The sequence below is a fragment of the Cryptomeria japonica genome, chromosome 5, assembly GCF_030272615.1.
Source record: "Cryptomeria japonica chromosome 5, Sugi_1.0, whole genome shotgun sequence".
NCBI lineage: Eukaryota > Viridiplantae > Streptophyta > Pinopsida > Cupressales > Cupressaceae > Cryptomeria > Cryptomeria japonica.
The window spans coordinates 419,041,573-419,185,751 of NC_081409.1; the positions used below are offsets into that span (position 1 = coordinate 419,041,573).

At 37.7% G+C, this 144,179-nt stretch overlaps 1 protein-coding gene across 2 annotated transcripts; it reads right to left on the reverse strand.

Annotated features, from left to right (window-relative positions):
• Positions 1–18,582: 18,582 nt before the first annotated feature.
• Positions 18,583–111,638, reverse strand: LOC131028168 (syntaxin-43). Of its 2 annotated transcripts, none has more exons than XM_057958400.2 (8): positions 111,235–111,638; positions 20,695–20,971; positions 20,394–20,483; positions 20,085–20,159; positions 19,820–19,897; positions 19,643–19,708; positions 19,456–19,536; positions 18,583–19,348 (listed from the first exon to the last, which is right to left on the reverse strand). In XM_057958400.2, the coding sequence occupies exons 1-8, from the start codon at positions 111,411–111,413 to the stop codon at positions 19,241–19,243; spliced, it is 954 nt and encodes a 317-aa protein (XP_057814383.2). In that variant the 5' UTR covers positions 111,414–111,638; the 3' UTR covers positions 18,583–19,240. The 2 variants fall into 2 exon arrangements, with proteins under 2 accessions (XP_057814383.2, XP_057814384.2); XM_057958401.2 differs by lacking the exon at positions 111,235–111,638 and adding an exon at positions 64,359–64,475 and having other exon boundaries at positions 20,695–20,997.
• Between the last annotated feature and the right edge of the window lie 32,541 nt (positions 111,639–144,179).

The window sequence follows — 144,179 nt, forward strand, 5'->3', positions numbered from 1 at the left end:
GCATCGAATCTGGAGCATCGCATCACATCACATCAAATCTGGGGCACGACTGGCAAATCAAAAGAGCGACACAAAAATTGCATTTGATCATAAAAACACAAAAACACATCATTTTCTTTGAATTAACATGTGCACACACGTCACTTCAAAGAGGGGCAAAATGTAGACGTATAAAAATGACCACATTCCTAAATGAATATTTTATGTTCATTTTGATTAAATCCAATTAAATTATCCACATTCTTCTATTTTATTAAATAAATTGCTCGATTTATTTAAATAAAATTCACTATACCATTTAATGAATAAATCATTTTATTCAATTAAATCCCCCTAGCCACTTTTAATTAAATTCAAATTTAATTAAATAGTTATCCTAAATTGAATAAATCAAATTTATTTAATTCCAACCAAATTGAATGAAAATCAAATAAATTCAATTAAATCCTATTATCCTCCCCATCCACTTGCAAAATCCCAAACCCCTACCTAACCCCTTCTAGAATATTCTAACCAATTCTAATTAACCTAAACCCACTCTAAATTTTGTCACATCCCTAAGCAAAGGGAGGTCACTTCTCAAATGGTCCAAAGTCTTGGATAACCATTGAAGGTTTTCAACCTTCAACCACCAAAAACCCTAAAGTCTTTGAAAACCATTGAAGGCTTCCAACCTTCAACCACTTAATCCCCAAAGTCTCCAATAACCATTAATGGTTATTTCAAACCCTCCCACATGGTTAAAACATTTGTTTTGACTCAACCTCTATCTAACCCAAGGGTCTCATCAGGTCATTAATGCTTTGACCATGATTATCTCTTAATCATTTGCACAAAGGTTTATCTTTGGATTAGATCTTAATTCATTGGGTAAACCTAACTTAGACTTGACCCTTAGCCTTTAGATAACCATGAGGTCTCCTCAGGCCTTTAATGCCTCCAACCTCTTCTTTCAACCCAATCTGGTGTGGACATTTGTCATCATTTTATTGGTGTCAATTGTGCACATGGATCCCCAACTTTCAAGCTTGACCCTTGATTAAACCTTTCAATCCTGACCATCCATTACCCTGTTTGTGCTATAAATAGAGCTCTCATTCCTCCATTCTTAACAATCATCTTTCAAATTTGAAGCATCACACTTATGCTCAAATTGTTTCAAGCTTTCATTTTATATATGCTCTTCATTTAGCCTCTTTTAGATCAGAATTAATCATGAATATGCATGCTAAAGTAGTTTATCTATCATTTTAGCTCAATCATAGAGTAAATATAGTATGCTAGGATAATCTTCATACTAACCTCGTCATCTTATCATTTAGTTTGTTGCATTTCTAGCATCTCATCTAGCTTATAACACATCTCATACTAAGATCAGTTAAAAATCTCTCTCGTTCTCATATTTGCCATCCCTAAACCATTTTGCTCAGTAATCTGAGAGCAAAACATTGGTTTGAGGGACATTGTGAGATAGAGAACCATGGGACCCTCCTTGGGAAGCTGAGTAACGCATCGTTACTCCATAGCTTGCATCAAGAAGTCCTGTGTGTGTGTGTGGATTGGTATTTTACATATTTTTCACATTTTTAATTCTAACAACCCACTTTTCCCACATACAGAAATGTCTATGATTGGGGAGATAAAATTCTTTTTAGGATTGCATATTTCACAGACTGATAGAGGTATATTCATAAATCAATCAAAGTACTTGAAAGAACTGCTAAAGAAATTTGGTATGGAAAACTCTAAACTGGTAAGTACTCCTATGACTACAACTGATAAACTATCATTGAAGGATGAATCAACAACTTTTAATCCGACAAGATATAAATCTATGATTGGAGGTTTATTGTATTTGACACAAACAAGACCTGATATTATGAATGCAATATGTATTGTTTCAATATTTTAGAGTAATCCTAAGGAAAATGATGAATCAGCAGTGAAAAAGATTTTCCGGTATCTACAAGGCACAACAAATCTTGGTTTATGGTATCCTAAAGATGAAAATTTTGATTTATGTGCATACACATATGCAAATTGGGCAGGAGATGTAGATGACAGAAAAAGCACCATCAACGGAGCATTTTTTCTTGGTAGCAGACTAATTTCATGGTTGAGTAAGAAACAAAGTTGTACATCACTATCAACAGCAAAATTAGAATATGTTGCAGCAACAACAAATTGTACACAGGTATTATGGATTAAGCAAATGTTGAAGGACATAAAGGTAAAATGCAAAGAACCTATAATCATTTACTGTAATAATATGATAGCAATTGATATATTAAAGAATCCGGTATTTCACTCTAAAACTAAACATGTTTCTATCAAATTCAATTTTCTGAAAGAGAATGTTGAAGCAAAAGAAGTGAAATTGGTTTATGTGAATACTAAAGAACAGATTGCAGATATCTTTACTAAGCCTTTGCCTAAGGAAACTTTTGAATATCTAAGAGAGCAACTTGGAGTTATACCCTCACTGGTTGAAACTTAGACAGTTGGAGTATGGCATCAGACTGACAGAATTAACAGAGAAATATTTTTTCGGCTTTGATGAAGGAGAGCTACTTCTCAGGGGGAGTAGATTGAATAAATTTGGTTATAACAATTGGTATTTGTAATAAGTTCTATGAACTGATTGTATTTGGTTTTATATTGCTTTGGCATTTGATGTCAAAGGGGGAGAGGTATCTATGAAAAAACACACATTATCTTTTGGGGAGAGATTATTCCTAGGGGGGGAGATATTATGTATTTTGATTTCTGGTAATTGATCTTTTGGGAGATTATTGGTTTTTGGTTTTTGGCATTTCTGCTTTGGCACTTAGATGGTTTTTCCATCTTGTGTTGACATCAATGCCAAAGGGGGAGATTGTTGGTATTGTGGATGTGTTGCATTGGTTTTGTGATTGATGTCAACACTTGTGAACACTTATCAGCACTAAAGATCTTTGGTTATGTTCACCGACATGTTCAGTGACTTATGCACAGTCACCGGTATCTGGTTCACCGACAAGTTATATTGTTCACCGACATTGAGGATGATCTGTTATCATCTGGAGATTACTTGGTTATGTCTAAGACATTGTTTGGACACTTGGTTTTGGTGATTTGGTTATTGGTCTAATCGAGTTTTCATATTTGTTGTTACCAGCAAATAGGTCTAGGTTATGGACTGACAAGCGTTATCTATTCCAGATCAGCACGACACGTTATGGAGATGTTTTATTGATTGGTTATTATTGTAAATGCATTGAGCCAACATGATGCATCGCATATTGATTCATTTGTAATTGATTTAATTGTAATATTCTTAGTGAGCCGACCTACACATTTGGTCTTAGGTTTTGGTATATATGTAAGATCTCATTTGTGAGATTATGGAAGAAGGTGTGGTAGAGGATTGTAATAAGGTATATGAAAATATAAGCAGAGCTATACACACAGACATCATTTGAAGATTCAAGGAAGGTATGAAGAAGACAATCAGAGCCTAACCGGTACTGAATCCAGCATATGAAGATGCTATTTTGAGAAGTACATTATCATTGGATTTAACCATCCAATTGTAGTCAATGTGACTCCCATTTTGTGATTGAGCAGTGAGCTCTAGGCAGTTGGCCTTTCTGCATGTGCAGACCCCTTTTCTACACACATGCTATCTGCAGTAGTATCATTCGATTGTGGGCAAGGTTTATGCAGATCTGGTATATTTGTATTTATCAAAGATCATTCATATACATTTATGCAGGTAGGTTTGGACACCTTTGTTATATCCTTATATATTCTTAAAATATCATTATCTCATATGCATTATATTGCATACATTCCTTTCTCTCTTATCTCCTATCATCTATCTTACTTTGCTACATTACATCTTTACATATACAAATATATATCTAATGGGACCCGATCCATTCATATTACTCCTAGTTTACATGATGACCCTTTATTTTGGGACTCCACAAGTTCTTTGTGGTGAACTACAATATGGTCTATGGTGATAGTTGTCTGTCTTCCATTGATATTTCCAATAACAACCAACTAGTGGTGTACAACAACATAAGTAAAATGACTAATAGGTAAGAAGCGAGCAAGAAGTAGGGATTATAGTAGTAGATTGAGGTGCCAACCATCAAGTTTATCATGCTAAATGCACCCTAAATATCTAGCAAGCTTGAGAATGAATAAGTGAGGATAGTTACTAATAGGATAAATGAGCATATATATAACAAATGCATATATGATTGTAGAGATGAAGTCAAATTATTTTTGTGGCTATAGTTCATTAGTTGCAGTATTATGTGACATTATAATGTGTTTTATGATTGTCGTGCACAATTATTTTCTCTATCATGTAATACAACCTTTGTTGTTATCCCAAGCAACTATAACTCGTAATCACAATATACTCGACAATGGATAGGAGGTATGGGTAAACAAAGAGCTAACATGTATGTTGTTACATTTTTTCTTAGTTGCCCATAGAATGGATAGTTTCTATTTTTTTGTTTTCACTCCAATCTATAGACCCAAACAATATAAGCAATAAAATATATATGCAAAAGGGAGACTAAATAGAAATGTAGAACTTCTAAACTACTACAAATGGCATCTAACAGAGGAGGGATGATTAACAGTTATTACCAAAATTTCTTCTCTTGAACAAAAACATTAGTAGGCAACAATTATACAAAAGAGAAGGAAAATCAAGGAACCTAGATTAGACTGTTTCAAAAGTATTAGTGCTTGAAACCCCACGCCCACATGTATTTCCATAGTCACTTTGTCCCATTTCCCTCCCAAATTTCTTCACACTTTGGTCATCGAGCTCTTCGCCACCTCAATCAAGCCTCCCTCTATTGAGCTAAAATAAAACTACCCAATTAAGGAGGTCATTGGGGTTTTAATGACAAATGATGCATTATTTTCCTCCTAATTTGTAGATTTCCATATGGAAGAAAATGACACCATGCCTTATTAATGGTGTAGATGCCTCTTCACCATGCTTACGTTGTATTGATACTATTTATTTATCTATATATTTATTTTTTATTACTATTATTTTATTATTATTATCTATAGCTAGGGTTGGCTGGGATTAAATTGAGTTATCAACAATACCTTCAAGCATAGTAAAAAATAAGGTTCCACACAAACCCTATTAGTTGCCAATTATGTGAACCTATGCTCAGAAGAAGGTTGAAGGAAGAGTCTTGACACAAATGGCATTAAGATCTACTTGCCACTTTTCATGGAGCCACATAATCCACCTTGCACCTTGATAACTACAATCAAAACAAATACCTCACAAAAATTCACCATTCCAATCATTAGTTTTAGTTAGTTTAAAAATAGTCAACGCATTTAATTTAACAAACACATGGTAATGGCAATGATAGTAATAACATTAATTAATACTCAAATTAAAATTTGTAGCCATCACACACACATAGGTTCACTTAACATAATATGGCCATAAATTCTATCACTAGTCCAAATTATAATGAGGCTAGGGGTCATGCAAGAAAATCAACGAGGTTTCTAAGGGTTACAACATATTTATAAGTTAGAAGCTTTTCAATCATGCAAAAGTGATTGAGAGAAAAATGAAGAGTTGATTGAGAGTCATGAGAAGAGGAGTATCAATTGGGGGAGTGAAGACTCAATCAAATTAAGAAAGAAATATCAGTGTGAGAAAAAAAGGTGGAGAAATGATTTAATTTGGGGTGATTATGCATCTTCCAAAGATGATAGGGTCACCTCTTTTGCCAAGGCCAATTACCTAGGTGGCCCTACAATCTTCTAAACTATCTTTTAGTCATAGGTTTGCAAAAGGTTTTCAGTGTTGTGCAAGTACTTGGAACCCAATTTAGATGTTGAACAAGATGGATTAGGGGTTAATAGGGATGAGGGAGTTATCATAAAGATTGAAAACGTTGAGAGACTTTGCAATTCATGTGTCATGGGCCATGAGCTAGATTACCAAATTATTATCGAACTACCACGTTGGTCCATGCAATTATAAGGACTTGAAACAACTATGGTTGGTGGTAAAACAATCCCATAATTATCTAGCATGCTACATGTATTTGATGCATCATCGTTAGGTAAAAAAAGGTATCAATATTAGTATGTGCATTTACTATTCCTTAAAAATTTCAATAATATGCGTGTACTTTTCTAACCTAAATCATGATTTATAAGTTCATTTCTCAATCACTATTTCTTGATTTTAGACAAAACCATTATTCTACTATATTATATTTTTATTATAATGTAATATAGATATCCATATATGATATATATGTTATTCTTTGAGATTGTTATCGTGTTATAAATGCAATGATAAATAATTTTTTTATTGACATGACTTTATAAACGTGATCTCCAATAATAATTAGATAAAAGAAAAACCAATCAATTTACTTATAAACATAATCTCTTATAATAACTAAATAAAAGAAAAACCAATCAATTTACTTGTAACAAAATCTTAATTTTTAAAATATGAAGTGAGATAGCAACAACTTTAATGCCATGAACATTCAATTTGATATTCTTCCAAAACTTCTTTTCCTTCATTCAAATCTCTTGAATTTCTGCGGTTGGTGTTTTATTTGGGAACCGTGGCCTTGAAAAGTTCAGATAGTGACTGGTACATGGATTGTCGGTGGTCTGGAAATGGAATGAGTGAGTAGAGAAAGTGATGTTTTCAATTTTCAACCATTTCCTATCATAGAGAGGGACAAGACATTTTAACGAGATGGGCCCAGTTACAATTGTGAAGGATTCAATGAAAGTAGACACCAAATTTGGAGTTGGTGGCAAATTGTGTGGTAATTTGGGTTTGAATTTGCTTCTAATTTTTCATTTGTGAATTATGTTTTTGAAGTGGGAACTTTTATCGGAGAGGATTAGAGTTATTAAGGGATGTAACATGATGTTTTACATATTTAAGATTTTGATGTTTAAAATCATGAGTTAGATTTCTTGATAATTTGTCTTCAAGTTTTGTAATTAGTTATAGATTTTAGATTAATTAAAATCTTAGTTTACATAACAACTAAACAAAAAAAAAAATCATAGTAAATTGTATTCTAAAAGAGATTTGAGTAATGAGAAGCTCAAATCTTCCATGGTTAAATTGAAGAAGGCTAAGAAAGCAATTGGTACCCAAGAGGAACCCGTTCCAATCATTCTTTAATCATAAAAGAGCAAGCATAAGAGGTTGTTTTCCCTCTTTCACCAGTTAGAGCTTATTATTTCATGCATAGAATAGAAGACTCCAAATGGCCCTTTTGAGTAAAATGTGGAATTCAAACTTCGAAAAAGTTGTAGTGTCAAAATATTTTGAGAACCCAAGTATTGTTTTGTGGACCACTAAATAGTATGATGATGGAGCCAATGTGGTGAAAAGAAAGGATGGCCAAACTATTATTGACCTTAGCACAACCACCATCAAGAAAACTTTTGATTTACGAGTCAAACATTTTGAGTCATTATACTCAAACATAATTGTCGCAAAATAAATAGTTCTTCCAAACTTGTTAGTGCACTCTTATACACTTTGTCCATCTTTCTATTTCAAAAATTGTCACTTAATACATTTTCCCTCTCTATAATACATAAGATAAAGCTTCTTAATCAATTTTTGATATGATCCCAAGAACTAAGAAAATGTTACTTTCTTCTTTAATGGTATAAAATATAAGATAATATCAAAGCACAATTTGTTAATATTAGCCTAGCAAAAGAAATCTTTTGATCCAATAAAAAAGAGTACATGCTAAAGTATACCTCTAACTATTCCAACCAATGGTCAAGCTTCTTGGCATCCATATCTCCCTCAAATTGAAAAGATCAATCTTAACCTCCTAATTTTAGTAATGGGTTGCTTAGAAGACTACTCTTAACATTTGAAGATTCACTTATCGTCATCAGAGTAGACATGTCCAATATTTCCAAGAGGGAATCCCTTATTATTTTCATGGTCTTCGTCGATTAAGAAAGGTTTACTATTTTACCTTGCATCCTAGATAACTTTGCTTCAACATCTGCAAATCCCTCTTCCCTTCACATGTTTCTCAACTTTCCATTTCACATACAAGATTCTTTGTATCTATACGTAGGTAAAATCTCTTTTTCCACGCAATTTTGTAATGGATAAAAAAATGCAAAATGCTCACAACGTCCACAAGGAAACTTTTTGAATACTTTGTAAACTATAATGAATGTTCTAATGGATGGTTCATGAACAATAAATTTCTTTAAGGACAAAAAATATTGTAAATAAATACTTAAAAAATAAGAGTACAAATCACCATGAATAAATAAATTTATATTTATCATAAAGAAATTATATATGGACAATAACTCTAAGACTCTTATATATATATATATATATATATATATTACAAAAGGCATTACAATCTTAAATACTTTTCAATTTCTCTTCTAATAATAAAATTTAACTTCAATCTATTTTGATGTTTTTCATATGAATCATATAAAAAAATGAGAAAAATGTAAGAAAACACATACCAATCTCCTAAAATCTAACCTATGAATATTTATTTTAAGTTACCAATAGTTTATTAATGCCACACATTCATATGAAAAGATGAAATAATAAAAACTATAAAGAAAACAAGAAAAATAAAATGCCAAAAGATACTTTTCTATGTATTCCCAACAAAACATGACATGTTCTATCATTTTAGCATGTAGTTTAACACTATGACCACATGTTTAATGTTTATTATAAAAAAAATTTGTCTTAGTTTGAAAACACTATAAATTGAACCAATAATTGATGTAGGCTAAAACCATGTCACAACAATTGCAAAATATCTCACAACAAATGTAAAACATCTTTAAAAAAAATTGTGAATTATCTTATAACACCTGTAAATCATCCCAAAACAACTTCAAAATGTCTCATAATAGATAAATAACATAGCGTTGATATAAAACATCTCATGGCAGCTATAAATATTTTTTTCTAGTGAAGTACAACCCATTTTCTGGATTATTTTATATGGTCTAATCGATACCACTATGTTAGGGTGAAGTTGCTAAGATAATGAAGCTCATAAGGGTCAACAGTCACTCACCTTTGGTTATATTATTAGCTATATGTTATACTATGTAAATACATACATTCTGTGTATAAATTGGTGGGAAAATGATAATTCCATGCATTAATATATTGTTCCCTTTGTATTAATCTTGGTCTTTAACATTTTCATCCTAGTTTGAATCATTATTTATGTAGATTTAAATGAATATGAATTACAATTAGATATTTATTTTTTATTAAAAAAAGTAGTGCTAACTAGGGCACCGACCCTTTACATAGTCAGAGACTATCAAAAAGAGAAAACTAACCAAGGGAGAAAGCCCCCCAACAACTAGGTCAGACATGCAAAGAGGGAAGCTTGTCAAACCAAAACTAACCAAGCCCAACTCAAGGAGGGGTAGAGACACCCAAGCCTTGACAAGGAGAGGTTTGGACAAGTGGGGGGGGACCTCCCCTTCCACTTGCGACAAACCACATTCCAGGCAGTACAATCATTAGGATCATTAAGAGATAGATCAAGTGGGAGTGATTTTGTAGGGCTGTAATCAGAAGTAGTTGCAAAGAGTTGTTGTAGAGTCGCAACAGGGTGTTGTGAAACAACAACAAATTGCTACAGAGGAACAACAACAAGAGTAGAGACAATAGAGGTATCATTTGTTGCAAGGTGTGTGCCCTTGGTCTCCTTGTGTTGTACAACACAATGCTTGGGTTTGTGACATGGCTTAACTGCCTCCTGTGGATTCTATAAGTTTAGTGGTTGTATCAAGCATTAATAGGTCGATCTTTTGGTGCAACAATAACCACACTTGTAACAAGCGGTATCAGAGCTTGGTCACAGGTTCAAACCCCTCATTTGCGCTGGGGGGATTGTTGCAAGGTGTGTTCCCTTGGTCTCCTTGTGTTGTGCAACGCAACGCTCGGGTTTGTGACATGACTTAACCGCCTCCTGTGGATTCTATAAGTCTAGTGGTTGTATCGAGCATTAAAATGTCGATATTTTGGTGCAACGACAACCACAGTTGTAACATCAGCATCAGGAGCAAATGCAGAAATAGGCTATCAAGGCAAAGCAACACTTGAAGTAGTCTCAACAGAAGTAGAACAGGGTTGCAAAATAGTAGCGACAGAATCAGTAGAAGTTTTAGCAGCAGTGAGAGGCACTTCATCTCGGGAGGATACATCATCCTCATGAGAGGAGCTAGTAGAATCCAAAGCATTGATAGTCAAATGGTCAATAGTGGCATCTTTCTACCAAGTAGCAGCACCCCTATGACAAGGAAGAGAACAGTCTACATCAAGATCTCTCATTGAGAAGCATTTTCGACAACGGAAGGGTAGGCCCTCATAATCCAGCGGTTGAGTCCATGGCTTATCCCCAACCATGAGAACAACATCCCTTGGGAAAGGCGAGGAGATGTCAATGTCGATTAAAATGCGAGAAAAGGTAGAGTGCCCCATACAATATGTGACCTCATCCACCTTTAAGAAATGACCTATGGAGTTGCCAATAGCCTCATAGTAGGAAAGTTCCCAAAAATTGAGAGGGAGATTAGGGAGGCAGACCCATACTGGACGCACAGACAATGATTCAATAAGAGGATTAAAAGAGTTTGTTTAGGGCTTAACAGACAAAGTGATCTCCTCAAACCCATAGCTTGTCCAACACCAAGTTTTTATCCAAGGAAGAAGTAAAGGATGTAATGAAAAAACCTTTCGCACAAGGAAAGAGCTCAATGTTGTGAGCAACCAGGGGTTTCTAAGAATCATTCACCCAACGATGGAGGTCTAGAAGAGAAGGCCAGAACCCAGAAAATTTGCACAACAATGCATTGCTCTGATAGAAGTCAATATTATCCACAACATCCTGACCACAAACCATCACAGAAGAGGATTTGGCACAAGAAAGGGGATGAACACCCTTAGTAGTGGCAGACCTAGCCGCACGAGCATAACTTCTTCCACCAGTAAGAGGAAGAGGTCTGGGAGGGACCATAACCTGGGCATCCACACCCCCGCCAACAACACCAGCAGCCAAAGTACACCGAGTAGAGACTCCCTCAGCAGTGGGATGACCCCCCGACCCAACTCCCACAGGAGGAGGGGGAAGGCTAGAGCCAGTCACAGTTGCGCTAGGAGAGAGGGCAACACCAACCACATCTGCGACACTAACAGACACATGAAGAACTAGAGGGATCGCAGAGAAGGAGGGCGAGGGAAGGTCGCCAACAGTCCCCATGTGAGGAGGAAGGGGGGGAATCTGTGGATGAGGGCACGTGAGCAATGCCACTGGCCGCCTCAACAGAAACAGACGCCTTCGGAGCAGACATGCCATTCCTGGCACCAACAACAACAACACCGTTCAAAAACTGGCAGGCGAGAGAGCCGTTGGGGAGAAGCGGGAGGGCCATCGCAAGAAGAATAATACTCCAATTAGATATTTGTTATTATTTTATTTGTATTATAATTTATTAAATGTGTGATGTAAATTGAACAAATAAAGTACATTATTTACAAATATTTATGTTTTTTATATCAAATTTTCATTAATTTATTCAATAGATTTGGACACCAAATTCAATAATAGGGATTTGATTAATATTTATATGAATTATTTTATTTTTTTTTGTATAATTTGATTTTCAAGTTAAATAAACATTAATTGTTAAAAAATAATACTTTGATAGTGTATTGTTTAATATATCACATAGGCTATTATTATGGATATCTAGATGTTGTATTCATGTTTTCTACTATAAGAAGGTTTTGATCTATAATTAAGACAAATGGTCTTTAAGATATGATATTGATTGATATTAGTTATCCTTACATTGGTTAGGTCTATTTTATTTATAAATTTTTATATTTCACAAATATTTTCTTTTTGTATAAAATTCGAGGGATAACCCCTTAGCTTAGAAGTGTCAAATGAATAGAAAATAAGACCTCCTTTTATTAATAGATTGAAACTCATTTATCTCTAACTAATATATTTACATATTTGTTGAAATAACATCCCTTAGAGTACATCATTTTATAGTTATCTAGTAGTTTAACACTGAGCATTCAAAATTGGTGTTGTTGCCAAGGACATAATTACCTAGGTCTCAATATTCAATGAATTGTCTACTTGTCGTTAGGAATTTATTTCCCATGATATTTTTCTCATTGTTGATCATCATTTTTCTAGATTGAAGCATGTGTGATCTATAAATGATATTTAAATGTTGCTTCTAGGTAAATATATGACATTGTGGGGAGAATTTGCATAACAGTTATGTTCATTATCTCCTTCTATTCCAAGTAATTTATCACGAAAATCTATTATTATTATAGTTGTGACTAGATATACAATAATATATTCATCTTGTGCATTAGTGATTTAGTGTAGGCTTTAAAGTTAGATGCTAATGAATTTCCAAGTGTTTGAGCTTCTTTTGAAAATATCATAAAAAAGCACATATTCCTAAGAATGTGTTGATAAATTGAGCCCATAAGTGGGCAAATATCTTCACATTCATAGGGAGTACCTCCTTAATTCCCTAAATTCTTTTTTAAAAATGGTCATTATTTCATCCCATGGATAGTGAGTGCCTAGAAATATGAATTGTTGTGAGTTCTATGTTATTTTAAGGTGGGCAACCTAAATTATAGTGAAAAAAGGTATTTATTATTCCTTTGAGTGATGAAACAATTGTCATAACCCAAAGTTAAGGTCCAATTATTAGAACTACTTGAAAGGTGATTAAATTGAATGGTTTATCACTTAAGCCTCATTGAAGTTGCACCCATCTTCTAAGGTGAAGGTACAAATATCTATTTTAGAAGAGATATAAACAAGAAGTTGGTGGCTAGAATAGAAAATCTAAGTTTTATATTGAAGAAGACTCAAGGTCATATGTGGGAAGTGAAAACATCAATTATATTAATTATTCTTTAGTATCATGTTGAGTATTCCCAAGAATGAAAATACATTATTGAATATTTCAGTGAAGACCATCTATCTTCTTAGAAGAAATTCCTAGATCGGTATCTCCATAAATTTTGAGCTATAGTGTTAGATTATTTCATGATGCATCTAGATTTAAAATTAAGAATGGCAGGAGTGGAGTATTTAAATCATTTAAAAATTGAGTATCTTATATATTCAAATCCATATGGTGAAGGACATGTTTTAGTTGCGATTCACTCTCAATCGAAATATGAATGATGTGATAGAAATATTAAGAGTTGTAGTAAGAGTTATAATGTTAGAGGATATAGATAAGTTGTTGCATCATTGGAGTTAGACTTGTGTGCTTATTTCAATGGATCTTCAAGTAGTGATCTTGGAATAGGCTCAAAGGCACCATTTATTAAAAATACACGTGGGAAAATATGTGCATACCTTTTATGGTTTTATCATTTGATAGGTATGTTGAAATAAATTAGAGTATGTTACTTGATTCCTTGAGTACCAAGGAAAGAAAAGTTATTGATTAACCTAGCTAAGTGATTTGATATGTTGAAGAGGGAAGTCATAAAAGCAACTATTTTGGCACAAGCCCATATTTCAACAACGTATTTTAAGTAGATTATGATACTATTGGCAATGCCATAGGAGGAGTATTGAGTCAAGAAGGTAAACCCATTGTTTATTTTAGTGAAAAGTTGAATGATGCCAAAGGAAGTATTTTGTTTATGATCAATAGTTTTATGCTATAGTTCAGGCATTGAAGTACATTACCTTTTGTTGAAAGAGTTTGTTTTGTTTACTGATCATCAAGCTTTACAATATTTGAATAGTCAAGGGAATTTGAATCAAAGGCATTTAAAATGGGTTGAGTTTTCACATATTTACACTTTTGTTTCAAAGGACAAGAGTGGAAGGTCTAATAGAATTACAGATGCCTTGAGTAGAAGGTAGAATTTGTTGACATAGATGCAAATCAAAATTGTTGGGTTTGGTGAACTTAAGAATTAATAAAGCCTAGTGATCAGTAAACAAAACAAACTATTTCTCGACAAAAGGTAATGTCTCCATTTCTTCAATGTCTGAACTATAACATAAAAATCATGATCATAAACTAAATACTTCCTTTTGGAATCATTCAACTTTTCACTGAAATAAGCAATGGGTTTACCTTCTTGACTAAATACTGCTCCTATGGCATTGTCAATAGCATCACAATCTACCTGAAATCCCTTGTTAAAATTTGGAAGTGCCAAAATAGGTTGATTTGTGACTTTCCTCTTCAATATGTCAAATCTCTTTGCTTCTCATGTAGTCCACTTAAACTCTTTTAATATCCCCTCTCATTGTTTTAGTTAGGGGTACACAAATACTATTGAATTTTTTGATGAACTTTTTGTAAAAACTAGCCAAACCATGAAAAGATCTCACCTAAGTAGCACACCTTGGGGTAGGCATTCAATGATAGCCCTCACCTTCTCTAAGTCCATTCTAAGACCATCTGTTGAGACAACAAATACTAGGTACACTAAGTACTTCAAAAAACTACACTTCTTAAGGTTAATCAAGAATTTTTCTTGTCTTAACTTCTCAAAGACTCTACGAAAATGCATTAAATGCTCCTGTAATGTCTTACAAAAAATCATAATATCATCCAAGTAAACAATAAAAAATTTCCCAAAAATTATTTTAATACCTCATTGATGAGTTGCATGAATGTGCTCGGTGCATTGGTTAGCCCAAAGGCATGACTTATCACTTGTGCAAGCCCTCGATTTTGAAGATTTTCTTCCATTTATCTCCTTCTCTAACTATATTTGGTGATATCAACTCTTCAAATCTCTCTTCATGAAGTACTTAGCTCCACGCAAAGAGTCCATAATGTCATCCATCCTTGGTAAGGAAAATCTATACTCGGTAGTAATATTGTTGATGGCTTAAGAGTCTGTACACATCCTCCATTCTCCATTCTTCTTTAGTGATAGTATTGCAGATACCACACGTGGATTCAAACTCTCTTAAATAAATCCCTTCTGCAATAGCTCTTGTACTTGGTTGTTCAACTCTTCATTCTATGTTGGAGTCATTATATGGGTTGCCTTATTTGGCAAACTAGCTCCAAGAATCGGGTCCATCTGATTACTAATCTTTCTCACTAGAAGTAAACCTTCAAACACATTATCAGATACAGTATCTTGAAACTCATCCAACAAATCTACAACTTCTATAGGTACATCTTCTACTTCCTCTTTGTTAGCTTTAGGAATTAAACAAAAACACATATGCTCATGCTTCATTCCATCTTAAAATTTTCTTCCATCAAATAAACATATTCTTGCATTACTGCATGCCTTTTTCCTCTATCTCTTTTAATGGTTTCATCTTGTGATGGACTCCATCCTTTACAAAAGAATGTGTATTTGCATACCCATCATGTACCGCATGTTGATCAAATTTCCATGGTCTTCCTGACAACATATAACAAACATCAATGTAGGCGTTATATCACATAATACCTCATCATGGTAATTTTTAGTCTTAAAATATACCAAACATTGTTCATTGACTAAAGCTTTATGGTCCTTCTGCAACCAAGCAATCATATATGGATGCAAGTGCCTCCTTTCCAACTACAAATTTTTCACTATTCCTTCAAACACATGATTATCAGTACTATTGCCATCAATAATCACATTGTAAAATTTACCCTTACACTTACATCTTGTCCCAAACAAATTCTTCCTTTGGGTTGGTTATTTCTTCTCATTCCACAAAGCTAATCTGGTGACAAGAACCTCTCCTCTTTCTGCATCTTCAAAATATGAAGACTTGGCATCTTCATCTAGATGGGCAACTTGTGCATTACCCTCGAGTAATTGTCAGAAATGTCCTTTCTTTTCTTGTGACTCTCATTTATTACAAGGTGAAGGAGACAATAGAGAAAATAATCCAAACCAAGATAATTCTCTTCCATATTGTTCTTTTTCTTCAAATTCATCCTTACTTTCATCTCTTGCTCTAATATCAACTCTTCTATGCAGCTCCTCTTACAATGCTTTAATTTGTCCGTGGAGGGCTCTAAAACCCTCTTCTATCACAATAAAATTTCTTGCATTACGGTTCCTTCGAAGGGACATTTTTCTCACTTTTCTGACAAACCCATAACCATAGTCCAAGTGCAAACTACCTCACATTCGACAATCTATTTACACATTCAAGAACTTATGCTTTGATACCACTCAATGAAGGGTACTCCCTTTACAAACCCAAACACACTACAAAAACAATAGAAAAATAAATAGAAAATGCAAGAAAGAAACACTTGCTTTTTATTATTCCAAAGAAATAAAACCACAACATTCATAAAATAACATGCTACAACCACATGGGCTTTCTCATTACAATAATTTGCAAGTCAAAGCCACAATTTGCACTATTGGAACTGTCATCTGTAATCCCTGTTTGCCTTCACAATTTTATTTCTATCTGTTTGCACTATGAATACTAGGTTATTCATCTCTTCAAATTCTGACAATTATCTTGGTTTGGATTATTTTCTCTATTGTCTCCTTCACCTTGTACCATACAAAGTGGCCTTGGTTCATGTGGAATTTGTGGAGACTATAATTATTTAGAATGGTGATGTCATTGCTATGTTTCATTTTCTTTGTTTTCCCCTTGTCTTAGACACATGTTAAGGTCTAAAGAAACACTTTGGTAATTGGTGCCCCCTTAAGGATTGTGACTAAGATGTGTCAAGGAGATTTATATTTATAGTCACTAAGTGTTTTTGGTGGTTATCTTAGTTTGGATTATTATCCCTAATTTTCCATTCCCCTTCTCATACGAGGTTCGTGTGGAATGTGTGGAGACTATAATTATTTAGAATGGTGGTGTCATTCCTATGTTTCATTTTCTTGGTTTTCCCCTTGCCTTGGACACATGGAAAGGTCTATAGAAACATATTGGTAATTGTTGTACCCCTTAAGAATTGTGGCTTTGATATGTGTCACGGAGATTTGTATTTATACTCCATGAATGTTTTTGGTGGTTATCTTGGTTTAGATTATTTCCCCTATTATCTCATTCCCCTTGTCTTGTACGAGGTGGTCCTAGTTCATGTGGAATGTGTGGAGACCATAATTATTTAGAATGGTGTTGCCATTGCTATGTTTTGTTTTCTTGATTTTGGCTTGGTGTGTAGTCTCTTTTAGAGATCTTTCAAACTTGCAATGATTTTGTGGTAGGAGAATGCACTGTTCTAGTTCTTCTCGTGTTCATTGCTAGTTAGGAAATGCTCAATGGTGATACAATGTGATCCCACCATGTATCTCTAATCATCTACTTAAGAAGATATTTTATTTTCATAATGTCATTTCATTCAACTTGATCAAAAGTATTCACAATTCAAATCAGGTGGAAGACTATAGCCTACTAAGATCACGGGGGTCTATCAAGTATACTTTCTTAAGAAAATAGAATTTGCAATCCCTTTTGCAAAGGTTGAAAAAAAACTATGTTGGGATTCGTTAGGTCACAATAAGGGCTAAGCCTAGAGGACTTCACAAGCTCTTTGTAGCTCAAGCAAGAGCCAATGGAAGATGGTGATCCAATTTTATCCCTTCAAGGTGATTTGTGTGTGTTGATAAGGAGCTCTTGGTTGTACATCATAATGTGGAGAACCCCATGGTATTTTGCCTTGACCTCCATTTAGTGGTCAAGCCCATGTTGGTGGCTCATACTAAAGTTGTGCTTGAGGAGACCAACTATTTACTCTTGCCTTCCTTTGATGGTTGTATGGTAGCCTACTTGATGCAATGTGAGGAGATGATTCACAAGATTCAATGCTCTATTTTTTATAATTACAATAATGATACCCTAGTTAACCTTTAGTCAATGGTCTATGGGCTTGAGGATTTAGTTAGTATAACTGGGATCTCAGTTGTGGGTGACATAGGTAGCGTTGGTTCAAGGGTTGACAATTGGGGAATCACTCATTAAATCTAGTGTATGGTTATCTACATTTTTTGTTTTGTTGGGGATTTTTGGTTTGGACCATTTGACTCATTTCCACTACATGGGATTTGGATTTTTTTCCCTATAATTTTTGCTTCTATTCTAATCTCTATTGTCTTGCATAATACATATAACAATATAAAAGAAACTACAACAAATATCGATCATGGGCTCAAATTTATGTGATAAACAATTAAAGGTCACATGGACAATGAGTCGTGGTAACTCATATTTGTGTATGTCACCTAAATTGAATCAAACTTATCATGACTAGAATAATCTATAGTTTTTACCATGTTTATATTACATTAATCACTACACTCATGACAAAGAAAAGATAATGAGTAACCTTCTTGTTAAGTCGATCATTTCTAATAAAATATCTACTTATTATGTGGCAGCACATATTTTAAAAATTGCTTGCAAGTTTGCTTAACTATGAGAAAAACACGTCCCTTCAAGAATCTTCGAAACGTGAAATTGAGTAATAACATGTTGAAACTTTCTCTTACGGAACCAAACATAGAAGTGTGAAGCAAATAACCGAACCATGTGCTGTATTATGTAAAATTCGTCGGGAACAGATTTGATTTAACAATGGTACCATGAAACCCAAATAATATTGCCAAGGTCTTTCATAATGATCCATCAAAATTCTCAATGGTGTTCTAATTCTGATATATTCGGAATTACCCGAAAAAATCAATACAATAGAAGCCTCAATTGGCTAAGTTCTGTTCCTCAACAGTTACTATCTTTGTTATAGATACAAATGAAATATTGCTCGAGATTGGCACCGTAATGCAAAACAATCAAATTCAAGATAGCAACTTGCTAAAGATAGTGGAATAGAGTAACCCGTAAATCCTGTATAATGATGCAGGATTGTGCTAGAGATGCAAGCCTCTAATTAGTCATAGCACAACGATATTCATAAAGGATTTAACCATCCGGCCCAACTGACCATCAAATAGGAGGGTGAACAATGGTAAGAAATTTCCAGGGGAATCCTCACAAATGTGCTCTGCAAAATGTGCTCTGCAAGTTGTGTGCAACATCTCCAAGCTCAAAGGCTTTCTTCCATATGCAAACATATAACTCATACACACATCATCAAATTATTTGTGGAGGAAATTCCAGTTTTCAACTGGCTGGAACAAAAGGAAAACTCAAGCTAAAAACGTATCAAACTAAAAGAATGTTTCTTTAATAATAAGCACAACAATCATGAAGAGACACATGAAAATTAGAACAGTTGCACACATGACCATCCCTCCATTTCGCTGAGATCTTTCTGCCTGCATGTCCAATACCCAGTCACATTAAAGTTAAATGCACTCCTCAAACTGAAAACTCAATCAAGAAAAAAATTAACCAGCAACATCCTTCAGAGTTAAAAGCCAACCGTTTCCAAATGTTTGAGACCCTGCTGAACTGAAGCTGAAACATTCTGAATGTTGTAATCAATACGATCAACAATAGTTCCCTGAAGTAAGAATGATGTCAAGATAAATTACTAATTTCAAGGCATTCAAACTCAATGCATGTTGTGTGTTGGCAACCATTTCCCTTTTCATGGAAAATTTGTGTACCTGATCAATGACTAGAGTAGAAAGATCTTTCATAATTTCAGCAAGATCACTTACAGAATCTACAATCTGTACGGGAGGAAAGGTCAAAACAGAGTTAGCTTTAACTCGAGAATTTGAGGGAACTAGATAAAAAAAATAACTTCGGAAATGACAAGGGAACTATGCCTAGGTAGCTACCTGTAAAATTTCTCTCTGTCTTTCATCTGTTAGTGCTTCATTTTTCTTCAACTTGGTCATCTGCTGATCATTAAAATCCTGAATTCAAAGGATAATCAATTATAATTGAACATAAGACCATTCAGCCAAAAGAATTCCTCAAGAAAATATGAAAATACCAGAGAAAAGGATGTGCACAGAGCTATCTTCGTGCTTCATTAAGTAAAAAGCTAGTTACATCTGATAACATTTGCGAATTTAGAATTATCCTCTAAAACTTCATTACCGAATCAAAAGAATCATCTTCCTGCTTCAATCTTTTCTGATTGAAATTCATCTCAATATCAACGCCATCAGTCCCCTGCACATGAACTACAATAATTATTCTGCCTTAACAAATTGAGATTCTCTTGTTCTTCTACAGAACAGTTTTTATTAATTTGAATAATGATGTATAAAGTATAAACACACACTCATGCAGGCCTATAAATCAACATAATTTGAGGTAACTAACTAGGTAAACATTCTCCGAAATCAACACAGCCAATTTAAGCCAAAATGGAAACTTAATAGGACAAAGAAAGCGGCACCACACATCTTGTTGTTGCCGGATGCGCTTTAAATAGACTGTCTGTCTTTTGCGGAACTCCATTGAGAGTGACTGAAGATCCGTAGCGAGAAATCTCTGCATATAGAAACTATTTCAGTTACTAAGCTTTAGTAAGAGAAAAGACTAGTCTATGATAAAAAAATCTAATTATAACTACCGAATAGCAGTAAGAGCTTATCCTATGATAATTCCTGATTTTATGTCCAATGCTCTTTTTTTTGTTCAAGGAAAATCAACATCTACAGCCAGCCCATATTATATGAGTTTCCCTTTCAAAATCCCTTACCTGCACATTTTTCCGAACATTTGTGTCATCAGATGCACCATGTCCAGAAAGCTGTTGGAGGTTCTTTTCACATTTCTTCAACAATTCAGTGATCTCTTGTGACAGTACCTCTATTGCATGTTGATCTTCCTTGGCATCACCAAAGGATGGCATCAACACTTTTGCATGGGCCTTAGCTAGCTCAGCCATTTTAGTGCGTGCTCGCTGCATGCTACTGCCTATTTCTTCTGATAGATCCACCCATGCTGGAGGTAGGCCTACTGTAACTACTTGTCCACTGCAATGTGCATCATAAGTTTTGGACTAATAGGAACATTTGGAGGTAAGGAGTAAACAAAAAAGAAAACATCCAAAACCATACCAAATATAACATGATGAAAAGATATCTCAACAAAACCAGAACAGTGTATTAAAGAGACAAATTTCAAAGGGTAAGTGTCCGATATGAAGTTTCAAGGACAAAACAAAACTGGCCAACGATGTAGTTTGTATGATGAGAAAAATATCATGTGCAACCTTCTAAAATTTAATAAATGTTATAGGGGCAAATGGGAGCATTTAGCTCTGTATGGTGATAAGGGTCAAAGTTGCTTGTTTCCAAATAAATCTACTTTTATGATTACAACATACATTTTATTCACGGTATTACTGCATGCAATTTGAAACTTGCTGTAGTATTTGTTGATGTAGACAATAACAGTAGACAAATCGCTTTGTTAAAACAAAATCTTTATCATTAATGATTTAACCTTTTCCAAAATTTACCTATACCCCTCGTTTGCACATAAAATGGGGGAGATGTGGATGCAAACATGGAGTGATGCAATGATTGTCCTCTATTCATCATGCATTTACAGTACAAACTTCTAAATTTGGAGTGTATGTATATGTGGACCTCAGATGTCCCTTGTCATTGCAGGCTTAGATAAGGAGACAAAATGTCCCCTGGACATACCTGGTAATTTTATTTTTGCACAGGCATCCCAAGGGAGCCATCCTAGGGATATTTTCCACTTTTTTCAAATTTTTGGTAGTGTCCTAGCATTTCCACAAATAGAAAGGGACATCCCTAGTTGCTGGACATCTTGGCATCCCTGAGACATACTTAGCATCTGAAATGGCCTTTGCCTGTACCAGAGGCGGGGAATGTCTTGGCATCCCCAAAATGTCCCCAGAAATCAGGCCAGGCCTCAACTATCGCCGTGCTAAATTTCGTATTTTCAATGTTGACTGCAAGGTAGCCTAATCAAGATTAATGCACAACTTATACACAAACATATCATGAGGTTAGTAATGAAGAATTACACTTGAGGAGAGGACTAGAATGAAGAAGCTGTTTAATGGAAACTGTTCTTATCATGTTGCATCTAGTACACCCACCCCCTCTTCTAGGATTTCTTCCAGTAATGCTTGTAGGATTGCTTCTCCAGCTCTGAAGGTTCAAAGTATCTGAGTAGAAATGGAGAAGATTCATCCAAACAAAAAAGACAACCTTCAAGTTCAAACCCATTAAAGAATTGTATAATGAGTAGCCCATGATGTAACTAGTGTAACAAGCTGTGATATCACAACTAGGGAGGATACACTAGCTCTAGCATAAGATAACCCTAAAGGATGTTGGTGACTACCTATTCATTAGGCACTGCTACAAAGAGTTGCTATCTGTGTCCTTTTGAAGGTTTCTAGTTCCTCAATTGCACAGACAGGATCAGTCCACTTGTAGCTTTATCCACCTATCAATAGGAATAGGTTTACATGGGAGAGAAGAGAAGATAGTTGATCTCCATAGTGTCTTACACTTATGAATCACCAAACAATTGAGTACAAAGAGAGTCCAACAACACGATGGCATGTGAAGCCTAAGGAACCAAAGCAAGATGGTCTTGATTAGGATGCACAATTAGGGTTGGCTAGGATTCTGTTAGAACAGCTAGCTGATTCAAAGTCAAGCAATAATGAGGCATCAAGATGTGTGGAAGATCTATATAATCAAGGCTTTGATTTTTGTGTTTGTTGCTTCATGCTTTCAGCTCAGCATTTTGTCATGCCTCAAATATGATCATTATATTTTCTATTTTTTATTTTGTCACGAGACTTCGGATAATCAGATATTGGAACTTCAGGTTGATATTTATTAAACTCATGTTCCGATTTCATTGTTCAATCACAATGTTATGGATGTTATGTTTATATTGTCAATACAACTCTTTAGAATGTTTGATGATGCCTATTTAATAAATTATAAGGTAGAAAAAAAATTATCATTTTTATTTTCTTGTATATTTTAATTATATAAATACATTCAAAATTTCTCATGCTTTCCCCGCCCTGTCATCTCCCAAATCTAGCATTCTTTTGCCATGCAAGAAACACATCCCCTTATACCATAAACTCAGAGAAACGTGGCATAGGAATGAAGCATGGTGCCCAAAGTTTGTAAGTAGAGAAATTCCATAAGAATGTGTTAGGGTTTGTTCTAGACGTATAAGGATGTTCGATGTTCACAACTTGTACTAATTCAGTCTGGTACCATCTCATTACAACTTCAAATCCTGAACCCTATGGAACCAAAAACAATTTAGTGGCATCACCTAGTTGGAAACTAGTAACAACTACAACACAGTGGATCTGATAAATGAAAATGGCATTTTATTTACTATATGCCAAAAAACATGTATAAATCACTCCATTTAAACATGAATGTGAAGATAAAGTTTTGGGGTGTATATATATACATACAAGGGCAGAAGACAATGTCAAAAAAGAAGATACAGTGTATGGCGGTGGGTTTTAGTCAAACAATGGCATATTTTTGGCTAATGCCAACAAGCATGAAATTTCAGGTTTACCATCTTCCCATCAACAAAGGAAAATATACAATCAAATGACAACTCAGACTATAAGATATAATTATTAATATTATTTCTAGATATTAGTGGTTGTCACAACTACAATAAATGATCTGGAGGGATCATGCTGTAACTATGTTGGTTCCTTAATCTCAGAATTTTTTATCCAAGATCAGTTTTTTAATCCATAATCACAGCCTTAGTGACATAATCCACTTAAAAAGCTTAAGCATCTCAAAAATGTTGACCGCATATAAATTTGGAACAAAAGAACCGAGGGTCTTGTTGATGTGTTCTTATGAGACTTGCCAACACAGAATAAAATGCTAAGTATCCTATCCTCCCTTGAACAAGGAAACCTTATATGCTAAATGATATGATCAAGTAAGGCTACCCCAAGGTTTCTTTAGTCAGGTCTTGACAATGCAAATGGATAAATTGAGTTGAAATGTTGTGATATGCTGGTATCACAAATGGACTTACACAATTGTTCTTAGGATTGTATCACCTCTTTCTCAAGGAAAACTCTACTAATTCCAAATTCTAAGAATCAAATGACTTATGATTTTGCAATGACGTTCTTGAAACTCATCCTAACAAAGACCTTGAAATAAAATGCAAAAGAAATGAGGGTTTAGAAATCTAATATATTCCTAACAATGCAAGAGATTACTATTGACTTAGTGAAACTAAACAATACATTGCTTCGCTGTGGGATAAAAACTACACAAAGATGAAGCAATCTTCTAAGGTATATTAATGATTTTCAAATCACTTTTGCACATCAACAATATGAACAATGAGCATAGAGCAATTGAAGTTGAGCTTTGAAATAAGTTCAGACTAACCATGCACTGCAACTTGCAATCAACAAATTATAAAGGGTATGAACATAAGAGGTTTCACCATAAATCAACAACAAAATTCTCCTTTTAACTAAAAGACTCCATTAAAATTGATCTTAAAATTAACTTGAGAAATAGGATACCATGCTAACATCCAAAACAACACATAAGCTCACCAAGCTTCAATGAGTTTGTATTTTTTTCGATAGTATCTCAGCAACAATTCCACAAAGTCTCTTGCTACAAATGAAATGAGCAATTCTTATATAGAGCTATTATTACAAATGAAGGGCCAAGATTGATTTGAAATCAATGACCAAGATTAAGACAACAAAACCCTAATTAGGGTTAGTTACAATTACTTACCCACTAACTTTATTACATAATGACCAATGAAAAAAAATCACCCTCCTTGGCACAAAATGTGAGGAGTAGGAGCAAATAGGAAAATTTCATGCCACCAAGGACCATAACAACTCATCCTCTAGAATTGTGTGCCCTTTATCTCTTTCCTTGCTTGCAAATTCAATAAAACTAGACATGACATGTTCGAGCTCATCAATTGATACACTTGGTGTAGCCTCTACCTTGAATGCAATAGCTGCCAAGTCATCATTACACGACAAAAATATTTTCCCATTATGTCCTTTACTTTTGAATTCCATTCATGAAACTCAAGAATGAAACAGCATCCTCCAAATGACTCCCCAAAATAGAACCTATAGCCTTGAAGAAGACACTTTTCATTTTATCCTTCAAGTCATTTACATTCACCTCTTTCCCAAGTATTGCCTCCACTGAAACAAGGATTTTATTCTGAATTTCCTTGACCATTTTCCTCAATTGAATGCAATCATCATGTGCTTTCTCAAGAACTTCCTTTTTAGGGATCAATACACAATACCAACTATGAAAATCATATGCCTAATTTAATTCCATCACCTTTCCCTCTACCAAAGTTTACTTAGGAATATCCTTTAGCACATGCAAGCATGGAATAGTCTTATCTTGATTATCATGAAAGTCCTCCCATAATTCAACTATGATTTGAATTCTATCCAAGATAGTTGCAGAATTCCCATATATTTGTACCAAGTCTTCCATGAATTCATTTGCTTAATTGAGAGTATTCTCAATCCATTCCTTTGTCTCTTGAGCCATCCTTTTCATTTCTTCAAAATTCTCAACTGATTCCCTTGGAAGAACTACGGGTGGTACAAATGTCTCATCTTCTTGTCAAACAAGATTCATCAAGCACTTTATGTAGTCTTTCAATTGCTGGTTCTCTGTTTTAAGTTGATTCTTTTGTTCTTCTGCTTTCCTCCATCTTTCCTTAATTGCTTTCGAGGACTCATCAAATTCCTAAATCACTTGCTCTTGTGTTGCCGGTCCCAAATCAACTGTCGAGTGATGTATTCCTCCTTTGTCTACCTTTGGAACTACAACATGCAATGTGCAGGATCCTAAACTCTCTTGTGTAATCTTGGAATACCTCTTAGCTTTCTTCTTTACCACGAGCTTGATTATTCGAGCTAGGAAATATTCCAAGTTGTCAACTGGATCACTTTCTACTACTGATTTCTTCTTCATTTGATCTCTTAACCATTCAGGGGCTATTGACTTCTCTACACCATCATCTAATTCTTCATTATCTTGGAATCCTCGAAGTGCTGATATCATTCCCTCATTGAGCTCCTCATCTGGAAAATTCAAGTTTTCCTTTAAGACTTCCTCAAGTGGAATCGGTTCCATTAATTGATCATCATCAATTTCCACAGCCTGAAAATGATTTTGTTCTTGATTTCTTTGCAAAGTAGATTCCATAGACTCATTTGTAACTTGACAATCTGGAACTCTTGGGTTTGATCCGTCTTCTCTTTGTAATTCATTTTCTGCAACTGATGTTCTATTCCTACCCACTGAAACACCAACCTTCCTCACTAATGAAGTACTAGCCGATGAATGAATTGCACTGGTCTTTTGTCTCTTTTGTTTTGGCTCTTCACTAGGAACTTCCTTCCTCTTTATTTGCTTTGCTCGTGAACCTTCAGCTATGTCCTTTATTTTCTTGTGACTCTCATTTCCTTGTTCATTTCTATCTTGCTCATTACTAATCTCTTGCTGGCTCTCAATCATTTCATCATTGAAAGATGAAGAATCAAAGGCTTCCACCAAGTCATAGGTCAAAGAGACATGTTGTGCTTTCAAGTTTGCAACTTATTGTGCCATCCACTCCTTTGTATATGTCATAACTGGTATTGATAACTCGTTTAGATCCATTATTTCAACTTCCGACCAATTAAGAGGAGGGAGAGGTTTATTTTTCTCTTCTTGAAACTAGTGTTGAACATAATTTTTGTCCTCCTCAACTTGATCTAGTATGGGAAGTAACTAGCAATCTCTAATCATCTGTACTAATAATCTTGAATGCATTCTCTTTCTAATTTCAAAATCATCCGCTGCATTTGCCCAATGATCTTCAAGATGCATTCTATGTTGATATTTTTTTCCATTTACCCTTCTAATATGGTTATAAGAATCAAAATTCTCTCTTGACCAGTAAACTACAAGGGAATAGAATTGCAACTTGTTACATCCCACTTGTGCCCTCGTTGTTAATATGTAGTATTTACGCCTTGATACATGTTTGCCCTAGTGCAATTATGCTAAACTTGCAAGATGTTTAACGTGCCCTAGTTTTCATGTTTAAATGGAATGATGTGCCCTAGTTTTTCATACTTTAATTGATGAATATGTTCAAATGTTTATGCATATTTGAATGATGACAATTATGCTTATAATGATGATTTGATGGACTTTAATTGGTTAATTGATGAATTTACAGTTAACATTGTGACATAATCTTTTACCTTTGTCAATAAATTATGAATTGTCAAAATAGGACAAGATTTTGGATCTAATTGATTTAATTGGCCAAGTGTGTGCAAGAGATCATTGTCCTCCGCAAGGGAGGGAAGGTATCATCGGGTCGGGAGGTAAAGGAAAGAAAGAACTCATGTCGTTTGAAACTCTTAACCTGAACCAAGTAGACCTAAAATTGACCTTGTCAAACCTTGTTAGCCTTTGCGTTAGGTAACTGTTGACATGTATTTTGTACACTATCAAACACAGAATAAAATACCTAAAGGTACCTTATCCTCTCTTGAGTAAAGCCTCTGATTGCTGAAGATATCGCGAAAAAGGATCAATCAGGATGACTTCAAGGTTCTTGTATGTAGGGTCTCTACGTGTGGATAAGCTCTCTGTGGTATGATGTGATTTGCTGGAATCACAAGGGGACTTACATTTGATGATTGAACGTCTGATTTGCTTTGAATATTGCTGGAACACAGGCTCTTACTAGCTTTGACTTGGAAAAAGGAAAAAAGACGATGGGCGAGGAAAGGATCTAATCCTAACACTAAGAATATAGGAGCAATGATTGATCTTTGATGAAATTCTAACTAAGTCTTGTTTTGACATCGCTGGACCATCTCCACAAGGCTAGTGCGATCTTCGAAGGAAAGCTTTATGATGTTCAAATCATCACTGCAGGCATAGACACCATCACGCTGATGCATATCAATGAAGAAGCGATAATTGAAGTTAGGCTTAAGCTGAACGATTCCAGTTGACTACGCAAGGCAAGTCTGCAATCAACAAACTGCTAGTAGTATGGATATATGAATTTCACCATCAATCAAGCACATTTCTTCCACTCATCTAATAACATGAAATCAAATATGAGAAGTATAAAGACCATGCAAATTGTCGAATCGACCCATAAATTTCACCATTTCTTCAATGAAGTTACAAGTCTTTTACAACAACATCTTGGCAACAATCTTTGCCTTCTCTCTCTACTCTACTCTAATTGCTATTCTATCAACTATATTCTAACTCTTCCAACTATATTCTAACTCTCTAACCATCACCTTTACAAAATGAAATGCCGGGGCTTATATAGTGCCCACAATACAATTCGATGGCTTAGATCGATTTGAGATCAATGGCCAAGATTCAACAATGAAAACCCTAATTAGGGTTTGTTACAACCATTACATAACATTTAATGCTTGACCAATGATAAAATTGTATTGCTTGGACACATGTCCTCTCTGGAAAATTCCACCAATGAATAACCGGGGTAGGTACATAGAAGTTTGTGCCACCTTCCATGAGTTAGGTACATTGAATCTGGACATGCGGAGGTGGAACAATCTGACTGGATGAGCGATGATTGGGATGCCACCTTGTCTGACACTTGTAACTTGGTAGATATTCAACTTAATGTTGTTGAGAAGCTAGCTTTAATTAATTCATCTGGAACTATCTACTTCTTCAACGAACCCTTTGCTTTGACTTCTTGTGTCCTTGATGTGCAGGACGATTGATGTACCTTGCCTTGGAATACTGGATTGGAGAAGTCGCCCTTGATGACGTTAGTCCAAAGAAGGCCGTCCTTGTCAATGCTAGACTGGAGGAGGTCGCCCTTGTCCTTGCTTGATCATCCTGGAGGAGACCGTCCTTGATCTGGCTTGATTTTCCTTGATGAGAGCCTTCCGACTTGTAGATCCTTCGAGTTTGGGAGTCGCCATCTTGATACCTACACAACATTTCAAAATTAGTAACATGTTTTGCAACGTGGAAATATAGACTAGAAAGAGGATTTAAGTTTTAAATTAGGAAACCTCATGATAAATCTTTGAATTATCATTTCCTAAATTTAACTAAGCCACTTGAAATTCAAAATTCAAAATTCAAAATTGAGACTAGGAGAATCTCGCCATACCTCCACTTGAGAACTAAATCTAAGAAAAGATGCAAAATTAAGCAAGTTTGCTAGGCAAAATGTGGATCGAAGTCTTCAAAATGTGCTTCTTCTATCAACTTCACCACCTCTAGCCTTCAACGCCTTGAGGAAAATTCACTCCACCTCTGGCCTTCAACAAAAATCGCTCCTTCCTAGACCAAATTTCGCACCTTGTTGCTCTTCTCCAAATCGCACTTGAGTGAATGAATGAATGATGGATTAACATCGCTCAAGATACCCCCACTATATAGGCGCTTACCATTGCAATTTCCCATAGGCCGACTTGGAAAATAGGCCAAAAATAAATAAAAATTTAATAAAAGAAGAGGCCGACTTTATAAAAACATTAAATAATACCCCAAGCGCCCCAATTTTATTTTTAAATTAATAATAATTAATTTTAAATGCCTTTATAATTAAAATTTCGATTTTTTAAAGGCATAAATTAATTATTAAATGTTTTGCGCACTTATTAAATGTCAATTTAATTTCAAAAATATTTCAAGGTTTTATCGAAATTGGCATTTAATGTGTCATAGATGATATTGGCGCCTAGGCATGGCAAGATAATGGACATCAACAAGATCGCTCTGGTCCCTGGGAGAGGGATAGGAGCGCCCTTACACTTTAGCCTTGCAATTCTTGTTTTTCACGTTCAACACTTCATCCTGGACGTCCAAAATGGCATTTTACTTGAAATCTTGAGTTTGATCTATTCAATTTTTGGAACGAATGCTCCTTAGAACCATTTTCGCCCTGGTCCCTTGGTGAGGGACAGGAGCGATTTTGCCTTTTGCCCTTTGTTTTTGTCTTTTCCAATCGCCAATGCAAGTTGTGAGGTAGGCAATGGTCATTATTGTTCGTCCTATGCATGTTCAATTCGCCCTCTCAAGACAAAACGAGCTCTTCTAAGGATTTTCGCCCTGGTCCTCCAGTGAAAGACAGGAGCGATTTTTGTATTTGAGCCTAAGATTATTGATTCTTGGGGTAATTTCTTTGTTCACCATCTTCTTAAAGGCATTTCTGACTTTGCACAACCTTGCCTTGGCGTGGTCTTGGAAGGAAATGATTGTTTTAATGAATATCGCCTTGGTCCTTGACTGAAGGACAGGAGCGCCTTTTAGTTTATTGCACAAATTCTTAATCGTATCAACCTTGAATCACTTTCTAGACGTAGAATATCATTCCCCCCTTCATCTTGAGTCCTGGAAGCAAGAAAAAGTATTTCACAATGCTAGGTAATTAAGTATTTTGAAAATTTCGCTCAGGTCCCTTGGTGAGGGACAAGAGCGCCCTAGCCATTTTTCATCAACTTGATGGCCTTTGTTACTTCATTCCTCCGTGAAACCTTTTAAACATCATTTTGACCTTGCGTCTTGACTTGGATTCGTCCGAATTTGGAGAGGAAGGTTAGCTAATGTGTTTTTCGCCCTGGTCCCTGGGAGAGGGACAGGAGCGATTTTGCATTTATAAGCTCACTTGTGTTTTGCTAGCTTCGAAAATTATCTTCAACGGATCGATTGCGTCTTCCTTCATCCACCTCAAACGCGAAACTTGCCTTCCTTTTGCCAAAAACTTGTCTTGAGGGAAAATCGCTCTGGTCCCTTGGAGAGGGACAGGAGCGCCCTGGCCTTTATGAGCTCATTTCTGCCTTGTTAACTTTCAAAACTATCTTCAATGGGTTGATTACGTCCTCCTTCATGCCTTTGATGTCTCAATTTGTCCAAACAAGGTCAGGAATGACTCCACTAAGCTTTTTCGCTCTGGACCCTTGGTGAGGGACAGGAGCGCTTCGCCTTGGACCCTTGGAGAGGGACAGGAGCGAAATTCGCTCTGGATCCTCAGTGAAGGACAGGAGCGAAATTTGACTTTTCGAACTCTCTATCAGGATAATTTTTATGGAATATAACATTTAAGTATAAGAAAGAAGAAAGATAGAAGGAAATGTCACTTAATTATACTTTAAGTTATATTCCATATATACTTTCAGGATGTTTGAGAGTGGTTTCAGACCTCCAGGAGTTATATAGCAAAATCTAGTTTTTTGAGGTTTTTCAATTTCCAGACTTAGTCAAATTTCAGGATCAGGACATTCCAGACTTAGCCAAATTTCAGGATCAGGACTTCACTCCAGCAGGACCTGCTATCCTATTGATCTCCCCGACAGCACTCAAAAATGCAAAGGCTAACTAACAAAACCCTAAAAGACCCAAAAAAAAACCCTAAAAAGCAAAAAAACATGGGTCCCCATTTGTAATGGGGCGATGTGTGAAAACGTCACAACAGTAACCTAGATGGTCCGTGCAGAGATTTTAGGGTTCATAACCCTAGGTTTTGTTGCTTTTCGAGGTAATACGTTATTATTATTAATTATTTATTTTATTAATTATTAACCAAATTTTGCAGTGACTAATGTATATATCAAAGAAACAGCGATTGGGAAAAAATCGTGATTTTCCCGATTAATCGGGAATCAGATGCTTCCCCGATCAAAACCCCGAAAAATCGCCAAAAAATCGTTGACCAGGGCAAACGATTTTCAACAATTATATCTCGATTAAAACGCGATAAAAACGCCAATTAATCGCCGGTAATCGCGAATAAAAAAAACCCTAATTTCGTGAAGAAAAAAAAAACGCGTGAAAAAACGTCTTGTTTTTCCTTTATAATGCGACGCTGGGCTACGAAGTTTTCATCGCGAGCTGCTACAAAGTGAGTGAGAGATTTTGAGCTGCGAATTAAATCTTCTCCATCGCGAGCTACTGAGGTTTTAACGTGCGAACTGCTGAGGTGACATACATTCCTTGTCCATCATGCGACTACTGTTTCCAGGTATTTTTCGCATAGTCTGCAGGCTATTTATAATTTTATGTTACTCTTGCGAATCGCTCGAATTTATTCTCTATCTATAAATGTCATTTGGAAAATTTTGTAGATGAAAATAGCAAATTCTATCTGTAACAAAGAATAAATTATTTACATTTACGTTTACATTTCCTGATAATAACTTGTAATAGAGAATAAATTATTACAAGTTCTGTAAATGTAAATAATTATTGGAAAATTTACTCCCACCCTTTCAACGAAAGTTTGACATGACATTAAATCGGAAAAAAATTAGAGAATGAATAGAAACCATTGGTATCTTTTTCCATCTCTTGACAGACACTCCATTAATAATTGAGTGATTTACTTTTACTTTTACGTTTTAGGCAATCCATTATTTACCTGGCTAATGTTATATTACTGTTGAAAATACCTGGCTAATGTTGAAAATATACACGAATATACAGTATATTTTTATTGTTGTAAATATACAATATAAATTTATATTCTATTAATTTATATAATGTTAATTTATTCTGTTAAATTTAACAGAATATAAATTTATATTTTGGCATTTTATTCTGTTAAATTTAACAAAATATAATTTTAACAGATATAAATGTAACAGTACAAATTAACAGAATTTTGTATATTTAGAGAGAAAATAATTGTAATAAAATTATACACAGAATATATTTATACTGTTAAATATTGCGATTGATATTAACAAAATTTATACTATTAAATTTATATTCTGTATGTTAAATTCTTTATATGCATTGTGACTTTATGCTCTTTTGATAGTGAACACATTAGGGCAATGAACACACAAATGCTTATTACTATTTAATTTTGTGAAAAAATAATTTGCATTTTATTATTTTTGTGTATTATCTAATTTATTTCATGTATTGTAGTAATTTTCTATGTTTATCAGTATTGTAGTAATTTTTTGTGTTTATCTCTAATATTTTTGTAGTAATTTTACAATATTTTTGTGTTTATCTCTAATATTTCTCTAGTAATTTTATGTGTTTATCAGTATTGTAGTAATTATTTATTTCTATACAATATCTCTAATATTTATGTTTATTATCTGATTTATTTCATGTATTGTAGTAATTTTCTGTGTTTATCAGTATTGTACAGAAATAAATAATTTATGTTTGTTATCAAATTTATTAGAGATTTAATTCATGTATAATTATTTCGTTTATTATCTGATTTATTTGAAATTTTCTATAATTTGTGTATGCATTATTATGTCTTAAATCAGATTAGGATTCATAATAAATTTGAAATTAAGGAACAATTAGGATTCATAATACATTTGACAGGAACAATTAGGATTCATAATACAAATTAGGAACAATTAGGATTCTACAAATACTTCTGAAATTTCTATTTTGCTAGGTTAGAAACCATATCTTCAGTTGTTGTAAACTTGATATTCAATTAGATTAACACTTCAATTTCCCATGTCAATGAAATTCAAATGCACTTATTATAAACAAACCCAACCCTAGATCCCTCAGAATTAAAGATTGAGTGTGATGTCTTTGCAGAACTAATTCTTCAACACAATGCCACGTCAAAAAGGCTTTGCGTGGAAAAATTGCACAACAATTCCTGGTAGCACGAAGGTCAAGTGCAATTGGTGTCTAGAGGACATCAGTGGTGGAATTTATCGTTTCAAATGGCATTTGTCAAAAGAACGAGGAAATAACACTGAGATATGCAAAAGATGCCCTACAGATGTCTCGTATCATGCAAAGCAAGCTCTTGAAGGGATTGTTGAGAGCAAGGTCAAAAAGGCAAGAACTGGAGTTGAACTAGGTTCTAGTTCTGCAAATGCCAGGAGGAACCGTTTGGGTGAGGAGGATGGTGAAGAAGGGGGTTTCAATGAATCTGGGTCACCACCTAGTTCTATAGCACGCGGACCAAACATAGGTGGAGGAAACATCAGTACTTTCTTACAACCTCGTACTACACCAGGATCGCAAACCACTTTGGAGAGTACAGGATGGAGGAAAAATGTCATAGAACAAGCAAAGAAGGCAATTGGTAATTTTTGGTACTCCTCTCACTTAGCATTCCATGCTTCCAGAAATCCATATGGCAACCTATGGTAGATGCTATTGCAGCTGTAGGTCCGGGTTTTCAAGCCCCATCTTCTGAGTCTTTGAGGGTTGGAATGCTACAAGATGCAGTATGGGATGTTGAAGATGTTAAAGAGAATCGATTACAGTGGGCTATTACTGGTTGTAGCATTATGTTAGATGGTTGGACAAATAGAAGGAACCAGACTCTAATTAACTTCCTTGTCTCTTGTGAGATTGGCACTGTTTTTTTGAAATCTGTGGATGCATCTAATATTTCAAAAAACAGAACTGCATTGTTTGAGATGTATGACATGGTAGTTACGGATGTAGGGCCACAAAATGTGGTTCAATTTATCACTGACAATGCTGTTGCTTGTCTTGCTGCTTGGAAACTTCTGACAGATAAATACCCTTCTATTTTTTTTACACCATGTGCAGCACATTGCCTTGATCTAACCTTAGAGGACATTGGAAAAATTTAGTGGGTTGAGGCATTTCAGAAGGTTCACAAGGTGACCAAATTTATTTATAATCACACAAGGGTTTTGGCTATGATGCGCTCTTTCACTAGGGGCAAGGAGCTAGTTCAACCGGGGGTGACAAGATTTGCAACAAACTTCCTTGCATTGCAAAAACTATGTGAGCAAAAAGGTAATTCGAAGCAAATGTTTGTTTCAGCTGAGTGGATGGAGTCTAGCTTCAGAAATCAAGCAAATGGCATAGTAGCGACAGAGTTCATCTATTCTACCAGCTTTTGGGAATCGATTGAACAAATTGTACAATTTTCAAAGCCTCTAGTAAAAGTTTTGAAACTAGTGGATGGGGGAAAACCCCCCATGGGATATCTGTATGAGGCCATGGATAGGACCATGGAGGTGATAAGGAGTAAATTGGGAAATAACAGGGTTATGTATATGCCATTGTGGGACATAATTGATAGGAGATGGGATGGACAGATGCACACTCCTCTCCATGCTACGGGATATTTTCTCAATCCTTTGTTATTCTATAAGACTCCATACATGGATATTGATGCTGAGATCAAACAAGGCTTCTTCAAGTGCATGGATAAAATGTTTCCTACTGTGGAAAAACTTGATGTGGCTATGGCAGAGTTGCAAGTGTACAGGCAAGCTAAGGGTTTTCTCTCTTGTAGGGCTGCCCTGCAAAGCAGAAAGACCATGCAACCAGGTAGACTCTATAAACTTTTGAGAATCTCTTTATTTTGCCAACATGCTCATTAAGTTTGTTAAGATTTTAAGATAGTCTTACAATATCACCTCCATATAATGTGTTTTTCAGCTCAATGGTGGGCTTCTTTTGGAGATGAAATACCAAATTCAAGGTGGATGGCGGTGCGCATTTTGAGCCAACCATGTAGCTCATCATCTTGTGAGCATAATTGGAGTGTTTTTGAACACATACATTCCAAGAAACGCAACCGCCTATCACAACAACGGATGAATGACTTGGTATTCGTTCACCACAACCTCCGCTTAAAAATAAAGAAAGCTCAAGGTGAGAATATTAATATATAGTTGCAATAGTTGAAATTGTATTCACCATTCATTATGTTTCTCACTTTTAAGGCAAAGACTAATTTCTACATGGCAAAAATCAGGAACTATTGAGGAAGACTCGTCAATTGACCTTGATTAGATAGATCCAGAGTGTGAGTTGATTGTTGTTGATGATCATCATCATCATGATACTCCACTTGAGTCTGAAGATTTTGATATCATAAGGGAAGCCAATTGGGATCGTGAATGGTTCAATCGAGCTAAGAGAGACTCTCACTCGGGAGCTTCATCATCAAAGCCTGCTGCCCTCTAGCATGTCATTATCTATAGTTGATTTTTTGGAATTTTGTACTTAGTTTATAGGTTGGCTTTGTACAAAGTCACAAACTATATTGTAATTGACATTTTGACATCTATCACCATCTAGATATTATTTATGTTGTGGTATGTTTTTATGCAATGTAATTAGCGATATGAATATAAACAACGAAAATCTATTTTCTACAATTCATGTGTTGAAGTGTCTATTTTAATTGCCTACAATATCTCTATGCTATGGAAATGCCCTTAAAAAAAAGTAGTTTTTGATTGTTTTTCTGCAATTTTTTACATTTTTTTGTAAATCTGATTGTTTCCCGATTTTTTCCCCAATTTTTCACGATTTTTTCCAAAAAAATCTTATACTTTTGTTTTGCCAATTAATTCCCCAAACGATTAATGTTTCTTTGGTTTATATTGTATATATATTTATATATATGTATATATATATCAAATATATATCTTATGTGAATAGATGGGTATGAGAGTACATATACATGCTCCCGCAGGTATACATAAGATATATAAGTCATATATATATAAACATATATGAGTATATATATATTTATATCACATTAATTATCTTACATAGACAAGGTTTATTTTAATAAATAAATTAATATCTAGCCAACTTTATTTGGCAATTTCAATAAGACAATTATATGAAATTAAAGGGGGTGTCGTGTCATATAATAAATTTAAAAGCTATTACCTAAGCCACAAAGTGTATTAAGTGGCACATAGCAAGTTAATTACACAAATATTCCACCCCATTTTTAGCACATTACATATAAATCTTTTTTTTACTTGGCCTTGATATATGTTTTATCAAGCATATGGTGGAAAAATGGACTTAATAAATAAAACCAACACTTCATTATAAAATCGAAATGGAAAAGAAAATATATGGGAAGCTTCAATCATATGAAAGGAAAAAGATATTTTCTCGGGCATTTTTGTTGTGAGCCCGAGAGGCTTCTTCAGGAAGCCAAAATGCAAAACACGTGAGGAGAATGCAATGAATATGGTGTGACCTCTAGGGGCGGATTGGATGAAATCCGTCTGGTATTAGGGCGTTTCGGGGAGGAAAAACGTGTTTCTTGAATACATAAACCGATATGGAAAAGGAACGAGGGACTTCATTCTTCTTCTTACAGCAGAAACAAGGGTTTTGCTCTGCAACTTTGTCATTTTCAGCTCTGCTATTTAGAAGTTTAGAGGGCTTGCTTGAGAAGGGCGTTGGAATACATTCTCTGACGTGAATCTTCATTTCATGGGTCATGTAAAGCTTAATCTCTGACGCCTTACTGCAAATATTTCATTTCTTTCAGCATTAAGAAACTAGAGAATGGGGTTTCCAAGGAATTTAAGTTGTTACTGTTCTCTTATTTTCTTTCCACTTGGGTTTTGTTGAAGAGAAATGGAAAGTTAATTTTATTCTTCCAAATCTGTTTATATCGATGAATGAGGGTTATATTGTTGACTATATTTTTCTCATACTATGAGAAGATGTATTAGATTTGTATACATATATATTTGTATATACATAAAAAAATGTGTGCATAAAAACCTATACATCGATCTCTGCAAGTCTGATGTAAAATGAGAAAGGATAAAAGAACCTATACTTCTGATTTTGGATAAGGGTTTGAATAGTTTGCAGATTATAAGGAAATTTATATATTGTTTTCTACTATGACCCTGCTGTTAGCTCCCTCTTAACGGCAGAACCTCTGTTTCTTCATAAAAAATTGCTAGGCAACTATAATTATCTGAGTTCCTTAATAGAACTACTGGCTCTGCATTATATCAATGTCTGGTTGTAAAATTTATATCCTCTATGTTATGAAACTTAAACTGTGGCAGCAGCCTTTGTGAAAACGTAAATAAATTAATACAAAACCTCTGCATACGAACTGGTTGTTACGTTTGCTTTAAGAAAATTAAGCTCTAAATCTGAAGCATCTGAAATTACTTAACGTACATGTGAAGGTGTGGGTACAGGTGTATACTTGTACATTTACATTGACATATACCGATAAGTATTTACCAATATGGTTTATAACTGGTAATACTTAACATGTATGTGAAAGTATTTGTACATGTGTACCCTTGTACATGTACATTAAAATGTAATGGTAAGTATATATCAGCATGGTTATTAACCGATAATCAACAAGGTGAACTAGTAAAGATTTATAACCTTACCTCTCAGTTTAGGAAGGGTGCTCTTCCTTTGACCTGAATAAGAAGATTCCTTACCTCTTAAATGAGCATTTCAGATTTATCTAATACTGAAATAACATTAAACAGTGGAATCAGGTGATCTTTCTAATTGAGATTACCATCTCTAGTTAATGAAATTAACTAATACCCTAGCCTAGGAAGAAAGAGGGTAGAAGGGCACCGTTGTACTTTCGATGCAGCTAGCATCACCATTGAGAGATTACTCTCAAGATGCCTAGGAAAGCAAAGTCATGTCGGGAAAAGTTTATATTCCATACTTATGAGTTGGATGTACAACTAGCGGTTCTTATGCCCCTTATTTTCCCATGCCAGGGATTTAGTTGAACCATCACAAATCATTGCAATCTTTAATGAGAAGAAATAAACAGTAACTTTACGAGTACTAGAGATGATAACTAATGAAAATCTAAGCATACATGTGCTCATAGTTCCTATGAGTTCAGCCGAACCCATTTGACCTTAAATCCATGCCAAGAAGGGTGTGATCATTGATAGCGCATTGATTTGTGCTTGCAGTGTTAAACCTTGGCCAAGGTGGTGTTGCGTAATGCATGCATTCGTCTGATCATTAGTACCAGATACACCTCTAGTCAGGAGCGTCATACTAGTAGGGAGTTACCCTTAGTGTATGACCGACTAATGCGTGTAGGTCCTAACACCAATGCTCAAATGGCATTGAGTTCCACTTCCTGTTACCTCCCTGTGAAGGTGTTGACGTGTATTTTGTACACTATCAAACACAGAATAAAATACCCAAGGGTACCTTATCCTCTCTTGAATAAAGCCTCTGATTGCTGAAGATATCGCAGAAAAGGATCAATCAGGATGACTTCAAGGTTCTTCGATGTAGGGTCTCTACCTGTGGATAAGCACCAGTGGTCGTTGTGAATGTTGTTTCATCAAGGGGCCTTACATTTGATGATTGAACGTCTGATCTGCTTTGAATATTGCTGGAACACAGGCTCTTACTAGCTTTGACTTGGAAAAAGGAAAAAAGACGATTTGCGAGGAAAGGATCTAATCCTAACACTAAGAATGTAGGAGCAATGATTGATCTTTGATGAAATTCTAACTAAGTCTTGTTTTGACATCGCTGGACCATCTCCACAAGGCTAGTGCGATCTTCGAAGGAAAGCTTTATGATGTTCAAATCATCACTGCAGGCATAGACACCATCACGCTGATGCATATCAATGAAGAAGCGATAATTGAAGTTAGGCTTAAGCTGAACGATTCCAATTGACTACGCAAGGCAAGTCTGCAATCAACAAACTGCTAGTAGTATGGATATACGAATTTCACCATCAATCAAGCACATTTCTTCCACTCATCTAATAACATGAAATCAAATATGAGAAGTATAAAGACCATGCAAATTGTCGAATCGACCCATAAATTTCACCATTTCTTCAATGAAGTTACAAGTCTTTTACAACAACATCTTGGCAACAATCTTTGCCTTCTCTCTCTACTCTACTCTAATTGCTATTCTATCAACTAGCTAATCACCTTCTAACTACTCTCTATCTGTCTTCTAACTGCTTCCAACTATATTTTTTACAAAATGAAGAGCCGGGGCTTATATAGTGCCCACAATACAATTCGATGGCTAAGATCAATTCGAGATCAATGGCCAAGATTTTACAATGAAAACCCTAATTAGGGTTTGTTACAACCATTACATAACACTTAATGCTCGACCAATGAAATAATTGTATTGCTTGGACACATGTCCTCTCTGAAAATTCCACCAATGGATAGCCGGGGTAGGTACATCGAAGTTTGTGCCACCTTCCATGAGTTAGGTACATTGAATCTGGACATGCTGAGGTGGACCAATCCGACTGGAGGAGTGATGACTAGGATGCCAACTCATCTGACACTTGTAGCTTGGTAGATATTCAATTTGATGTTGTTGAGAAGCTAGCTTTAATTAACTCATCTAGAACTATCTGCTTCTTCAACGAACCCTTGCTCTGACTTCTTGTGTCCTTGATGTGCAGGATGTTGATGTACCTCGCCCTGGAATGCTAGATTGGAAGAGGTCGCCCTTGTCGATGCTAGGCTGGATCGAAGAAGGTCATCCTTGTCCTTGCTTGATTGTCCTTGATGAGAACCTGCCGACTTGTAGATCCTCCGGGCTTTGGAGTCGCCATCTTGATACCTACACAACATTTCAAAATTAGTAATATATCTTGAAATCTAAAAATTAAACTTTAAAAGGAAGATTCAAGATTTTAATTAGGAAACTTCATGATAAATCTTGAGTTATCATTTCCTAATTAACCATGCAATACTTAGACTTTTCTAAAAAATGTCTAAAAAAAATCAAACCTTGAATAAGGGTGTCAAGATGATTTTGCCATACCTCCTCTTCAGAATTAACTCTAAGAAATGATGTAAAAATAGATGAATTTTGCTAGGCAAAGTGTAGATCAAAGCTCTCCCTTTAGCAAAATGCGCCTCCTTTAGTTTTCACAAGCATCAACTCCATCACCTCTAGCTTCTCCAAAATCTGGAAATTCACCTCCAATCTAGCAAGAAATTCGCCTCTCCAATTTGCTCCTCCACACTTAGAAGAAATTCGCTCCACTCCTCTGGATTTCGTTCCTCAAATTGCTCTCCAATTTCGCACTTGAAAGGATGATTGAATGATTTGAATTGTGAAACAACACCTCCAATAAATAGAGTGCTCACCTTCCACTTACCCATGAGGCCGACCTAGCAAATAAAAGGTGAAATAATAAATAAAAACCCAAAAGGAGTAGGCCGACTTGTCAAATAAAGGCAAATAATGCCTTTTGCGCTCAACTTTTAATTTTTAATTTCACAAAAATTAATTTTAAATGCCTTTATAATAGAAATTCGATTTTTTGAGGCCCAAAATTAATTTATTAAATGCCAATGTAATTAATTTTTTCAAATATTTCGAAGTTGGCAATTTGGCATCTAATGCAATTTGGAGGATATTAACATTGGGATATGGCAAAAATAAAGAATGCTAATGACTTCGCTCTGGTCCCTTGGAGATGGACAGGAGCACTTTTTCATTTTTAGGCTAGGATTCTCAATTTTTTGAAGTCAAACCTTCGTTCACCATGCTTTAGAAGTTCTTTCCTATCTCACACAACTTTGCCTTAGCATAATCTCGGAGGGAATTTATTGTTTTCATAAAAAGCGCTCTGGTCCTTCGGTGAGGGACAGGAGCACTTTTGAGTCCATTGCATGAATTCTTGATCACATTAATCTTCAATTTACCCTCAAGGCGTAGAATATCACATTTCACTCCATCTTGAGCCTTGGTAATAAAAATATCCTTTCAAAATGCAAGGTAAATGGTCATATTTGGAAATTGCGCCCTGGTCCTTCAGTGAGGGACGGGAGCACTTTTGCCTATTGTCGTCAAAATTTGCAACTCTTGCATCTCAATTCCACTTCAAGGCATTTTAAACACTTTTTCAAACTTGCGCCTTGGCCTCAATTTGTCCAAAATTGGTGAGAAAGGCTAGATAACATGTTAAGTGCTCTGGTCCTTTAGTGAGGGACAGGAGCACTTTTTCAACTTCAAGCTTATCTGTCCTTTGCTAGCTTCCCAAATTATCTTCAATGGGCTAATCATGTCCTCTTCCATTCATTTCAATCACAAACTCGCCGTGTCCTTGCAAGAAATTTACACTTTTTTGGAAAATCGCTCTAGTCCCTTGGAGAGGGACGGGAGCACTTTTTGGAAAATCGCTCTGGTCCCTTGGAGAGGGACAGGAACACTTTTTGCATCTTGGCATACTTCTTTGTTCTTTAAACCTCTCAATTGCGTCCAAGGCATAAAACATCATTCGTCCTTCCTATCCAAGTCAAGTTTTGCCATAAAATATCAAACAAAGAAGAGAAACTTGAAAAAGTGGCATGGTCCTTCAGTGAGGGACGGGAGCACTTTTTGTCATTTGGGTTGATTTACTCCTTTGTGAACCGCTTAATTTATTTTCAATGGACAAAACATGCTTCCCTTGACCTCTTCAAATCGTAAAATCACCTTAACCTTGCAAAGATAGTGCGAATTTGAAATTCAGTGCTCCGGTCCTTCAGTGAGGGACGGGAGCACTTTTTGCCTTCTAAGCCAAAATGTCTCACTTTTCACCTCGAAATTCCTTTGCTAGAGAAGATTTCATCTTTCTTCACGCTATGAATAAAAGTTAATGTCCAAAAGAGGTCTAAAATTGTGCATATAAAGAAAAGTGCTCTGGTCCTTCAGTGAGGGACAGGAGCACTTTTTACCTTATAGGCAAAAACTTCATCATTTCATCGTTTTTAATCAAGTCTGGATGTTCTATCATGTTCATTTCGCCGTTCACCATGCCTTTGATGTCTCAATTTAATCAAACAAGGCCAGGAATGGTTCAAATAAGTCTTTTCGCCCTGGTCCCTCAGTGAGGGACGGGAGCACTTCACCTTGGTCCCTTGGAGGGGGACGAGACCACTTTTTCCTTCAACCTTCAAAATTCACCATTTTTGTGCCTTCAAAATCTTCAAAAGTATCAAGTCATGTCCAATTATCATTCCGGAAGACCCTGCACAAAACAAAATAGAAAAGTCAGTGACAAATATGCATAAAATAACATTTGTGCTCTGGTCCCTTGGAGAGGGACGGGAGCACTTTTGTCCTTTCTGGCTAAAATATTCAAAATTTAGGTCTCCAATCATTTCATAAGGCAGAGTTAGGTCATCATCAAGGTCAGGAATCAGTTAGCAAGCCCTCGCAAAATAAGAAATTGCACTTAGAATGAAATTCGCCCTGGTCCCTTGGAGAGGGACAAGAGCACTTTTGTTGTTTCAAGCATCATCTTGCCTCCGAAATTTGATCAAAATTTACCTAGGCAAGAATATACAATTTCATCTTCAAAATGCTAACACTTAGACAAAATTTGAATTTTACCCCCAAAAAAACCCTAACTAGACCTAACCTAAGACATATCTGACTTCCTAGCAGACTTATCTTACTTCAATAATCAACCCTCGGAAGGACGCTTAATAACTTTCAAAATTTGTCTGGACTCAGCTTAAAAAATATCCAAAAGAAACCCCTAAGGCTTAGCCCTAGCCCAGATAGACAACTCACTCATTCAAAACCCTAAAAGCAGAGAGAAGAACAGGCAAAACAAAAGCGAAAAGAGGGGGTCCCCATTTAAATGGGCCGATGTGTGAAAACGTCACAACAAAAGGGTCGGGCCAATCCAGTTGGATATGGCACGGGGGACTAGATAGTCTGTGGTTGGGCGGAAAAGCGCCCGATGATACTTTCCCTCCTCACCGATAACTTGATAAAGTTATGAAGTTCAGAATGTTAGCATCAGTTGAAATGTACTCTCTAAACCCTCTCTCTTTCATTTAATGCAATGTTGTTTATTTCCTTATTTTATATTTATGTTTTATTTAGTTCAATGTAATTCTTCCAATTATTGTTATCTTTTTTATATAAAAAAAAATCTTGCTTTTATGTTAAGTTTGAAATTGATCATGCTAACGGTTATATTTGTAGCAGCTAGTTTCATTTCAGCAAGTTATATTATGTATAAATGTTTCATTTAATTTTAGCATGTTACATATAGTATCAAAGCACTGGGTTCGACACTAAACCGCTCACTACATCAGCAAAAACTTAGAATAAGAAAACTGAAACAAAATATTTTGGCATTCTCTAGGATGTTTCACACAACCAAATGCAAACAAGTACGTGACCCGGTTTACCTTCAGCTATGGAAGGTAATCAATTGCAAGTATGATTATTCATACTACTCTATGTCGTCTAATGACGAAACCTTAGGTGATGCCCTAAAAAGGATTGTCAAGGAAAGACAACCTTGGAGTGCTGCCAGGAAGGCAGCAGTGCGAACTAAAATACTAGCTAACAAAGCACCGAAACCAGTTAAAACCGCAATTGAAGAGATGAAATATAACACAGCTGTCATCCATCCCGAAACTGAGGAACCAAAGAAGGTTCGGATACCTAGACGCGGTTTCCGATTGGTACCCTTTTTCGATTTTGAGGGGCAGGAAGAGCCCATCACAGAATCGGAAAGTAGCTCTTAGAGAGAGCCTTACTTGTATATAATGAAGGACTAAAACCCCGAGCTATTTTTGAGAGTAACTCTTGATAGGCTTACATTATATATATTGAAACAAAACTCCCCTTATTGCTTGACAATAGTTTCAGATAACAATTTACATGATATATATATATATGTGTGTGTGTGTGTGTGTGTGTGTAGATACTTAGATGGTAAAATTTATGTTTTCATTTCATGCTCTTATTGATGGAATTAGATAGAAAACTAAAACTTCATATTCTAAAATAACAGGTTTAACAAGAAACTATAACATGTCTCATCACCAAGAAGGTGAAGGAGAATCCGGAGGTCCGGAAACTTCAATGGATAAGTTAGACAAACTCATCCAATTGGTAGAAAACACGCAAAACAGGCTCCAAGTCTTGGAGCAGAGGGCAAGTGGCTACACAAAAACACCCAGTGTTGAATATGAGTCTCAATTCAGAGACAAATATACTGAGCAGGAGCACACTCGTCAAAGTGGGTTCCAAGAAACATAAACCCATACCCAGAACCGTAAGGATAAACAGCTTATGGGGGTCATATCGAATGATATGAAGAAAGTTAAACCTCCACATTATGATGGGTTTGAAGGAGGAAATGTCGCCGAAGCTTGGCTTACGAGCATGGAAAAATATTTTGAAATCAAAGATTACACCGAGAACATGGAGGCTATTTGGGGAGCCTATCAACTAACCAGAGAAGCTACCGGTTGGTGGGAAAACAAAAAGGCCGAACTTGGCCTGAAATCAGATAACATAACTTGGAGCAAGTTTGTAGAGGTGTTTAGGCAAAGGTGGCTGCCACAGTTATTTTTTGAGCAAAAATTGACAGACTTTCAAGACTTAAAGCAAGGGGAACTTTCTGTTCATGCATACTGAAAAAAATTCACATGTCTCCTAAACTATGTACCTCACTTCCAGGTAGACGAGAAATATAAGATCAGAAAGTTCATCATGGGTTTAAATAATCGTATAGGAGGATCAGTAGATGTTCTAGCTCCTACAACCTGAAGAGCACACGGTTATACTAAGAGGGGGGGGGTGAATCAGTATAACAACCTTTTACCAATTTATACTTTTTCAACTTCAATCACAAGTATATAACTTATCTCATTAACATATTCATTGCACACCAACATCCATATGTGATCTAAATAATATGAACACAAGTAGAACACAAAAATATATACATGGAAACCCTTACCGGAGAAAACCACAGTAAATCAATGCTTTTATATATTTCTTCTTTTACAATATTGTGAGATTTTGCCAAGATCAAGAGCTCAATGAAAAGTACAATAGAGAGACAAAATAGATGATAATAAACTGTATTCTATCAAAATGAAAATACTGATCAACTGGATCATCAAGCGTTACATACAATGAATATGAGCCTGCTTATATAGGCAATGCTATATGGATATGTGAGCACACAAACATGACATGTGGCTCAATAAGAAAAAAGGGTAGGTAGGAAATAGCTGTGGTAGGTAGGAGAAACAATATAATATTCCACATGAGGTGGATCACTCACCGAATGTGGAATGTAACAAGATAACACCATAAAAGGTGGAAATTCTTCTACACACACTATCCCAATGTGGCATAAACATCCAAGTGTCTCATACCCAAACTACTATGAAATGCATGTACCTAAGTAAACTTAAGTAAGGTGTAAGAATATCCAACATGAATAATTAATTACACCAACACCCCCCCTTAAGTGCAACTTAGGGGAATGCACTATAGTCTACAATGCAACTAAGCAATGCAAGATGGGTCCCGGCTACGAGGCCATGTTAGGTACCAATGTACAAATGCAAATGCATGCAAACCAATGCAATCTCTCATAAAGCAGGGAAAGAGAGAAAAACCCAATGGGAAAAAGCTCTCCCCGAAAAGAGAGATGAAAACTATATACAAAGAACTCTCATAGAAGTATGAGAAGGACAAAACCCCATGTGAGGAAAAAGTCCCCCCATATGAGAGAAGAAGAGAAGCTAGGTAGCCCCCCCTCAATGTAGAATCTGCACCAATGATAGAAGCTCGATGATGTATGAAGAAACTGCTCCACGAATGTCGAACAACATTCCTCCCCTTAGGAAGAAACCAAACCAAAGGTGTATCCATGAAGTCTCCCCAATCATGAAGGGAAGATGTAGGAAAAAAATCCATGATGAATGGAATCTCTGAAAACTGCTCAAGTGTCCCCACGTCGATGCTGAAGGATACCCCCTCCAAAGGTGGTAAACTGCTCCACACTGCTGAAAAAGGCACTCCAAGATCTAGTGGAGATGAATGTAGAACAATATCCAAAGACTCATATGTCTCCTCAAAGAATAAAGAGACCTCTTCCAACTGCTATACAAAAGTATCCACAATCATGTCAACCTCTAAAGAATGGTCATGTAGAGAATGCACAAGAGGGTCAGAGTGTTCCCTCGCAACAATCAAAGAAGGATCATCTTCATCAAAGAGAAGATGAATGTCATCAATGATGTCTCCCAAATCTGCAATGTAGGACTCCACAAAGAAACCTGCAATGTCTGTCAAGTAGGCATCCCAATCAACTGAAGCTGGAAGATGATATATATCCTACTGCATTGAATCACAAGAAGGCAAAACTGTCGCACTAGCTGCATCATCAGGTGCAATAGGTGATGTAATATCAATAGGAGGAGATGAAATGGAAGGCTCAAGAACGGGGTCACATGTGAGAATCCCCAAGTTCAAGTACCCAAAGTTCTCAAAATCTGAATCATCAACATAGGAAGAACCATCCTCATCAATAGGACCAAAATCTGAAAAAGAGTACAACCGAGATGCATGATCAACCACCCCAGTCGCAATAATAGCTCTAGTCTCCAAGTCTCTAATGATAACTGAATCAGGTGTGAACTCCACAGTTTTCCTCGTTGCCCCATGTGTGATTTGATAGATGGAAAGAAGATTGTTTGAATAATGGGGTACACACAACACATCATTGAAGGAGTTATCCCCAATGGCAATAGATCCTTTCACAATCACATCCATGTATGTATAATTGCCCATCAAAATCTGCGGCATGGTGCAAGGCTCAAATGAAGAGAACATAGACTGCAAAGATGCCATATGATGAGAAGCCCCTGAATCTAGAAGCCATCTCCCTGAATCATTACTTGTAGTACCACAAAGAGCTTGTCCCTTTCCTTTATCTGTCCCAAAAGAGTGATCCTTTCCTTTATCCTTATCCTTGGAAGAAGAAGCCAATGTAGACATTCGAGAAGGTAGGTTGATTTTGTTCTTCTCAAGAAAATTCTTCAACTCATCAATATCCTTCTTGTAACAATGATGTTCATCATGGCTTGACTTCTTGCAATATCCACAAAAAAGATTGTCCTTATATGATTTCCTCTTGGTGAGTCACCTTGTTGTGGAGAGGATGATTGTGCTCCATCTTGTTTAGGCTTAGGTTGCTTTTGGTTCTTGTCTTTTCCTTGTTTGCTTTGATTCCCTTTATTAGCCACCAAAGCTTGTGACTTTGAAGATTTGAGAATCTCCATCTTGGTTAACTTAGATTGCTCAAGTGTCAACATCTCCGTGAATGCATCAAATGAGGGAGAAGTGTATGAGGAACCTTGAGCTAACCTATGGGTGTGAAAGCTAGATACAAAGGCTGCATACCCTGAAGGAAGAATGTCCAAAAAGTTATAAACCAATTGAGCATCCTTTTTGTCATTTCCACAATCCTTTAGCTTTGCTCTTAGCTCAATTGCTTTTGTGACATAATCTTGGATTGTATCAAAATCCTTGGGATCCAAAGTTGTGAGTTCACTATCAAGCTTGTAGCCCTTAATCTCATCAACTTGACCATACAATTTCTCAAAAATATCCCAAGCCTCTTTAATTGTAGTACACTTATCAATGTGAAAAATGAGGTCATCTGATACATACTTTCTAAGAGTTCCAAGTGCCATAGCATTCTTAGTGAGCCATTCAATTTGAGCATTAGGATCAGCCTTAGGATCAGGTGGTATTGTTATAGTTCCATTTACATAATGAATGAGTCCTTTTTCCATTAGTTTACTCCATGCCTTAATCTCCCATGAAGCATAATTATAAGTTAAAAGTGGAAATTTAGGAGAAACCATAGCACCAAAATGAAAAAACACAAGATAGAGAGAGTCACAATCACACAAGACAACCAAGACAACCCCCCAAAATACTCAATCAAGAACCCCCCCCCCCCAAAATGGTGATTTGGCACTTTATACTTAGTGCGTATACAATGGGTCACTTGCAAAACAAGGCAAGGTGGACTTCTGATTTCAATTTTACAACTGCCTCAAATAGGCTATAAGAGACTCCAACGAATACTACAAGTGATCTAAACTGAGATCCAAGCAAAATACAAGTACCAAATAAGCCAAACATGACCAAATACTAAAAGTACAATTTCTACCCAAAATCACTGCAAACTAATGGCAGATTATGAAAGTAAACAAAAAATTATGCACTTCCAAAAAAAACGGCACCTAAAAAAGAGGTCATATGACCCCAAACGAAGCCTCTAAAGTTGCAAAATCGGGGACTAGACAGGTACAGTCATGAAGATCTGCAAATTCTGAAAAATCCGTCCATCAAAATCAAAAAATTCCTCCACCACTGTGAAGAACACAAAATTCTAGCCCATTTAAAAAAAAATTGCACCAAAAAAGGAGCAAAAAAGAGCAAGATATGGCCATTTGAAGTTGGACTACAAAATCAAAAAGCTCAATGGGAGGGGGTAAAAAATTTCAAAAATGTTGATGCAGCGCTGACGTCAGCAATTCATGAGCTTAAATTTGACGGTCGTATGACCGTCAAAAATCGTTGCTCCCAATGGCTGACTGTACGAACGATGCCACGTGGCAGTCTACAAATGATTCCATACTGTACGGAAATGTCGAGGTGATGGTCTAAGTGGCAGGTTTCGTGGCGATCGTACGCTATCGTGGCAGATGACTTGTCACGCCGAGTGGGCTCTGTCGGGTGTCTGCAAATGTTTGCATGGCGCCCAGGTGGTCACCGGGAACTGCAGTGGCTGTCGGCAGGCACGGTCGGCACGGTCGCCGGTGGATGCACAGCAGCGCGAGGACTAGGGTGTCAGCAGAGCAGGACATGGGCCAGCTCTGCTGACACCCTAGTGTGTGTAGAAGAATTTACTATTAGTCAGAGCATCATCGTGTCCCTTTGATAATTCCTCCATCGATCATTGTCTTCTAATTGCCGCATCTCTGATTAAGTATTTTCAAACAAAACACGTTCTATAAGGTGAACCGTTGTCACTTAATCATGTTCTAATTTTATTTCTTTACACCTGTGATAATAATATCACTAATATTAATTCTCCAAAATAATGACTCTACTTTTATCATATTCCCGATCATGCTGCCATACTTTATCCCGTCTTCATGAATAAGTCGGTGAATTACCCAACACAAAAAGTCGGCTTTATCGATGCAATTTCTATGATATTGGTTGCCTTCGATTTCTACCATAACGGCGAATATGATATCCTTGTCCATGATTTATCATAGCTTGACTTTCTAATATCGCTGCCTTTGTAAGATGAGTTGACCACATTATATTCAATTATGTCTTCACATTATTTAACGAGCAGATTAATATAGTCGCTGAATGTAATCTTTAATCGATACTGATGTAATATCAGTGCTGCATTTAGTATCTCTTCAATATTTGATCAATGTGTGTCTCCACAAGTCTTCTAAGAATTGTTAACGGGCATATTTGTAGCAGCTAGTTTTGTTTCAGCAAGTTATATTATGTATAAATGTTTCATTTAAATTTAGCATGTTACACAACTCTTCGTCGGACCTCTCAATTGCTTGAATGGAGGGGAATACCTCAATAGAATCCCCAAGAGTGATAGGAAAGGATATCCCGGCTTTATGTCTATTCTTTTGAGTTTTGTCATACATAAATAATTGCCTTATGGTTCAAGCAACACCATCTAATCCGTGGGATACCTTGGAAGCTTGTAAGGAGAGAATGAAAATCCTTGTGTTCAGATGTATGTGAATTTACGAAACTAAATAAACCACGAACTGTACTTCTTCACCAGATTATTTTCTTCTTGTGATAATCTAATATGGATGCCTCCTTGAAGAATTCTTACAATATACATTGAGAAAGCATCATTCATCCTCAAGAAATACTTGTCCTTATTTGTTCCCAACTATCACTCTATACATCAATCCTTTATACTTATAATTCCTTGCCAACATATAAACCATGTACGAACTGAGGTAAAATGATCGGAAATGTTCCAATTTCCTCAATTGATCATGTAAATTATCACTTATTATCCTGGCCCAATCAGCCGTCTTCATTCAATTTGCTATCTCCTCAACAAAGTAGAACATCCATGACTTGAAATTGGAAGCTTGGGGGCATCCCATGACTCTATTTATCAATATGACAAGATGTCCATATTTATCCTTGAAATCTGATCTATTTAGTTTCTTTGGCATCTTGGAAGGATGAGGCCTTGGCTTCAATAACGAAGTATTATTGATAATCTCTAAGAAAGCATCAGGTTTAGCTTCATACATCTTCATTGCTTGCTCCTTTGTTTTGTGAATGGGAGAGTTGTATTGTAGGATACCAAACACTTTTGCAATGGCTTCTTCTATAAGATCAGCTAATGTTCTACCATCAGGTGCTATCACATGTCTTTTCTTAGGATCATAATGCCTTGCACATTCGACTATCAACTCACTACATTGTATTGCAGGAGGAAAACCGACAACTTGCACAATTCCATTTAGCCATATCCTCTTAGGCATCCTTGACGGTTCTTGTTTATATAGTAGTCCTTTGAACTTCTCCATGTTTATGTGGCCTAGGTTTGTATCTCCAACCCTGCTCCATTGTGAAATGATTCTTGACTCCAGAAGGACTCCCTTGGAATCGTTCTTGATTTGAGTTTGCCTTGAAATCCCTCCAATCCTAGCGCTTGACATCTACTCTTGAAAGAAAGAATATCTACAGTACAACATGGAATAGATAATTAAATTCAAAGTGTATGAGTGAACTGCAATAAAATGATACTAGGAAAATGACAATCTAAACCCTTGCATTCCTAATTCACATTGAATATCTCTTAGAAACATAACATAAATCAGTACTCAATGAAAAATTTGTGAAATAAGATATCTCCAATTCATAAGGAAATAAAATCTTTCACATCCTTGCCAAAATTCATGTTTTTCTCTCTAAATTTTCCTTGAATTTGCTTAAATCACTTCCGATTTTACCCCTTCAATGCTGGAAATTGCTTAAGGATTCTAGAAATTACTTGAAAAAATCAGGAATTTCTAGAAATGATGCTCTTTTGAGATCTGAAAATGTCTGATTATTGGATAAACCTCCTCAAGACTGGGTGTATTCCGCTTTGTATTCTACTTGATCAGCTATCCCTTGCGATTTTAATCATCAAATCCTTTTTCACCTTACTAATTACTTGATCAAACTCGGGTCTCTTGCTGATAATTCTCCTTGGAAATATTCTTGATGGTCTGCTGTAGGTCACACTTTACTACTCTGCCCCTTAAATCAGATCGAATTGTTTTTGAATGAATGAGAAATGATTGCTCATCAACTTGCCTTTATATGGAACTTATCAACTCCAAGGAGGGTCGGCCTTGGTTGTTTTTTATTTAATTTTAATTTGTTTAAAACTCAAAACCACACATTGAAGGGGAATAATGCTAAGTCGGCCCTTTAGGAAACATGTTTTAATCTTCATCTCCATGCCTTTATCTTGCTCCAGCTGACTTCCTTCACTTTGGTGATCAAACATGCTCAATTCCACAATTTTGCGGATTTTGTGAAGTCAAGGAAAAAATTGAATTCCTCCCAGATTTTGTGGATTTCCTTGGTGCATGGAAAAATTTGATCAACATTATTTTTTCGTGGATTTCTACAAGGAAAGAAAAAATTCATCTCCAAGTCTTCTTTTTGTGGATTCTACCATGCTTGGAAAATGTATGACTTGACAAGAAAATCATGGATTTAAGCATCTTAAGGAAAAAAATTATTTTTGACCCTTTTTCATGGATTTTAGAGAGCTGTGGAAAAAAAATCTAAATCTTCTACAATGTCGTGGAATTTGAGAGACCAAGAAAAAAATGCATTTTTCAAACAATTTCGTGCATTTTCCTCCTCAAGGAAAAAATCCAAACATTTCTAATTTTTGTGGATTTTTGTCTTTCATGGATAAATCCTTTCTTTTCTCCACAAGAAGTTTGATTTTTTTTGACAAGGACTTCTTCATCTTCTTCAAGCGAATTCAAGACTTATCTAGATTCGTTACATTTTTTCAAGGGAGATGGAGCCTTTTGACAAGGATTTCTTCATCTTCCACAACTTCTCTTTGATTTTCCTTAAATTGTCCAAACCCCTACAAAAGTTGTGGATTTTGCTTTGCTCAAAGATTTAAAAATTTCATCAATTTTTCCAAATGTCAATAAATTTCCCCACAAAAATTGTGGATTTCCCTAATGCATGGAAAAAATCTCCATTTCCTCACTTGGTCGTGGATTTTAGAGACTCGAAAAAAATCATCTACTCCACAAAAGTTGTGGATTTTGGAATTCCATGGAAAATTTTGTTCTTCATCGACTTTACATGGGAAAATCAAAATTAACTTTGCTCCATATTTACCTTTTCCCTTATTTTCCTCGACTCTTTCTTGGAATTTTCCTAGAAATTTAATTGATCTTCTCGGATTTAAGACCTTCCTTAAGGACAAATCCCTATTTCAAATTTGGAATTTTCAAATTTTCAACTCCATTTTGTGTGATCCTTACGCAAAATCACACGATATCTCTTTTTGGAACAAACTTCACTATTGAATACGACCTCACCTAGGCTTGGCCCTCTATTTCTAAATTCAAATTTCAAGATCACGAGTGAAATCACCCTTTCGTTCGAAGATCACTTAGCTTAACCTCAATGAATTCGTCATGAAAATGGGCAACTCTTCCTTAACCATGTCAAGGATTGATCACTAACTGTCTATCAAAAGCTTGAGAAATTGAAACCTACTGGCGAGCTCACAAACCGAACAAAACTCTAAGGCAAAACAACTATGAAAATGAAAAGCAAAGGGGTCACCATTTGCAATGGGTCGATGTGTGAAAACGTCACAAGTCTCTTCCACACAAATGGCCTGACAAAAACTAGGTAGGCACCTCCAAACTCAAGCCCAAACAAGATCCGTCGCCTAAGTTCTAGGCAACCATGCAATCCTAAAATCTAATAACTGCAAGATGATGCTCCTACCAAAGCTATCAAAACTGTGATCAACACAAATCAATGGGGATACCAGAAGAAATTAATTTAGTCAAAATCAAGAAAAGTTCCAAAAAAATCAAGGAATCAACCAAGTGATTATAATTCATCAAGATCAAAAAATTGATTCATATATATTTTATGATGTTTTGGGAAAGTTTCATGATTCTTTAGAAGCAAAACACTTTTTTTTTTAAATTCCTACTTATTCAGTGTTAATTGACACACAAAAAAGAATTGCAATATTTTTGCAAAAACAAAATTAATGATAGATTTTGGCAATAGGTTGCTAAAAACTTTGCCACCTCAATTACTGAGTTCGTCAATTTTGGTCCCCGCACCCGAACCAGATTTGTCCGGGTTTGGGTTCGCCCCAGGCATTCCAACTGCCCTTTGTTGTTTTTCTTCTACCATTTTGCATTGTTCCATCTTCCAATTCAATTTTGAACTATCAATTGGCATTTGGCATTGATCAATGATGAAGCATTATAGTATCAAATGTATTTAGTTTTATAATTATGTATATTTCTTTAAATTTTTGTATATATATATATGTGTGTGTGTGTGTGTGTGTGTGTGTGTGTGTGTGTGTGTGTGGACAAACCCGACCCATGAACCCAAAGGGCAAAAAAAAATTTGCTCGAACACATGAACCCAGTTCGCGTGCTTGAACCCAAACAAGTAACTTAGTTTGCCACTCTACAAGAGTACAATTGGTACTTTTTCTACTCAAAGTCCTCATTAATATTTGGATTAGCTTTCATGATTTTTTGTTTTTTTCTACAATCATTTACTCTTGAGTCTTGAGCCAATTTGCATACCATTTCTTCATTTTCGTTGGCTACTCTACTAGCTAATTTTTTAGAGACTCACTAGTATAGTCTACCCTTGCCTTTGATATAATGTATTTAGATTCTAAAACTCTCTCCAAGTCTAGAAGACTACAAGTTGATGCTTTTGCCAAAGAGTTTGTTTGACTTTGATAATTTTGGCTTTTATATTTTCCTCTTTGGCCAATGTTCATAACACTTTATCATATTTCATTTGCCACTCTACTGCCTGCATTTTAAGAGACTCAATGCCATGGCATGTCGTTGCCTTGTCTTTAATGTGTTCACATGTTGATGTCCCCACAACCAAATTCATTCTTTTTCTTTAGCCAATTTCGTTTTTAGAGCATCAAGCCTCTGCCGCCAATAGTCCCGCATCATCTTTGCTTCTACCCACAGGTTCTAGTAACCTTGGGCATCCATCGCCAAGTAAGCCAAAAACAACTGACTACTTAATTGTAATTTTCATCAACCAAATCTTGGCCCTTGTCAAACCTCTTATGCAATGGGAATATAATCATTCTCCCATTTTATCAGAATGACCATTTAAGTCTGAAATCTGAGCTACCTTTTGTTCTATGTCGCATACAATTTTAAGTTGTTTTTGCAAGTCTTCCTCTAGTTTCCTCCAATCCTCACAACTTCCTCCAAAATACCAGCTACCTAGTTCATCAGTTCCATTCTTTGTTGTTTATCCACAGGTATCGCATATGCAACCACAGCATATCCTATGACGACGCCACACCTCCAAGACTCCCGATCAAAGGGAACTATATACTCGGCTAAGGCAAGACAACGAACAGACATGACTCTTAACGGGAGGGTCAAAGTCAAAACCAAGGGGTGCGATATTAATCCAAAGGTTTAACTAGAATAAACACAAGTTGTAATATAAAGTAATTATAACAACTAATATAGCAGTCAGGAAAGATATCTCCTGCTGCTATAACAACAACACTCCCTCTTAGCTAGGGAGATATCTTTCCAGATACTTGTGTCATGGAATCTCTCAACATGACACCCACAATGGCTACACCCATTTGTGGAAAGCTCAAAGGTTCACCACGGAGTCCCTCAACGTGATGTCGTCATGGAGTCTCTCAACATGACGTCCACCATGGCTACTCCCATGCGTGGAACGCAATACACATACAAGTGCCCATCAAGGAGTCTCTCAACGTGATATCATCATGGAGTCACTCAACATGATATCCACCATGGCTACTCCCATGAGTGGAAGGAAACAAGTGCACAAGTGCCCATCACGGAGTTACTCAACGTGATGTCATCATGGAGTCTCTCAACATGACGTCCACCATGGCTACTCCCAGAGGGTGGATAAACACAAGTACAAGAAAATCATCGCGGAGTCTCTCAATGTAATATCCGCAATGGCTACTCCCATTAGTGGAAGGAAACACATCGTCAAGGAGTTACTCAACATGACGTCCACCATGGCTACTCCTAGAGGGTGGAAAGACAAGGGCTTTCAACTCAAATTTCTCTATCACAGAGAAAAATGCATTAACAAGGGCTTTCATCTCATACTTCTCCATCTTAGAGAAATATACACTAACAAGGGCTTTATGATGATGTTGCTCCCTTTGAAGCTCCAAGTTCTTGCATCAACCTCCTGACCTCCTCGTCCAAGGTTGCCTCTGTTGGTTTGTCAGACTCCCTCTTAATGTTATTTCCTCCTCTTTGAAGAAACTGATTGCAATCTATATATGTTCTTCCTCTTCAAGAGATGACTCAACTCAGTGCCTTGGCTGCAAGTTGTGTAAAGTTATTTCAATTTCAATTAAAGAACAAGTTATGAACTATGTATGCTATATATGGATATGAGGAATTATGTCAATGTCTAATAATTCTGATTTTTATCTGCAGGTCTGAAGGAGAGAGATCATTTAATATTTTCTATGTCTTCTCCAAATGAGTTCAATTGGCATATATATCATTTAGGCAACCGGTCAATTGGTGTATTGACCGGTCATGCCTTTTAGGCATGACCGATCAATGCACCCATTGATCGGTGCCTTTACATTTATACCATTAACACAATGCTGATTATCGGTTCAAAAACCCCCGATAGCATATTGTAATATCATAATATAATGACTGATCTATTTAATGAATCGTTTCAGATAAACATCGATGATTCAAAGTGCACGATGAATATAATCCAACCGGTGCATTTGTTAACCAATGTTTAATGCCAAATGAAGCGGTGTATTCATTAAACCCGATAACAAATATGCTCAATATAATTAAGCCCGATAACAGATGTGAATCGGTGCCAATGTTTATGCATCCGATAGCAAGTATGTATCGGCTAATTTAACCCGATAACTTAATGATAAGCAATGTTTGTACAATCCGATAATCATATGTAATATAAATCAGACATGAAGCATGTAGATGAATAACAGAACAGGAAGGTTAGGAAGATCTTATCTTGCATAAGCTACCATGCATTAACACTCCCTCTTAGCTTTGGAAGATAGATAAGGCAACCTGCATCACATTTCCTTTTCATAACTAAGATAATATCAGTCAGCAAAAATCATTTATACATGAGAAGTACTATCAAGACATATGATACAAAATAGAAGAACATCACTTGAGCATGTGACATAAAGTATTATTTTAACATGTGATAAAAGTAAGAGAATCATCACCTGATCATGTGAGAAATCACCAAAAACATGTGATCTGTAAGATTCATCAAGATATCACCTAACACATGATATCAGTATTGCCTAACACGCAATACTTAAGGATAAGTCTATGAGAAAGGTTAGTTTCTCATCATATCCAAGTTGTGATAAGTGCAATAACATTTATAAATGTTTATCACAACATAGTCATGGCACATCCATGACTTACCAGAGATCCAACATGATCAATGGTTGAGATATCACCTACACGTGATATCAGTATTGCCTAACATGCAACACAAGGATAACCATATGAGAAGTGCTAAGTTCTCATCATATCCAAGTTGTGATAATGCAATAACATTTGTACAAATGTTGTATCACAACATAGTCATGGCACATCCATGACTTACCAGTGATCCAACATGATTACTGGTTTGACTATCATAAGATCGTCACCTTATGATGTCTACATACAAGTGTTCAGTATCTGAGAGATCGTCACCTCTTAGATATGAACACAGGTGGCAAGAAGCCAAGAGATAGTCCAAACATGACAAAGAAGTTTACACCTTAAACATCTTAAATATATGTAAGTATAGATTACAAAGCAGATTATCTTTCTATCATACCTAAACCCTTTCTGAAGTGATCAACCTTCACTCTGGAAAGTGGTTTGGTCAGAATATCTGCAGTCTGATCTCCTGTACACACATATTCTAACTTTATCACATTCCTGTCAACCATATCTCGTACATAGTGATATGGAATCTCAATATGTTTGGACCTGTCATGAAATACTGGATTTACAGAAAGTTTTATACAGCTTTGATTATCACACTGAATGACTGTAGGTTTCATAGGTTCTCCAAATAATCCCACGAGCAATTTCCTTAGCCATACTGCTTCTCGGGCAGCCATTGAAGCTGCAATATATTTAGCCTCTGTGGAACTCTGAGCTACTGACGATTGTTTTCTGCTGATCCAGGATATCATGACTGACCCTAAACTGAAGCAGCACCCTGAAGTGCTCTTTCTGTCAGTCACACTGCCAGCCCAATCTGAATCTGTAAATCCATGTAGATCTATGTCAACCTTTTCATATTTGAGACCAAGCTTTAGGGTACCTTGTAGATATCTCATTATATGCTTTACTGCAACCAGGTGTATCTCCTTAGGTTCACACATGAACTGACTTAAGGCATTAACAGCATAGCAGATATCTGGCCTTGTATTTACTAGATACATCAGGGACCCAATCATCTGTCTGTATTGAGTGGGGTTAGTAGGTCTTGATTCTGCTGTTGCTTCTTTAAGTTTATGGAAGTTGGTTTCCATAGGAGAGGTCATGGGTCTACAGTTTAGCATTCCAAATCTTGTCAATATGTCCAAGGTGTACTTCCCTTGGTTCAGTACAATATTATCAGAATTCTGCCATACTTCCAATCCTAGGAAGTAATGAAGAAGCCCCAAATCTTTCATATCAAATTATGTGGATAGATCTTTCTTGCATTGATCTATTAGGTGATCATCTCCTGTAATTAATAAGTCATCAACATATAAAATTAATATTAACATATCACCTTTATTTCTTTTGAGGTAGAGATTAGGATCTGCATGATTCTTAGAGAAACCCAGCTTTGAGAGATAGGTGTCAATTCTTTCATACCAAACTCTGGGAGCCTGTTTGAGCCCATAAAGAGCTTTCTTGAGTCTACACACATGAAACTTTGCATCATGAATTTCAAACCCTTCAGGTTGCTCTAAGTAGACTTCTTCCACGATCTCGCCATTTAGGAATGCTGTCTTAACATCCATCTGATGTACCTTCCACCCCTTTGCTGCTGCAATGGCTAGGACAGCTCTTACTGATGTGTACCTGGCAACAGGTGCAAATGTTTCTTCGTAATCTATTCCTTCCTTCTGTGAGAACCCTCTAGCTACAAATTTGGCCTTGTGTTTTTCAATACTGCCATCTGCAGCATGCTTGATTTTAAACAACCATTTAGAAGACACGACAGACTTCTTGGTTGGCCTAGGAACAATCTCCCAAACATCATTCTTCATAATGGATTGATATTCTTCAGTCATGGCATCTATCCATACTTGATGTTTGAGTGCATCTGAAACATTGTTCGGTTCAGCTTTAGAGAGATCATTCATAAGTGCAACATAGTTGATGAATTTATTAGGCCTCTTGCTTTCCCTGAAGGTTCCTGAAGGAGCAGCGAACTTCTGAGCTTCTGCTATAGTTTTGGTAGCCCATAGTGGTCTTTTCTTGCGATTATCTATAGGTGGGTCTTGTGTTTCACTTATAGTTTCCTCAAGATACTCCCTCTGAAGCTCAAGAGTAGGTTCTTCTTCTAAGTTAGGAGTAGGATTATGAATTTCAGGTTCTATTGTATTTTGGGCCCTTTTGAAGGCTAAGTCTTCTTCGAAGATTACATCCCTACTGAGTTCAATATTTTTCTGCCCTTGTACATAGATTCTGTAGGCTTTAGAAGTTTCACTGTATCCTACAAGTATTCCCCTTTTTCCAGAGGGTTCTAGTTTTAGTCTTTTCTCTTTAGGTACATGAATATAGACCGGACACCCAAATATCCTAAGATGGCTGATATCTGGTTTTGTCTTGGTAAAGACTTCCTCAGGAGTTTTATCTTCAAGGTGTGAATGAGGACATCTATTTTGTATGTACACAGCAGTGTTAGTTGCTTCTGCCCAAAGGTTCAAATTTAGATTTTGATCTAGTATCATGGCTTTGGCAGCTTCTACTATGGTCCTATTTTTCCTTTCAGCTACTCCATTTTATTGTGGATTATAAGGTATTGTCAACTCCCTCTTAATCCCAGAATTTCTACAAAAGTCTTTAAATAGTTCTGATGTGTATTCCCCCCCATTGTCAGTTCTTAAGGTTTTAATTTTGTTTTCAGAGAGATTTTCTGTTAATGTTTTAAACTCTTTGGACCTACTTAGGATCTCTTCTGATTCTTTACATTTCAGAAAGTAGATCCACGTCTTCCTAGAGTAGTCATCAACAAAAATTACATAGTACAAAAATCCCCCTAACGAGGGTACGGACATAGGTCCACATACATCAGAATGAATTAACTCCAAAACTTTGCTAGTTTTCCTAGTACTATTCTGAAATGCATTTTTGGCATTTTTACCTAAGGCACACCCTTTGCATGCCTCTGAATGATATTGCTTCAACTTAGGTAGACCTGTGACATGGTTTCCCATGGTTGACAAAGCTCTATAATTCAGATGGCCTAATCTCCTGTGCCATACTTCATTTGCATTAGTTGCTTCATGGATCAATGCTAGATTGGGCTCTGTACATAGCTCATACAAATAGCCTTGTCTTCGACCAATGACCTTAGCGTCTTTGATGGAGGATCTCTTTGGCCAAGCCAACACCTTGTTTTCCATGAAGGTCACTCTGTATCCTTGATCTTCTAGTGCTGATATGGAGATTAGATTTCTTTTGATGCCTGGAACATATAGTACTTCTTCAAGTCGTAGTGACATGCCTGACTTCAGTTTGATGGTGCAGGTTCCAATTCCTCTGACTGGATGTGAAGAATCGTCTCCGATGGTTACTTCCTCATCATCTTTCTCTATCATGGAGTCTAGTATTTCTCTAAAGCCGGTGATGTGTCTGGATGAACCATTGTCGATCACCCATGAGTTAGATTTGTTTGAAGTATGGCTTGTAAGTGCTGAGTAGAGGACATAGTTCTCGGAGTCATTTTCTTTTCTAGATTTCTTCACTTTTGCAAATGTGGCTTGCTTCCCTTTCTCCGAATAGTTTCCAACATAGTGTCCGAATTTGTCACACCTATAACATTGAAAATGTGATAGGTCTTTCTTAGAAGTGTTCTTGCCTTGTTTAGCTTTTCTTTTCCTGAATTGCTTCTTTTTGTACTTTTTATTGATGTTTGTATTTAGGACTTGCAAGTCTTCATCTATATTCTTCTGTTTTATTCCTACCTTGTTCAATCGGGATTCTTCTTGTAGACAGTCATCTCTTAGTCTTTCAAACTTCGGATATTTGGACCTTGCACTGATGCCTTGGACGAATGTGCTCCATCCACTAGGCAACCCATCTAAAGCAATGAGTGTTAGTTCTTTGCCCCTGGATCTCGTAGTCCAGAGTTGCAAGTTCATCTTTTAGAACTGATATCCGCATGAAGTAGGCGTTGATTGTCTCCCCTTTGTTCATGGTGATATGATTTATTTCTCGTTTTAGTGCTAGAGTACGACTTGCATTTGATATCTCAAATGTCTTTTCAAGTGCCTTGAACATTTTATAAGACGTCTCCTGCTTTCTAATGATGGGCATTATATTATTTCTTACCCCATCCACTATTATTTTAATAGCCTTATCATTTCCCTCGATCCATGTGGATTTCTCGGTTTCATCTTCTGGTTGTGCACTTTCAGTTTGGACATATGAATCAACTTTGTTTTCTCTTAAAATCATTTTGATTCTAAACTTCCAAGCTGAAAAATCTTCGCTACCTCCGAGTCTATCTTCGAATTTGATAGCGTTGGCCATTATGGAAATGTGATGTAGTTTGTAACTTAGTCCTTGAATTTTATCAAAATTGAATAGCCTAAGGTTCGATTACCTTGGCTCTGATACCATGTAAAGTTATTTCAATTTCAATTAAAGAACAAGTTATGAACTATGTATGCTATATATGGATATGAGGAATTATGTCAATGTCTAATAATTCTGATTTTTATCTGCAGGTCTGAAGGAGAGAGATCATTTAGTATTTTCTATGTCTTCTCCAAATGAGTTCAATTGGCATATATATCATTTAGGCAACCGGTCAATTGGTGTATTGACCGGTCATGCCTTTTAGGCATGACCGATCAATGCACCCATTGATCGGTGCCTTTACATTTATACCATTAACACAATGCTGATTATCGGTTCAAAAACCCCCGATAGCATATTGTAATATCATAATATAATGACTGATCTATTTAATGAATCGTTTCCGATAAACATCGATGATTCAAAGTGCACGATGAATATAATCCAACCAGTGCATTTGTTAACCAATGTTTAATGCCAAATGAAGCGGTGTATTCATTAAACCCGATAACAAATATGCTCAATATAATTAAGCCCGATAACAGATGTGAATCGGTGCCAATGTTTATGCATCCGATAGCAATTATGTATCGGCTAATTTAACCCGATAACTTAATGATAAGCAATGTTTGTACAATCCGATAATCATATGTAATATAAATCAGACATGAAGCATGTAGATGAATAACAGAACAGGAAGGTTAGGAAGATCTTATCTTGCATAAGCTACCATGCATTAACAAGTTGTCTCCATACATTTCTTCAAGCTGCGTGACTTCCTCACGAGATGCAACAACCTCTTCCTCCCAAGAATTCCTTATGCAATCTCTCATCATCCTTTTGCTCCTCGATCCGACCATAATACCCTCCACATATTCTAATTATAATGGTACTTGACCTACAATTGCACCCGAGGCTAGCTCCCTGCGACGTCGCTCTACACAAAATGAGATATACCATCATTTTGAAGGTAAAGCCATGGTGAAGTCGCGTGGCCATGCAATTCACAGAATTTGAAACTCAATTGCAACTGCGAAGAATGAGCATCAAAGGACGGTGTGGGCCCATGTCAATAGAACGCATCTGCACATATACGAGAATCACAAATTGGCCAGCCAATGACTCACATTCAAGAGCATAGGCTTCAATTTCTAGCACAACCCACAGTCATTGATGATGGAACCCGCAAGCATGAAGATAGTCTTTGCTCAGAAGAACCCTCCATGCAGAGCTCCTTGCATAATTTGCAGAGAAAGAAAAAGTCGAGAACACCAAATCGCAAAGACCACCAAAGGAAAATACCATGACAATAGTCCGATCAACGAAAATCATGAAGGTCCTCGTTCAAGCAGAGATCACAGCAAATCAATGGACTGCATAGACGCCTTGTGATAGCCACCGCCTGAGCTGAGAAAAAAATCACGATCAAATGGCAATAACACAGCAAGGGATAAGAAACACAGTTGATTGTAGCCAAAGCAATGTCAAATGGCAATGACCAGTAGGCAGCACCAAAACATGGGCCTTAGAAAAATGACAGCCAATGCTCTACCACACCCAGCCAATAATCGATGCGTAGCCAAGGCAAATGCACACCTCTGATCAGAATACGCTGGCCCGATCAAAACCCATGTGGGTCAAGCAAAACATAGATTAGAAGAATGCTACGCATACAAAATACTCTAGCCAACATGGGAGGCGATCAGCTCAATTCATTTCCTCAACTTTCGGGTTGAATTCATTTATCACTATTGAGCAGGCACACAAACGATATCGCTCTGATACCATGTTGTTTATCCACAGGTATTGCATATGCAACCACAGCATATCCTATGACGACGCCACACCTCCAAGAATCCCGATCAAAGGGAATTATATACTTGGCTAAGGCAAGACAACGAACAGACATGACTCTTATCAGGAGCGTCAAAATCAAAACCAGGGGGTGTGATATTAATCCAAAGGTTTAACTAGAATAAACACAAGTTGTAATATAAAGTAATTATAACTACTAATGCAGCAGTCAGGAAAGATATCTCCTGCTGCTATAACAACAACATTCTTAAAGTTTAAAGAATAGCATGCATGGATGTATTGGATGAATAACAGATAAAGGATATAATTGGGGCAAAAAAGGTCATTCCTCGGCATACTAGAAAAGGGGGAATATACTATACAGCTTTACAGTGACCTGTCAAACAAGAACATTATGTTATAAAGGAAGGCATGGGCACACATACAAATGCAGTAGAATCTGAAGTTATTAATCTAAAGAAGCCTGCCAAATCATGTTCATTATCTTGAAAGATCCTTTACAGTGTTTATGGAGGAAAAACTTGTTCCAACTGGCATGTGTTTCCAAATATAATGGGATTAAGGATAGAGTGACAGAAACTGAAATGAGTAAGTATAATAAGTTATCCAGAAGAAGCAACAGTACAAGGTGTCTACTCAACTATATAGGCACACTTATCATTGTAGGGATTCCAAAATCATGCATTCTCACATTGTGTACATGATTACGAAGCTAGATGCATGCAACTCACAAGTATATCTATTGATAAACAGATTGACTACACCCAAAAGTGGAGGCTCAAGAACATCCAGGATACATATGCTTCTCATTGTGTGTGTTGGTGTTCTAAATCTGGGTGTTGAAACAACCAACTCAGCACCACTTCACTGTTTGTTATGTCTAGCATCTTTTGCTCAGCATTTCCACTCTCTTCATTTATATACTTGGCCAACCTGGAAGATAGCTCTCCACCTTGAACCACGGGTTGTCTTCTTTCTTTTGTATCCGTACAATGCCTTTTGCATCTAGTCCCAAACTAAGGAACTAGAACTCCATGGGGTCCTAGATCTTATCTCTAGATCCATCATGAGATTTCATGTCACATTAATATTCTCCTTTCCTTATCTCCTTGCTTCCCGTAGTCTCATCCTGGAAGATAATTTGTATACATAGTTATACAAAAGCCACAATTTCCTTATGCACATTCTCAAAAGGCCAAAAAGCAAATAAAGATAGAAATTTCGAAAAATGGAGAGACGCCGGATTGTTGTCTATTCTTCACAAAATTTGAAATGAAATAGGTGAAGACAAAAAGTTAAACAGATGATTAACCAGATGCCAACTAACTTTTAACGACAAGGTAAGTTAATGCAAGCTCCCTTATTATTAATTTTTATAAAGCACAATGTTATATTATCATTTTGCACATTTCTTTCCTATGTCCATTTACTCTTATAACATGATACTTGACTTGCATCTATGACAATTATATTTAAGATAAAACACCCTTCCTTAATGTTCTAAGAAAACATCAAATATTATCTGTCAATATAAATAACTTTTTAATACAAAAAGGTTTGGTAAATGTGCTTTTTTGCTTGCTCTTGAGTTGGATAATATATAAACTGAATAACTCCTATGTAGACCAGAAAGTAGATAAAATGGAAATGATACTCTGTGCTTGGTGTGTGTATAGAAAACTGGATTTTTGACCTGTTTGAACACACCCTAATTATCATAAAATATGCATGTTGACTGCTCCAGATATAATGTTAATTAGACTAGATTCTCTACCAAACTGCCTCACAACAGCCTAAGCCCTAGTCCTCTAATTTTAACAAAGATGGTCTTTTGTTCTTGCTTAACAAAGATATCCGTCTCAAAACTAAAAAATATATCCCACTGTTGACTTCCTGTCAGCAATTAATTTGACGCAGTTTGAATATGTGTAACCAACGGGCTGAAAATCATTAGGAACACAATTCCAAATTCCAGAATTTTATGTTCCCTTAATGTACCTCAAGATTCTCTTTGTTCTTTATGATGATTAGAATTGGAGTTACTAAGAAATCTACTAAGATGTTAACGACAAAGGACATGGCACTTGGTGGAAAAAATATATATTAGGCTACCCAGAAATTTTCAATCAAATTATTCACTGATTTGTTGAACAGAATCACTTATGGCTGCCACTTATAAGACAAGCTGTTGGAAACCTAAGTTGTTGTGTTGTGTTGTCATTGATGTCAACCTGTCTTGTGTTGTCATTGGTGTCACTATGTGTTGTGTTGCAGATGGTCCAGAAAGAAAATGTGTTATATAATGGTTTTGTGTGGACTGGTAGTGATATTAAGGTGTTTTCGAAAGGTTGGTGTAGCAGAAGGTTCAATACGCGGGAAACAGTATTTATGCTGGAAAGAGTACTTAATGTCCCAGTGGAAGAGTGCTTTGCATTCCTTCGATATGTGAAGATTGTGGATTGCGGTTTTGGATATTATGTTTATGATCTATGTATATTGTACTATCGAGTTTACAGGTCCTATGTTCCTCAAATGGTTGAGTTAGTTGTTGTTGTTTCTAACAATGGTGTTATCGGAAAAAATGTATAGTTTAGTAATGTTAATTATTGATAGTCAGTTAGCCGACGGGTAGGTAGTTGGAGTCGCGACGATTGTGTCGCACCCCTTTGGCTGACATATATTGTACCACCTCCGGGTGTTGGAGGGGAGGTAATGTTGGCGACAGATTATAATATGAACATCTTTTGACATTAATGGCAAGCTTATTCTGGTACTTCTTTTGTATTTGCATTGTGCATTGCTGTTCGATTTTTGTATTCTTCCTGTTTACCCAGTGAGGTAAACATTTGGCGCCGTTGCCGAAATTATTTCGGGAGGGATGGGAATATACTACATGGCACAGGGATAATGGGACAACCATTGCCCGAGGGGACGAGCAGTAACCCTAACGAAGATCACCAAGAACTGTTCGAAGGAGAACGAGCACTCACAAAAGATTTCTCTTGCATCCTTCAGGCGGCCATCGAAAGACACGTACGGAGGGAAGCCACGATTGAGGCTGTTCCAGAGGATGCTGTGTGGAGCACGCTTGGTGTAAGCCCGGCGGTGAATCGGTTGATGAGCAATTTGCCTAACCTTTTGGCTCAAGCATTTTTGGCTCTTCAAAACCGCAGAGAAGACACCTACCGTGAGAACCGACGACAGCACATCTTACGAGAATTTCATGAGCGCCAGGATGACGAACGTAGAGAAGACCGACGAAGGACAAATAATCCTTAAATTGTGAAGGAAGAGAAATAAAGAACACTGTTGGAAGCAGAAGAATTATGTTGATTGTATACAAAAGAATGAATTAATAAAGACTGTTGTGTTTTGGTTTATGTGTTGTGAAACATGAAATTGTACCACAATTAATGCCCAATTTACTGAATAAAGACAGAAATAAGAAATTAGAAACCGACGAGTGGGAGGCTGCGCAGAAGGCTTTGATTCTGGAACAACGTGTAGAACGTAGACGGAGGCTGAGGCAACTTGCCGAAGGACGACCTGCCGAAGGGTTGCCCGAAGGGAACCAAGGAGGTGTCACGGAAGGTGCAGAAGCCGAGGGGAATTTCTACGCGTCGCCAGACTACTATAGAGCGAGAAGCCTCGAAGAGTTTCTGGAGGAAACTAGGTTACGGAGAGAACTAGTTGAAGAGACTCGAGATCGGTTCAAAAATTTATCTCTCACGCCACAAAGGGAGGATCACCGAAGGGAGCCGGGCACGGGTGACGGCGAAGGGGAAGCTAACCGCACGGTAGGTACAAGGCAGAACACCGTACCTTTGGTCACCACCACAAGAGACATCAGCGGCATCGGAGGGAGCAGCACCGGAGGGCAAACACGACCACAACCACCTCCAAGTGGACGACTTCCATCAATGGCGACCAAACAGAAGTTGCCCAAATTCAACGGGGATAGCAAAGATGATCCCGCACGGCATTGCCGTACCTACGAAACCATCTGGACAGCCAACGGGGTGACTAACCAGGATGAATGGATGAAGCAGTTCCCCGCCACACTGAGAGGAGTGGCTATTGACTGGTATTCAGACTTGGATAAAACCGGGGTAACTACGTGGGATGAATTGAAGAAAGCATTCGAGAAGGAATTTCGGCTTCTCCGAGATGATAATGAGATAGTTTCGGAAATCTATGGAACAAAGCAAGGAAAGAGGGAGACCGTACGGGCATATGGCCGCCGGCTGAAGGAATTAGTCAGAAAGATGGAAAGCCAACCGGCTGATGGCTTAAAGAAGCGGTGGTTTGTCGAGGGTCTGAACCCTAAGCTACGACGAAAGATGAAAATTGTGCCTCCGACATCCTACGAGGATGCATACAACCGGGCCATGGACTTGGAAAGTGAAAATAAGACGGCCAAAAAGAAGAAGAATAGATCTTCGTCATCCTCGGAAGATGATACGTCGGAAGAAGAGAGTAGCAGTGATGAGAAGCCGAAGAAGAAAGTCACAGCCCTTCAGAAGGATATGGAACGGATGTTAAAAGAGTTTAAGACAATGAAGGGGACCACAGGCAAGGATGATGAACTGTGGTGCACGGATTGTAAGGAGAGCGGCCACGCAAAGGGTGCCTGTCCCAAGAAGGCATTCTGTGACATCTGCCAGATCATTGGACATTCTACGAAGGAATGCCCATACAATCTGAAGGCACGTAACCAGCAAGTGCTCTTTGCACATGAGCAGCCCTCCACATCGGATTCAAACAATAATGCATCTTCTGGAGGCTACCGAGGAAACCGACGAGGCGGACGGGGGAATAATAATAATTGCACCAGAAACAGGGTCCAATACGATGCGAAGGGACGCCCGATGATTCAATGTAGGGCTTGCAATCAATGGGGTCATTACGCACGAGAGTGTAATAACAATGACACCGCTCAAAAGCTATGTCGGTGGTGTGGCCCCGGTGACCATGAAGATGCCGATTGTCCGAAGTCTGGCGTAGGGGCCAATCTGATTGATATCGAAGGCAACACACGGGGTAAAGAAGCCATCCTTGCTCTTACCCGAGGGCAAGCAAAGGAAGCCCGATACCCCCATCCCCGCACAGAGAAGCAGAGAATGACGGAGGCAAGGGAGGAAATAGAAAGGGCCATGAAAGCCCAACAGGGAGAGACACACGACCCATCTGGACCCTACTGCACAGACGCGGAGAGGAACATTGTACGGCAGATGCTCCAAATGGAGGTACCTGTGAAACTGGAAGACCTCCTACACACCATACCGCAATTGGGGAAAGTGCTGTTGGGCACAAAGGTTGATAAACCCAAACCGAGAGACATGGACGCTCCCATACTAGGAAGCTCGGCAACAAATCCAGTTGTACTTACCGTCAACAATGGCCGACACCCAGCCGTGGTGGAGATGGGCATCCTGGGCACCATCCTGACGGATACTATAGTAGACGGCGGTTCCGGAGTAAATGTCCTTCCGGAGAACACATGGAAAAAGCTAGGAAAGCCCACTCTGTGGCCACCTACGTTTAATCTACTAGGTGCAGACCAGCACGGGATTAAACCCCTCGGCATGTTGATGGCACAGCAAGTCACCGTGGGTGCACAACCTTTTGTACTTGACTTCGTGGTCATTCCATTGAAACAGAAAGGGTATGACGCCATACTTGGAAGAGGATCGTTGGTGGCAGCGAAAGCAAACCACAACTGGAAACGAAATACACTCTCGATGGAGAGCAGAGGCAAGAAATTCACTATTGATCTCCGGACGCAGTTGGTGAGCGAGGAACTTGCCTCTTCCTCGGGATTTGAATCCGAGAGGGAAAATGACCCACGAGACGAAGGGAGAGAGGGGATGGACCCAGATGCCGAAGGCATATTAAAAATCGGAGGTTGCTGTTCGGAGGATGACACAGATTCACTAAATGGATTGTTCCATTGGCAGCAGGAGGACTATGAGATGTTCTCACCCTCCTGTAACGTATTAAGCGTCGAAGTAGAGGAACCAGAGCAACCAACAGAGGTGTACCTGCCGGAATACAAAGAAAATTGGAAGGGAGACGCCCCAAACCCTGGCAACGTAAATAATCCGAAGAGTGTTGGCAACGATTGGAACCCTGTATGGAAGACCGCAGTCTTCAAAATCTTTATTATTCTTCTTCTTCTTATGTACGGGAAGGAGATCGTGGTCCCTGTAGAATTTGTGGTTCTAGGTCTTCCTATGGCCATTGAAAATAGACTTGCCACCAACGGGTACAAATTGAAACCTGTTGTGACCATTTCACACATCGCCCCATCGCAAATGGGGACCCCCTCTTTTTGCTTGTTTTTCGCTCGTTTTCGCTTTCGTTTTTAGGGTTTTGTTAGTTAGTTAGTTGTCTGGATTTAGGGCCAAGCCTTAGGGTTTTAAATTTTGCCTTTTCAAGCCAAAATCCAGTCGTTTTTGAGAGCTTTTGAGCTTCCTTTTCTAGAATGCAAATTTTGAATGCAATGATTTCGCCAAAATGGTCTAATTTTCAATTGGAATGTTCATGCAGAGCTTGAATTTGTCTAAGTGTTGACCGTCAATGTGAATTTTTGTCCGATTGAATATTTTGACCAAATTTTGACTTTTTTGAATTTTGATCCTGGGCATTGGAATTGATTTGTTTTCGCCTCGTGAAGTGTTAAAATGTGAAAAATCTTGTTATTTTGGCCTGTAGGAGCAAAATCGCTCCTGTCCCTCAGTGAAGGACGGGAGCTCATTTTCAAATATCTCATCATCCCTGCAGAGTCTAGGCAAATTTTAAGTTGGACGTGATGGAGAACGGCAAGATCTTTCCATTGAATATAAATTGAAGATTTTCATGAGCACAGAAATGCCTCCAGGAGGAAAATCGCTCCTGTCTCTCAGTGAAGGACCGGAGCTACAATTCAAATTTCGCCTTGTCCTTGCAAGATTTCAAAAACTTAATGATTTGAGGACGTCCAAGGGAAGATGCTTTGCCAAATGAATATAATTTGAGATGCAAAAACGAAGGAGAATGACCTATATTGACCAAATCGCTCCTGTCCCTCTCCAAGGGACCAGGGCGAGGTACCTCGTAGCTCTCGTCCCTCTCCCAGGGACCAGAGCGATTTCCTTCATTATGCAAAATCCAGACAAAGGTCAAGGCAAGTTTACGTTCAAAAACAAGGGAAAACATGAGATAAATGCGTTGAATATAAATTGAAGATTTTTGGGACGTCCATAACAGTGTCAAATGCCTAGTTCGCTCCTGTCCCTCAGGAAGGGACCAGAGCGATTTTTGATATAATTGCCTTTTTTGCAAAGTTACAAACAATGTCAAGGCATGAATGAATAGAGTGAAGAAGGACGAGTCCGTTGAATATAAACTTGGAACCTGGCAAAGTGAAATGAAGACCACAAGAGCAAGTTCGCTCCTGTCCCTCTCCAAGGGACCAGGGCGATACAATGGTGATGATACTTCCTACGCAAGTTCAAGGTCGTTCCTCCGAAGTTCAAGGTCGACACAAGTCAAGACAAGGTGGCGAGGGACGTTTCAAGGCATTTTCAATCAAACACAAGCATCAAGGTCGTCACGTTGGAAGGATTTGCGCTCTAAGACCCCAGATCGCTCCTGTCCCATGGGAAGGGACCAGAACGATATTTCCATTAAGGCATCGATTTCAAAAGACAAGCAAGTGTTAAGCTACCAAGAGGATCGAAAGGACGTCATTACACGCGTTGAAGATAATTGTAAGTTGAAATAAACAAGAACAAGCTCACAATGTTGAACTTCGCTCCTGTCCCTCAGGAAGGGACCAGAGCGATATTGAGTATATTGATCAATTCATGCAAGAATTACGTTGAGTCAAGGCTTCACAAGGTTGTAAAGGGTTCAAGACGTCTTTTGAGGATGATATGCAAGAGTTTTGAACGTCCAAACATTATCAATCAAGCTAAGGAGTCCATATCGCTCCTGTCCTTTGGACAAGGACCAAAGCGATTTCATCAAAAACACTCATACTCCTTCAAAGTCAAGGCAAGGCGAGGATGGACGAGGTAAAGGACGTTATTTCGAAGGCAATAAACAATGAACCAGGGTTAAACGTTACCAACTTGAGCTCAAAATGGAGAAAAAAACATGGATCGCTCCTGTCCCTCTCCAAGGGACAAGGGCGATGATCCTTATAACATCAAAGGTACCTTGCAAAAGCAATTGGGACGTACGTGGAATGGACAAGCAATGATATTATTCGCCTTACAATGGAAGTTCGAAAGTCAAAGATACAAGATGAACGTGAAGACATGGAGATCACTCCTGTCCCTCTCCAAGGGACAAGGGCGATGTTAGGCAAAACACATGATATTCTTTGAAAATCACGTTAAGACAAGGACGCACAAGGTTTTAAATGGCACTTGGAAGATGATACAAGGAAAGGATCGTATCAAAATGGAGTATTTCAAGCAAAAACCTTAGGATCGCTCCTGTCCCTCTCCAAGGGACAAGGGCGATGATACATCCAAAGACACTTATGCGCACATGCAAGGCAATCTAATTCGAAGAACCCAACCAGATGATCGATTTGGAACGTGGAAATGAAGGAGTTGAACGTTGAAAACGCAAGAAATCATGACAAAAATAATGGATCGCTCCTGTCCCTCTCCAAGGGACCAGAGCGATGAGGTACGTCCCTTTGTCTTCCAATTTTGGCGCCAAATTAAACAATTCAAACTTTCCTTAAATGCTAAATCGATTTAAAAAATTGAAAATCCATTTTTTTTATTTAGCATTTAATACGGCGTTCTCTTTTAATTATTTTTTGCCTTTATTAAAAATCGAAATTCTCATTTAAAAAACGCAAGGCATTAGTAATTAATTATTTAATTAATATAAAAATCGATTTGAAGCGCCCAATTAGGCAAGTCGGCCTTGTTATTTTATTGCAAATCATTTAAAAAATGGTTTTATTTATCAAGTCGGCCTTGAGGGTGAAGTGTGATGTGAGCGCTATATAAAGGGGGGTAAAAACTATCATTTCTACATCATCATTTTACCTTTCTACATGCGAATTGAGGAAGACGAAGGGAAGTGCTAAGTGCGAATTGCGTTGAAGACCAAAGGTGGTGCGAGTTTCATTCATCCAAAGGTGGCGATTAGTTATCAAAAGGTGGTGCGAATTTGAAGACCACACTAAAGGCGAACTTGGGGATCCATCTAAGACCACGTCGAAGGTGCGAAACTTGGAGATTTATTTGTGCGAACTTGAAAATCCATTTGAGACCACGTCAAGGCGATAATTGAAGATCACGTTCTCTCCAGGGGTGGCGAAGTCAATTTTGAGGAGATCATATTGAAGATTACTTTATACCTCAATTTTGCCTAGGCAAATTTTGTTTTTGCATTCTAGAGTTAGCTCTCTATCGAGGTATGGCGATTTAATTATTATTGCTTTATTCATTCATCGTCATATTTCAAATTTTGAAATTTTGAATTTTGAATCTCTTGGCTCAATCGTTGTATTTTAGGAAATGATGACTCTAGAGACTTATCATGAGGTTTCCTAAAATTTATCTCTCTTATTTACGTTATTTATTGCAAAATCTATTTCTTATAATGAAATGTTGTGTAGGTATGGCAACCCCAAAGACGGGAGCATCCACCAGTCGCTCGGCTCTCATGAAAGAAGATCAGAAGACCGAAGAAGTGGAGACCAAGATCGTGTCTAAATGGAGCAACATTGGAGATACAAACTTGGGGAACTTTAGCACGAAGAAGTTCCGAGAGGTCCCTTACATCGGCAAGCCATCACCTGTCGCCCGGAGAATAATAGAGAGTGGCATCATTAAGGCGGCCGGTTTTCCTCCAGCCATTCAGTGCCACGAGTTGATCATCGAGTGTGCCCGTCATTACAATCCACAGTCCAGGACAATTGTGTCCAACGAAGGAAACACTTTGGCGTACCTTTCAGAGGAAGCCATAAGTGAGGCCTTCCATCTTCCAGAGCACAGGGACATGATATACAAGAGCATTGAAGGAGCCAGATCAGTGTACGATGATGATCCAGATGCTTGCCTAAGCATAATTAACAAGAACTGGCTACTCAAGAGTTGTCCCCGTCTGAGCAAAGTACCGAACACACCACACAGGATTGATTTCCAGGAGGAGTACAGAGATTTGATTACCATGCTCAACAGAGTTACAGGAGCACCTCATGCCTTCTATTTTGAGAAATGGATATTTTACTTCATCCAGGTGATTGTTCAAGGAAAGGGTACAATACATTGGGCTAGGATAATTAGCCATTGCTTAGACGTACAGTTGAGAAGACTCAGGGCTACTAAGTCCTTCCACATGAGTTCATACGTCATCTATGCCTTAATCAGGAGCGTTGAGTACGCAGGACTACCTCACAGAGGAGTGATTGGAAGAGGACCCGGCGAGGTCAGAGTTTGTGAATCCTATACCTACTTGCATCATCCACCAGGGAAGAACTACAAGTTAGTCAATGATACTTTCACGATGAACATCACAAGGACGTTGCAAGGAGGGATTCACAACAGATTATCTCAGGATGCCCAGGAGTTCATCAAGAGGTACGGTGCTTGGTTCATTCAGTTTCCCAAGTTCACTTACATTAGAGTGTATGGATGTCCTTTACCTCCATACATGTTGCCGAGGTACCCGACAGACAGAATTGTGTTACTTGAAGTAACAAGGCAGTTGGCAGCATATGTGAAGGCATTCAGACACAGACATCAGAATGGAGTTCAGGTACCTATTATTTTGGGTAATTCAGTTGAGGTATGTCCTAATGTCTTAGCCATGGATGACGCAGAGAAGGAGTTAGCCTTGTATCCTTTTTCATCTTTTGCTTGGAGGAATAGTTTTGATCCACTTGGACATTTAGAGGAGACGGTCGGTAGAAGATTTAGACATGAGTACCAAATTGAAGATTTTATGATGAATCTCCTAGATGATCTCGAAGTGAAACGAAAGATACATTCTAGATTGCCTTTGGATTTCATCAGGAAATGTAAGATTTACAGAGTGGCCGACCAAGCTCAGGACAACGGCAGGCACATCCAATCTTCATATGATAGAGAAAGCAAAACAATAAGTTTGAATTGGAATGAGCCCGAGGCCGTGGATTTAGATGATTTGATGGCACCAGTCTTGTCTTGTACTCGCAGATGGGTAGACGTTCAGCATCAGAAGTTGAGAGAACAGGGCATAGCTATGTCTTTTACTTTGGAAGAGAAACCAGCCGAAGGTGGAGCCAGTGTTAGTGAAGGCAATCCTAATCCTAGGAATTCAGGTGAAGGTAACCTTCGATGTGCCAGTGAGGGCAATCTCCATTCGAGAGGTTCGAAGAGAAAGGAAAGATCAGAAAAGAAAGAGTCTTCCAAGAAAAAGCAAGGTGCCAACAAAGATCAAACACCAGGTACTTCTTCCAGACCAGAAGATAGAACAGTTCGAGTGGAAGAGTCCATGGAATCGATGGTACAGAATGACAGACAGGAGGAAGGACAGGCACAGCATGTTTCATCCGATGGATCTCTCCAAGACTATGATTTAGAAGAAGATAACGAAGTAACATCTCCTCCCAGACAAGAAGAAATAGTACATAAAGAAATTCAAGTTCAAGAGACAAGATCGAATATCCCAGATTGGTTGAAGGAAAGATTAACCAAGGTGATCGTGATTGAGGACGAGGACAGTGCAATTGATTTAGAGAGCCTTGTGGGACGTTCACATATGACAACAGAGAAGAAGAAGGCTACAAAGATGTCCAAGATGATTCGAGATGAGACTGGATCTAGAAAACTGCAGATAGCTACACCAGCAGCAGACAAATATGAGGGTGAAATCCTAGCAGAAGACTATCATATACAGACTATTGAGTTAGGACCGTCCACAGCAGAGCAGACTTTAGATGATGCCACCGACACATTTGAGGCATTGAAGGACAAGCTTAGAGAAGAAGTGGAAAAGAATAGAAAGCTTGAGAAGGAGGTCGGTGCATGGAGGACATATTTCAGTCACATCAATGAACCTTTGGGACGTCAGGATCCAGTTAGATCACCATTGCAGGCGTTGCCCCTTCAATCGATCAATGAAGCAGAAAGATTCAGGAACCTGGTCCAGCGTACATGTAGTTGGATGGATAGATCTCACACGGTGGCCATTGAGTTTGTTACAAGGATGTCGAAGATCACCCATCAGGCTATCCAAGTTCTTGAGATTATTCACAGATTGATGGCAACAGTGGCTGCGTTTGCCCATACCAAGGACGTTGTCATCCCTGTCTTGAAAGTAATAAGACACACATCCAGAAGAATTTTAGCACAAGAGAGGATCTTAGAAGGTGATTCTCACAGTTTGTTTCAGTGGTCAACCTTACTCCGTATAAAGAGTGTTCTCTTCGAGGACATCAGTGTTAGATGTGGTCAAGTTGAGGAGGTGATCAATCCGATCCAGGACAGAGTATTTGAGGTACTTCGTACCATTCTTGGCAGAAGGATCGAGGTCGAGACAGATGTGGATTTACAAGAATTTGAGGATAGAATCAAGATCATCTTTCGCAAGGACGCAGATGTTACAGATGAGCAGTATGATTAGATGTATGCCACCATGCTCCTGATTGATAGAACAAAGGAACTTGAACCTACTTGGGACACGGCTCTTCTAGATGCATTTGATCAGGTTATCCACTTAGAAGAGAGTATCAAGAATCTTCCTGAGATTCCAAACACAGAAATCGAAGGAATCGTGACAAAATTCATTGCATATGCTAAGAAAGAGAATTGGAAAGGGAATAAGATTCTAGATGAAAGGTTGTTACAGATGACATGACATCTTATTTCTCATTGGTTGATACCTCCTAGGTTTTTGTGCCGAATTTAATATTTGGCTATGTATTTAATATTGTTCAGTAAAAAGGAGGTCATTTGTAACAAACCCTAATTAGGGTTTAAGTGTCATGATCTTGTCCATTGATTTATTTTCAATCTGGACCTTTCATTGTAACTGGGGATGCTATTTATACCCCCATTTTTCATTTCATTTGGTAATAGTGAATAAGTGTAAGAGATAATAGTTGATGTAATAGAGAGATTAGAGTTAGAAGCAATTTTTATTTTGTAGCAAGATTGAGTCTTGAAGAGAGAAATTCAAGCAATTGTTGTATATGATGACTTGGAAATCAATAAAATATTGAAGTTATGGTGTTTTGTTGCAAATTTCTTAAGTTATCTTCATGGTTGTTGGATGTACTTGAATCACGCTCAATCAAAGTAGTTTGTTAATTTGAAAGACTAAGTGTGAGGTTTGATATTTGGTAGGATTCGCAATCCAAACCACTAGCTTCTTGCTGATTGTAGGAACGCCTTGCGTGGTCGACTGGAAAACATTTTGAGTCCTTAACCTTCAAGCATTTTCGTATCTAGGATATGTACCTTCGTAGTAGTGTCCTTGGTCTTTGATGCATTGAACATCATTATTACCTTAGAAGATCGCACTAATTTCAATTGAGTTGTTATCTTATGGCAAAATTGAAGTTGGTTGAGTCTTGCCAAATCTCATCCATGCTAAGTCGTTCATAGGGTTAGGCTAGATTAGACTTCCTTAAACCCTATCTTTTGCTATTTTTTTGAAAGTTCCTTTTAGATTAGTAAAATCTTCGAGCCTTTGGAATCCGTAAGACGCCTTGGAGGAAACAGCAAATCACATCATACCACTAAAAAGCTTGTCCACACGTGGAGACCCCACTAAAAGAACCTTGGAGTCCATCTAACTGATCCTTTTTGCAGATCTTCAGCAGTTAGAGACTATTTTCTCAAGAGAGGATAAGATGCCTAATGGTATTTTATTCTGTGTATGATTGTGTATAAAATACACGTCAACAAAACCCTACCACGCGAAGCGCGCAGGGGACCCGAGAGGCCGGACGGACACCCGAGAGCCCGGAGGGGGACCCGAGAGGATGGAAGGGGACCTAAGAGGCTGGGCAAGCGACTCAAGAGGCACGGGACAAAAGCAGGAGACTTTTGTGCGAGGACAACCGAGAAGGATGAAGAGCGATCCCAGAGACAGGGGACCCGAGCCGAAGACTCTCTAGACAACTTTAAAAAAAAAAAGAGAGAAAAAAAAATCGCACGGTCGTACGACAGCGACCGTACGGTCAAAAAAAAAGAAAAAGAAAAAAAAGAGAAAAAAACAGGCCACCGCACGGTGGGGAAGAGAAAGTGGCCACCGTACGGTGGGCCCACCGAAGGTGGCATCACCGTACGATGGAACCACCGTGCGGTGAAACCACCGACGGTGGAACCATCGTGCGGTGGGACCACCGACGGTGGAGCCACCGTGCGGTGGAACCACCGACGGTGGAACCATCGTGCGGTGGAACCACCGACAGTGGCCCCACCGTGCGGTGGAATCACCGACGGTGACACCATCGTGCGGTGGTCACACCGTGCGGTGGGAGCCACCGAAGGCCGCGCAAAACGGATAAAACGCCGCACGAAGACACCGCCGCGCAAGGGAAAAAAAGGAACGCCGCACACCGAGGATAGGAGGAAGCCACCACGCCGCACGAGGAAGTCACCACGCCGCACGAAGAAGCCACCACGCCGCACACCGCACAGCACCGGACACCACGAGGCGCGAAGGGTAAAGGAAAAGACCCCGCACACCGTCGAAGGCACATCACCAGCCAGGGAAAGGGACGCACCGCACAATCAACACGCACAGCAAGGGTTACGCACACCAACGCGCAGCAGCCGCAAAAGGAAAAAGAAAAAAAGAGACCAAGCCCGCACAATCCACACAGCCACGTAAGGGCAAAATGACCGCCACAGGTAGACCAAGTAGCCGCACGATTGGAGGTGCCAATGCTGTTGTTGACCGGAGGTGTGTCCGTACGATAAGAAGGGTGTCGACCGCACGATTGGAGGTGCTAGTGCTGTTGTTGACCGTACAGGGAGGTTGTATGGCCGGGATGCCATTGGGGAAATTACAATGCTAAAAAAAAAAAAACGACGACGACGGATTGAAAAATGATTTGCTGGAGTTTGAAGCCAGGACACTGAAAATATTGGAGTGTAGAAGAAGGGTTTTGACATCATAAAATATCATAGAAATGATGCGCGCCATGGACTTTTGTGGGGTTCTGAAGGTTGTAAATTGGTGTTGGCGGCGGGGGCGCTGCCCCTCGACCCCGCGCTGCCCCAGGACCCCGCGAGGGGCGCTGCCCCTTGACCCCGCGGGGGCGCTGCCCCAGACCCCGCGAGGGGCGCTGCCCCTCGACCCCGCTGGGGGCGTTGCCCCCAAACCCCCAGTTTATTTTTGAGCTACAGAATACCATGGGAAGTGTTGTGGTTGTCCGTATTGTGAGAAAGAAGCCTGCAGCTAAGCATTGGCGGGGAAGCCATAAGCCGTAGAGGGAGACGGATTTGGAGGTTGGGAACAAACAGAGTTTGAGGGAAGGCATTGCAAGTCCGCGCAGTTGTATGACACCAGGGAGTTATTCAGTTCAGTTTTTAGCCTTTGGGGAGTGTGATGGAGGATTTGAGGTGTCTCCTAGCATTTGTGCCAGCGGATTGTGGCCACCTCCAGGCATGACTGGCACGCTTTGAGGAACTCGGAGTGTGTCTCGGCTGGACGTGAGGTTGCCTTGGTGGATGCACAGAGGGCTCGGGAGGAGCTGACCACCAGGTTGGAAGCAATAGTCGCGTGAGACTTAGTTCAGCGTACCCAGGAGTTGGATGCCGGGAGAGCAACACGGGTGGCTATCGAGGACAAATTGGCTAGGGATATAGTATCATTTGAGTAGCAGTTGGTGGAAGCTGAGACTGGAAAACGTGTTTTGCAGACAAGTTTGGGTTAGGCACAGGAGGACTGTGATGGCAAAGGAAGCAATATTGGTGAAATCCGCACTTGAGCATCGGATGGTAGCAGAAAAGGGTTTTCAGGTGAGGACGCAGCAAGTGTATAAGATCCGGGCCCGACGGGCGTCAGTAGTTTCTAGGGACAGATTGAGCAGGTTTACAGGGATGCCTACTATGCACTGCGACAGACGCAGCATGAGTCCGCGGTCCGCGAGGCTGCTCGTGTAGAGATAGAGAGAGATCTCGCCAGACAGCAGGCTTCGTGGGCAGCCGAGAGGACGCAGTTGTTAGCACAGCTTGAGACAGCCCGTGCAGAGAAGGTTGCGGTTGACATCCGCCTGTCGGAGGAGCAGAGTGCGTAGAGCCTTGTGCAGCAGGAGTTGGATGTTGTTACTGCAGAGTGGGGTTTGTTGCAGACTCAGTTGGTTGGTATGACAGAGTCCGCGGATACCAAGGAGAAGGAGTTGCTCGAAGCTGCGCATAAGGTGAAGACGGCTTTGGAGAAGGTGTTGGTGGCGGAGCGGGATGTGGCAGCACGCACTCAGCAGGTTTATGACCTCCGCGCCCCCCTGGCGGCCCAGACACCAGCATCCCAGCCTTCGACTTCAGGGACGCTTCCTCAGCACCCTCCTTGACTTTGTTTTGGGTGTATATATGCATCGTCTCCATTTTGTTGTTAGTCATCGGAGACGACTTCTTTTTTGGGGGGGATGATGTTATCGGAAAAAATGTATAGTTTAGTAATGTTAATTATTGATAGTCAGTTAGCCGACGGGTAGGTAGTTGGAGTCGCGACGGTTGTGTCGCACCCCTTCGGCTGACATATATTGTACCACCTCCAAGTGTTGGAGGGGAGGTAATGTTGGCGACAGATTATAATATGAACATCTTTTGACATTAATGGCAAGCTTATTCTGGTACTTCTTTTGTATTTGCATTGTGCATTGCTGTTCGATTTCTGTATTCTTCCTGTTTACCCAGTGAGGTAAACAAATGGAATGTCTATCAGAACTGATCTGGAGAATGCTTGACGGTTCTTTGATATGTGGTTTCTATGTTGTGGCTTGAAGGACATGTTTATTTAATTTGTGCAGTGTTATAGTTAAATTTTCTAATAATGCTTTAGTCTAGAAATAAAGACATGATGTTCTAAGTTCATTTATGTCAATTGGTCTAGGTTTCGGCTAACTGAGGTGATGTATTCTATCTAGATCATGCCCTTTTTGGTCCAGACACATTTTGGTGATTAAGTTTTGATATTGATATGAATCTCACCATGGCATGTGTTGATCCACACCATGTGTGCATTGGAAAATGTTTTGGGACCGACTGGTTGGCGTGCTAAATTGTTTATCTGCACATTTCTCTTGTTGTCGACCTTGGAGGATGTGTTGGCATGTGCAGTTCGTTGGAATTAGTTGGGAAAGGTGTGTTATGATGTATTTGGGTCCTCTCTATCTCCTGGGGTGGATCAGACTTGATGTTATAGGTCCAAATAGCCAAATTTGTGTAATATTGTATACTCGGTTTGTGGTTGACCTAATTTAGGGCTTCAATGAATTATCTTGTATATATAGGAGTGCGGATGTATGAGTTAAGTATGGGATGGATGTGAATTGATGTGAAGTGTACACTAATAATGTGCAAACCGATTTGATATTGCAGAAGTGTGAAAGACAGTTGAGAAGAGACTTGAGATAGTGTTTGTGATTAGATATGTTTGCCATGATATTGGCGACTTGACATAGTGGTTCAAGGAAAATTTCATGATCAAGAAATCTTATTCATTTCAGTTCATTATTCCTCTACACCTACCAAAAGAAGGTGTGTTCCCCTTGACAGCTTGTGCAACCCTTTGTATCTTGCCCTAAGGTTGTGCGCCTGAGTGTTGCAAGTCCTTTCAGGGGCAGTGAGCTCCTTGGCCTTGAGCCTAAACATTGTAATCATTTAGGGTTTTCCACATAAATCTGGTGTTCATGTGTTTGTTGTGTTTTGTGCTTTCATGTTTCATAATTGCAGTAATGAGCTAATTGTGATTTAAATTTTAATAGATCAAAAGAGTGTTTTGAGGTCCAGATTGATTCACCCCCCCCCACTCTCAATCCCGTGGTGTGTTCGACACAAGCTACAGAGGCTTCATCATTGGTTTACAATCTGCCATCTCGGATATCCCAAATTGTCCTCCTGCATATTTTTCTTGAAAAATAAACATGCTTTGACCTGTTTGCAAGAAATCAAGCACTAACAGCATAAAATCCCTAAGTCAGTCGCATCAAAATTAGAGCAAAGATCTGATTTTACCTTGTTACTGCTTCTTTTCTCACATCCTATGATAATTAATCAATCTAGATAAATATTAAGAATATCTATCAGCCACCACACTTTTCATATAAAGACTAGGAATAAAATTATGTAATGTCACCATTTTTAGTCACTTCAGCTCCGTAGTTAGGTCTGACTTTCTCAGTGACCGTTAGCCTTGTCAGAGGGGATGTTTGATGTTGGTAATGAGCTCATATGGTCTAGAGGACTCTAATGCCACTTTTTGAAGTGAAGATTTTCAGTATTCATCATCAATATCACTCCAATGCAATAATATTTTGACTCTGATGCTTTTCGACAATTTCCGCAACTCAAGTGCATTATTGGCTATAATTTAATTATTTAACTGAAGTTGCCTAATTTAATCAAAATAATTGTAAGAGCACCTTAGTGTTATAGCCCGTTCAAAAGAGGATGAAAAGTTTTAAATGATGGATGCATAAGACGAGAACTTGAGAATCAAAAAATATCATTATTTTAGTAACAAGGTCTTTTGGAGCAAAAAGGAGTTTTTAATTAAAAAGTGATTTTTAAAACAAAGTCTTCCACAAAGTTTGGTGGGAAAAGTATATAAGGAAGTTTGGAGAGCTCATTTGTATTATGCAGATTATTTGTTTTCTCTTTATTGAAACCCTCACAGTTTTGGGAGATTGAACTCGGTTCATCTTAGCCATATTGAGGACGAAAACCCTCTTCGAGAAGATCCATTTCGGTGGTGAAACTATCTACCCTAGCTAGTACAAGCAAAATCATTCTGATTCCGCATTGGAATTAAAAGATTGAAGTTTTGAAATTTGTACAGTCCTTTTGTTTCAAGACAAATTTCATTGAAGATTTTGAAACATTTGCCAAGAAAGACTTTGACACCATGATTGAACAAATAGCAATTTATGGGCGATTTCATCCTTAGAGTTGGGCGATTGCATTTTGGTGGGTTCTTGGTCATTTGAGATTGGTTGTTAGCATTCATTTGTGAAGACATGAGCTTGTGAGTTGGTAAAAGGGGCGATTGATTAGCATATTCCTGTCCACTAACACTCCATTCATTGGCATTAAGATTTTGGAAGCCATTAGGCTTCTTGTGGCTGTGTATGGTATGGTTTATGTTAGCTGCCCAGTATTCTGAGCAGAAATATTTGTAATACCAAGGTCATGAGGGGATCTATCTAGTGTTTGGCAGCATAAAGAATGCAACGACAGAAGGTCAAACCTTTTTTGGGGCTGCAAATACAGTTTGTCATTTCTGGAGGTGCATGGAGCCTTTGGAGGGCGCATAACAAGAAGCTATGCAATTCTGGAACCTCTCCCTAGTTCTGAGCATGTATGGAATGTGAATTTGAATTTTCATATTGCTGATACACTTGTTATATCTTCTGTTAGAGGCCAGAAACAAATAACTCTTCCATCTTTGTATATACAAACAATAAGCTGTTAAATATTCCTCGACATTTGTTGTTGTGGGAGCAAGCAACTTCTATATAAGTCTATTCATTGGAAAACTCTATTATCAGCTATGTATTATATTGTTTAATCCATCAATGAGTAGTGGGATTTATGATCAATACATCTGTTCATGCATTATCTTAAAACTCAGACCAGCAATAAACAAAAATACATTGCAAATCAGAAACTTGATAAACCTGTTAATAAACTTTATCAGAGGCCTGCAAACTGTTTGACAAAATGAGCATTGGAAAAATTGCACATTTTTGGTGAGAAAATTGAGAGGGATTTTACAAATTACTCCACCTAAACCCTGAAATAATCAAGAAATGATTAATTTTGGTGTATCATGTTTGGCACTTCAACACAGAGTTACTCATCACGTGAGTTCTTGAGAATATGGAGACCTCACTGAACTTTTCTACAGAGTGTACAGTAATACAGCATCTAATACCCCAAAATTACTTCCAAGGTTAATCAGAAATAAAATCTCAGCTTTCTCCACTATATTATGGCACAACCAACTAAAATTGGTGGAGAATCACAATACAACCATAACCAGAAACAGGCATACTCTAAACAGAACAAAACAAGTGGACCATTAAAAAGAATATGTTAAGGAGGTAAACATGACTTGATCAACCCACATCAACAGTTAACAAAATTGAAAATCAAATTAGGGAGTCATCTACTAAACCTGATTATCCAAAGTTCAAAGTGCACGGAATCTCAGTTGCTCATTGATTGAGATTTTGAGGATGGCAGTATACATATAAAGAAAGTTCCGAAACTTGTGACTTGGTAAAACTCTGCAGACCCGATTTTGACTGAGACTTGACAACTCAATAAAATCTCAGCAAATTAAAAAATATATAAATTCCTTAAAAATGCATAACTTGGTGCAAAATATAGTTACAAAAATTATTCAATGAGTCCATAGAACATTATGGAAGTGATTTCTGTTAGTTTGAACAAAAAAGAGTACAAAATCACATCAAAATGTGTATTAACAGCCAATAACATGATATAAATCTCATGATGATAAAAAATCATCATCAAAATTACAATTCCATGCAAGTTACAGTAATCTATTATTTTGCCTTCCCTATTTACGTCTTAATGCTTGTTTTGTGTCCTAAGCTTTGATCTAGAAGGTTATGACTCCATAGGATCACTATCCTCCTAGAGCATGATGTCATCCAATCTAAAACCTTCTAATTCTTCTACTGCACCCTCCTGTTCTTCCCTCTCACAATCAATAATCTAATCTTCCATAAAGTTTGGGTTCTCAACATGGATAATCCAATCATGGACCAATGTCATCTAAGTTAATCACTTGATGAATGTCAAATGTGCCCTCACCTTTTTGAGATAAGGTAAAGGTTGTATTGCATGAAGATGAGGTCATTGAAGCACACTTTTGTGTCAACTTCTTGTGCTTCCTCATATGAACGGCATCAAACAAGCTCCAATTGAACTCACATCTAAAAGCACTACAAGGTTAGGATGCATCTGGTTAAATTGTGCATCCATGCTTGCGCCTATATTTATTTTCTCTTCCGCAATCATCTATATATCTGCCATTACTTTCTAGAGCAACAAGTCAATTAAGTCATATGGACTAAGCATCTTGAACCCTTTCTCTACAACAGTCAAGGCTATGACCAAATTCTCCTCATATGGGCTTGCCACATTGAACCAAACTTTGTTGTAGCATCAAAAATTTGCACAAGTCATGCATGCTTCACCTTGCTTCTCCTTGTTCCAACATGTACCTTCAAGAGAAGGCTGCAAACTTGTCGTATTCCATGGAACAAAAAATACCAATGACAATCTTCAACTAGAGTTTGATGAAATGGTTGTGTTGCAAATTATTGTACCATAGGAGGAGCCTACAATCTCTATATCTATTTCAACCTCTGATTCTCACACCATGTACAGATTCATCACTACTACTATGGCTGCAACTGTCCTCATCTCTCATTTTGTTTGCTCTATTAAAGAAAGGATCATATCCTTCCCCTCTAAACCTCTAGTTTAGCATTCAAACACAATTTAATGTCACAGCCAGCAATTTGAAAAAGTTGACATTTGAGCTGATTGATGCTTACACTCATTTTCAATCCACACTAGTTGCAAATGACCAATCCCAAGGCTGGCCTCACTACACCATGTATCCAAGTTGCCCTACTATTCCATTTTTCCAAGCAGTATCCTTACTTCCAATGCACTTCCACTTCCTAATGTCATTAGATACAAAGTACAACCCTTGACATTGAAAACATTAAAAAATTAATTTAACCGCTGCAAACCCTAGCATTTAAAAATAAAAAATGTAGATCCTAGCTTTGAAAAAAAATATGCTAGCGTAATACTAATTCGAATGCAAGTCAAATACAGATGTACGTATAAAATTATATTTCTAAATTGGGAAAAATTTAAAATGTCAAAAGAATCAAGAAAAACTGAAAAAAAGAAAGAAAAAAGGAAAAAAGAATCCTTAAAATATCTTCAAAATATCATTTCCACACTAACCTAACATTGCCACAAGTGCTCAAAGGCAAATGATCATAGTGAGAGTGAAAAGTGAGGTTGTGTTAAGGGCATTACTCAAGGCCAACTTTCAAACTTTAACTCATTCAGTACTCACCATGAGCTTGAGCTTACAATTCATCAAGACTTGCCCACAAGTAAATGGACGAGTTACTCGTGAGTACTCATGAGTTAGGCAAGTTTAGGGCGATTTTTTTATCTATGTTGTCAAGCATGACCCTAGTGACTAATTGTATTAGGGGTTTTGCCTTTTGTTTGGCTAACTTCAAATGCTAAATGATTAATACATAACAAATGGTTGAAGAATTTCATGAGGGACATTGATTGATCATTGAATAAAAATTCCTCTTAGATACTTCATCAAAGTCTATCTTTACAATCATGAGGGAATAATGACTAACTTAAGATCGTCTTCATCATTCGATTGCAATCCCATATCAATATTTTGAAGGAAAACCTCAACTGATCGCATTATACGTTCCATCTTGTAATGTCCCTTTTTGGGATATTTCTGATTTTTGCCTTAAAACAATAATATTACTCAAAATTGATAATAGTTTATCAAAGATTAAGAATGTATGATAATATTCAGATCAATAAATCATAGCACAATTCCCAACATTAATCAAATCACGAATTCTCCAGAAATGCTTACAGATTTGTTGAATTAAAGGTTTTCAGCCCTAACTCAACAATAACAATACCAAGGGCTTTCATCCTTAGCTTGCTAAAGAGCATAAAAGGGTTTTCGTCCTTCCAACTCTTAGCCCACCTTGGAGGGTTTCCATCCTCCTTGACCAAGATTTAGGTTTTTGTCCAAACTCGGTCAGAGCATGAAAGGGTTTTCATCCCTCCAATTCTTGTGGACTTGGAAGGGATTTTATTCTTCCTATTTGCAAGACACTACCTTGAATTCAAAACCAATAACTTGATGTATTTTCTAGACTATTGCTGATTTGATGCTTTCTATGAATTGTCACATGAATGAATTTATGGTTTTATTTATTGCTGAAAGAATTTCTCACTTGATACTTGAAAAATGAATTTATGAGTTGATGTCCCTCTCAAAATTATAAAATATAAACTGTATCAGTGTATAACTATAAGAAGAGTGATACTCATAAATCCATAATTGCCAATAAAATATCAAAAGATAGAATATTTTGATACCTCATTCATAATTTGCAAAAATGAAAATACCAGGTCTTAAATTGTCATTACACAATAAAAATTCAAATTATAATCAATTTTAATATTCATGTTCTTCATCAAAAGCAACAAGGTCAATATCAACATTTTGTTCAATTTCATTTGAACCACAATCAATTGGATTGCCACTACCACTAGCTATGTCAAGTGCAGAAGCTGGTTCAATTTCATTTTTCAAAAATTTGATAAAATGCCAAATCATTATCAACACAAGGAAAGTAATTTCACAAAACATAAGCAAACAGCTGCTACATATGCATAATGTAAATCAACTGAAATCAATTTCAGTAATGCTGATATAAAGTTTACTAACCCCATGTTCATGTGTATAGCTCACAAATGCAACTGAAATGATATTTAATTGCTTGCTTGCTGGCATATTCTGATAAAAAATGATGTCACGAAGTTGTGAGAGTGAAACTTGTTAATTGTAACTAGGGTTATAGGGGTTCGGATTGCCTTAAGGCAACATCCGAACCCCCTTTAGGACCGGGTCCTATCCTAAGGTAACGTGACCCTATCTTATGCACAATGCCACGCTATGCTAAATACACGCCATTTAATTATTGGCGCCAAAAACTAAGGAGGCCGACTTACATTTCAAGGAGTAAAAGATGCATATAAATAAGTGACAATTTGCAAGTCAACACACACTCATCAAGTTCAAATCATATACAAATGCGATTTAGCTCTGTTGTGCGAATTCTTAAGAAGGGTGCGAACTTAACTTCAAGGAAGAGTGCGAACTTATTCAGATTGGTGCGAAATTGTCCAAAAATACTTTTATTATTATCTAAAGGCGTCGGGTGTTATTTTTCTATCGGCCCACGTCCAATTAGAGTTACCCCTTAACCCTCAAAAAACTTAAAAAGTCACTTTTTTTTTAAATTTTAATTTTAAACATTGCATATACGAGGGGCAACAGGAGATGTCTGGGCGTCTCCCCGTCCTTCGAGAGACAAGGACAGGGAGACGCCCAAACGTCTCCCAAGGAGACGTGGAGGCGTCTCCATGTCTCTCTGGGAGACGCCGCCAGGACACGGAGACGTCTCCACGTCTCCACGTCTCCCTGGGAGACGCGGGGACGTGGGGACGTCTCCGTGTCCTGGCGGCGCTTGGGTAGGGAGACGCCCAAACGTCTCCCAAGGAGACGTGGAGGCGTCTCCATGTCTCTCTGGGAGACGCCCAGACGTCTCCCAAGGAGACGTCTCCACGTCTCCCTGGGAGACGCGGGGACGTGGGGACGTCACGTCCCCGTCCCCCCGTCCCCGAGACATTTCTGACGGGGGGACGCGTCCCCGTGGAACACTGGTTTTCCTAGAGAAATCATCTATGACGATAACATAATATAGGAAACCACTAGGAGATGCTACAGACATAGGACCACATAAATCTGAATGAATAAGTTCTAACCTTTCTTTAGCCCTACTATCGCTTTTATGAAAGGGATTCTTTACATTCTTACCCATTGCACAACCTTTACAAGCATCATCATGAGATAAACTGAGTTTAGGCATACCTTTGACCATTTTACCGAGAGTGGGAAGAGCTTGAAAGTGAAGATGACCCAATCTTCTATGCCATAGCTCGCATGATTCAGGGGTCTCATGAATGAGAGCTTGAATTGGATTAGCTGCAAGCTTATATAAACTATCACATCTATTTCCAATAATACGAGCAGATTTGAAATTAGATTTCTTAGGCCAAGCGAGTACTTTCCCTTCAGAAAATGCTATTTGCAAACCCTTATCTTCTAAAGCCGAAATGGAAATAAGATTTCTTTTAATACCAGGTACAAAGAGAATATCACAGAGTTGTAAGGAAATACCAGAATCTAGTTTTAAAGAGGTAGTGCCAGAACCTTTTACCGAGTATCGAGCATCATCACCGATTACTACATGAAGATTGGTGTCTTTTTCAATCAGATCTGAGAGATGCTCACGAAATCCTGAAATGTGTCTGGAGGCACCACTATCAAGTATCCATGTATTGCTGTCCGTAGGAACATTGCTGGAAAGAGCAGAGATAAGAAGGTAGTCTTCACTTTGTTCGGCAACTTCATTTAAGTTGGCTTCCCTTTCCTTTGGGTCATTCTGACAATCTCTGGCATGGTGACCATACTTGTCACATCTGAAGCAACGAATGTGAGAGGAATCTCTTGACTTTTTCCTTGGATCATAGGAGGAGGATCTAAAATCTTTGCTTCTCTTCTCTTTCTTCCAATGACCACCTTTCCTAGATTTAGATAAGAGGACATGATTATCTTTGAGAGAGTTCTTGAGTTTTCCTCTTATCTCAATTCGAGATTCCTCTTCGATGCAATCAGCTTGAAGACGCTCAAAGTTGGGACGATCGGCTCTTCCACCAATGCTACGAATGAATGGTTCCCATTCATCAGGTAGACCATTTAATGCAATCATAGCAAGGTCTTTATCTGAGATTTGGCAATCAAGAGTGCTTAGCTTGTCCTTTAGTTCATTGATCTTCATGAAGTAGGCTATGATTGAGTCTTCTTCTTTCATTTTCATGTGTAGAAGTTGCTATCTTAGGGCAAGAGCCCTGCTGAGATTGTTGACTTCATACATCCCTTCCAAGTGTTTGATCATTTCTCTGGCAGGTACAAACTTTGATATGACAGTAACAAGATGATTCTTGACGGATTCAATTATGATCCTTCTAGCTTTGAGGGAATCTTTCTTGAACAGTTTCAGCTCTTCAGCATCTTCTGGAGGAGACAGCCTTTCTTCTTCTACAAATTTCAGTAGGTCATTTTCTTCAAGGACCAATAGAATACGAACTTTCCAAGCAGCAAAATCAATGGCTCCCTCAAGCCTATCTTCAGCCTTCAAACCTGACATCTTTAATCTGAACACAAACAACAGCTATATGCAACAATTGATTTGCTAAAATCAGAAGTTAATGACACCTATAGCTCTGATACCATGTAATTTTAAACCCTAGGTATGTTAATCAGATTTATATAATTGATTATGCCCTAGGTTGTAATCAGATTTGCAGTATTTTAGTAAGCCAACGTAGATTAATTATGCCCTAGATTGTAATCAGATTTGCAGTATTTAATAAGCCAACATAAATCAGAAATAAAACAGTAGACAAACAAGCATACCCTGGGAAAACCTCCAAGGAGGAAAAACCTAGCATGAAAGACCCATAGGTCAGATTATATATTCTCCTCTAAATATAAGTACAATACTTAGCTTGAATCTGATCTTCACATATCAGATCTGTCCCTTGTATGCTTCAAAGACTTGCATCAAAATCCACTATGTCCTCTTGGACAATTTCGCACCAATCTGAATAAGTTCGCACTCTTCCTTGAAGTTAAGTTCGCACCCTTCTTAAGAATTCGCACAACAGAGCTAAATCGCATTTGTATATGATTTGAACTTGATGAGTGTGTGTTGACTTGCAAATTGTCACTTATTTATGCAGGAACGCGTAAGGGGCGTTGCCCCTTGACCCCAACTTGGGGGCGCTGCCCCCAAACCCCCGTTGAAAAATATAGGGGGAAACTGCACCGATAGAAGTAGGGAAAATCTAACCTCCAAGTCTTATTAGGCTCCATATAACAACACAACTTAGAAATCTTGGTATTTAGATTTAGTATTTCAAATTTCATATAGTCTCATTTGAAATGTAATTCTTACTCTGTAATACTGTCATACATCTTTTCAAAACTAGTTTTTCAAGTACTATATGTATATGTATAACTATATCAGCACCACCCCCCCGCCGCTGTCCCCCTGCCGTCCCCAAACTTAGGCCCTTGGTCCCCCCGTCCCGGAAACGCGTCCCCCCCATCCCCCCCTCCCCAACGCCCGTGGAACACTGAGGAAAACATGGATCTATTTTCTTAAAACTAAAGAGTCTGAAGAAGTCCTAAACAGATTTAAAGAATTCAAAGCCTTAGTTGAAAATACTACAAGAAATTGAATTAAATGTTTGAGGTCTGACAATGGAGGTGAATACGCCTCAGGTAGCTTCTATGACTTTTGTGTTAAAGCAGGAATTAAGAGGGAGTTCTGTGTTCCCTACAACCCTCAGCAAAATGGAGTTGCTGAAAGAAAGAACAGGACCATTATTGAAGCTGCAAGAGCCATGATACATGATCAGGACTTGCAACCTTTTCTATGGGCAGAAGCATCCAAAACCGCAGTTTATATTCAGAATAGATGTCCTCATCGAGTCCTAAAGGATGTGACACCTGAAGAAGCCTTTTCTAGAATCAAACCAGACATCAGTCACCTAAGAATATTCGGAAGCCCAGTGTATGTTCATGTGCCTAAAGAAAAACGAACCAAGCTGGATCCATCTGGAAAGAAAGGCATCCTAGTAGGATACAGCGAATCTTCCAAAGCCTTCAGGATCTACATTTCAAGTCATAGGTATGTTGAGGTAAGTAGAGATGTAACTTTTGAAGAAGATATTGCTTTCAAAAGATCTAAAGGTTCATTAACCAACAATAATGATATGGTGATGGAAAATCAAGATTCAATTGTTGATGCTAACCTTGAGTTATAGGAGGAGTCTACTGATCTTCCAAATCAGGAAGTTCAGAATGACTCATCAAAACCCATGCAATCTACCGATATACCTCAGGATATTGTGGTCTGCAAGAAGAGACCACTTTGGGTTAGAAATACGATTCAAGATGCTGAAGGGTTTGCTGCTCCCAGAGGAACCTTCAGAAATAGCAAGAGTGTCCAAAATCACGCCAACTACATTTCTGTGATGTGCAATATAATTGAGTCTGAACCCCACAATATCGAAGAAGCTATGTCCCATCATGCTTGGAAATTAGCCATGGATGAAGAGTATGGGTCTATCATCAAGAATGATGTCTGGGACATTGTACCCAGACCCAAAGGTAAGTCTGTCGTTTCCTCTAAATGGTTGTTTAAAATTAAACATAATGCTGATGGTAGTATTGAAAAATATAAAGCTAGGTTTGTAGCACGTGGTTTTTCTCAAAAGGAAGGAATAGATTATGAAGAAACCTTTGCCCCTGTTGCTAGATATACCTCTATTAGGTCTATAATAGCTATTGCTGCAGCCAAAGGTTGGGAGCTGCATCAAATGGACGTTAAGACAGCCTTCCTTAATGGTGTCATTGAGGAGGAAGTCTATATTGAGCAACCAGAAGGTTATGTAATCCATAAAAGAGATTCTCATGTTTGCAAGTTGAAGAAAGCCTTATATGGGCTCAAACAGGCTCCTCGCGCTTGGTATGAAAGAATTGATAAGTACTTACTAAGTTTAGGGTTTTCCAAGAATGATGCTGATGCTAATATTTACTTGAAAGTTTATAATGATGAGATGCTTATTTTAGTTTTGTACGTAGATGATTTATTTCTCACGGGTGAAAATAAATTAATCATGAGATGTAAAAAGGAATTAGCCTCAGAATTTGAAATGAAGGATTTAGGTCTAATGCATTACTTCCTAGGGTTAGAGGTATGACAAAGAGCTAATGAAATCTTTCTAAGTCAGGGAAAATACACTATTGATATTTTGAAAAGATTTAGAATGATAGATTGTAAATCTATGCGTACTCCTATGGAATCTAACTTAAAGAAGTTAAGTGTTTCTGCAGCTAACTCTGATTTTGCAGATCCCTCTGAGTACAGGCAGTTGATTGGCTCCCTGATGTACCTAGTCAATACTAGGCCAGATATCTGTTATGCTGTTAATGCTCTCAGTCAATTCATGAGCTCACCTAAACATGTTCACCTGGTTGCTGCCAAGCACATTCTAAGATACGTGGCACGATTGGTTATGGGCTGAAGTATTCACTTAATACCCCAATTCTCCTGAAAGGCTACTCAGATTCAGATTGGGCAAGAAGTGTCAAGGACAGGAAAAGCACTTCACGCATCTACTTCAACTTGGGCTCCGCAGTAATCTCTTGGGCATGCAGAAAGCAATCTTTGGTAGCATTAAGCACTGCAGAAGCTGAGTACATTGCCGCATCTGTTGCATCCAGAGAAGCAGTGTAGCTTCGTAAGCTCCTTGTTGGATTATTTGGTCAAGCCAATGATCCTACCACCATTCATTGTGATAATCAAAGTTGTATAAAGATGTCAGTAAATCCTATATTTCATGATCGGTCCAAACATGTGGAAACACACTATCATTACATTCGGGATATGGTGCAGAGAGGCGCCATTCATCTAAAGTACATTAGCACAGATGAACAGATTGCTGACATCCTCACCAAACCTTTATCCAGAGTGAAGTTCGAGTACTTCAGAGATAGACTTGGTGTCATGGAAAACGGAACCCTGATTGAGAGGGAGCTTCAATCTCAGTGACTATTTGTAGCACTTTGAATCATTCCTTGCTTGTGTGCAAGAATGAATTACATCCAATCTATGCTTGTGTGCAAGATGGATAATTGTAATAATGTAAAGACCCACTGGTGTATTACACTTTCTATGCTTGTGTGCTAGAACCATCCTATGCTTGTGTGCTAGGTGGAAGATGTAATTCTATACTTGTGTGCTAGATCCATTCTATGCTTGTGTGCTAGATGGAACTTAAAGGTTCAGATTATGTATTCTCCTCCTCCCTAGTTAAGAGGGAGTGTTAATTGTAACTAGGGTTATAGGGGTTAGGATTGCCTTAAGGCAACATTCGAACCCCCTTTAGGACCGGGTCCTATCCTAGGGTAACGTGACCCTATCTTATGCACAATGCCACGCTATGCTAAATACACGCCATTTAATTATTGGCACCAAAAACCAAGGAGGCCGACTTACATTTCAAGGAGTAAAAGATGCATATAAATAAGTGACAATTTGCAAGTCAACACACACTCATCAAGTTCAAATCATATACAAATGCGATTTAGCTCTGTTGTGCGAATTCTTAAGAAGGGTGCGAACTTAACTTCAAGGAAGAGTGCGAACTTATTCAGATTGGTGCGAAATTGTCCAAGAGGACATAGTGGATTTTGATGCAAGTCTTTGAAGCATACAAGGGACAGATCTGATATGTGAAGATCAGATTCAAGCTAAGTATTGTACTTATATTTAGAGGAGAATATATAATCTGACCTGTGGGTCTTTCATGCTGGGTTTTTCCTCCTTGGAGGTTTTCCCAGGGTATGCTTGTTTGTCTACTGTTTTATTTCTAATTTATGTTGGCTTATTAAATACTGCAAATCTGATTACAATCTAGGGCATAATTAATCTATGTTGGCTTACTAAAATACTGCAAATCTGATTACAACCTAGGGCATAATCAATTATATAAATCTGATTAACATACCTAGGGTTTAAAATTACAAAACTGAGGTTTTAATTTATGAAACTATGCTTGGGTATGGCCCTGGGTCCTTTTCCCACAGAGAACCCAGGCACCGAGGAAGAACCCAAGCCGTACCCAAACTATACCCAAACCATACCCGTACCCGAACAATACCCATACCAGGACCAAAGCTAAAACAGAAGAACCTGGTATCTTAGCTTTTAACTTTAATTACTTGTCTTAAGTAATTGCTGCTAATGAAACTCTTGATTAATTTTTATTTGTATTCTTATGAATCACTGCCACTGTTTTTAATCTTAATCTATCTTCCTGATAGAATCACTACTATCTTATTTTATCCGCCTAGGTTATGGATTTCAAAGGCTGCTATCTCCTACTTTGGCGGCGGCATGACAGTCCACCCTTCCCAAGATTGCTTGTCCTCAAGCAATGCCAATTTTAATGTGTCAAACTTAATCATTTTGCCAAAACATAGGATCTCAAATCAACTTTGGAGATTTGTAACTCCTAGATCCCTCTTGTGATGTAATTAGTTTCTGATTGGTTACTCTAACATAATATAGGAATTGGAGATTCTACATTAAATGATGTTATTTTCAATATCTTGGTTATGTCCAACTCTGTACTACCATGATTCCTTGAAGAGTTGTTAAAGTATTTGCCAAAATGGCCAATATAATCTTTTGCTATCATAAGGTTGATGTCATCATCTAAAGTGTGAGGACAATTTATTGTCCAATATTCTTCTAGCTTGTGTACTTATTTTCCAACAAGTCTTAATAAGAGTTGGAAATTGGCAAGGTCCATAGTTTAAGATAAGTTCTTCCTCATCCTCAAAGAGGAAAAACAAAAAGTCATCTTGTAATCGCATAACATCAATCTGAAAATCAGTTTCCCTATTGACATTAGTCACATTTGTAAAGAACCACTTTGGTTGGCCCAACATTTGCACAAGGTCTATATCCCTTTAATTCAAAGAAAAAAGGGTGAGCCTTTTTTATATTAAGATGAGGATTAGAAGCATGACACACATCTATGACCTCAAATGTGGTGCTCCTTGCTGAATAGTTTTTATATCTTTTTGGACCACATTCAAAATTCTTCTCTCCTTTCTTTGGGTAATTTTAGGATCCAAGGAGTAGCTATCATAAAGGTCATTGCTTGTTCTAGTAATCTCATTTGTTGTATCCTCCATCCATTTGGACGACACGAGCCTTAGAGATCCATTTGATAAACCCTGTGGAATTACTTCCTTGCCATTATGTAAGAAACATAGTTCCATCTTTTGCAAATCTTGATAATATCTACCTAAAGAATGTAATCATTGAATGCCCAGAACCACATCCGCATTGCCCATGTTTACTACATAGAAATCTTTACATATTTGGTGTCTCCCCAAAAGTAATGTTTAGTTGCTGAATCCTTTGAGTGCAAGGGGTAGTGAATCCATCAGCCATAACTACCTTGCAGCCTTTAATTTCATCCTTATTACTAGACCTTCTTCAATGAAGTTATGTGTAGCACCGCTATCCACTAAGACAACCACCTTTTGACCTTGTAGAACACTACAAATTCTAAAAGGATGATACTTGGGTGCCCCTGAAAATGTTGCCAATGTTCCTTCTACATCTTGTTTCCTTTCCTTCGACGTGGATTCAAGTTCTTCCTCCTTTGATTCCTCATCCATCATTGCTTTTATATGGCATATTTGTCTCTTCTCAAATCATCTATGACCCGGCTCCCATGGTCCCCTACAAATAAAACACAATTTCCTCTTTTGAAACTCACTCTAGGATTCTTCCACCTTGTTAGATTCAGGAGGTAATGCCTTTGGTGCAAATTATCATCGTCAAAAGGTTTCCTATGCGACCCCAATGGCACATTCTTGGAATAGGTCTTATTTTTAGGTGTGAAATATTCCGAAGTTAGAGCCCTTCGAATAGCATCTAGTAAAGATGAAGGTTCAAAAGCTCAGACCAATCCTCCAAGTGATTTGGAGAGTCCTTCAGTAAATAAAAACTTGAGTTTTTTTTTTGGCAACATCTAGCACCATGATTGAGATTCTTTCAAATTTTGTTACATATTCTTGCATTCTACCTCATTCCCTTATTTTTGTTAACTCCTTAAAGTGCATCTCCAAGTTCTTTCTATCAAAAAATTTTATGAGTCTTTTTGTGAAGTCGACAAATGTTACAATCAAATGATGCCCTTGTGTGATTAGCGCATAATGCCACCATTCATGTGTTGTTCCTTCTAGGTGAAGAATGGCAAATTGAATAGCTTCATCTTTCATCATGGTGCTAAGAGAAATATAGGTATCCAATTTTTGGATCCATGATTGTGCAGTGACATTCCCCAAACCATCAAAAGAAGGAAGAGTCATCTTACTCTTTGTCACGGATCTTTGTTGGGCTGCCTTTTTTTATCCCAGAGGTATTTCTTGATCTTGCATTATAATATTCTCTAAATGGGATTTGTTTTCTAAGTTCAAGATCAATTCTTGAATATGCTTCCACACATTCATCAAGGTCATTTGCTGCAATGTTGGGTTCTTCTCTCTGGGTAAGAATGTCGGTCATGTTACTCTAGCTGAAGTTCTTAATGGAGTCATATTGTTACTCTTGGAATGGTTTGAATTAACATCTCTTGCATTGGTTTGGTTAGGCCTAAGAGCACTAATTGTATTATTCATGTTTTGAAGTGTTTGGAGAATCAATTGTGTTGTTTGTTCTTGTTGTTCCATATATTCCTTCAATTCATTTACTTGATTTACCTCGTGATCACCCATTTGATTACCTTGAATTGGGTTGCCACTTGCCTCTAGTTGTCTCCTCTCTTTTGTGTTGAGACATGGACCAGCTAGGACTCAAACCTAGGACCTTCCATACGCTGCTGGAGTGCTCTACCACTGAGCTACTGGCCCCTCTTGGACCAGTCCATCGTTGGTCCGGATGTGGCTTATTTCCAACACCAACACCCCCCCTTTAGCCACACCTCTCGTGTGCTTGGGGCTCCTAGCCTGGACCTAGCTCTGATACCATGTTCAAACATGGACCAGCTAGGACTCGAACCTAGGACCTTCCATACACTGTTGGAGTGCTCTACCACTGAGCTACTGGCCCCTCTTGGACCAGCCCATCGTCGGTCCGGCTGTGGCTTATTTCCAACACCAACATTTTGTAGGTTCGTTGAGCTCTTTGGCTCGATTGCATAGACTTATTTTTTTGATCCTCAGCCTGGAAGGATCAATGCCCAGTACCAATGTAATGTCCCCTACTAAGTTTAGGCCTATCATAACAATAATTAATTTATTTCCATATACTTATGACTTAAACCAGATTGATTAGGAGATAACTCTATTCTTAGCTCTTTCCTTAATATAAATCAAATATGTGATATTCCTATTTTTAAATAATTTATCAATTATTAATGAAGAAATTGTCAATCCACCATACTAGAGAATTAATTCTAACATATTAGATAATTAATGTTATCATCCATAATTCTTAATGCAAAGTTCAATCCTTGTTACTACTCCAGTTTTAAGGACGAAGGAGATGACTATGTTGCCAAGCGCTTAGATACCAAACTAAATAGCCTCCCTCAAAGTTTACGGATCCAAGCCCTTACCCTATCTTGGTGTTGAAATATGTAGCTAGAATCGTATTAGACTGGGCCCCATTGTAACTTATAATAATAGGGCAGGCCCTATTTGGGCGTTCAACTTATGTATTGTGTAATTGTTATGGGGCAAGACCTATCAAATATGTAGCTTGTAATTAGAGCTTGACCTATATAATTGTAACGTGTAAAACTCTTGGCATAATATATGCAAGCCGACTTAGGGTTATTGAAGGCATGTGTCACCTATATCTACAAGGTGATTTGAAGACAAACTATCATCTAACACAAGTGATGTATGTCTGCAAAAACAGTGAATTTCCTACTAAACTATCAGCGATTCTTCAAGAAGTCAATGAACACATTCTGGAGATCAGCGAACACAATCTGAAGGTCAGTGATCATAATTGAAGGTCTGCAATCACAGTCTGAGCTATATTGAGTCAACTTGCTGAGCGAATTCATTTAAGGAGGGCAAATTTATAGAGCGAAGTATTTTCAGACTATTGTATTTCAAGTTTGTTGAAGATCTGCCCTATATGTGATTGAGGTTCAGTCACGTTCTGATCCGAATCCAAGATTCAAATAAGTTAGTTTGTTTATGCCCTAGGTGGGGAATTTGTACTTGAACATATCTTGATATTAACATAATCAGAGTTGAATCTTGTTGCTAGGTTTTTCCTCCAGGAGGGAGGTTTTCCCAGGGTACTTTTGTATTGTTCTTGTGTTGTTTTGTGCCATAATGTATTGCATTTTCAGTTTCTGTTATTTACTTTAAATCTGATTACTAAAAACAACATGGTATCAGAGCTTGGTTTGTAAATAGTTGTGATCAGATTTATCAATTTTTCAGTCTAACCTATTGTTCAAAGTTCAATTTTCATGGCTTCTTATCTTAGGACTGAAGATAGGTTGGAAGGTTTTGTCAACTACACTTCTTGGAAGGTCAGAATAATGATGGACTTGAATGACCTTGCTAAATATGTCAGTAAGGATGTTGTTGAACCTAGTGGCGAAGAAGAAAAGGAAGCTTGGAAGAAGAAGAACTACCAAGCGCGAAGGATAATAATAGACTCCGTCAAAGATCATATTGTAACAAGCATCTCCAAAATGAAGACTGCAAAAGAAATGTTTAGCACTTTGGAAAAGATGTATGAGATCAACAACACCAGTCATATACTATCATTAAGGCAGCAGCTTAATCAAATCAAATTAGAGAAGGAAGAACTTGTGGCTGCTTACTTCATGAGGATCTCTGAGCTAAAGGATCAGCTCTCTACTGTTGGGAAGACTGTTGAAAATAGTGACCTAACTATGATGGCTCTAAATGGTCTTCCTCCATCATGGGAACCTTTTGTTCAAGGAATTAGTGCAAGAGCTGAGCTTCCTCAATTTAATCGATTGAGGGGAGATTGCATTCAAGAAGAATCACGCTTGGCTACTAAAGGAAAAATCAGAAGCCCTCATGACAATGTTCATCATGTCCTCACAACAAAGGAGGAAGGTGGCCATTGGAAGAAGAATAACTTCAAGAGAAACATAGATTCCAGACCCTCTGCTCTTGATTCAAGGAAGAAGCCAAGGGACTTGTCTCACATCCGATGTTTCCAATGTAACAAGTTTGGTCACTTTGCAAAGGACTATCAATCTCAGCTTGAGCAAGGAGAAGCAAACCTAAATGAAGTCTCAGAACAACAGAATAATGAAGATTTCCTCTTTGTTTCAGCCTTGTCAAGCAATGTTCAGTCAGATAGTAACACGTGGCTGATTGGCATCTAGACACATCACAGTCTATCGGGAACATCTCTTAGATTTGGTGGAGAAGGAGTCCAACCTTCATGTGACTATTGGTGACAATGCTCGTTATGCTATTTCCCTTCATCTCAGTAATGTCTTGTTTGTACCTGGAATAAAAAGGAATCTAATCTCTATATCTGCTCTAGAAGATAAAGGTTATCAGGTTGTATTTTCTGAAGGAAGAGTTCTTGCATGGCCTAAGGAGTCCAACCTCAAATCAGCTCGTGCCATCGGGATTAGATATGAAAGCCTATACAAGCTTTCAACTCTCACTTTCAATTAAGGATATAGTTGATAGATTTTTTTATTATGCTATGGGTCCATTTCGTAAGTAAGAGTAAATCAGCAAGTTTTTGTGAGTTTATCACTTAGATAGGGATTAAGAGGGAGTTACATATTCCCCATAATCCTTAGTGAATGCATTATATTTAGTAAAGCTTAAACATATTGTTGTTTTCTAACCATTGATGTTGAAATCTGATTTACATCTCTAGTGTTGGATTTGAGAGAGTATGGCTAAACATTTGAATTCAAATCAGTTCTGAATTTATAATTGTTATTACAAGGATGTTCTTGATCACGATTCTATGTTTTATGATAAAACTAACATGTGTTCCTTGTTTCTTTGGAATATACTTTGGCTAAGAGGGAGTTTTCAGCTCCTATGATACATTGTGTGCATTTTCCACCTCCTGCGGAGTGCAAGGTGGGACCACCCTCTATGGAGTGCAAGGTGGTAGTTTCTTTGAGGTATAATACCTCTCCCACCCTCTGCGGAGTGCAAGGTGGGTCCACCCTCTGCAGAGTGCAAGTTGGCAGTTTATTCTTCTCTGTAGAGAAGTTTTGAGGTGTGAGACCTCTTCCACCCTTTGCGGGCAATGCAAGGTGGATCCATCCTCTGCGGGTGTGCATGATGGATATCATGGAAGGAATCCACGACCATATTCTTTGAATCCATCCTCTGTGGATGTGTATGATGGATATCTATGGTTGTATCTCAGATCCATCCTCTGCGGATGTGCATGATGGATATCATGAAAGAAGTTCATGATGTGTATTTATATATATATTTGTGTATTCATTTTTTGTAGGTGTGCATAATGAAAGTTTTTGGATCCATCCTCTATAGAAGTGCATGATGGAGCATGGTCATGATGTGACTCAATTATTCATAGAATCCTCTCTAGCTAAGAGGGAGTGTTGAAATATGTAGCTAGAATCGAATTCTAGTTTAAGTTATTCATGTAATTGGGTTGGGCCCCATTGTAACTTATAATAATAGGGCAGGCCCTATTTGGGCGTTCAACTTATGTATTAAGTAATTGTTATGGGGCAAGACCTATCAAATATGTAGCTTGTAATTAGACCTTGACCTATATAATTGTAACGTGTAGAACTCTTGGGATTGTTAGGTCCCGGAGACAACTGAGAGGGGGGGGTGAATCAGTTATCAAATAAATTCAAACCAAAAACAACTTAACCAACTTGATGCTTAATACCGGTAAATCAGTTCAATATGCCGGTAGACAGTTTTAACAGTTAATTGCTATACCGGTAAGGATTAGTGCATGAAACATAAAGACAAAGTCATCCACAACACATAACACCAATATTTGTATGTGGAAACCCTGTAAGGGGAAAAACAACGGTGGGAAATCTTACCCACAATCAGATGATACTACTGCAGATAGTAAGTGTACATAAATGGGGTCTGCACATGCAGAAAGGTCAAGCACCTAGAGCTCACTGCTCAATCACAAAATGGGAGTCACACTGACTACAGTTGGATGGTTAAATCCAATAAGAATGTACTGCACAAAAAATCATCTTCATATGCTGGATTCAATACCAGTGTAGTTCTGATTGTCTTCACAAAAAAACCCTCCTTCAATCTTCAAATGATGTCTGCGTGTATAGCTCTGCTTATTCTCGCATATACCTTCACACAATCCTTTTTCGCATTCCATACAAATAAGATCTTACATTTATACCATAACCTAAGACCAATTTTAGTAGGTCGGCTCTACAAGATATTACAATAAAAACATTTTACAAACAATACAATATCCGATGCAACAACCGATTGAACATGTCGGCTTAATGCATTTACAACAATAATTAATCATCTCCATAGCGTGCCATGCTGATCTGGAAAAGATAAACCTACCGGTGTAACCCTGGACCTATTTGCCGATAACAGCAAATATGCAAATATGAATATACCAATAAACAAAACTCCACGACAAGATGTCCAAACGATGTCTTCGACATTACCCAAAGTTTTCCATATCATTCCAAGTGTCAGTGATCATTATATCTTGCCGATGTACCAGATACCGGTGACTGTGCATGAGTCACTTGCTTGTCGGTGAATGTTGCTGATACTCCAAAGTGCTAGAGTTTTAGTAGGTGTTGACATCAATGACAAAACCATACCAAAATACCAACAATCTCCCCCTTTGTCATTGATGGCAACACAAGATGGAAAAACCATCAAAATGCCAAAACAGAAATGCCAAATACCAAAAACCAACAATCTCCAGAAAGAGATCATAACCAGAAATCAAAATACATATACAGAGAGTAATAATCTCTCCCAAACAACAATCTCTCCCCCTGGGAGCAACATGTGTTTTCCTTGTGTTTTTCCATACCAATCTCTCCCCCTTTGACATCAAATGCCAAAGTTACAACAAAACATCTTACCAAGCCAAGTTCATATACAAAATACCAATCACTTTAGTATACCAACTACTCCCCTTGAGAAGTAGCTTCCCATCAAAGCCGGAATAAAAGATTTCTCTGTTAATTCAACCGGTTGATGACAATCATCAACTGTCTAAGTCTCTACCGATGGGGGTATGACTCCAAGCTGATCTCTGAGAAATTCAAAAATCTCCTTAGGCAAAGGTTTAATGAAAATATCTGCAATCTGCTCTTTAGTATTCACATAAACCAGTTTTATTTCCTTTGCTTCAACATTTTCCCTTAGAAAATTTAGTTTGATAGAAACATGTTTGGTTTTAGAATATAATACCGGATTCTTAGATATATCAATTGCTGCAGTGTTATCACAATAGATAGTAATAGGTTCCTTGCATTTTACCTTTATGTCTTTCAACATTTGCTTAAGCCATAGTACCTATGTACAGTTAGTTGCTGCTGCAACATATTCTGATTCTGTTGTTGATAAAGATGTACAACTTTGTTTCTTACTCAACCAAGAAACTAATCTGTTTCCAAGAAAGAATGCTCCACCGGTGGTGCTTTTTCTATCATCCACATCTCCTGCCCAATTTGCATCTGTGTATGCACATAATTCAAAGTTTTCATCTCTAGGATACCATAATCCAAGATTTATAGTGCCTTGTAAGTACCGGAAAATCCTTTTTACTACTGACTCATGATTTTCTCTAGGATTACTTTGAAATCTTGAAACAATACATACTGCATTCATAATATCAAGTCTAGTTTGTGTCAAATACAGTAAACCTCTTATCATAGATTTGTATCTAGTTGGATTAACAGGTGTAGATTCATCCCTTAGTGATAATTTGTCATTTGTTGTCATAGGTGTGCTTACCGGTTTAGAGTTCTCCATCCCAAATTTCTTTAGTAACTCTTTTAAGTACTTGGATTGACTCAAAAATATACCTTTATCAGTCTGTGAAATCTGCAATCCTAAAAAGAATTTTATTTCTCCAATCATAGACATTTCAAATTCTTGCTGCATTTTAATAGAAAATTCTTTACATAATCCATCTTCTCCTCCAAAGATTATATCATCAACAAATACTTCTATAATCAAGATGTCATCATTAGTTATTTTGTAATATAAATTGTTGTTTGCATTTCCTTTAGTAAAACCAATCTTCAAAAGATACTTATCCAATCTTGCATACCAAGCTCTTGGAGCTTGTTTTAATCCATACAAAGCTTTTCTTAACCTGCAAACCATATCATTGTCATCTGTCAAAGAAAATCCATCAGGTTGTTCAATGTACACTTTCTCTTCAAGATCTCCATTTTAAAATGCACATTTAATATCCATTTGATATACTTTGTAGTTCTTATGTGCTGCAAAAGCCAAAAATAATCTGACTGCCTCAATTCTAGCTACCGGTGCAAAGGTTTCATTGTAGTCAACTCCTTCCTTCTGAAAATATCCCTCACATACTAGTCGTGCTTTATTTCTGACAACCTTACCATCTTCATTAAGTTTGTTTCTGAAAACCCATTTGGTTCCAATTACATTTTTATCTTTAGGCCGGGGAACTAATGTCCAAGTGTTGTTTTTCTCAATTTGTTCTAATTCTTCTTCCATAGCTTTAATCCAAAATTTATCTTCACATGCCTCATTAACATATGATGGTTCAATTTGAGAAATAAGACATACCTCTTCATTTGTCAATCTTCCTCTTGTCATAACTCCTTTAAACTTGTTTCCAATTATCTGATCTTCAGAATGATTCAGTCTTACATACTGGGGTGTCTTTGTTTGTTGTTGTTCCTCAGTTACTGTGGAATCCTCAGATGATACCGGGGTAACTGGATCTTTGTTCTGTACTGGTGGATTCAGTGTAAGTTCATTTGTCAAAAATTTTGTTGCCGGTTCAAAGTCTATATACCTTGAAGTTCCTCTGAATTGTTCATCAATCTTTACATTTGTACTTTCAACAGTTTTCTGCAATCTTTTGTTAAAACATCTATATGCCTTGCTCTTAGATGAATAACCAAGAAATATTCCTTCATCACTTCTAGGATCAAATTTGCCAATATACTCATCTCTTCTGATATAACATTTACTTCCAAAAATTCTGAAATATTTAAGAGTAGGAGTATTACCAAACCATAGTTCATGAGGGGTCTTACCGGTTTCACCTTTGATGTGAACTTTGTTGAATGTATAGACCGTTGTACTGACTGCCTCTCTCCAATATACATGTGGTAGGTTTGCTTCTGATAACATACTTCTTGCTGCATCCAAGATAGTTTTGTTTTTCCTTTCAACAACTCCATTCTACTGTGGTGTCCGAGGTGCTGATAGCTGTCTTCTGATTCCATTTACTTCACAGAATGTATTAAATTCCTTAGATGTAAATTCACCTCTTTGATCTGATCTTAAACATTTGATTTTCTTACCGGTTTCATTTTCAACCATTGCTTTGAACAATTTGAACTTTCCCAGTGCTTCAGATTTTTCTCTGAGAAAAGTAACCCAACACATTCTAGAATAGTCATCAATGATTAGCATGAAATATCTATCACCTTGTAAGCTTTTAGTTCTAGCTGGACCACATAAATCAGTGTGAATTAAATCAAGAGCATTATTGGATTTTTCTGGAATACTTTTGAAACTAGCTCTAACTTGTTTTCCAAATTGACATTCCTTACATACTGTATTGTGAGGTTTGACAATTTTAGGTAAATCTCTAACTGCCTTAGTAGTACTGATCTTCACCATGCAATCAAAGTTTACATGACAGAGTCTCTTATGCCATAGCCAACTTTCATCTATATGTGCAATTAAGCATGTCTTTTCACTGTTATTCAAATGAAAGATATTACCTCTAGTTTGATTACCGGTTGCAATTTCCAAACCAGTTCTATTCATGATTTTGCATTTTCCATTTTTGAATTGTAACTGAAATCCTTTCTCAACTAATTGACCAACACTCAAAAGATTATGCTTTAATCCTTGAACATAGTAAACATTGTCAATGTTATGCTTACCATCAAGAGATATTGTACCCTTACCTTTGATTAAACAAGCTTTGTCATCTCCAAATCTCACTAAGCCTCCATTGTATTCTTGAAAGTTCAAGAATTAACCTTTGTCTCCTGTCATATGATGTGAGCATCCTAAATCAATGATCCATTCATCCTTTACTTCAACTTTAGCTGTCAAGGCCTGTTCTACCGGTTGAGCAGTAGGTGTCGGTTGATCTTCTATTATAGCAACAAAAACCCATCCATTGTCTGTTGGATCCTCATCAGAATCATCAGTCGCACCTTCATCAGCAATGTAACAAGATTTGCCTTTATTCTTCTTAAATCTGTATCACTGATATTCAAGGTTAGGCTTGTATGTTCTTCTAGCTTCTTCTCTTAGTCTAGCATGTCTATCAGGGCATCTTGAAGCCATATGACCAATCTTATTGCAGTTAAAACATTTAAAGGGTGCTTTACCTTCATACTTACTTCCAACTGGACCTTTAGGCATTTTCCTTGCAAATAGTGCTTCAAGTTCTTCAAGTTCTTCATTTTCTTTCCTGCTTTCTTCAAGTTCTCTTGCATAAAAGGCTTTCCAATCAGATTTGTCAAATGATGGAGTAGATGATGTTGATGCTTTAAAGGCCAAATCTATCTTTATAGTAGCAACAGGACCAAATTCTTCAATTTCAAAAGCTGAAAGTTTCCCAATCAATGTATCCCTAGTTACTGATGTATTAGACATTGTTCTTAACTCATTTATAGCAGTGACTTTCATTTTATATGTCGGTGGTAATCCTCTTAAAACTTTTGAAACAATTTCATCCTCACTTAAGGTTCCTCCACAACATTTAATACCCAAAACAATCTCATTTACTCTTTCCATAAAAGCAGAAATCCTTTCATCTTCTTCCATTTTCAGATGTTCATACCTGACTCGGAAGCTTTCAAGTTTTGCAATTTTGACTGTGGAATCTCCTTCATTCAGTGTTTCCAGATGATCCCAAATAGCTTTAGCAGTAGACCTATCTGATAGTCCCATGATTTGTTGATCTGATAATGCGCTCAAAAGTGCTTCTCTTGCTTTGCAATCATTTTCCTCATCTTTAGTCAAGTTGGGTGGAGTGGGCTGACTCTGAGTAGGAGCAGTATAACCATTCTTTGTAACATCCCAGATGTCCTTTCCAAAGCAATTTAGATGTGTCTCCATTCTGATCTTCCATATGCCATAGTTGGTTCCATCAAGTTTAGGATTGTCCTTCCTAAAATAGTTAGTAGACATTGGATCTCCTCAAACTGTTAAACTTCTGCAAAAGAGGACTATGCTCTGATACCAATTGTTAGGTCCCAGAGACAACTGAGAATGGGGGGTGAATCAGTTGTCAAATAAATTCAAACCAAAAACAACTTAACCAACTTGATGCTTAATACCAGTAAACCAGTTCAATATGCCGGTAGACAGTTTTAACAGTTAATTGCTATACCGATAAGGATTAGTGCATGAAACATAAAGACAAAGTCATCCACAACACATAACACCAATATTTGTACGTGGAAACCCTGTAAGGGGAAAAACCACGATGGGAAATCTTACCCACAATCAGATGATACTACTGCAGATAGTAAGTGTACATAAATGGGGTCTGCACATGCAGAAAGGTCAAGCGCCTAGAGCTCACTGCTCAATCACAAAATGGGAGTCACACTGACTACAGTTGGATGGTTAAATCCAATAAGAATGTACTGCACAAAATAGCATCTTCATATGCTGGATTCAGTACCGATGTAGTTCTGATTGTCTTCACAAAAAAACCCTCCTTCAATCTTCAAATGATGTTTGCGTGTATAGCTCTGCTTATTCTCGCATATACCTTCACACAATCCTTTTTCGCATTCCACATCTGATCTTACAAATAAGATCTTACATTTATACCATAACCTAAGACCAATTTTAGTAGGTCGGCTCTACAAGATATTACAATAAAAACATTTTACAAACAATACAATATCCGATGCAATAACCGATTGAACATGTCGGCTTAATGCATTTACAACAATAATTAATCATCTCCATAGCGTGCCATGCTGATCTGGAAAAGATAAACGTGCCGGTGTAACCCTGGACCTATTTGCCGGTAACAGCAAATATGCAAATATGAATATACCAATAAACAAAACTCCAGGACAAGATGTCCAAACGATGTCTTCGACATTACCCAGTGTTTTCCATATCATTCCAAGTGCCGGTGATCATTATATCTTGCCGGTGTACCAGATACCGGTGACTGTGCATGAGTCACTTGCTTGCCAGTGAATGTTGTTGATACTCCAAAGTGCTAGAGTTTTAGTAGGTGTTGACATCAATGACAAAACCATACCAAAATACCAACAGGCATAATATATGCAAGCCGACTTAGGGTTATTGAAGGCATGTGCCACCTATATCTACAAGGTGATTTGAAGACAAACTATCATCTAACACAAGCGATGTATGTCTGCAAAAACAGCAAATTTCCTACTAAACTATCAACGATTCTTCAAGAAGTCAGTGAACACATTCTGGAGATCAACGAACACAGTCTGAAGGTCAGCGATCATGATCGAAGGTCTGCAATCACAGTCTGAGCTATATTGAGTCAACTTGCTGAGCGAATTTATTTAAGGAGGGCAAATTAATAGAGCGAAGTATTTTCAGACTATTGTGCTTCAAGTTTGTTGAAGATCTGCCCTATATGTGATTGAGGTTCAGTCATGTTCTGATCCGAATCCAAGATTCAGATAAGTTAGTTTGTTTATGCCCTAGGTGGGGAATTTGTACTTGAACATCTTTTGATATTAACATAATCAGAGCTGAATCTTGTTGCTGGGTTTTCCTCCAGGATGGAGGTTTTCCCAGGGTACTGCTGTGTTGTTCTTGTGTTGTTTTGTGCCATAATGTATTGCATTTTCAGTTTCTATTATTTACTTTAAATCTGATTACTAAAAACAACACTTGGGACTATGCCCTCAAATTTTGCGGGATGCTTATCCTTACCCTATCTTGGGAATCATCCTATTGGCTGGATTTAGACTGCCCCTCTTGGAAAAAACTCAATCCCGTCTTCTTAAATACTGACAGTAGTAGCAAGAATGAATAGTATATACATATTCTCTTTAGTGTTTATTTAAGAGTTCTTTCTTATTTACAATCTAATATTGTTATTCGTATATATATATATATATATATATATATATATATATATATATATATATATATATATATATATATATATATATATATATATTACCTGATGGACTGACAAGTTCTCCTTCCATAACTTGGATGACCCGCTCTTCAATGCCTCTATTTGCCTAGGAGAATCCCCTGTTTCTTATGCTTCTTCTATATGGATTGATATGGATGACTAAAAAGGGTTTTTATTTTTCTTAGATTTGTACCATCATCCTCATTCCCTACATGACTTCCACTGCCTTTCTTGCTTCTGCCATCCTAGGGATGAATCTTGTGTCTTGCTTTTAACCTATGAGATGTTGCGCTAATTCCTTGCTTCTCCTAAAACATTTCATTTGTGATGTTATATTAAAAATTATGTCCCTTAGGTTATTGGAATAACTGAGATATTTTATGGAACATTGATTTCTACTTGTTCCATCTTATGTATGTCTTAGGCAAATTCATCTAGTTCTTTGGAGACTTCATTGTTGGAAAAGATATACATTCTCCATATTCACCACTATCATCACCATTGTCCAAAGCATCTAAGATGTGGAGTATAATATCTCTCCAGTATATTATACTTACCAAGTAGTTAGTATTAAGAGGGTGCAACTTACCTTGCTACACCATATGATCCTTTCCAATAGAGGGTCTCTCAATGCGTTGCTCAAGTTGAGCTTTGCCTTGTCTCTTAATTTTCACAAATATCTTTATACTCACTTTCTTTCTCCATAAACTTGGAATCTATAATTCAGCCCTTTTCTCTTCAAAGGAATTTGATTCCTTGACTTTTTGATGAAGTGGCATGCACGATCAAACCTAAAAGACCTATTGTAGCCAAAAACCAAGGTACATGTTTCTAGGGTCTTAGAAGCTAAGGTGCTAAGAAAGGGCACAAGGGAAGCTTGGTGCTAAGGAGAGCAGTGCACACATTATAGGCACGAAGAAGCAGTGAAGAAGATGGCACACAAATAAGGCCATGCAATGAGGGGGAGAACATATGATGAGTGCAATAGTGGAGATTGTATGTTGAAAAAATTTGGTGCGAGATAAGAACAAATGAATGTGTGAACTTGTGCATGAAGAGCATCAATCGGATGGCATGCTCACAACATTGGTGCTATGGTATGCGATGGCAAGACAAGGAAGACAAAGTGGTGGACATGCATACTATTAGTGATCTCAAGCCACAAGGTAGTTATATGAGCTGACAACTATCAGAGATCAAATCGCCTTTGAGATCACACTATCAAAAGAGGGAAGGCAAGGGTAGCAGAATTGACTGCCACAATAGGAAATAGAGAGCCACACAGTAATTACTATAGTTCATGAAAAGATGAAATGCTTGCAGAGGAGATTAGGCACCAAAAGGAGACAAAAGGCAAGATTTTAAAACCCCAACAGCTATTTAAGGCAAGGAAGGCAGCAACAACAAGGACTTCGTTAGTTAGTAATCTTCTTTGGAGGACTTTTAAGGAGAAGATCAGTCAATCAAGCCAAGAGAGGGAGCAAATTTGGCCCTTTAGGCCAACAACACAAAAAGGGCAAAAAGAGAGGAAGGCTACTTGCGTGTGGACTTGTAAATAACCAGAAGCTAACTGCTTGTTGTATATAGGAAGGCATAACCCATCAATGGAAAATGTAACTTCATTATTTCAATGAAATAGTGTTTTCTTTTGCGCGCATCCTTTGTTTTTTTGGCTGTGCGTTGTGAGTGTCTTGGTTGTGTCACTAGATATCTCTTCACCGGGACCCCCCGCGGCTGCTGCATCACTTTCCCTGGAATGTTGGTATTCAGAGAATACTCTCCTTCTCTGGGCTATCAAAATTGGCATTGGCAGGTACGCTTCCTTATGGTGTTCTTCAAATTCCTTGTTTATCTTCTGGAAAAATGGGTGATCAACAAAGTAGTCAGAGAGGCTACATACTGGCTATAAGCAATTGTGGTGGTTTTCCCTGGTTTTTTAAGGCAATAGCAGTTCGATTTTTTTCTCGTTTCTTTTTTCATTCGAGAGCATTGCTCTCGCTGTAATTCAGCCATGGTAAAGAAATTAAAAATGTAGAGCGAAAGGATCCATTGTAACGAGCTATTCATAGAAATATCCTGTATCTAGCAACTAATGACAACCATGAGATGGAGGCAGTCTCCATAACTGAGCTTTAAGCACAGATGTCATTATAAGTATGGGTTAGCGTCTGATCCCTGGGGCTCGCCGAGTCATTACCAATTGGTGGGACTTATTGTAAAACAAATTAAAAGACGTGATTGAAAAATACCAACCGTGATGTCCAAATAGGCGTCAGGTTAACCCTTTGTAGTAGCTTCAAATTTTGGTCATACAAACTAATCCAAAGCTTAAACATTTTTTTATCACGAGCAGATACAAACATTTTCAACAATTGATAATGATCTAGTTTGACTTGTACCGTGAGTGTTTGCTTGTCTGGTTTGATAATTTTTGGCCAAACAGGAAGGAAACCGATTATGCTGATTTAAGTTCTAGTTTTCCCACATTGAACAAGTGTTCCATGACTAGAGCAAGGATCCCATTTAACTACATTGCTGATCTGATGCGCAGTTCAAGTAAGTATCACTAGATCTGAGGCAGGGGAAAGAAAGATTACCTGGGATTGTCTGTGTCATTTGTGCTAAGCTGAGAATAAGGATTTAAAAGAGAAGCAGTGGCCAATTCAATAACCGGACCTCTTCTTCCTCCTGTAGAGAGGGTGGTGGTGGTTGTTTTGACTTGATGCAGCGCATCCCTATACTTCCTATATAATGCAGTGCGATTCCGCGTAGCCATTGTAGTTTTCAAAATTAATTTGCCCCTTCCCGCGCCATGTACCTTCAGTGTTCGCTCTCTCCCATCATTTCTGCACAGAATTGGGTGGTAATGGTATGTTAGAGCCAAGCAGCCATCAACGCTGATGGATTTGTGGATGTGTCATGGGCCACTACATTTCAATTCACAGCATCCTGCGCCTGTTGGGAAATCTTAGTTTGAAAGTAAGTAACTGCTCCGGGATAGGAATAGTCCGAAATCACTGACAATTAATTTGAAAAAATAAATAAATAAATCTCTTTTACTTGAATATAATTTAATTAAATAAATAAATGTAAACAATAAGCACACAATTAACTTAAATTAATTAAATTTCAAGTCTAGCATTATTATAATTGAAAGTGAATGTTACAATTAAATTAATTGAAAATATTGTTTAGTTGAATTTTGATGATAATGAGGTATTGTAATGGATATTTAAAAATGATTCGTCAATATTTTGGATTTTTGCTATAAATTCGAAATAAAGGTTTTAGATTTGGATTTGTCACTTTCGATTATTTATACAAGTATGAATCTGATCTTTGTAGTTGCAGACCTAATCTTGTGAATGGATTTGAACCTATGTGTTGTGCGTATCGCACACACACCCCGTCTTTGACAGGAGACCCCCGTGTCAAGTTTGGTCTACCCGCGTAGTAGGAAAAATGGAATGAAGAAGAAATCTTGCGAAACCTCTCATTTCACCGAAAACAAAGCCATTTGAGAATCTCACAAAATAAGTTGTCGGCTCGAAAATCATTCAAGGAGACAAAACCTCGCAAGATGGTCTAAGAGCTCTAAAAATTGATAAGTGTGAAGTCACGTGAGAAGAGTTCAACCGCACAAAATCATCCCATAGGCTGAAATTTCACCCAAAAACATTCCAACATGCCGAACATGAAGAAGATAAAATCGCTCATTCCACACTAAAAAAGTCGAGAGCTAAAATCCAAGTTCATAAATTCGCCTAGTAGGCCGAATTCCCTCAGTCAAGAGAAATCGCGCGATTTGGCTCAGTAGCTCGAAATTGCTATAAGAGGGCATTCGCAAATCTCACACAAACCATTTAGATCCCGAAAATGAACTAAAGTTCATGATCACGAGCTCTCAAATCGGCCTCTGAGCCGAAAATCAAGAGACAAAATCGTGAAATGGGGGCAAAATACCCGAAAAGATGAACAAAGGTGTAAAATCTCACACAAATTGACTAGATAGCCCGAAAATCCATTCAACCCGAAATGCAACCTCACGATTTGCAAAACCTCCTTGTTGGCTGAAAATAGAACAAACATCGCACCATTTCACCCTAAAGGGCCGAAAATTAAAGAGTTTGAAAATCGCGCAATAGGAGTCTTTTGGCCGAAAATGGCCAATCTCGTGAAAAGCTTCACAATGCCGAAAAGACTAATGAAACAATATTTCGCAAAATGTCTTTGTAAGCCAAAAAGAGAGGAAGGTCGAAAATCAAATCTCAAAATCGCCCTTTCCAAGCCGAAAAAGTTAAAATTCGAGTAAAATCGCGTAAAATACCAAAAGCGGCCAAGAATCATTTAAAAAAATCAATATCACGCAATGTCATTTTAAACGCCAAAAATCACAAAGTGAAATGGGAGAATATAAATCTAAGTTCAAGTCGTGAATAATCTCCAACTATCCTGAAATCCAAAATGGCCGAAAATTATAACAATCACCAAGTTCGCAAAAGTTTTTAGAAGGTCGAAAATCTTCAGAAGCCTAGAAATTGCACGAAATGCTCAATTCACCTCGAAAAAGAGATAACAAGCTCACAAAAGCCTTTAACCCGAGATTCCACTTAAACTCAAAATCGGCCTACATGGCCATAATGCAAGCAAACTCTCAAAATGGCTCATTTGGCCAAAATTGAAGATAAAAGGCAACATTGTGTATTTTTGCCTTAAACGCCAAAAAGCAATATCAATGTTGCACATTTGCAAATCGAGTTTCTAAGGCCGAAAAGGTAGATGGTCCTGCATTTTAATCTTTTAGCCTGAAGTTGAAGACTTAAGGCGAGAATGAACACTAAATGAAAGTTGCCATTTTCCTCAAATAGGTCGAAAATGGAGTGAGATCATAAATCACAAACCAAAAGCAAATGTACATCGCACAAAGGAGTTTCAAGACAAAAATAATCTTCTAAAAGACAAATCGCACAAAAGGCTTCGAACTTGCAAAATCGGCTAGAGAGCCAAAAGTGTAAAAGTGATAAAATGATGAACAAAGAGTTCTAAATTGCCTATAGGTCCTGAAATTTGAAAGAGAAAGCGAAGACATTTTTAGAAACATTTCGCAGTTCACTCTCAGGCTGGAATTTCGTCTAAGTTGGAGAATGAATCAAGACGAAGAATTGGGATTTCACATTTGAAGAGAAAGACGACATTTAATAGATACATCTCACAAAGAGCTTATCAAGCCCGAACTCCATTGGGAGGAAACCCGACATCGTTTAAAATTTAATGTTTGTCAAATTAATCTAATTAATTTTTCAAATTGATTGATTAATTGTGAAATTAATTGTTCGCAGGTCGAAGGCATCATCAGGAAGAACCATGAGAAAGCCTGAAATGCAAATCAAGGAAGGATCGCAAGCCAAGATGGAAGCTAAAGAAGAAGAAATGCAGGAGCACGAGATCGGAACGAAGCACGGAGAAGCGTGCCATCAGATCACAAAGTGGAGGTCCATCACCGAGACTGAGAATCGAAGAACATTCTGAATGCTACAAGTATGCATTCTTGAGAAATGCACTGCTAGATTTAATTCCAGAAATTCAGTTTGGAAAACTGAAATTGTTTAAATATAAAACTGCTTGTGGGCCCCACTTAAGATATTTTGAAACAAAGGGGAAACAAGTCAATTGTGGACAATTATGTCCAACTACCGGATAGACCCAAATTGAAGCCAAGCAGTTGTAGGCAGCTGAGGGGAGTGGTTGGGTGGATGACTGAGAGTTTAATAGGCATGGGTTAAGGTTGCCAGCTTTTGGAAGGGAGATTGGGACCCTTGGATGCAGTAAATCTTGGGCACCGGTTCAAATTGTAAATCTATAAAAGGCAGGATGCCTCTCATTGTAAAGGGTTAGAATTTTGTAGTTAGATTTTAGACTTAGAATAGGTTAGATTTTAGGCATAGCATAGAGATGCTGCAAAAATTGTTGTAATGGTAGCTGAAGCAAATATATGAACATTGAAATATGGTGTTTGTTGTCTTTGTTTTAGTATGTTTGCATGGTTTTTTTCAGCCAATTAATTTTAGAGTGCAGGGATTTTAATGGTGAAGTCTAGAGGGGTATCTGATGCATTTCTGGTTCATACCATTGGGGATCTGTTGATTGTAGGTCACCGTGCATGGTTAGTCTTAACCCAAACTATGCTTAGTTCAACTATAGGTGTTCGGCTTAGGCTGTGCCAGAATTGGGTGCCTAAAACGAGTGTCTCCGGTCTGAAAATCCTTCATCCCTTGGAGCTTGCACCATTCTTGTCTAGTTGTGAGGATGTCTCTGGCAAAACAAGAACCGATTTATCAAAATTTGTCTACCCGCTGCATCAACTATTATCATTCTTGTCCTTAGGCTTCTTGAACCCTTCCTCTTTGCTTTTTATTTCCCAGTTAGAGAATCACAGCAGATCGGCTTGTTGCAAAACGTAAGTCCCCTTGTGCTCCCAGCAAATCACATCAATCACTGAGTTATCCTGCAATCAAGACCTGACAATCAAAACCTTGAGGTCGTCCCCATTGATCAATTGAAACAACATTAGGTATTTCCTTATCTCAAGAGAGGATAAGATACTTAGCATTCTATTCTACGTTGGCTGGATGGAGTCGTAGCAATGCGATTTTAGCCACGTCAACACTATGATGTAGTGGATCATATTTGACAAGATGTTGACTTCTAAATCTTGTTAACCATATTTTTTATATCTAAATACTTGTAAGGGTTGGTGGTTTTTACAAACACATTTGGGAATCTATCGAATCACAAGATTCAAGTTGTCATTGGTCAAAATTTGATATATAATAGCTTTAAACTCTGATTAGAGGTTTAAAGACAACAAGCATGACAAAAACTTAGAATGGCATGATTTAATACATTCCTATAATTATACACAAAATTCCATTTTATTTCTTTTGCAAATCAAAATCTAGATATGTTCTAATCACTCCTAGTTTCTATTTAAATGAATGGATTAACATCCTTAAATGCAACAACTAAGCACACAAATCAATATAATGTGCATTAGGTCAACTCATAATAGCTTAATGAAATGGTTGATGAGGCACTTAATATGAATTTGAGTGTTAACAAGCTAGAGATCAAATTCGAGACTATGGAAATGACCTAGATCAATTTTAGGCATATGAATCTAATTGAAGGAAGGCAACAATAAATCTAGGGATTAGGGATAAAACTCTAGAAGGATTAGTGATGGTAAGGATCACCATATATTTTGAATATACTTGTGGATATGTCGCTTGAAACTTAATTATTGAATTGTGAAACCCTAATCAAAACAAGCCCAAACCACAAGAAAAAGAGCATGGGTATGTGATTTCACCATTATATTTTTCCCCCACTTTAATGTGCATGTCAACTACCATGTGGATGTAAGAATCAATACAATTTAAAATACGTATTCATGATAAGGATCATAATATGCAACTGTAGGATCTAAACATGATAAGGATCTTAAACTATACACACAAGACTATGATAAAGGTAAAAATAGTGGATGCAATGATCAATACATGTTGATAACATGAAACATGATAAATATAGTGACATGGGAGCACAAAAGAAAGCAAGTGTAGGCATATATGACAAGCATAAACATGCATGATTATTAAGTAATACATGTAAACATGCATGCAATGGTAACAACGAAATATACACAAGCATACAAAACATATGATCAATCATAAATATGATAAAGAACAAGTGCCCTCCAAGTGATGAAACCAAGCACAAATCAGCATATAAAAATTGAAATTAGAATGAGAAAACCAAAACAACCATCTATAGAAGGTGAAACAAAAATTGGAGAAACACAAGAAACATGGTATAAAAAATATTAAAGTATACAAACACATATAATAAAAATAAAATAATATTTAATGTCTCGTGGAACATAAGAAGGATTTCCCTTCAAAACATTATCATTATCATGAAAAGTAATATCATCATCTTCCTCTTCAATGACATTGTTTTCCTTTCAATCGCATGAATCCCTCCTTAATAAAAAAAATTCTTAGTGAAAAAAGTACCAAGGGATGAAACTAGGGGAATCTCCTTCCTGGGCCATCTTTCTTGTTTATTTGGTTTTGGTTGTATAGAAGGATTTTGCACTTATAGGAGTGACACATTTTTCTTTGGAATCAATATAGTAGTTATCTTGGCAAGAAACATCAAGGTTATTGTAATATCCTATTAGTTTCCTTTTTCTTTCATTGGTGGGACAATTTGTAGCATGATTATCTACCATTTCTATTGTATTTGTTCCTTTTGTGCTTCTAATTATCTTCAATAAAAATTTCTTAGTACAAATTAAATATGCATATTTAAATTTAAATTAATTTTAAAACATTTTCAAATGTTAAGTATTTGAAGCAAATAATGTTAAGTTTTAATATTCAAACTATATCATATCAAACTCAAATTTTATCACTATTTATATTGCACTATTACTATTTCATTCAAAGTAATCCAACAAAAAAAAAATGTAACTCATAATCCTTTCCAAGTATTACTATAGAATATTAAAAAAATGCAAAATAGATTATAACTTTTTTTTAATATTAAAATAGTTCAAAAAAATATACATCATACTATCTGGTGTCGTGAGTTTTAAATATATTTTACTTTGTTTTTCTTCTTTTTCCTGCTTTGTACAATATCTTTTTCATATGTATATCAAAACAGGGTGTAGCCCTATGTCAAATAAATAGGTATTACAATATGAACAAAATATAGAGAGGATTAATACAAAATGCCTCATAGGTCAGTATATAAATATCAAAAGAGCCACCCTATTCACTGGTCTCTTGTACCTTTCTCCCCAGTTCTAGGAGAAAGCTCATCTGGGTCTTCAAGTTTGAGTTTCTGCATGTACTGTACCAAGGCCTCGATCTCCTTCGGATGCAACATATCCATATGTTTCTTGAAGTACTGGATAGACTGGATATCTTCCTTGTAAACCTGCAGAGCACCTTCACGAACCAGAGTCATGAACCTGTCTTTAGAGATCTCCAAGACAACAGAAACCTGTGACATAATATAAAAAATGAGTGAGTTTATTATTAAACTCAGTAATCCTCCTCTTGTTTTGAAAAACCTCTCCATTTCTCTCTTTCCAAAGAAACCACAACACTTCACAAGAAAAGACAGACCAGAACCGGTTCATCTTAAGGTCAAAAGATTCTACAAAACCAACAAGGACCTCACTCTAGGAAGGGCCAGGCCGGTGATTCCAGACAATAGAAGGGCTAAGGAAGATGGACCACACACCAAGGGAAAACTCACACTCAAAAAACAAGTTCTCAAAGGATTCTTGGACATCACACATACCACACCTAATAGACATGAGACCCTCAACAGATAAAAAGGAACCAACAGCTAACTTTTTTAAAAGAAGGAGCCATCTAAAAGAAGACTTCTTAGGGTCAATGGGAGAATGCCAAAAGAAATCAAAAACAAATTGCCACCTAGACTTAGGCCAGTCTAGACCCCAACCCTGATTAACTCTAGAAAAGATTGAGTAGTCCTCCTTCAACATCAAATAAATCTGCTTAGTAGAGATTTCCTAGAAGGAAGAACCATCCAGCCATTTAAGTTGTTTCAAAAAGGAGACAGTATCCATAATCTTGCTAGGGCAAAAACAACATGTAGCTTTACCAATGAGATAATGTGTTTTCTTTTGTGAAGCAAGGATCCCATATTTAGACTTAATCTCAACCCAAGAACCAAGTCGATTGTCAACCAGTACATTGCTAATAAGAGAGATACCCTTGTCATTCCATATCTTAGCAGAGCAGCTTTGAGTCAAAGCAAGAGGTTTATTGTTCAACTTCACCCCCCACCAGATAGATCTATCCACAACATCATATAATGGAGAATTTCCTATTGCATCCTTAGAGGGGAGTAGCCTCCTTACCTGTGACCATGCCTTCCATAATGAAGCAAATACATTGGAACCAAATACCTTCATGTTGTAGTCCCCTAATACAATATCACATAAAGGGATATTCCTCCATTTTTTTATCTTTTTTAATAACTGACCTTTCAATATTGTTTCTGATCAACACCTTCCAAGGTTCATTGCCATATAGGGCTTTTACAATCCATTTGGAGGCTAAAGCAATGCCATGAGCCTTGATATCCTTGATACCCAATCCACCCATACATCTTGGTCTGCAACACTAATTCCAATTCACACAATGCCTCTTATTGTGCCCCATCCCATCAGACCATAAAAAGTCCCTCATAATCCTCTCAAGCTTATTGGTTTGATAATTGGCAAACACCCATGTAGAGGCACAATAAATATGATGGGAGGAGAGAACATTTTGAACAATCTGCACTCTACCAGCCAAGGAGAGAAGGTGAGTCTGTCATCTAAGATGTTTCCTTTCAATTTTAGAGTATATCCACTACCACATATCTTGATTAGATGGGTCAATAGCAAAGGGGATACCAAAATATCTTACAATAGTGTTTGGTCCTGCCCATTGCTAGCCTTTGCATTGGATCCAATTTGGAGGGGTCTCAGACCATCCAAGCACTGTAGATTTGCGAGGAGCTATCTTAGCACAAAAACTGAAGTCTCTCCATGGAATTATCAAAATTTTCCTCATTCAAGGCTAATAATAAAGCAATATCATCAACAAATTGAGCATTAATCAGATCATCAGCAATAGGAAGAGTAAGACCTTTGATAGAGGGCCCAAGTTCTGGAGCCCTTAGAATGTAATAAAGAGCATCAACAACAATGACAAATAGGTTCGGGGAAATGGGGTACCCTTGCCTTATAGACCTCCTTAGGGGGATAGACTCAGACAGTTCACCGTTAACCTCAACAACTGTGGAGGAATCCTTAAAAATAATGTCTATCCATCTACAAAAATATGAGGGAAAACCAAAAGCTTGCAGCATTCCTCTAACGAACGACCACTCAATTCTGTCATATGATTTCTTGAAGTCCAAAACGACCATTGCAACGTTCTAATTATCAGCTTTAGCCCAGTGCATCACCTCCCAACTAGTAACCAAGTTTTCCATAATATACCTAACTTTTATGAATCCAGTCTGTGTGGCAGAGATGAACTTATCTAACAGTCCAACAATTCTCCTTGCCAGTACTTTTGGAATAATTGTGTATGAAATATTCAATAAGGTGATAGGTCTCCAATATTTAACCAGAGTCTTATCCCCACCTTTACGTAACAACTTGATAACACCTTTATTAATATTTTCTCCAAGGGAACCCTGTATAAAAACATCTTTATATAATGTAAATAGTTCCAAGCTTACCCAATCCAAGTGTTTCTTATAGAATTCAACAGGTAAACCATCTATCCCTAGGGACTTACCATTGGCTAATGAAGTAATAGCACTTTTGATCTCATCCAAAGAGATCTTATGGCTCAGAGCCTTAACTTCTTCACAAGAAATTTTCTTAGGGATTAACAATAAGCACTCTTCGAGGGCCTCCTGATTAATATCACCATGTTCATAAGAGAAGAGACCATTGTAAAAACTGAAGAAGGCCTCCTTGATGGCTACCAGATCATTAGTGGTTAGATTGTTGACTTGAATGTCTTCAATAAATTACCTCTTGTTCCTAGCTCTGATAAGATTGAAAAAATATCTGGTTCCCTTATCACCACCTTTAATCTAGTTCATTCTAGCTCTAACCTTCTGCCCTTTGATCTTGAAGTTTTGCAGATTCCTTAAGAGGTTCTTGACCGAGGACAGTTCTCCCTCTAGTATTAGGTCATTCCCCTTAACCTAAAGTTCCTTTTCAATCTTATTAAGCCTAGATTGAAGAAAAGACTCCTCTTTAGACCTGTCCATAGCATATTTCTTACCAATGATCTGAAACATTTTTCTCCAAGAACTAGTAAGGGCCTCCCACTGCTCCCTAGGTCTGAGGTCAGAGGAACATACTTTAGTCAATTGAGAGACCATCTTAATAGCCTCACCAGTATCCTCATTATTAAGCAAGGATACATTAAGTTCGCAACCATTTTCCCTTTTATGTCCGATTACTTCGGAAGGATCAAGGTCCAAATTAATAGTGACAAAGATAGGAGAGTAGTCTAAAATGCTAGCAAGGGAGACACATGTAGGGGCTTTCCCCCTCTAAGGGAGGAAGGAAAAGAAAGAGGCATCTGCATAACATCTATCCATTCTACAATACATTCTTTGTTTACCACTTTGGTTATTGCACCATGTGAACCAGATACCAGAAAAGGAACCCTTTTTCTTCTCCATGGGATCTATCAAATTAAATCTCCTTTTGAATTTAGCCCAGAAAAAATGTTCATTACCCTTCCAAAAGTGTTTATTGCCACCACTTTTTTCCTCACCATGTTCAATCATGTTAAAATCACCCACAAAGTTCCAATGGGCATTTGGCAAACCGGTTGTCAACCAGTCCCAAAGTCTAGCTATGTCTTTGTAGTCATTGGCAGCATAAATGTTGCAAATACCGAAAACACTTTCCTTCTCCTTAAAGGTGACCCACAAGGCTCTTTGGTAGGGGGAGACACCATTAGCAATGATCTTATCTACCCACTTGGGGCCAACCATAATGGCAGTATCACCTTTACCCCTTTCATGATTGGAGTGGAACCCTATGGCCTGAGCCCACAAGAATTTCAACATAGTATATGCATGAAACCCTACCACTTTGATCTCTTGAAGGCATATAATTTATTTTTCCTTGATGTTGTTAAACCATTTTTTGACCACATATTTTCTATCAGACATCTCCAGACCCCTAACATTCCAGCTATGTATGTGCATCATCAAAAGAACTATTTGGAGGAGGGTTTTTTATTCTTGTACAATTTATTAAAGCACTCAGGCACCTCATTGGCTTTTTTACTATTATCATTGGAAAGAGATTGTCTATCGTATGTTTTTCTTTTCTTTCTAAGTTTTTTACTAACCACCTCTATAAACTGCTCAGCATTACTACTAGCCAAACCATCTGAACCAAAGGGCACTATTTGTTTATCTGAGGAACCATCCACCACAGAGTTCATGATACCAGGTAAGGAGTTGCTCAGCCTCAACTCAAATGGGACTATTGTGACATTTCTTAATTGATCATCTTTCTCCTTAATACTTGCAAGAGCAAGCTATTGAGCATTCAATCTAGGTTGGGGGGAAGAGTTCAAAACCCTTACTTGATCAGAGTTAAAAGGATTAGCTTGTACTGATTGACACCCAACAAAGATATTGGGGGGATCATTCATGAGAGGTGCTTGAACAACCTCATATTCATCCTCGAACAGAGGATTGGATAGACTAACAAATTTATTGCCACTACTATCACCAATCGGACACTCTAGGCTAGAATTAACCTTCTCCTTGCCCATGTCAGATGGGGTATCCACTGGTAAAGAAACTCCTTATTTCGAGTAAGAAACAACTTTTTGCATTTTACTATTATCACTTCTCAAGTTGTTATTATCATCAATATTAAAATTAGCATTGTGAGATTTTTTCAGAGAAGGGCAATCCTTTCTCATATGCCCATTGATTTTATAGAAAAAATATGCCCCCAAATTACCCAACAAAGACAATTCCCAAGAAAATCTTTCTCCTTCAAATTCCAGAGAGATAATTTCAGGAAACACAACCTTGAGATCAAGAGAAACAAGGGCCTGAGTATTTAAGTGAGGGAGGGTGGTTCTTGATTCCTTGACTTGCAGGACCGAGCCCAATGGCTTCAAAATTTGAGAGATGAATGGCCAAAATTCAGGCTGGAGGTTCTCAATTTTGACCCAATTGGGGGAGGAGCGAGCAATAAACCTGCTCTACATTTCCTTTGGGAGACCAAGGAAAATCCCTAAATAGAGAACGTCTAACATTCCAAAAAATTTTCTTCAAAACCCTATTTTGCATGTTATGTGATTTCAATAAAATTACAAATAAACCCTTCTAAATCATTCTGTAGAAATTAACATGAATGCCTAATTTCTTGCCCCAAAAATTAGCAATCCAATCATCAAAAAACTTCCTCGAAGGCAATGATTCTCTATCCATGCAAACAAAAAAAACTGTAATATTTCTTAAGCGTGACTTCTCAGCCCTAATAGCTTTAACCATATCCTCATTTGTTGACAAGGATAGGGTCTTCAACCCAAGAGGATGAGACTTACCATTCCCTCCTCCTTTGGGGTCATCGACCACTCTATCATCCCCAGGTTTGAATCTATCTCCATCAGTTGTGGTCCCTCCTGAAGCGTCCTCTGTGTCCATGTGCTCGGGCCTGCAGAAAGATCCATTGAAACAAGCAGAAGGCAAGTAAACTGTGGCCGATTGTTCCTATGACCACTGCTTTGTAGGAAAGCTTCTTGGTGTAGGAGCACCTAAGGGTTGAAATGCCCTTAACCAATTTGGGCTTGGGAGACCTTCCAGTGGTCATGTATATACATAAGGACTGGCTCTAGTCCATTTGTATGGTTGTTTAATTAAAAGTTTTTAAATTTCTCTTTTCGGCAAGACCTACCCCCGATCGGGAAGTCTTACCCCGATAAGTCATCAGTGCTCAGAGTATTGTTATCGAGTATTGGAAGGAGTAGTTTCAAGTTTCCCCAATGTTTAACTTGACCTATACTCAGATGGAGATCGTGGATGATCCTATGGTTGTCGCTATACCGCAATGGGAAGATGATCGCCAGATAATCCTCATGACTTGTCGACAAAGCATGTGCATAAAAAAAGAGGCAAGTTAACGACCCAGCAGGTTGAAGGTGGATCAACGACGGTCGCTATACCGCATGATAAAGATGCTCGAAAGTTATCTCCTGCGACTTGGCAACCAAGGTGGGGCCTGACAAGAGAGAAGCTTAGGGAAGTTAATGAGTGAGCAAGTCCGAGATGATCAGACGATTGTCGCTATACCGCTATAGTGAGATGCACAAAGTTTATTCCCCGCGACTTGGCAACCATGTTGGAACTCAGTGACAAAGAACAATTTCATTCCTGGTGGTTAGTGAGGCCATGCTAAGGTGGCAGGACAGGGGCCCCAGAGCCAATCAGGGGGTGCCACATGGCAGAGCACAAAAAGAGAGATCGAGCAAGATCGGATGATCAGGATAGTTGTTTGGTAGTCTTCCCGATGACTGATGGAAACGACCGATGGAAAAGTGCGAATGGTGGACATGATTATCGACCATCAACGAAGGTGTGTTTTGGTTACCCCGATCACCCGATGGAAAAGTGTGAACTTTGCAAGTCACCAACAGGCATCGGAAGCCAGGTTCTGAGGCTACGTCGATGACCCGTTATGAAACCATTTTATCCAGTTTGTAATCGTCTGTGTTTCATGACAGATGGATGAGCTATAAAAGTCTAATTGTAAGACGTTGGATACTACAAGAAACACAAGAGAAATACATACAAGTCTATTTTCTAGTTTTCTATCGCTAAGTGTTGTACTGTCTTGTTTTTGTTAAGTTTTTCATTACAGTTCTGTAACTAAAGTTTCCTTTTTGTTGTTTGTTTATTTGTTTTGAATTCATAGTGTAAATATGGCTCTGTCTTGAACCTCCATCGTGGGACCCACATGGCCATTGGTGTTCTTCAGGAAGAGCCGAAAATGTACAGTAAGAGTAGAGTAGCAGTAGGAGGAAACCAAGAAATGGCAATCGCCATTTCTGCATACTGAGCCTAGGTGAGCTTGGAAGAAGTCCGATTAGGTTTTAGTGACCGTAAAGGAGTAAGTGCAGGGGAGGACTGGTGTAGAAGTCTGATTGCAAAATCAGACAGGATGACGACTTTACATACTACGAGTAAGCAAGGGTAGTCCTACACCTTTGCAACTCATAGTGACATAATCTAGGAGCATGAAGAACAAGCTTCTTTATGAGATTGTATCGAGTGTGGTAAGCAAATACTAGTAGGGAAGCACTTAGAAGTCTAGAGGAGTAGACTTGGAACCCGAAAAGGGATAGAAGCAAACCATTAAAGAAACCTATTTGATGGTAAACTAGGTTGCCTCCCTATCATATTGGTATTAGAGCAAGTTTAGACTTGGGAAGAAAGTAGTTGATGTCAGATACTGAATCAGTAGGAGGAAATAGTCTCAGAATGGTGACTAATGCAGATTTAGCCAAGAAAGTAGAAGATCAGGAGGAAGAGAATATACTCCTGAAAGAAAGATTGATACAGTTGGAGAGAAAACTAGACATAGTTGAAGACAAAACTGAGAAAGTGACAATCCAGGTCAGTGAAGGGAAGGGTAAAGAATCAGTGGAAGAGGATAGGATACCTCCCCCAAACCCTGTCCTACCTGAAGAACCTTTCCTTAAAGCAATTAAAGCCTTAGGAGGAAAATCCCTAGAAGGAGTGCCACTTTTTTATGGGAAAATGGAGCCTGAAGTAGTTATGGAATGGATTGAAGGATTGGAGGATCACTTTGAGTATGATGGAATTATTGAAGCCCAAAAGGTGAAGGTCTCTAAGTCTAGATTGAGAGGAGCAGCCTTGACTTGGTGGAAATTTATCTAAGAAGAAAGGAAAAAAGAGGGTAAGAACCAAATAGCCAGTTGGAACGAAATGATAGCCAAGGTGAGGGAAGCCTATGCCCCTGAAGGTTATGAGATCCAACTGCACAAAAGGAGACAAAGAGACTTGGATGTGAGTAGCTACACTAAGGAATTTCAGAAGTTGTGTCTGAGATCCAAGGTGGTAGAGGATGAGAGAATCAAGGTAGCCAGATACTTGAATGGCTTGAGATGGAATATTCAAGAGGAGTTGAGTTTGTTATGTCCTAACACTATGCATAAGTGCTATCAATTGGCATTGGAGGTGGAGGAAAAGAGCAAAAAGAAGCAAGAACAAAGCAACAAAGGAAGAGGCAGAGGAAAAGATGGTAGAGGCCAAAGAGGCAGTTTTGGTGGAAGAGAAATAGATCAAAGCTCCCAAGGAGAATCCAAACTTATAGAGAAAAGTGAGGATTCACATAGCAAGAGCAGCTATAGAGGAAGGGGATCATCTAGCAACCCAGGAAGAGGTAGATCTAGTAGACCGAGAAGAGTGTCCTACTTCTCCACCATGAAGTGTTACAATTGCCAAAAGTTGGGTCACCCTGTCTATAGATGTCCAGAGAAATCCTCTTCATCTCAAGGAAGTCAAAGAAGAGTGACATATGTGCAAGAAGAAGCAGAAAGAAGCAAGACACAAGATGTGAGCTTTAGCTCCTGAAGATGGAGAAAATTTAATGATGAGAAGAGCCTTGATTAAGGAACCAATCAAAGAAGAACCAACTCAAATAAGAGCTTTGTTTAGAATCAAATGCAAGGTCCTTGGTAAGGTTTGTAGAGTGGTGATAGACTCAGGGTCTACTGACAACATTATGTCAGAAGAATCAGTAAGTAAACTGAAGTTGAAAAGGATTCCACATAGTAATCCATATAGGGTCACTTGGCTCAACAAGGAGCAACATGTGGCAGTGAATGAACAAACATGGGTTGAGTTCAACATAGGTAGTTATAAGGATAAAGTCTTGTGTGACATCCTGCCTATGGATGCTTGCCATCTACTTCCTGGTAGACCATGACAGTTTGACATAAAGGCCATTCACAATGGAGAGAAGAACTCTTATTATTTTCAAAAGGATGGAGTTACATACCATATTCAGTCCCTAAGTGATGAAGGAGAGAGCAGCAAAACTAAAGGCCCAAAGGCGTTACTGGTAGGTGAAAAAGAGTTCATTAACACTCTCAAGGAAGGAGAAGGAGTGGGGTTTGCTCTTATAGTGAAACCAAGGGAAGCAAAGAAAGAAAAGAAGGTTAAAATACCTCATGAAGTGTAGCAAATACTAGAAAACTTCAAAGCGATCATAAGTGATGGAGCACCAACAACCCTACCTCCTATTAGAGACATAAGCCATCAGATTGATTTCATTCCAGGAACATCATTACCCAACAAAGCAGCCTATAAGATGACTCCCAAATAGAACAAGGAAGTGGCTAGACAAGTCCAAGAATTATTGGATCAAGGGTTGATAAAAAAGAGCATAAGTCCTTGTGTCGTACCTACAGTGTTAGCACCCAAGAAAGGAGGAACATGGAGGATATGCACATATTCAAGAGCCATAAATAGAATCACTATTAGGTACAGATTTCCTATCCCAAGAATTGAAGACTTGATGGATTGCTTGGGAGGTGCAAAGTACTTCACTAAGATTCATCTCAAGAATGGATACCACTAGATCAGGATAAAGGAAGGTGATGAATGGAAAACAACCTTCAAAACCAATGAAGGACTTTATGAGTGGCTTGTTATGCCATTTGGTCTTAGTAATGCTCCTAGTACATTCATGAGACTCATGAATGAAGTGCTGAAAGATTTTATTGGTAAATTTGTTGTTGTATACCTAGATGATATCTTGATTTTTAGTAGAATTAAAGAGGAACATCTAGAGAATCTTAGTATTGTATTGCAAAAATTATATGATGAGCAACTAACAATAAACTTGGAGAAGTGTGAGTTTATGAAGCAGGAACTTGTCTATCTTGGATTTGTAGTTTCAGGAGGAGATTTGAAGATGGACACATCAAAGGTGGAAGCCATCACAAATTGGCCATCACAAATTGGCCAACACCAATGACAGCAAGTAAAGTAAGAAGTTTTCATGGTTTGGCACAGTTCTACAAGAAGTTTATCAGAGGGTTCAGTGAGATTTGTGCACCCATGCTGGATACCATCAAAGGAGGAGTTAAGACTAAGTTTCAGTGGACCAATGAAGCTAACAAAGGGTTTGAACTTTTGAAACAAAAGGTAGCTACACAATCAATACTCATTCTTCCTAGTTTTGATAAGTTGTTCACAATTGAATGAGATGCAAGTAATATAGTAGTTGGTGCTGTTTTGAGTCAAGAGAATAGACCTGTAGCTTTCTTTAGTGAGAAGCTCAATGATGCCAAGAAGAAGTATTCATCCTATGATCTCGAGCTATATGCTCTTGTCCAAGCTCTTAGGAAGTGGAGGCACTACTTGTTACCTAAGGAGTTTGTTGTTTACACAGATAATCAAGCTTTAAGTTTTCTAAATTCACAAGATAAGTTGAGTCATAGGCATGTTAAATGGGTTGAGTATTTGCAGTCATATACTTTTTCTATTAAGCATAAGAAAGGACAGTGTAATAAAGTAGCAGATTCTTTGAGTAGAAGGCTACTAACAGTGCAAGAAGTGCAGATTCAGAGTATTGGAGTTGATTACTTCAAGGATTTGTACCCCAATGATGAAGATTTTGTAGCCATTTACAAGGTTTGTCAAGAATTTCAAAATCACTTTCATATTGAATATGTTGACTTTACATTGCATAATGGTTTGTTGTTTAAAGGTGGGCAGTTGTGTGTTCCCAAAGGATCGATGAGGGAAAATTTGATCCAAGAAAAGCACAATGGATGTTTGAGTAGTCATTTTGGCCTTAATAAGACATTGGAACTTGTGCAAAGGTTCTACTATTGGCCTAGGATGCAGAGGGATATTCGAAGGTATGTTGAGCAGTGTATGGTTTGTCAGAAAGCTAAAGGTACAACTACTAATGCTGGTCTTTATCAACCATTACCTATTCCTACAAGGCCATGGGAATGTGTCAGTATGGATTTTGTGGTTGGATTACCAAAAACAAAGCTTGGATGTGATAGCATTTTTGTTGTTGTTGACAGATTCAATAAGATGGCACATTTTGTTCCTTGTAAAACTACCCATGATGCTAGTCACATTGCACACTTGTTTTTCAAAGAGGTTATAAGAATCCATGGTTTCCTAGTTAGTATTGTTTCAGTTAGAGATGTCAAATTCCTTGGACATTTTTCGAAAACTCTTTGGAAAAGACTAGGAACTAACTTGGCTTTTGGTTCAGCCTATCATCCCCAAATAGATGGTCAAATAGAGGTGGTCAATAAAAAACTTGGAAACCTTTTAAGGTGTTTAAAAAAAGATTATGGACAGAGTTGGGATCAGGTTCTTCACCAGGTGGAGTTTGCCTACAATGATAGTGTCAACAGATCTACTGGAAAGAGTCCTTTTGAGACAGTGTATGGTATGCACCCACAAGGTGTTATGGAATTACGTGATCTTGGTAATTTGTCACATAGAAGTGGTCAAGCTGATGATGTCACTCAATCTATGAAGGAGGTTCATGACCAAGTCAGGTGCGCTCTCCAAGATTCTTCACAAAAAGTTAAAGCCTGAGTTGATACCACACGGAGCGATATGCAATTTTTAGTTGGAGATTTGGTGATGGTACATTTGAACAAGGATCGACTTCAGAAAGGGGTTCCCAACAAGCTACAAATGAGGAGAATAGGCCCTAGTAAAGTTTTAGCCAAGTATGACTCTAATGCCTATAAGATTGATTTGCCATCTGATATTGCTTTGTCTCCCATTTTCAATGTTGCAGATTTGGTTGCCTACAAGGGACAAGTTCCCAAGGAGGATGCATGAGTTTCAGATGTTCAACAGTCACTTGCCGACCTGCCATTACTTTCTCCTTCCATGCCTCAGGCTGAGAAAGTGTTGGATTCTCGTGTTCTCAAGAAGACTAGACACGAGGTCTACATGGAACATTTGTTTAAGTGGATGCATAAACCTGATTTTGAAGTGACCTGGGTCCCCGAATCAGACTTTGTTAAGTCGGGAATTGATCTTTCCTTGCTGCCGTGCGCAATCACTTAACTTCTGTTTTGGGGGGAGTATGGTGCAAGAGAACCTAAGGGTTGAAATGCCCTTAACCGATGGAAAAGTGCAAACTTTGCAAGTCACCAACGGGCATCGGAAGCCAGGTTCTGAGGCTACGTCGATGACCCGTTATGAAACCATTTTATCCAGTTTGTAACCGTATGTGTTTCACGACGGATAAATGAGCTATAAAAGTCTGATTGTAAGGTGTTGGATACTACAGGAAACACAAGAGAAATACATACAAGTCCGTTTTCTGGTTTTCTATTGTTGAGTGTTGTACTGTCTTGTTTTTGTTAAGTTTTTCATTACGGTTATGTAATTAAAGTTTCCTTTTTGTTGTTCATTTCTTTGTTTTGAACTCATAGTGTAAATATGGCTCTATCTTGAACCTCCACCATGGGATCCACATGGCCATTGGAGTTCTTCAGGAAGAGCCAAAAATGTATAGTAAGAGTAGAGTAGCAGTAGGAGGAAACTAGGAAATGGCAATCACCATTTCTGCATATTGAGCCTAGGCGAGCTTGGAAGAAGTCTAGCTAGGTTTCAATGACCGTAAAGGAGTAAGTGTAGGGGAGGAGTGGTGTAGAAGTCTGATTGCAAAATCAAATAGGATGATGACTTTATGGACTATGAGTAAGCAAGGGTAGTGCTACACCTCTGCAACTCATAGTGATAGAATCTAGGAGCATGGAGAACAAGCTTCTTTATGAGCTTGTATCGAGTGTGGTAAGCAAATACTGGTAGGGAAGCACTTAGAAGTCTAGAGGAGTAGACTTGGAACCCGAAAAGGGATAGAAGCAAACCATTAAAGAAACCTATTTGATGGTAAACTAGGTTGCCTACCTATCACTTCTCATGCTTTCCCTTCTGTGAAATGGCAGCCTCATCCTCCAAACCCTCCTTATTATTAATGATGGATTCCTCATCATTCTTTCGAGTAGGATCACCATTACTCAAACTACCTATCCGTTCTCGCACGAGCGGCCTCAAGGAAGGGGCACAAACGAAACCTAAGCCCAGGGGCAATCTGCCAAGAGAAAAACAAGCATGCAGAGGGAGAGAAAATCAAAGAAGAATAAAAGCGAATAAACCAACACATGAAGCATTAATAATCAAGTCCTTCAAACGCCAAGGCAACACGGGGAAAACGTATTTCGCATAACAAGCTAACGTAGGACACCAAGAGGATCTCACGAGCACCAGCAAACTAGTTTGAAATCCAAGGAGGGTGACATGGCATCCTTCCTGGATCCGTACTAGTTGCAGAGCTCCCCGAATTTACCAAAACTTCCCTAAGATAAAATAGATTATAACCAAAAAAATATTGTGAGCATGACCATGACAAATGAAAATCAATGCCAATGTGGTTGAATCGATAGATAATGAAGCTTTGATGTGAACTTTGGATGAGATCATCCTCCAACCAAAGGGGTGGTGTCCTCTTACCTATGTAGTCAAAATGATTTTTTCCTTTAATCTCTAATTGATCTATAAGTCATCATCAGATCCACACACTCAAACACAAGTGCTCAAAATGAATTTTAAAAGGAATTTGATTAGGTGTAGATGATCATTCTGGATGAAAACATTTTCTCTTGTATATCCTCCATAAATAGAATAGGTTATCCACCATATGCTCCGTCAAAGTAAAATTTAAATACTAATCATGAGTGAGAGAGATTCCATTTTAAAATTGGCAGCAAAAAATAGACTACTAGAAACAATATGACACATGCTAAGAAGTTAGGAGGGGAACTCAAGCATAGGAGGAAACATCAGGGATTAAGGGTTGACCATATAATAAGACTCAAACTATAGGATGAGGCATCAAGGGTCAAGCAACCAACATTACAATAAAGGATTTTGAAAGTTTGATAGGAATAAGTGAAGAGTAGAGGTGGAATAAAAGGAATACTCAAGAAGGGAAAACACAATAGATAGAAATAGGGAAGACATGCAAGTATAAACATAATATGTACATTAACTAAAAATAGGACAAGAAAAATTTAATCCACTAAAAATTTCTCATCCTTGAGCAATTATAGATTTGGATGTTTGAAAATCTATGGGCCTTCCAACATTGCATCCTCCATTGGAAGATCTTTCCACCGAATCAAGGATTTCTCAATACTTTTGTTTATCAATATTTTTTTGGAGGTCCTTACATCCATGAATACTTTAGGAATTAGAACTAGTTTATCATCTTCATCAATTGGAGGCAACTCATTTCAGTGTTCTATATGTTTTCCTAGTACCTCTTTGAGGTAAGACACACAAAAAGCATTATGTATCTTGGTTATCTCTATTAGCTTCAACTCATAAGCCACTTCATCAATCCTTCTTAGAATTTTGCAATGCTCAAAGAAATATGATATTTGATATTTTCATCACTAATTTCCTTTAAGGAAAATTTCTTGTATTTTTATAATCTCACAAAAATAATGTCTCCGATATCAAATTTTCTCTTAGTCCTATGATGGTTTACATATTTTTTTTTTGGTTTTTAGTTTGTTGGACATTATTCTTGAGTGACTTCAAAATTTCTTGTCTTTGTTTGGTCACATCACTTACTCCCAATACCAAAATATCTACAAAACAATATCAATGAAGTTTCAAACTTCACACACACACAAATTCATGAATAAAATCATATTGATTAACATGTGGTAGGTGGTGTTGTAATAGTTTTTAGGTCATTTACTAATCAACAACATAATTTATCAAATAAAATTCCACCCACTTGTTCACAATGTCAGTCTAGCCATCTATTTGCAAGTGATAGCTAGTGTTGGGGGTGATCTCAATTTATACCAAAAGGAAGATATCTTGTCAAACAATCTCATGAAATTACTATCTTTATCACTCATGATTCTATTGGGTAGTCCATGGAGTTTCATCACTTCCTTGAAGAATATATTAGCCACTCCCGACACCTTAAAATATGAAGAGATGGAAAATAAATGTGCATACTTCATTATTCTATCCACAAATACATTTATATAGTCCTTTTATACTTTCAGAAGTCTCGTGATGAAATCCATTAAGTCACTTTCCTATTTCTACTCTAGGATGGGAAATGGCTACAAAAGACTTCCTAGAAATGTTGTTCTGTTTCATTCTTTTCACAAATGATCCATTCTTTGGTATGGGCGAGGAAATCATCCTTGAGTATCATTCACGTGAACCTTTCTTTGATCTATTTATAGGCCTTAAAATAACCATGGTGGTCCACCAAGGTAAAATCATGAATTGCCTGCAATTTTTTCCTTCATCCTTGATCTCAACACCAATTAGGCTTTTCCCTTGTAGAAAATGATTTCATTGAAAAGCTATCATCTAATAGGTACCTTCCAACACTTTATCTATGAATTTGTTCTTAGCATACTTTGTTATAATTTTATTCTTATAATCCAAGGAGATATGAGACATGGAACATAGTTTTGGCCTTCTACACAATGTATCAATAATATCATTTTTTTTACATTTGATGTGCTCGATATTAAAATCATACACTTTGTTTCTCACCCACTTTTGGTGTCCCTCAATTAGATCCTTCTAATCAAGAAAATATCTTAAACTATTTGATCAATTTTGACCATAAATTGATCACTCACCAAGTATTGCATGAATTTGACAAATATGTGTATGATGGATATTATTTCCTTATCATAGATGGAGAACCATCTTAGTGAGTTTCTAACTCTCAAATGCAATTGCATGCTTGTTTTGCACAATCATGGCCCTAATTCCTTCTTCTATTGCATCATATTATGGTGTGAAATAAAGAATGAAATTCAGAATTGCTAACATAGGACACAAGCTCATTACCTCTTTTAGTGTATCAAATTCTCATTTAAATATCGTCATCCCCCTAAGAATCCCTTCTTTATTATTTCTATTGAAGCTATGACTAATTGGTAATAACCCTTAAAAAATCACATGTAGTAGCTATAAAGGTTAAAGAATCCTTGTAGCTATGGCAAGGTCATTGAAGGATGTTAGTTCTAAATTTTTAATCTTCCCCATGTCCACCTACACTCTCATTACTTAGTAATATGACCTAGATACAGGATCTCTTTCATAGTGAACTCACACTTTGAATCCTTCATAAACAATATTTGTTCTTGCAAAATTCATCACACTCGTCCATATGTTTTATAGATCAAACCCCCTAAGAATCGCTTCTTAATTATTTCTATTGAGGCTATGATTAATTGGTAATAACCCTTAAAAAATCACCTGTAGTAGCTATAAAGGTTAAAGAATCCTTGTAGCTATGGAAAGGTCATTGAAGGATGTTAGTTCAAAATTTTTAATCTTCCCCATGTTCACCTACACTCCTAGTACTCAATAATGTGACCTAGATACAAGATCTCTTTCATAGTAAACTCACACTTTGACTCCTTCATAAACAATTTTTGTCTTGCAAAATTCATCACACTCCTCCATATGTTTTATAGATCAAAATGACATCAAAGAAGACAAGGGTGAAATTTCTCAATTTCTCATGAAAATTTTGATTCATGAATGACTAGAAATTTATTAAAGAAATTTTCAAACCAAACAACATGACTATGAACTCATAGTGCTCATAATGACATCAAAAATTTATCTCATGAATATCCTCTTGTCATACTCTAATATAATGGTAGTCTAATATAAGATCTATTTTTGATAAATATACTACTCTACGAATCTCATTTATAAATTTATCAATCCTAAGAATGGGGTATTGGATATTGATATTCTTGTTCAGTGCTATAATATATGCACATCCATGTTTTGTCATCTTTATTATTCACCAAAACTTTATAGTAATTAAAGGGACTTAAGCTAGGCATAATATGTGTTTCAACCTTGCAATAATAAAAAGGTATTGTTGATACGTGAATGTGGGGAGTTGCAAGGGGGTATCCCCCTTGTGGCCTTCGAGCAGTGCCCTCCAAATAAAATTTTATTTATAATTTATCATTGTGAATATGTTATTGATTTATGAATAATATATTGGGCATATTTTAGAGTGTGGGGTTTTTTTATCCTGAAAGGATTTTCCCCACATAAATCATCGTGTTGTGGTATTCATTCTATTTATGTTTATTTATATTAAGTTTATGTAAATGTTGTAAAGGTTGGTAAAAGGTTTTCATTACCCTCCTCTCAAGATTAGTGTAGGAAGTTGTTCCGCTACTTCAACTTCCTTAAAATATGCTCCATTTATAGTAGTTCCTTATTGGCCTTTTTTATTTCCTTCTTATGTCTCCTCGAGTGTTGGTAGGGAGTAGTGATGATGGGCTTAGCACCCTCCTCAAACTCAATGACACACTCAAAGACTCTACCCAACAATATCCCCAAAGAAATACTATTGCATAATTTATTGTTCTTATCAAATATTCTCTATACTTTTGTGTGATATACATTCTTTATTGCAACAAGTTTTGTTACAAACATCAAACATTAAGCTACCCATGCAACTTTCTTATGATAGAAAATATTCTCAAATATATTAGTTGATATAATTATTTATAACTTTGTCATTCCTCATAATGCCACTTATTTTCCCTTTGACTAAAACTTCAATTCTAAGAGTTTGGAAGTTTTATGTGGTCTCCACTAGATATCTAGGATGGTATCCATGTCTCTCATGTTCACAACATTGAAGTCACCCTTCTCTAGTGTCATAAATTGTAACCCATTACAATTTTACACTCATTTTTGGTTTCTTTCCTTAGTGTGCCCTCTCATAGCTCATTTCAAGCCTATTTATAAACTTGTCACTACCAAATTGTCATCATGTGCTTATTTGGTGATCAGATCCTATGTCCTAGGACCTTCTACTCTACATCTGCCTTTATATCACCCTTTTTTAGGTGGACTATGGTTGCTAGTAATATAGTCCTAGTGGACTAGGGTACCTATAGCCATAATCCCTCCCAAAAGGGACCAAAATAAAATGTGTTGGAGTGTTAGTTCTCACCATTTATTATCTGATCCTGATATATTTAATATGATCATTGGAAGCTGGCCTAAAATAGGAATTACCTTGTGATTCCTATATAAAGACATCCTCTCTAATTTATTTTCATCCTTAAGCAATACCTACACATTCTAATCAAGTTCGTAGAGCTATCATTATGGATAAAATGAATTCAAATCTAAGTATTATGGAGTAGTAAGCTACAACAACCTACATGCAAGTGTGTTTTTCATGATTGATCTTGTCGTGTCATGTTATTGCATTTTCCCTTGAAGGATTTATCTAAATATCATTGCATCACCATTATCATCAAGCCTAAGGTAATATCATTTAAATTAAGCATTTCCTTTCAAATTTAGCATCTTCCCTACAAGGGGTAAGCTCTCTTTCTTCATCATCATAGTTGTAGTGGAGGTTAATTCCTACCTAGGGTTTGACTTAGGCAAGCCCCTATACAACAAAAAAAATCCCTATCTTTTTTGTGTGCTAGTTACAAATCCAATAGCCAAGAGCTGCAAAGTGTAGACTAAGACATATAGTTTCATACTTTGAACAAGTGAAAAACCCTAATCTAATCCAATTTGCACCTATAACCAATACATTTTGGTTGAATCTTGGAGGGAGTGATCTACAGGGCATCCTGATCAAGAATTTAAAGTTTTAGCTGACAGAGACACCTTCAGGTCTAGGGTGCCTAGCACATCTAACCAACACTTTTAACTCCATATTTTAGTGATAGGTTCTTCTCTATGTCTCATTTATAGGTTTGTGCTTATATGCTACCTTTTAGTTATGTATCTTTATATTTATGTTAAATCTTGTCAATTTCCTAGCATGTTACACCATCGTGGGCACTGTGGCGGACGCCACCATAGCTAGTGTCACGAAGGGCGTGGCTAGTGCCGCCACGGGTGCCGTGGTCGGCCTGCTTGCCTTTTTTTTTTGAAATTTTTGATTTTTGATTTTTTTTGATTTTTTCAATTTTTCAATTTTTTAAAATGATTTTTGACATGATTTTTTTGATTTTTTATATGATTTTTGACATAATTTTTTTTCGATATTGAGTTGATTTTGATGATTTGACTTTTCGATTATTGATTTGTTTTTTGCTTTCGCGATGACTGATTATTTGAATTGATTTTTCGATTTTTGACCATTTTGGTTTGATTTTTTGATTTTGGATTTTTGATAAATTTTGATGATCTGATTTAATTTCGGATGATTGATTTTGATGATTTTGATAAAAAAAATTTGTTGCTGATCTAACCCTCAAATGTCACGATTTTTGATAAAGATGCTGGAATGCTGTCAATTTGATTTGATTTTTTATTTTGATAGGGTAAGATAGTTTTAATTAGCTATCTAATTGATAAATTTAGATACTCCTGATTGATGAATTTTGATGATCAGTTCTAATTATCTTGATTTACGTGCGAGATGAGATAGGATTGATAATGACCTCATGATAGATGAGTGTCATTGATAGGGGCTCAACGAGATTTGATAGAAATCTCAAGTGAGCAAGATAGACTAATAGATAGATTGATTTGATAGATAGATAAATGGATATACTGATATGATGAGATGATTTGATTTCTAAGAGTATTTTAGTGTCCTCCAGTCTCGGGAGTGCTTCCCAAAGACATGGTTGTTGATACCCCGCCTTAGCCAGGCGGACCAAGACCATATTGATAGGTGTGGTTTATCTTCCCTTCTTGACATGCCTCGGTCTTTGATTAACCAGGGATTATTGAAAGCCTTAGCAGAGCGTTGGCATAGTGAGAACAATACTTTTCACTTATCGATTGGCGAGATGACAATGACACCTGAGGATGTGTACTGGATATTGCACATCCCTATGATGGGCGAGCTAGTGTATTATGATATTAGTGAGCAGGGTGGGATAGATGCACTTTGCATAGTTTTTGATGATGATGAGATTGGTGGATATGACATTGCATGTAGGGGATGTTAGAGCTAGGTTATGCCACATTACCCACTGTTCTTGTCAGATTCATTGGGGATTTCCTTTGTCCTGATCATAGGTCAAATAAATTATCTATTAGATGGGGTCGCCTTCTTGAGTAGTTGGTGACACAGGGGACTCGATATGCGTGGGGGTCATATATGCTGGCGCACTTGTATTATGACTTGCACCGTGTAGTGTACTGGGGAAAAACTAGATTATCGGTAGGGGTGATAGTTCTCCAGATATGGGTCTAGGAGCACCTACCTATCACACAACCATTGACTGATAGAGATAGACCTATAGGAAGGCCCTATGTTGACGGGTAGCCAGGTACCATTGTCCAGCGAAAGCTGGGCAAATTGGAGTATTGGCGACGAACACTAGATGATTTGGATACTGTGGTATGGAGATTGTACATGGAGATGTCGTATGTATTCTCGACTTGATACCTGATCGGATTGACACCCTGTGTTATCGAGCGATTCCTCTTCATGAGGGTATTGAGATAGTATGGCAGGATATAGGGGATACCACAGGGTACAACTCATTATGCTCGTATGAGACTAGATGTGGCTACTTGGGGGCCCTCTATTTCATATGACCAGGCGTGTGTTGAGTATCTATCATTGGGGTGACTGGATTGGGATTATTTACTAGGTATGATAGATATCGAGATGATAGTTGAGTATGTCATATACTTCACTAGACACAGGTTTCCTAGGTTGACGAGACAGGGCCAATTTTGGATGAGGATGATGAGAGGTTACGACGAAGAGCTCCTAGGCGGCCGAGAGATGGTAGGGGAGAGGAGGTGGGGTGGATATGATGGTGGAGATGGAGGAGATGATAGAGATGGATATAGAGGAGATGCAAGAGATCATAGTGTTGGAGATGATGATGGAGGAGATGATGATGGGGGAGATGGTTGAGCAGTGGCAGGTACACTAGGAGCTAGTAGTTCTAGATCTACTAGAGATATATATATGGATTGGATAACCCGGGTGGTCAGACGGAGGAGATTAGGTCTAGTTGATCAGGGGCATCATGTCCCAAAGCAGGAGGTTCCCCAGGTTGAGCAGGTACCTATGGGAGTATCAGAGGTTGAGAAACCATAGGCAAAGGCACCTCGACGGATCCTCATTAGGATGTCGTCTCATCAGTAGCAGTTTTAGATTACTGACTTGTAGGGTCAGGTTCAACAACTAGAGAGTCGATTAGTAGAGAGGGACTCTTAGATAGCCGAGCTAGAGGTCCAGATGACACAGTTACAGGTACAGGCATAGGCACATATGTCCCAGGTATAGACACAGGCACATGCCCAGATTGTGTAGGTAGAGGCTCAGATGGCCTCTCTCATGGCCAAGAGAGATGTAGCTAGGGATAGGTATCGGCAGGCCAAGGCACAGGTACAAATGCTAGGAGAGTCTAGTGCAGGGAAGGTTGCCCTGAAGATGATGCGTCAGGCAGTTTGAGAGGTTGAGTATTATAGGACCTTATACTATACTGTTGTGCCTGCTGATTGGAGGGCTCAAGGATTTTCACAGCTGAGCAGGAGATCGAGACAAAGCCAGTTTGAGAGTCGAGGAGTGACAGGGCCACTTCAGAGAGATCCCCAAGGTGGGGACCTAGGTACAGGGGTATCGACTAGTGCTATCAGATCTACCACATCAGGACAGAGTTCCGCTCCACGTCCAAGTGGTCACACTGATATAAGACATTGATCCATTCATGTACACACCTTTTGTGATGAGATATTGATGATTCCCGTAATGTATATTTGTGATGTATCTCATATATTTTTGTGATATCATTGTACCTTGGACATTGATCTTTTTGATGATATGATATGCAGTCGATCCTATTCGCTCTACATGACCTATGAGATTATGGATGCATTCTATGTGCTATATGATTATGTTGTGCAGTTACTTTCATGATGTATGCTTTATTTTCTATATGCTATGGATTCCAGATGATAGATGTATGCTTCTTACATGATGATGTAATATTTATATGATGTTATGCAAATGTGAATATGTATGGTGATGCTTATAAGTACTATGTGATGTGTGTGTAGTGCAATGCTTTTTATTTTTAGGATGTTTTTATGATTTTTTTATGCATGTTAATATGAGATGGATGCAATGCAATACAATGCAATGATGCTACTTTACATGATTGATATGAGATGGATGCAATGCAATGATCTAACTAAATGAATGAATGATTGGATGTTTTATATGAATTATGTCTTAGTATGCAATGGTTACATGAGATGGACTAACTTATCATGCAGGATGAATGAATTGATTATTTTTGTTAATGTCCAATGTACTCAATCACGTAATAAGAGAGATAACACCATGTTGAATCCTTTGGCCTTGGAAAAGATGAGTGTTGTGATCCCATGCAAATGAAATGCAAATCTACTTATAAATGCAAATGCAATGTTGCGATCGGGCTGGTCATGTTGTCATTGCTTTGTTTCATCATTGAGCCTTTAAAATGTGGGAAGTGAGTGCAAAAATCGATGGTAAAATTGAACCATGATGACCTGAGCACTACTTTCCTGGGTTTTGATATTGCAAGTTAGCACAAGCATCGAGGTATAATTGAACCAAGATGACCTAAGTTTTGCTTGTGTAAAACAAGTAGTATTAACCATTTCTATATACAAATCCGAAATGTCTTCGATGATCATGTCTTGAGACAACTTTGCACATATTAATGATTAATTTATAGATAGTTGAAAAGGAAATATCATGTTCCTTCCTTGTTCCTCTAGTCAAAGACATCCTTGAGTCACTCAGAAATCATGATAGCAAAAAATTAAGATAAAATAGTTGAACCATTGTTGTCAAAGTGTTAAAATCATTAGTCAACAGATACCATCCATTGATATGCGTTTGTCATGTTTAGACTGATAGTTGATAGTTGATGGTTGACAATTTGATCTTGTGTTCAACGTTGGATGTGTGTCAATTTTCACCTGACAAGTGTTGCCTAACTGTTGTTCTACCTATTTGATTAAGCTCAAAATAATGAAAAACAATTTTCCCCCAGCTAGTTTTAGGATTTTGCCCCTAGTCTAGAAACAAACTTTATTATGGAAAATACAATGATCCAAACCATGGTGAGAAATCACCCGCTATGCCTATGTATGTACAAAGGCTTTATTATGGATATGAACAGCACTGATGGAAAAGAATGCAAGCGGAAGGATGCATGAACCAATAGATGGAAGAGCTAGCTAACAGATAGTGCATGTTGCCAAGTTTTCACTATCTGTTTTTATTGCACTTTTTCTCATATTTGTTTTTTTTGTTTATTTTTTACTGTTTTTGTTGTTTTTGTATTTTCTGCTTTTTCACTTTTTTGGATTTTATGCTTTTCCACTATTTTTGGATTTTCTGCTTTTTCAGACATAAAACTTCTTCAGATGCATGCTATTGATGGGTTCTTTGAGTTGATCCTTGTCCTGCGTTGATAGCTGATATGCTCCTGACCCAAATACTGTTGTGACCACAAACAGACCTAACAAGTTTGGTTCAAACTTCCCTTTCTTTTCTAAATCTGACTGGTTTCATGGATTTTCCTTTAGTACTAGCTCTCCAACTTGAAAGGCTCGTGGTTTGACCTTGTGATTATAACTTTGACACATTCTCTACTGATACACCTTTAAATGTTCAAAGGCATTTTGTCTTCATTCATGGATCAATTCTAACTCTTGCAATCTAGATACTCGTTGTTCTTCATCTAGGATGTATTGCATCTGATCCATAGACAAGAGAGAAAGTTGTGGCGCCTGTTGGTGTGAGGATACTGGTACGGTAGGCCCATAGAGCGGGGTTCAATTGAATATGCCAATCTCTGCCAGTATCATTCACTATCTTTTTGAGAATTTTTAGAATAGTTTTATTTGATTCTTCTTCTTGCCCATTCCCTTGGGGATAGTAGGCTGTGGAAAATCTGTGTTGGATCTTTAATTTCTCACATAGCTCTTGTACATCCTGGTTCTTGAACGGTCACCCATTATCAGTGATAATGGTCATGGGTATACCATAGCGACATATGATGTAGTTCAAGATAAATGCAACAAATTGTTTTCTAGTGATATTTGTGAGAGGTACTGACTCAATCCATTTTGTAAAATATTATGTAGCTACAAGGATGAATTTGTGACCATTGGATGAAGAAGGATTTATCTTTCCTAGTAGATCAAGACCCCATTGGCAGAATGGCCAATATGTTACCAAAGCATGAAGTTCTTATGCTAGTGCATGAATTAAATTTCCTTGGATCTAGCATTGTGTGCATGTTCTAGCTATTTGAAAAGAATCTCGTTCCATAGTTGGCCAATAATAGCCCAAGCGTATGAGTTTTTTTGAAAGGGTAAGACCACTTGAATGAGTGCCACAAATGTTGTTATGGACTTCATTTAAGGCCTTCTCAGATTCTTCTTGCTCGAGATATCTTAAAAGAGTATCGTCCAGACCTGATTTAAAAAGGGTATCCGCGACAAGAGTATGATGGGAGGATTGGCGGATGAAATTTCTCTTTTGGTTTTTTGACAAGTCAGGAGGGAGAGTGTTATCTTTCAGGTATATGTATAAATTTGGCCATAGCGGGAGGAATCATGCCTAACAAGGTGACAAATAGTTTGGGAATCAGGACAATTATGAGCAGGGTAAAACAACTCTTCCACCAGGAATTCGTAACACTCTTGATTTTCCTGTGTTTTAAGTAGAGAAGCAAGTGTTGCTATGGCATCTGCTGCTTTGTTGTCATTCCTCAGAATCTACTCAAAAGTTATTTTGACAAAGTATTTCTTGATACCATCAACTATCTTCTTATAAGGCATTAGATTTTCATCCTTTGTTTGATAATCGTCATTGATTTGATTGATGATGAGCTGAGAGTCTCCAAAGACCTATAACTGTGTAATGTTCCACTCTATGGCTATCTTTATTCCTATGACCAAAGCTTCATATTCTATTGTATTATTGGTGCGTGGAAAGCTTAATTTGTATGCCTTTGGACTTGTATGACCTTGTGGCATGATGAATAGAATGTCTGCTCCTGAGCCATATTGTGTTCCATTATTGATGCCTACTCTTGGACTGATATTCGGGTGATGTATTATAAGATCTGGATCTAACGCTATAATTTCTGCATATGACCAAGTAAAATTGATTTGCCATCTTTTGAAGGGTTCCAAATATTGTTGCCCTTCATGTTTTGATAGAAAGATTGTTGGATGTAGATCAATTGTGCCAATGGTAACTACCTTTGTTGGTTCTATTGGGATAGATGACCTCTCTTGATAGTATTCAGGTAAGGTGTCAAATATCCCATCTTTCGGTGCCTCGAGGAGGTTTTCATCGTTAGATGCATCCTTTCTTTTTATTTTTTCACGGTCTAATGTTGCCAATAAATGGTTTTCAGCATTAGACTTGATATTGTTTTCTTTATTTTCATTTTTGCGACTAGGAGATTTGGCACCCACTTGATTGGAAGATGCGCTGGCGAAATCTATGGTGAAAGTTGTTGCGGGTTCAATTGTATTGAGGTATAAGGATATGGCATGGTCATTAGGAAAGGTATGAATGGTGGTATTTCTTTCATTTTCCCAGTCCATAAGTTCAGGATGGATTAAGGGTAAAGGATCCTCAGGTTGAATTGTTTCAAAGATATTAGGGGTCATGATAGAGATGTCAAAGTTTTCAATATGTATTTCAATGTCTTGAATGATACTCTTGTTAGAATGACCTCTCACAAATAGCTCTTGATTGTCCTTGATTAAGTCCAAGTCAACCGAATGTGATTCTAATTTAAGTTATCTCGTTCCTAATGTTTGCCCTGCATACACATGAACTGCATCGACACCTACATCTTCTTCTTCCCTTTCAATTTCAAGTTGCTCTTGTTTGTTTTTCCATGATAGTGAATATTCTTTGTTCCCTCAATCTCTTAGCTGCATTTGTTTTTCCATACTTGACAAGATTGAGGCAAATGATTTTTCTTTGGATTGTGTGCTTGAAGATGATGCCTCCCTATTATGTGGAACAATAACCTCTGGGGATGGTTTCAAATTACTACAACATTGTAATGGATTTGAGTCTGTTGAGATCGTGATTGCCTGCCCATTGTATGGAAACTTCAGACACTGATGATATATTGATGGAATAGCTTGTATGTCATGTATCCACTGTCTTCCCAAGAGTATGTTGTATGGTAAGTCCAAGTCTAGAACTTGGCATGTTGTGTCTTTCTGTAAAGGTCCCACTTTTATGAGTAATATCACAATTGCTTTGGAGGAACACTCTTCTTCATCATATGCTTTGATTGTTATCTTTTTTTGGGGATCCACTACATCTTTAGAATAACCTAGAGCGCAGACAAGACTCAATGAGAAAATGTTTAATCTAGCTCCCCCATCTATTAAGACACATTTAACAAGTGTTATATGAACGAGGACTTCAATTTGCAAGGGAGCGTTATGGGGATGTTGCAAGGATCAATGCTTGGATATGAAGGAGATGGGATTTGATTATGATCCTTTGAAATAGGTTTGATGGCAATTATGGATATCCCTTGGGGAACTTCATCTTTGGGTGTATTGTTTGGTGAGGATTCTATGGAAGGTTCTTGAAAGTTTTCAAGAGGTGTAGGAATAGATGCCTTTGGAGAGTCAATTTTCTTTTGGGGGTATGAGTCATTACTAGACATAGGTGTGCGATTTTGATCTTCCTCAGCAAAATTCCTTAGGGATCTCTTTAAGAGTTTCATAAAAGAGCCACCTTTCTTTGGAGATGTATTTGAATCCTTGTGAGGTTTTGACATATTTGGCTTTTGATTTTGGA

What these genes read in the sequence shown, in the direction of transcription:
- LOC131028168 (XM_057958400.2), bottom strand. Translation starts at nt 111,413, where the DNA reads ATGGCTACGCGGAATCGCACTGCATTATATAGGAAGTATAGGGATGCG. An exon ending in AAGATGATTCTTTTGATTCG is followed by an intron (nt 19,898 to 20,084) that starts GTAATGAAGTTT and finishes CTTTGAATTCAG; the next exon opens with GATTTTAATGATCAGCAGAT. An exon ending in CTACTCTAGTCATTGATCAG is followed by an intron (nt 19,537 to 19,642) that starts GTACACAAATTT and finishes TTCTTACTTCAG; the next exon opens with GGAACTATTGTTGATCGTAT.